A 108,326-nucleotide genomic window follows, 5' to 3' on the forward strand; every position below is an offset into this window, starting at 1 on the left:
CCCCTTGATAGAAAATCCGCCATACACCGTCACGAACAAGGGGATACAGATACATGCTTTCTCGGAAGTCTCCGGACCAGAGATGTTGGGCTATGGTCACCTACTTAGTCTCAGCTGCACATCAGAGAATAAGATTAACCAGGTTATTATGATTTCTTTGTTTCAGACACTGCAAGGGTTTGTGTGGCAGTATGCGGACCACAGGATATATTCCCCAGATTCTAGGGTGGGATCTCGAGTCTTTACCACCGTGGTCATCCTCAAGTGAGTTCGGCCAAAGGATTATGACCAAACAAGGAGAAGCTTGATTCACTCTTTCCAATTTCAAATTGAAGACTCAACCGGCCTGAAAACACGTATCTCTCCAATATTAGCAAACTCCTGGGACGCAGCTCACAATCGGTTCATGTCAGAAGGGCATAAAGATTTGTCGGATTCGCCGAGCTCTTCACTGAGAGGTCGAACCGAGTCTATTTCGATTGCGTGGTAGTATGTGGCTTTGTTGAAAGTTCCTCGCGCGAGGATAGTGAACATGGGGAGGGTCCCCTAGCATTCCCATTCACCTCCGAGAAGAAGATGCGACCTTGGGCGTATCTTTTTCATCGGGATCATGACTTGAAACTTCTCGACATGATAAAGGGAGCAACGACGGACCAATTTGCCTTGTCGCTGATTGGGAACCACATTCGCTCCCTTGTGCCGGACGGGAAGTCTGAAGTGCTTCCACCTGCCAAGAGAACATTCGAACTCTAGAACACAACCACCATCGGGGGGAATGTACCAGACACAATGAAAACTCTGATAAGACTTGACACCGACACTGAAGGTTTGAACACACAGCATACAGTCGCCATCAAGCTCCAATACCAGTTTTCTAGGTAATGCAATAGTCGATGGGATGAGAAGGAAGCCTGCTTCACAACTTCTGAGAGCGTATCATGGTAGCAGATCCATGATCACAAGATAAGACAGGACAGACCTGACCTTCTATCCAAGCCTGGCACTGTAGGTCCTTCTGTGTTCTAGTCACCTTCTTGTGGTGAGGCGGTGAGCAATTAAGTTAAGAGTCTCGTCGCCATTGATCATATTCAAAGCCAAGACTTGGCTACGCACACACTAATATGTTATCACCTTATTTATACTGAATATTGCCTAAAACATTCGTAACCAAGGCTTCAAGAGGGACGATTCACTCTGTAGTCTTCGTCCTGTGTTGACCAGCAACCCCCTTCTTGAGCTGGTCGACATTCTAATCGACATTCAGCCTCCACAGCCCGTCTCCCAAATAGTGAGCCTCTTCGATAACAGGCCCTTTGCCTTTCTCTTTTACTTCCTTCGTGCCCGCAACAAGAAGTCCCACGGCACATGCCTCCTCCTTGCCCTCGGCCATGACGACCACCGGCTCGCCCTTCTCCAGTTCCCTGCTCCAGTGCCCCTCAGCATCGACACCGTCGTCTGATATCTCCTCTTCGCCAATCGTCCTCTTGCCCACGTCTCTCGGCTCCGGCAGCCTGCCGCCCTTGCTAGTAAGCCCCGGCGCCATGAGCGTGGCGCCGCTGAGCACGAAGCGGATGGCGCCGCGGTCGATGCGTATCGAGGGGAAGGCGGCGGGGAAGCGGTGGACGAGCTTGAGATGGGGCAGGAGAGGCGCGCCATTGTCCTGCTGGTAGAAGATGGGCGTGTTGTCGATTACGTAGAGGGAGGCGCGGTCGGGCAGCTTCATCTGCGAGAGGTTTGACTTTTTCGGGAGGACCTCGTCGATGTAGGGCGTCAGGAGCGGGTAGGTGGAGAGAAGGGACTGGCGGAGGGAACGCTGTACGGACGACTTGAGCTTCTGCTTGGGAGCAGCTGACATACTGGCGCGAACGTTAGCAGATGGGGCTCTTGTGTTCTGTTCACGACAGATCCGCGTAGAAAAGGAAGCGGATCGTAAGGAGAGATTGACTGCGGGCTGGAGGTGAAGGTCTCGTGCGGCAGGAAGGGACTTACTCCTTTTTGAACATGTTGACGACTACTTGGAAGGCTCAGCGAATATGAAGGGAGACTGTGGAAGCAAAGCTACGTCGCGGGTCGTCTTGGGAATGGAATGGTCGCGTCGTGATGTAGCTGGCTGTGGATGATCGATCATCAAACTGAGATTGCCCCGCGCTTGTGACGGATGGCGGGGTCAATCTAGTTGTGGCGTGTTGCATTAAGGAGGGGCAATCTTGGAGGGGCAGACAGCGCACCAGCCACGACGATTTTAGGTGTGTCGTCAGCGGGGTACCGTTTTCTGCAGTCCTTTGGCATGGTTCATTGTAGATCACGACTTAATCTCCAGGTCAGTGCTATATGTGTGTCATACCCAGAAACATGTATCAGTGTCGACGTTTATTGAGAACGATTGCTTGTGATGCAGTACATTCATTGTGTCATTCATAGCGCTAATTTACAAGACCGAGCATCCGCGGTTTGTGGCCATGATTTGCCATCAATATCCTGAGATCAAGGTCGCTTTCTTTTCTCTCGGTACTCAACCATGTTGGACGTGAGAGACAGTGCCATCCTCCTTCAAGTGAACATTCAGACGCTCTGGCTTGAAATCCTTGGTCACCATCATGCCAGGTTCAATGATGCGGGTTTCTTGAGGAAGATCGCGCTTCGCAAAGCTCTAAGAACATGCGGTAATTAGTGCCTGAATACTGATGAATCAAAGGTAGTAGGAGAGCCGGCATCTCAAGGCTTTTGTAGACTCGATGCTATCTCACAAGACCCTAAGACGACGGCAAAGTGAAATCAGATGGTTTACTCACAGTTTCGCTAGACGAGTCCTCGGATAGAGTCTTGCCGACGAGCTTGTTAGTCCACTCCTCAGTCTTGTCTCCGTTATTGGAGGTGATGCCAGGAACGACGAGAGGCATGTTGCTATCTTTTTGGGGAATTGATGTGATGTTGAGACGATTTGAATAAGTTTTGGTTACTTAAATGTTGTTGCGCGACGCACAGATTAGTCTGCGACGAGGGCAGGTCTTGCTTTTTGAATGTTTTTGGTTGAAGGGAAGAGGCAACCGGCAGCGTGTGATGATGACGTCGCTCCAGAATGGTCTGGCCAATGCCGCACTAAGCCGACGTAACGACGGTTGAGCCCACACCCACCTGCCTTCTGCCACTCCCGCCTGAATTTCTACCCTGGAACTATCTTTGTCTTTTCTTAATGCAAGTGAGTTCTAATTACGCTAGCTGCGTTCTCAATTATTTGTTTTGGACCCAAGTCATAACCGTTTAATATCGTTATTGCAAGGTGGCCGCGTGCGTCTCTCGCTTGTCTGATGATGTGTTATCAGGCTGTGCCAAGTCTATCTTTTTCATCAAGTCTGTACTCTCTCCAAAAAGGTTAAATGCCTACAGTTGTGTAATGTTTCAGTACGCGAGAGCCTTCGCCTCGTCCCATGGTATAAGGGCCTGTATGGCCTTGTTTTCTCTATGATACCGCTGCAAGAATGCACATATCGCCGGCAATTCTTGTCTCGCACGGAGATCAATCCACCAGTAAGCCTCACGGGCTTTCGTGTACCACAAGGACAGTAAAAGAAGCGCGACGGGATCCTTTTTCTCCAGACAGGTTCCAAACTCTTTATGCATGTGACCCAAGACAGTCATGACTCTGCCTTGCGGAGACTCGTCTTGCGGTAGACCCAAAAGCCGGGAAAGACTGTGCGCAACCGAAAAGTAGGCGTTGTTCTCTTGTGTAGATGAGTCGTTTAGCTCGCAAACATCCTTTAACTTTGACCCGACGCCGTCGGTGCCTACCGTCGGCAACTGTCGACGCATACATGCAAGCGTCTCATACATGGGACGGAATACACTATTTGGCCGCAAGGGGTCAATCAACTGCCACAAGGCCATCTTGGCAGCACCTAGTCGTACCCATTCTAGGTCAGACAACTCGGGGGCGCCGAGCGGCCACGCCTCCTCTAAGGGACAGGTATTGATAGATGCGAAGGTCAGGATTGCAGTTATACCAGCTGTGGCCCAAAGGGGGTCCTTGTGTCTCTCCTGGATAGATTGTTGTAAAAACTTGTTGAATAACACTGTGCACTGGGACCAATGATATGATTCTTGTACAGAGCGACGATTAGAGGGAGTGACGCCGAGATATCGATCGTGGACAGCCGTTATGGCCAGTGTGCCATGCATCAGGAAAGGGCACTGATCACAAATGTGAGTAATTAGATATTGAAAACCATCCGGAGCGTTACTGTACACACCGTGAATGAGGCTCCTAACATGTAGCTGTTGTAAATCTCCACCATGGCAGAGCCACCGAGACTGTGTAGAGTTCGGTAGCGAAACCGATCGAACAGTTCTTGATCTTGACGATTGATCATATAGAAAGTTGAGCCATCATAAGACCAGATGGCGTTACTAATGGCAAATTGTGGTGAGGGCGACTTTTGCCTCTTACCGATTTCTTGCCTTGTTCGTTCTTCTGTGAGGGGCTGGAGATCAGGCACATTGAATGCAAAGTTACATAAGACCCCGTAAGTACGACATTTGATGCAGTGGGGTCTCGTCTCGTCACACTGAAGTATGAGTTACCAAACTAGCTATATGACAACATGCATGCTGAGGAAGGGACTCGACTGACCTTCAATTTCCGTATTTTGCAGTTTCGACAACCGAAGCGAGAATTGCGTCTATATCTTGGCTTCTTCTCCAAAGCTCGGACACGCTTGTCCATGCTCTCTTGCATGGAAGAAGACGGATGCCTACTCAGCTATCATCGGCAGGTCGTTCGATAAGTGTGTGCTTTGGTTCCATCAAGAGTATGGAGATGTTAAGGTTTGTATCCTTGACTCCGGACCCTTCGCTTTCGATCTACCCGGCCCGTCCGATCGCCACGCTAATATAGCTTTTGGCTTGGTTTCACTTGGAACCCCCACTAACTTCAATTCGGAATTGGGGATGCACGATTGGTACGATCGGTAGGTAAGACGGGTACTTTGATAGTCAACGCTGTAATAAACGCGGGAGGAATATACCTGACAGGGGTCCTCACTATCAGCCAATGATGTGGAGACTCGAATTGTCGAGTGATATCCCAAGAAACACATTACGACCTGGACAGATTACGCTTCGAAGTGACGGCTTCAAAGTTACCATGACTAAAGTCTGTGACCTGTTCTTGATTTGTACAGATGTGCCGAACTATAAACTGCTGGCTAATTTCCTTCTGTGACAGATGGGCTGAACAATACTTTCAACCTGATCAAGCGACCCGCCTCGACTAATACAGACTTCCTTCATATTCAACGAGTATCATCGCTCTTACCTTCCAACTTTCACCATGCGTGTCTTTGTTACGGGCTCGACCGGGTTCGTCGGCACGGCTGTTGTTAAAGAGTTACTCTCCGCAGGTCATCGGGTTCTCGGTCTGACTCGTAGCAACAAGGGAGTTGAACAACTGAGGAGTCTAGGCGCTGAAGCCCTATTCGGTACCATCCAAGACATCGAGATTCTGCAGAAGGGCGCCTTTGAATGCGATGCTGTGATTCATCTGGCATTCATTCACGACTTTGCCGATTTCATGGGCGCTTGTGCTACTGATAGAGCCGCTATCACTGCAATGGGCTCTGTTCTAGCCGCTGCAAAAGGTGACCGTGCTCTGGTCATAACATCAGGAACCATGGTGCTGGCACGCAGTAAGCTTGGCAAAGAGGACGATGGGCCAGATGTGTCAATCCCCTTGGGTGCGGCCCGTGGTGCATCAGAGGCGGTATGTCTAGACTTCGCAAAGCAAGGAGTGCGTGCTAGTGTTGTTCGTCTACCACCCACAACCCATGGACCTGGTGTCTCTGGCTTCTCAGGCCCGTTCGTCACCGTCGCCCTCCAGAAAGGTGTCTCAGCCTACGTCGGCGACGGTCAGAACTGCTGGTGTGCTGGTCATCGTGACGATGCGGCCAAGTTGTACCGGCTAGCCGTGGAGAAGGGAAAGGCCGGGTCCGTGTACCATGCGGTGGCGGAGGAGAGTGTCGCGGTGAAGGATGTTGCTACCGAGGTAGGGAAGCAATTAGACATTCCTGTTGTCAGCATCACGCCGGAGGAGGTAAATGATCATTTTGGCTGGTTCCACTTCGGCGCTGTGGCCGATAATACGGCATCCAGCGTAAACACAAGGGCTGAATTGGGGTGGACTCCCAGTGGTGCGACATTGTTGGAGGATATTCCGATCATTGTTGACTTTATTAAAGCACAAGTGGCATAATATCTTCTAGATAACTTACAGTTTCAACGCCTTCTCTATGAGATAAATTTCAAAGCTTCCCATATTTCTACTAATCTTGTTCGAAGTATCAACGGTTCTAATAGGGAACCAAAAAATTTGACCTGTTAGTCAGTCATATTAAGCTCGTATTGTAATTGTCGACACCTTTCGATTTGAAAAGTCATTTACATAGAGGTATAAGCATTCAAGGCTAGTTGGCCTCCCAAGTGCGCATACAGTACGTTTGATCCTGCCGCAATCTCCTCGTTCTTCACCAAATCCATCATACCTGCTAGACTCTTCCCTTCATAGACAGGGTCTGTGATAAAAGCCTCCGTCGCTGCTCCAAATTTGATGGCATCAATGGTCTGTTGATCGGGGATTCCATATACACCAGCGTGGTACCTGCCATCGAGGATAATGTCTTTCTCTGTTATGTCGTTCTCCTTCAAACCAATCTTGACGCCAGTTGCTTTTGCAATGCGGAGCACCTGGTCTGCAGTTTGTTGGACCTTGGCTGATGCGTCGATTCCAATGACCTTTCTGGGACGTGATCCTAGCTTCTCAGCTAGTTTGAAGCCAGCGACCATTCCAGCCATGGTAGATCCAGTGACCGCGCAAACGATAATGGTATCGAAGAAGATTCCGAGCTCGCGCTCCTGCTGCTCAACTTCAAACGCCCACCTGGCAAAGCCAAGTCCTCCCAGAGGATGGTCGGATGCACCCGCGGGGATATAGTAAGGTTTGCGACCAGCCGCAGCCAACTCGGCCTGCAAGTTCTTTAGAGTCGGCTTGTGCTCGATGCCAAACGGTGATGGGTCTAGTCTGGTATCGGCATTCATGAGCCGTGATAGCTGAATATTGCCCGCCTTCTCATAGACCGGGTCTTCCCAATCTACCCACTTCTCTTGTACGAGAGCCACTTTCAGGCCCATCTTTGCTCCAACTGCTGCAACCTGACGAGTGTGATTTGACTGAACACCGCCAATGCTGATGAGTGTATCAGCGCCCTCTGCCAGAGCAGCTGGTACGAAGTACCTGCGCAACATGAGTAAGTGCATCACTCAGGCGATAAGCATTATTGAAAGACATACTCAAGCTTCCTTGTCTTGTTTCCTCCATATGCAAAGCCGGAGTTGCAGTCTTCTCTCTTGGCGTATATCGCGACCTTCCCACCGAGAGCCTTGGAGATCCGAGGCAGGTGCTGGATTGGCGATGGACCAAATAGAAGGGGTTCTCTAGGAATGGATGCGAACGGCTCCGGAAGCGGCAGGGAGTCGGCCGACTGTGGGGTGATGCTGCCCATGGTGTATGTGTGATGAGTGTTTGGGGGGTAATCGTTCACAACGCTGTTCACTAATGTCACCACGAAGAAAGGACTTGAGTGATGCAAGGATCCCAAAACTATTTAAAGATATTCCAGACGTGTCGCAAGCAATCTTATCCTAAGCATGAAAGCGGCAAACTATGATCGGGAAAGACACTGACTAAGTCGTCGGCGAATCTTGCTCCACAACAACACCCGGAGTTGTCCGTTCGGGAAACTTATCGCGACTCCCGAAACTCGGCGACGACAGTCCCACAGATGTATCGTGTAAGACACAAGCCACCCATATGGATGTTGTTTGGAAGACACGGCTATTCTCGGGAGACATAGATCAGGGAGAGTGCTAGAATGGGGTCAATGAAGTTTCCAGATTTTCATGGCCCACAGTGAAGAACGCGCTTTATTTATATAAAGCAAGGCCAAGCATAATCAGGGGCAGTATGGCTGAGGACAACTTCATATAGTATTGACCTACAATGATAGTCGTCAACATGGACACCTCTCGATCAGATATACAATGTTCATCATGTTGTGGAGACTCTAGTGGTGATGATATACCGTCAGAGCCGTCTTCTTTTTTCTCATTCTCCAAAAAGGCCCCAGCCCGAGACGTCGAAAAAGCCAGAGAACCGACAGAAATAATACCGAGACAGGGGACAACTATCGACATCGATTCTCCGCCGCCAGATGGAGGTTGGAATGCTTGGACACAAGCCTTCATGGCTCACTTCGTGATAATTAATACCTGGGGAACAATTAACTCCTTTGGAATATTTCAGTCATACTACCAAGAACATTTATCGAATGCGGCCTCTGATATCAGTTGGATTGGGTCGATGCAAGTGTTCATCTTGTTCGTTGTCGGTACCTTCACAGGTCGGCTGACAGATGCCGGTTACTTCCGCATCGTTCTCGGGATCGGATCAACGCTTGTTGTTTTTGGAAGCTTGATGGCTTCGTTTTCAACAACATATTGGCAGCTCTTCCTGTCTCAGGGACTGTGTATTGGACTTGGAATGGGTGGCCTATTCTGTCCTGTCATGGCCGTCCTATCAACATACTTTAAGCGGAAGAGGAACTTGGCCATTGGAATTGCCATCAGCGGTTCCGCGACTGGAGGTATGATCTACCCCGTCATGGCCCGCCAACTTCTGCCAAGAATCGGATTCCCATGGGCAATGAGAGCAATGGCACTTGTACAGCTTGCCACTCTATTACTTGCGAATGTGTTTCTTAGAGCAAGAACGCGACCACGACGCTCAGGACCGCTGCTTGAGTTGTCGGCCTTTAAAGAAGCACCATATGCCTTGTTTACCATCGGAATGTTCTTTGTAGGTCGCTCTCAACTTTTCACATGAGAGATCATTAATCTGACTGTTCGTAGAATTTCTGGGGCGTTTACTTCGCCTTCTACTAGTATGGTTCTCTTCAATGAGTCTCTCATCATTTTCGTTCTAACAAGCAGTAATAGCATCGGTACATTCAGTCGCGACGTCCTCTCATTTCCATATGACGCCTCAATCGACCTACTCATGATCATGAACGGCGTTGGTGCCATTGGTCGCGTCGTCCCAGGATTTTTAGCAGACCTGTATCTGGGACCGCTAAATGTCGTCACACCTGCGGCTTTCACTTGCATGGTTCTCTTGTATTGCTGGAATGCAGTAAAAAATCGCGCTGCGTTGTATTGTTGGGCCGTTCTATACGGTATGTTGCCACCATATACAGACAAAGTTCTCACCCGCTGACAAGTTTTCCTACGTGTAGGCATCTTCGGAGCTACCGTTCAAGGGCTTTTCCCTGCTGCTTTGTCATCCCTGACAACAGATTTACGAAAGGCAGGCACAAGAATGGGCATGGTGTATTCGATCATCAGCTTTGCAAATTTGACAGGTCCTCCGATAGCAGGAATGCTGATCAAGAAGGGCGACGGAGAGTACAAGTATGCTTTCACATTTGGTGGAACTTGTCTGTGTCTAGGAACCATCTTCTTGATTGCTTGTCGAATTTCCAAAGGAGGCTTCGGTCTAGCCAAAGTGTAGCGTTGCATGAATATTTGTAAAGCCAAGTGTTATTTTTCATCATGTCCATGTCCACCGCTGAAAATCTGCGTATGAAACCTGCCATAGATCCGGGAAGTAGAAGTTCTCCGGCATGTGCTCCTGCCAATCATCTATGCCTGTATTTGGCTCTAGAGTCCCGTCTACCAAGGGCATGTCTTCATCGATATCCGCCTCCGCATCAGCACTATCATCTTGGTTGAGTGACTGATCGACATGGACCGGGCGATGGATTTGTGACTGAGATTGTCCTTGCCGAGGTCGTCCGATCCCGTTGTTCCGTCTTCGAAACTCCAAATAACCACCTTGACTCATTTGTTTGACAGTCGTCTCGCATTGACCAAGGCAGATATCAGCCAGGTCCCAATTCGTATCTGTCTTCATCTTCCGGAGATAATCTATTAACTTTCGAGCACTCGTGACACACTTGTCGGCAGCACTATCTGTCTGCGCCTCCAGAGCGCATCTCATCATTAGAGTAGCGGCAGATGCAAAGTGGTATGCTGTATCTGTAGATTGTAAGCCAAGGATGAATGCAGCTGGCTGTGACAGCTTAGCTTACATGGTAGCCAAAACACTTTGGTCTCATCAATTGACATTGAGACGACAAAGTCAATGAGCGCATTTCCCGATTTGATGCATCGAGACTGATGATATAAAGCTTCTTCTTGATCACTCACGCGGGTTGCCTATGACTGTCAGCTTTATGGTGAAGCGGGCACAGGGTTGGGAGAAAGTCGAAATTACCTGGAGTGCCACACGACATATACACATCTTCACGGCGAGGAAAGACAGTCGCAGATTCAATGAGCCGGGCTGATCACGCTCAAATTCTGTCCCTCCTGGGTTCAACCAAGATGGCAACGAATCTTGCCAGTCGTCAATCGCAGCCTCCTGACGTCGGAGGACTTTCAAGGTATGCTCCACCGGCTCTTCTCGTAAAGAGTACACCACTGATAAGACATCGCCAAGTATCTTCGTGAGACGACAGAGAGCAATAAAGGAATGCGCCCCACGGAGGCGTACTTCTGACACAGATGTATTACTATTCGAGGGTGCATCATCCAAGATCGTGCTGATTTCGGGAAGAGCAACGTCCCATTGATCACGGTGAATATGACCTGGAGTACCATGACTCAAACTCCCCCTAAGATAAATTATTAGCGGTAAGATCTCTTCCTATGTTGTTCAATCTTACCAATGGTCATGTATTAACAATCCCCACCAGGTCTTGATTCTTAGATTCTTTTGTCTTGGGTCGAGATTCCAGCTGCTGGGGTTCCGATTCAACCCTAAACTCTGAGCAAGAGCGACAGAGCTCCCAACATTGACAGCATTGTACGTTATTGAAGTAATTGGCCGGCCCAGAAGATCTAGTATGCAGGCCAGGACAGTCGAAAAGCTCGGAGAGAGGAAGTCCTCGTGCATTGCACTGACAGCAAGGTTCCATATGTACCGTACATCGGGCACAGGTCGCCTCGTGCCTGCAATGCTATCTGACAGTCCCCAGTAAACGAGCATGACAGCATATATCTCACACACCAGTGTATGTGGCAGCACGCCCTGCTGATATGCTTTCCTTACGGCTGTCTCGTCGAGGATCGGAAAAGGAGGATGTATGACGTCAAAATACCTTTCACGCAAGACGTGAGTAGATTGTTCCATTGGAAATAGCGAAATACTCACAATTCAATAAGACTAGGCCCAAGGGGCTCCAGTATCTTGTCTATGACTTCACATTGCTTGAATCCTGGGGTCCCGTTTCCGGATGAAATAGCACCTCGTTGCCGGGGAACCTTCATATAAACTACTGGGTTTCGCGGATCATTGGAATAGACGCTATATGGGTTGGGATGAACATGACTTTCAGCAATATCGTCTCTTGGCGACATAAACTGCTCCAACATCTGCGCGTCCCTAGCTAGGGCTGGGCCTATGATGTGGCTGGAAAGCCCTGTTGCTGTAGCCAGCGGTGACATCGTGTTGGCCGCATTTTCGACTCTATTGGAGCTGAATGCACTGCCGTGAGGATCTTGAGTGGGCGCAATGCTGTTTTCGGCTGCTACCGGTGTATTGGCAGGAGACGAAACGACCCATGGCCGATCTGTCTTCCGGGCCCGTGGTCGAGGAGGTGCCGACCGTCTAGGTTTCACTGCATCAACATCATCCGCTGCCGTAGTGCATTCCCTCTCATGAGTGCGGCAAAGGGAGCATGGCTCCTTGAGACGGACCCGATCACAGCGGGACTTTCGCCTACGACAGAAATCACAGGCTGGGATTTTGTGGGATCGATATGGTCGAGCCCCGGGGATCCCATTCCCCGGACCAGGAGTTCCGTCGGCCATTGAAGCCCAAACCTATGAGACAAATGGAAAAGGACTGGAGTTTCAAAAGAGTGATGTTTGGATTGAGATGGACACTGTGCACAGATTTGTCCGTCAGGGGGCTTTGGAGTATTCCGTCGAGGACGGGGGCAGTTAGAGTGACAGAGTTTTCCGAATCGGGAACGGGAAGCTGATATGGCGGAAAACTTATGGTGCGAAGTGGATCAGTATCGGGTCCGTCATGTTCGGAAAACTTGCCACTTTCTAACCAATCACTAAGCTACTTATCCGATGTCATAGACACATAATCTTTTAATTATCATTAAATAACTATATTTTAGCATTAGCACTTTACTTTCTACTACTAAAATCTTGCTTTAGGAAAGTCTCTTACTTAGCTACCTTCTGTAAGATTTTCCTACTCTCTAGCACCTGCAGCCTGCTTGTGATTAAGCCTAAGAAAAATGTTCTATGTGTAAAACCACGTCTCCTGTGCCTTTCTTGGCTATATGCAGCTGTTCAAAAGCCACAGTGTTGGCAACATCGCTCTGCATACTCAATGGTCCGCACACGAAAACACCTAAGGGCTGACTCTGACTAATTGAGCCCACCTCCTCCTGTATTATTGACACTAGGTCGGGTCGCGAATCGACATGTTGAATGTGTTGTACCCTCTGTACAAGATTTTGGTCGCTTTCGTCTGATTTTGAAACGTATGAAGTAATTTGGTCTGGCTCCAGCTTGGGTGCACTTTTTGGTGATTCATTCAATACTTTGAGGAGCTGCTCAGTTCCTCTTGGCTCTGCCATATCAGCCTTCGACCCGGTATAGTATATCTCAATATCGAGAGTTGGTTTTGGTTCTGTTGTTGGTATTGAATCAAGAAGTCGTTGGACCTCTTCTTCAAACCATTTTGTGGTCAACATGTCCCTCGTAGCTAGGATCACCTTCATAGATTGACTTGGCCTTGCGTCCGCTGTAGAAGAGAGGCCTTTGGCAGTATGCCTCAAAAACGAGTTAATGAAAGGCAATGTCCAGCCGGCGCCCGACCCACCAGCAATAACCAGTGTCCGCTTGCTATTTTGCAAAGCCTTTACATCACCGCCACCGTATGGCCCGTCTAATAATACCCTAACCTTCGTGTTTGGTAGCGATTCAACAAGGTGAGCTAGTCGGGCCGTGAATCCGCCGCGAGGCCTGATAACAAATATTAACTCAGAGCTAGATCGCGCGCCTCTTCCGCGATCTGAAGATGGGAGAGAGCATGCAGTGAATGGGTGAACTGTCCAGGCATGCAGACCAAGGGTCATGAAGCGGACGAAGTAGTGCTGCCCAACGGTCCAACTTGCATTTGTTGGTATTCGAACAAGTATGAAGCCATTTGGGGTAAGGCTAAGCTCCGCACGATGGCGTACACCATGCTCAAAATAGATCCGAGTCTGGCGGTACGCCCATGAGAGGGAAAAAAGAATGCCTGTGGCAACAAAATAGTCCCTGCCATTGTCAGTTACTCAAAACCTTGCTCTGCATGAGTCCTGTGTAGAGACTTACCAAGCCGTCAATGTTGCATCGCAGTGAAAGAAAAGAAACAGCACAAAGACCAGTGCTGCTACGAAGTGGGAAAACTTGAACCATTCGTAGCTCCAATTCCTATTAACATTCAGCCTCATACCGAGTATCGTGGGCGTGCTCTATGGTCAGAGCTTTTGCCTACCTCAACGGACCGCACGAGGCGAAGGTCAACCAGCCTTGAGCTATGAGCGCGACTACGCCCGTCCAATAAAATATGGACATATTCCACATGTCTGTCATCATACCCATCTGAATATTGTATACAATAAAGGGGAAGATATGTATTAATGCAAGTACAAGGAAAGCATACGATGACCAGCGATGAAATACCTGAAGCCTCTCATGCGACACCCCAGTGCAAAACGTGATCAAGTTGACCTTTCCTGCGGTAACAAAGACGAAAGGCATACACGCCAGCGCCATCCAGCCAGTCCTTGTTGCAATAGGGGGCGAAGATCCGTAGTCCACTTCATATGTGTTGGGCCAGTAATAGGGCTTTGGGCCAAGCGTCATGCATAAGAAGAAGATCACACCAATTGCTGCTAATACGAGAATTCCCAGAGGCGCTGAATTCCAGTCTAATGGCGATATCCTTATTGTTCTGTAGGATAGGTATCGGAACAATGCCCTTATCTTTGTAAATGATCTCAACTCCAACATTCGCCGGGGAAGGATCTTGCTCGCAACATGACCTAAAGTAAAGACCAGGATAACAGCAAGAAATAGCGCGACGGTTGGAAGAGCGTATCTGTGGTCAGCTTCATACCTAGAACAGAATCATTTTAGCCGTGGAGTACTCGTAATCGAACCCACGACTTACCAGAATCTCCAGTAGCCTTGTTGGTAGTCGCACTGCGAAGTTTCGTTCAGGGTACATTCGTATTCTCTATAATTGCCGGACAACACCAATGGCATGTCAAGCCATGGCGTTTTTCGTCGAGCCAGCTCAGCATTATTCATTGCTGCACCTTTGATACCCTTATCGAAATGAGAAAAACTGCTATGTTACTGCGCAAGTCCTTCTTGGAAAATCGATGGAAACTCAACAAGAAGACACATTTTCCCCGACAGACCTATCAAGGTAAAGATATAGGTAAGTCTTAGGCGGCATGTGGTGTTACTATTTTTTGACAAGTTGCGCGTGTTTGCGCATGTTTTACTTCTCATCGACGCTCTGATTGGCTATTGAACAACATTCGGAAACTCTTTCAGGGATGCAACTGAAATGCACTCTACTAGTTATATTAACAAAGGAATAGGACACCCCACATCTTTGTACCCGCCCAATAGATGTAGTAATAATTGTAAACGAGTTCAGGCGCTAAGTAGGAAGCTTGACGATAGTCGAGGTCTAGGTATGATGTCACATTCATCAAAGCGCGCTTCTGGTTCAGGATAAACGAAAGAGGCGTATTGCAAAGAACGCTATCCATCTAATGGTGCCCGCCGATAATGGTACATGGACGCAGCTACATATAACTCTTCAATGATTCTAAAACATTTCCCGCATCAGCAAATTGGAGTTCCTTCAGCGTCTCGTCCCATAGCTTCGTTGTTATCTGACGACCAGATTCAGTATACATATAGGGAGGATACCTACGGGCTTGTTAATCAGCATCGAACAACATAATCAGTGAATAGTCATCACAAATGCTTACGGTCTGATCTTCCAGTCGCAAAAAGAGCCGTGGCTATCCTTCCCGAGCACTAGCGCAGAATGTAGGTACTGCCTGGTTCCATCGACCAGGTTACGACCCAAAATAACGTTGGAAAGTCCAATAATGATCTTAGGTACAAGCGTCTCTGCCTCGCGCATGAGAGCAGTACCTCTAACGGCACTTGGATTGACGGCGTTGATAATGCAGTCGTCGGCGCTCACAGCTTTAGCCAGCTTCGACACACCCATTGTCAGGAGAAGTTTCGATTTTCCGTATTGGAGCAACCCGTCATAGCCTTCGGGATTATCCACCGAGTCAAGAATGCTTGGTGCCTTCTCGTCCAATTTGGCGTAAAATGACATATCCGATGTGACTATTGTTATTCTTCCAGGTAGTTGTTCAGCTTTACCTGCCGCAACAGCTTTAACCTTGATTATGGGTACAAGGAGAATGGTCAAGAGAATGGTAGCTAGGTAATTGACCTGTATCGTCACTTCACGACCGTGTTCACCTGCGGCGCGGGTGAAATGCATTTTACCCAAGCCTGCATTGAGGATAACAACGTCGAGACGGGGAAGCTGCTCGCAGCGACCAGCAAAACCCCGTACTGAGTCGTATGACTCCATATCGAGTAGCCAAACTTCGACATGTGCCCTTGGAAATTCAGATTGCAGTGTGGTTGCAGTATCTTGGCCTTTCGATTGAGATCGCACTGCAAGAATTAAATGCGTGAGCTGCAGTTGCAGGAGCTGACGAGCACACTCCATCCCAAGCCCTGAACTAGCACCAGTCACAATAGCCACCTGGTCCTTCAAATTGACATGTGGTGGGATTGGAGGTACATTATGAAAGACTTGCTTGGCGACTATTCCGAAGAAACTGGCTTCATGGGATGCTCTTGCCTCCATATTTGCTGACATGATGCGGTAGACGTGCTAAGTTGGGTAGACGTAGAGAGAACGAATAATGCTAGTAGTCAAAAGTCTCGATGGGAGATGCTGTATGTTAGAACTAGTGATAAACAGCATGCTACTGCCTTCGTGTGGAGAGCAATCCATCTTTATATATAATGGCCTGTCTATTACAGACTTTACACACTCGGAGTATGCGGGCTCAGACGATCCGATCAAATGTCGTACAATGTGAATGATCCTCTCGCAAGGCAGCTGGCGATCATGAATCAGCCTCCCTATAAAACGCCAACTTGTCTGGGAACTTATGGTCGTTCCGTGATTGGCTGAATCGCTATATGAGGATGATGCTAAGATTAAACATTTTGTCTAAGTACGGCTGTCTGTAGGTACCGCCGAGACAAACTCGTCAGGATTTCTTGAACCAGTGGCTTTCGTGCCCCCAGCGTGTACTCGCTAACAGTTCTCAATATTAAAGATACATTACCCCTCTAGCAAACCTTCGACAGTAAGCCATTGAATATGCTTATAGAGACCTAGTCTACTCTAGAATTCATCTCTGATTTCTTGGCCTAAAATATCTAGCTCTGACAGGCGGCTGCTGGGTAGGTTACTCGTAGAAATCAAATTCATGGTGTAGCCATTTCGAAGACACCTAGAATAAGTACTGTTGGAGAGTACAAATTCGAGTGGTGGGGTTGCGGAAGTGGAGGTCCTAAGGTAATGACCGGGTTTGTCGCATATTCGAGTACAGTCCGCCGTAATCAGCCCCGTTCGCTTACATATCAAACAAAGCCACCTCACTCCGAAAGGGAACTTTTTCAAGGTCAATCATTGGCTCCTTCAAGAACGCCTCCTGCCAGCCTGTACCTTTCTTCACCTTCCTGGAAGGTCAGGCAACATCATTTTCTCCGAACGCAACAGCGTCGATGGCAAGAAGGGCGATGGACGGAGACTTCATTTCTTCCGTGGCAGGTGTCCAGTCGGAACAGTGACATTAGTTCCATCTCTTCACGGATCCTGATACGCCTCATGTGATTACTACGACTCTAGGTGTTTAATACTGTACCTACCTATACGGTACCTACCTATCCATCGTTTAGGCTTCCCCATGGCTTCAGCGCATGCGCCTTTGACCGTTCTGGCCTGCAAACCGGTTGCTTCAGGCCACCAAGTTCAAACAGGCTTAGCCACAGCTGTCCGAAAGCCCAAGCCCAAGCCCCATACCAAGGCAGAATGGGCGGCTGTCTATCCCCATATACAGCGATTGTACATGCATGAGAGGAGGAAACTTCGATATGTGATGGCGCATATGAAAGAGAAATACAGCTTTCAAGCTACGTAAGAATCCCGTTTCTGCTTTTATAGAAACCAGCGCCAGCTAGCTGCATTTGCTCATGCGGCTCTACCTACAATCCCGGAAACGCTAACCCTGTATGATTTCAGACCACAGATGTACAAGAAGAGGTTTACTAAATGGGGTTTCTACAAAAATACGCGGCGCACCCCTACAGTTTGCAGCTTGTCTCCCGACACAGAGCCAGACGAGCTGGATGGACAACATGACACTCCGTCGAAAGCCCAGCAACAGGTGACGCAGTTGTGGCTGACTTCACCTAAAATGAGTCGTCCTGATACAATGCTTCTGATGTTCTTCACAAATATTCGATCGTGGTGCACAACTTTCTACGAGACAATGAGAGAGTCAGATCGTGCTCTTGTGCGGGACACCTCCGAGCTTTCCTTGTATCTACCAAACATCAGCGAAGCAAAGCCTTACGACCCCGAAAGCATTAGTACGTCTTTCAAGCTCGTAGCAGACCTTCTTTTGCGTGGACAGGGTATCCTCGCAGGACGTCTTGCACGGAAGGCATTTCTCCAGGTCGAGCAGATGCTGCAGCTAGAAGGGCCTCTGTTCATCTGGAACTTGTTGGAAATTCTACACAGCGTTATGCATTTGAAGCAGACCCGACTTTACGAGATGCTTATTGCCCATCTAATCGGCCTTGCACGAAATCATTATGTTGATGGTCATGCTATCATTCAATTGCTGCGTGGTCTGTTGCTTCTGACCAAGAATTCTGCAGACAACTTGGTGCAATTGTTGCCATCGATTTTGGAGCGAGGCTGGTCGCTCAATGCAGATATCGTGCTCAGCAATTTCAGTGAGAGGTTCTTACTCCTTTACTACCGCCTCATGTGGAACTCCGGGTTACTCAAACTCACAGAAGAGAAACTACAAGACGCTGATACATGGTTCTCTTTGGTGAAATTCAAAATCCCGATGGAGACAATCACGGCGGGTGCCGTTCGCCTCCATCCTGCTGTTGAATTTGTTCCACAAGATGCTGGGAATGTCCCACCAGCTAATTATGAGATTATTAAACACAGGACTGTTAACGAACTTCAGGAGAGAGTCATGGTAGAAGTTCCTGAGTCGAACACGAGATTTCGGTTGCTGTCTGCACTGCTGAAGAGCAGGATTCTCAATGAGCGCGTGGATCTTCCAGATATGTCAGATGAGGAGAGCAGCGATGGCATCAACTATAACAGGAAAAGAGTCACTTCTACAACCAAACCCAAAGTCACTCGTCTTCATTCCAGGATTCTAGCCTATCTGCTAGGTGTCTTGACCAATATCGATCTTGAGTCTGGAGCCGTTGAAGATATCGTCATCGAAAGAATGAACAATACCATCGCACTGCGAGATTTTGGAGAGGGGGTGGCATCTCCGCAAGTAATAGCTGACATATGGCGTCTAAGGAACTTGCTTGTGCTTAAAGGCCGGTTTGAAGAGGCAACTAAACTTGGAAAAGAAGCAGATGAGAGGTTAGAAATGTATCTGAAGGACATACCCGTGGATTCAGTGAGAGAGATGGTGTGATTCCTGGGCTGAAGAGAGACAATAGAGACGATGAACAATTCTAATAATACAGTGAAATGTCACCAGAGCTCTCAGTTGATTGAATCTGAGACTCGTGCGATCTGATATGACATGAATAATTAGGTGATGGGTCAAACATGATCTTTCCCGAATGTCGGAAAACATTTCCTCTTCTCGGGAACCTCGCACGGGAAACTCTTATCGGGTAAACGTGTGGCTATGTTAACCAAAGGTATATCCTCAGACTCCACAGTTGCCCGAGAAATATTTCCGAGGACTCTTCCTCACCTCGCCATCGGGCCTAGACCAAATTACAACTTATTGGTTAATGGAACACAGAGAGACGTCAAATGTGCACTCGTTACACCAATGCTACTTTGGTCTGACTCCCTTTGACTCTGGTAGATTATATCACAGCAACAACACTTATCTTTGCATTCCAAAAAAAATCAGAGACCTCCTTATGGACGCCCAATCTGATATCACTAGTCGGCCCCGGGTCACCCTGACCCAGGGCACGTTTATAGGCGTGCAATTATGTGAAGATCTGCCACGGCCAATCGATGCGTTTCTCGGTGTACCGTATGCACTGCCGCCCACCGGCGATAGACGTTTCCGATTAGCAGTTCCCGTTGCGGCATCAACATGCACAATGGATGCTTCGAAATACGGTTCTGCAGCTCCTGGGAAGCCTCTCAGAGCGGCATTGGCGCCGCAAGTGGAGTACTCTGAGGATTGCTTAACGGCCAATGTATTCCGGCATGCGGGTAAGATCAGTGCCCATGACAAGCTGCCGGTCGCCGTTTATATCCATGGCGGTGCTTTCAACAGGGGAACATCATCCATGCACAAAACGGCATCGATGGTTTCACATTCAGCAGAGCCTTTCGTTGCTGTGTCTTTCAACTATAGAATAGGAGCTCTAGGATTTCTGCCATCAACACTTAGTTCAAAGGAGGGCATCCTCAACCTTGGTCTACGAGACCAGATTTTACTTTTGGAATGGGTTCATGAAAATATTACAACATTTGGAGGTGATCCAGGAAATGTGACGTTGATCGGCCTGTCAGCAGGGGCGCATTCGGTAAATCTTTTTGGATCACTATCATTATACAATAATCTGACGTCAGCAGATTGGTCACCACCTGATGAACTATAAGGATAAAGTTGCACCGCTCTTCCACAGGGTAATCTTGGAATCAGGAGCTCCAACATCTCGTGCTGTTCGACCCTTCAACGCGGAGGTTCATGAGGCACAATTTAGGGATTTTATCCGCGAAGCAGGCTGCCCTGAAGATCTTCGTGAGGATGAGATATTTCCTTTCCTGCGCAAGCAGTCCACAGACGTCATTAAAGCTGCACAGACAACGGTTTTCGACAAATACAATCCTTCGCTCAAATGGGCCTTCCAGCCTGTCATTGATGGCGATATCATACCAAGACCGCCTTTAGAAACATGGACGTCGGGGAGGTGGCACAAGGTCCCCATTATGACGGGCTTCAATGGCAATGAGGGTTCCCTATACGTGAACAAGGCGATGCGAACCTCATCTGAATTTGTCCAGTTCTTTCGAGAGCTACTTCCCCTGTTATCAGAATCTGATTTGGCGACTATTGACCGGCTCTATCCCGACCCAGCAGCGTTCCGAGACTCCAAATATAAAGAAAACCGCCCAGGTCTTGGAGATCAGTACAAACGCATAGAGGCTGCTTATGGTCATTATGCGTACGTCGCGCCGGTGAGACAGACGGCAGAGCTTTCTTCAGCAGCTCAATCTGATCCAGTGTATCTGTACCATTGGGCTTTGATAACTTCAATCGAGGACGGCGCGCGTCATGCAGATAACATGGCTTACGAGGCATGTGACCCTGCGGTCTGCAAAAGGTCCCCGGCTCAAAAAAAGCTTGCGGGCACCATCAACGCATATATTACGAGTTTTATTACGAAGGGTGATCCCAATGCTGTTAGCGGCCCGTACCCGAACCGCGTGCGTTGGGAACCATATGACTGTGAATCACCAAAGGCCATGATCTTTGGCCGGGGGAACGAAGAGCTAATTGGTGGCGACATCGGCGTAACTGCTGAGTTTGTTGATGATACCTGGGGCAGAGCTGAGTGTGAGTTTTGGTGGAGCAAAGTCGATTTATCCCAACAATGATCAGGATAGCTCTAGTCTTATTGATTATATCGAACACATGTAGCAGCGATCTGCTCTGATACAACGGGCGAGTAACACCAGCGGGACAGATAGTAATCAGCGCGGAAGAAGCCACATATTATCCTGCGAGGAGTCGAAATAGATCTTGGAAGGAATATGCCGTCACGCGAAGACAGCAGAATCTATCGACTAATAGCCGCCACTGCCTGGTTCCCCACATCGCGCATGGTTGCCGCCTGTCTCTAGGTGCTACGGTGCTACCTAGATTTTAATGCACTAGCTGCACTGCAAAGTGACGTGTTGAACCCATCATTCCGCCCCTTAGCTCTCTTCACTTCCACTTTCCTCTAGGATCATGAAATCAATCCATGAGTATGCGACAGTCAGCAGATACACAGCTAGCTGCAAAGGCGACGGAAAGCACGGTGCTGGCGAGCAGATGACCCTTCTGCAAGCCATGAACCGTGACCCGATCTCGTTTCTTGCCGGCGCCTTCGCCATCCTCATGCAATTCGCAAATCCAAAGCTAGCAGCAGGCAGTTTCCGGCACTCTCAATTCGCACAGCAGCCCCTCAGACGTCTGCGGAGAACCAAAGCATACATGACTGCTGTTCTATACGGGACTGATGAGCAGAAAAAGACGATTACTTCCGTGATCCATGGGCAGCACTCTTTCGTCAAGAGCGCAGAATACGATGCGGATGATCCGGAACTGCATCGCTGGACAGCGGCAACTCTCTTTGTGGGGTTTCTGAAGGTGCACGAAACTTTCTATGACATGATTCCAGATTCTGAAAAGGAACAACTCTGCCAGGAGTTCGCCGCGTATGGCACAAGCCTCAGGATGCCTATGGAGATGTGGCCAAGAACACTGGCTGAGTTTGACGAGTATTGGGAGCATAATATGAATGAATTAGAAGTCACTGAGGATGCAGAGAAATTAGGAAATGCTATATTGTATCCGAAAGGGCTGCCGTGGTACTTAGCATGGGGCTTGCCTTTTGTGCGCATTCTTACAGCCCAGTGGCTTCCGAGGAAGTTTGCAGTAGCATATGGGCTTGGAAGCCCTGACGCACTACTTGCCTTGTACTGCTACTACTTCGTGGTTACCTTTGTCAAGTATACGTACTGCAAGCTGCCGGAGTTCATTCGACATCAGGGCCATCGAGTTGTTATTCAACAAATGGAAGCAGCGGTCAATCAGATACAGCAGACAGGTCGATGGCAAACATAAGGCCTTCATACACCCTTATTTTACAATACTCTGCATTATTAGCCCTTTCTTGCACGTTATCTACCTAATTTGGCCATTACTTATGGCAAAAATGTCAAATTTGTGACATGTTCATTCACAAACATAGGCACAATGTCGCTAGTTAGATACCAAGACGGCTTCTTCATCGTGTCGTAGATAGCTTGGCCATTGATGGTCAGGTTTTGGAACGTGATGTACTCGATACGCCTTATCTCGTCGTATCCAACCAGAATGGATGGGCTTGCATGACTCCCCTTATAGTCCAAGTTTCGGATTGTAACATTTGATATTAGCTTTCCCGGCGCTGCATTCCATTTAGGATTATACATGATGCGCATGTTGACTAATTGACCAATCCGGAAGTTTTCGACTCTAATATCTTCGATCAGAACGTCTTTGACGATGTTTTCGTCTCCAGGATTAATGGCAATGCAACCTTGATATAGCACCTGAGGCTCACGGTGGTCTAAAATATCGATGTTACTGATTGTCAGATCTGACAGAGTCTCCGGATCTTCGGCATTTCCGTGAGTTGCCAGATTGATAGGGTGTGCGACGTCAGCCCATAATGACGAATCTTTGATCGTAATGTTGACTGAATCGCCGTACCAGTCATTGCGATGGTTGTAGATAGCAATGCAATCATCACTCGTGCGTAGGAATACATTCTCAATGAGGGAATGCGTGGTCGAGTATAAGTCAATGCCATCACCATAGCTAGTTGCCGAGAATGCCCGCACATTACTTATCGTAATTCCTGTACTCTGGGCAACAAGAAAGCTGGTGTATTTTGTGTTCAACACAGTCACTCCTTCGATGGTGATGTCACTACTATACTCAACGTCGATTGCGTTGGCTGACGGCTTATACAAGATGCCTCTTCCTCGAATTGCTCCCCTGCTGACATTCCGGAAAACCACCGATGCTTGTAGCGCAGCGCCGCCAGCAAGATAGAGTGTCTGAGAGGAGTTCACATAAAGTACGCCACCGTCAACTTTATGCAAACCGGGCCCGAAATAGATCACATTTGGATCGTTGTCATTAGGAACATTTGTCTCGACTTTGTTGCTAAAGAGATTGAGTACATGAAAAATGTCTCCGTTGACCTGAAAGACAACGTTTCCGGGCTTTGATAGCGTGAACTCATATGTGTTGTTGCCACTCGGCTTAGGAATGATTCCATATGAGTATGGACGAACCTCGGCGATGTTGACAGAACCTGGCAGATACTGTACAGAAATGTCGACCGTCCCAGAGAAGTCGAAGTAAGCCATGCCGGAGCTGTACGAGATGGCGCTTCCGGTTGTAGTATTGATCATCTCCACAGTTGCTTGGTACGTCCCTAATGTCTGCCACGGAAGACCAGGTGACCGAACGCGCACACTGTATGTGCTATCGGTAGACACTCCCGATGGGACTGGATAGGTGACCAGTCTGGGAGTGCATGTTGTGTTCGAACTGCTGTTTTGAGTCTGAGCTTGGCATCTGCCCAGACACAGCGCGACCACCAGGAACGACAAAGTCTTTGATAGATGCATGGTGACTTATTCGAAACACCGTTGGATCGCAGGTCGCTGCAAGGCAAATAGGACAATGCCACCATGATGGCAGTAATTTATGCATGTTCTGGAAGATGCCAGGAAACAATAGCAAGTCCCGGGAGTTGGACCGAGAGACTTTGGAGTCGGAACATTGGGCGGACATTGAAAGACAAGCAGTTTTAACACCACTCTTACCAACACGCCACGCCTGTTGTGTTCTAGAAGTAAAGAGTGCGAGAGAAGGCCAACTCAATGCTGCACAGCCGTAACCAAGGATCATGACACCCCGCATTATACCCCACAGAACTTTTAGATCGTGAGGTGGTCTGACATGTTCCTGGAAATCCGGGGCAGGTCTCGGCGTGAAAGATCGTAGATGGTTACAACGAGTGTTAGCGTTGCACTGGTTTACAGCTACATAAAAGAGCCCCTCTCCCTATGTTTCTCCAAAATGTCGGGGAACGCGGCGCCGATTCTGGTCTTAACTCAAAACGTGATATCCCTGAACGGCCTCGAATAATGAATTAGACTTGATTGGCGCGGATGCATAACATATCTAATTTGAACACCGGCGCCTGTGACCGCTGGAACATCGATTATCGATTGAAACCCTAAATTCTCGGGCAGCTCATTTGCCCAAGGGCTCTGGCTCAGTTCATCGGACTATTGTCCGGAGAGAAAACCGTAGACACGACGAAATGACATGCGAAAGTATTGCGAAAGAAGCAGACGTGAATAAAGTTCAGACTAGGCTAGCATGAGAGCAATTTGACATGCCTGGAGTGCATTAGGAATCAGGTGGCGTTCCGGGGTGCAGATGATCAGCGTTGGCATTTTGTACAGATTTTTGACCTCATCGTTGTCAGCCATTATGATAAATCTATTTTACCTATATAAGAAACTCCTTACTCGATCCTTCATTGCTAATACAAGTCTTACTAACTGTTCAAAAAGTATTATCACAAACAAGAAACATTCAGTGCAATCATGAAGCTCAATTATTTGACAAAACTCTCAGCTATCTTTTCACTTGTGGTATCCACCTTAGCTGGACCTACTGGAGACTTTCGTCTTGGTACCAGAGCGACCAAACTCACTCACCGTGCTGAAACTGGCGTTTCTGAAGTTGCCGGGACTTGGGTTGCATGGCAGCCAGGTTACTTGAGTTAGTTTACCCAGAGAAGACGTGAACATCTCCTAAAAATCAACAACTCATCTGTGATAGCTGGTACATACCTTCTCTTCCACAATACGGATTATGTGACTTTACGAGGAACTGGTTATGTCTTGCTCCGATGGGAAGTTGAGTATTGGCAGTAAGTCAATTCAGAATGTAGGACACAGACCGAGGTACGCTCACAATAAGTCTAGACGTGCTGGTCCAACAACAGACCTCTCAATTGCTGCCTCGGGAACATTCAAGTTCGTTGCGGGTGGAGGAGGAATGCAATACCGCGATCATCCAGCTCCGTTCTGCAATGATCCATCTGGTGTATGCTATAACGCTACAGGTGGGACTGACTACGGCTACACTTGGTTCACCAACCTGGCGAACCACTGGCACAATGAGTATTATTGGCTCGACGGAGAAGTGACTCTTAAAACGCAAGAAGGCACTGGCTTATATAACGTCGCTGTAAACATCACAAGTAAGTAGATGCGCTTGTTTCAATCCTGCCTTACCTGAGTCACATAACTGACATCCTACTCTCTTTTCAAAAGCCTACTCTCAGATGCTCTCGGAGGTGAACACGGCATATGCTAGCCCATATCACATCGGCGCATCCTACGATCCTTCATATGGTGCTTGCCCGTGCTCAGCATAGGAAGCAAGACATAAGATTTGATTTCAATGACACGAGAATCTCAACTTTCGAATGACATATATCGATATCGTCCCCACTCTTTACAACTTTTTAGTTACTACAGTTCGCACTAGTACTCTGCTGCCCGCTTTAGCAATCATTATACGTTCTATTCTAGCTACACCCAGTTCATATATATTCATTCTCTTGAACTCAGCAAGTCCACAGTGCGATACGTCATTATATCAGTCTATGTGCTCAGTTTATTAACCGGGAACTTATCTCTAAGCTGAAGCCGATCGACTACCGACACCGTCGTTGCGAGACTTGGTCAATGATCGTAGAACATGGTACTATAGGTTTTAAGACTCAAAGTCACCATTGCCGTAAGATTCTTTGATCTTCGAATTTTACATTTGGGGTCAAATGAGATGGGGCTGTGCTGTTTAGTCTTCTTAGCCCCCAACTCAGCACCACCTGTTTTGACGACCATTGCGAGCTTCCTGCACCACGACCCTTGCTGAGACACCCGAACCAAAATTAGAAACTGGAGCTCATGACATAGAAGTTTTGTATGTCGTTTGCTTCAGACCCCGTGTTCGGTGGTGTCATCTAGTATAAATCATGGGTTGCGCGAGAAGGATAAATTCTAACTAGGTCACACTGAAGACAACACAAAGTCTCACATCTGAGTGACATTACCAGACTTCACCCTTATTTTTACCTTGAACGTTAGAGAGCTGTCTATTGTTACGTTAGCAGCCATCACAATGTCGTCTAGCTCAGTGGCTTCCAATGACCTACTGAGCTGCAATTTTACAAGCATTCAAGATTTCTTCAACTTCGTGGCTGCACACGACTTGGATATCACACAAGGAGTCGAGCAATGTCCAAACCTATGTCTCCTTACTTATGGAACAGGCAATCCAGATCTGTCCGGCATAGGAGTAAGCAAGATTCAATCGGCATGTAAATACCGACGATGGCTGACAAGAGGTCCGCTTTCTAGATGATGTACGCCTACACCTTTCAGGTTGTTTTAACACTCATCTTCGGGCCAATATTCCGCACGCTTCATCTTGTTGCCCCGAAACTACCATGGGGCTCACGACTAGGAGTGCGAGACGTTATTGAATCTAGTAGTGACATCCAGATTGTTTTCTGGGAGTCAAATGGCTTCCTCATTTTCGCGTCAGCCGTGGCTACATTGGTCCGCATGGGTCAGGAACCAACTATTTTTGAGATTGCCGAAATGCAAATTCTCATGTTCGTCCAACTTAACTCCCTTCTTATTATCTTCTTCTGTCTTGTCCACCCAATTGCGAGATGGTGGCAGCGGTTCTTCCAATTCCTGCTGGGGTTTGCCCTAGCGACTGCCGCCTTGTCACAGAGCAGGCTTACTGGAAGCGCCGAGAGCGACTACCTACAAGCTAGCAAAGGCTGTGTAAGCTCGCCAGCCTTCAAAAAAATAACGCCGGTTCCATATCATAAGTCTGTCGTTTTCGTTGTAGCAGGACTGTGTGCCTTTTCTTTTCTCACACAGAGTGTCACAACCGTCTACCCCAAGTTTGAGAAGAGACCGAGTATGAAGAAGCCGCTACTTGTATTGACAATTCTCTGGAGCCTATTAACGATCCTTTCACTCATCGGTTTGTTACACCATAATCTGATTATCTATCCAAAAAGACTGAATCTTAACTATTAGGTTTGCTTTGGGGCTTGGTCATACTCTGGCAACAGAGAAATGAGCTCCGAAATGTCGCAGGCGACGACTTTGAGGATAATCAGTGGGGCTTCGGCCAGATAGCAGCGCTTTTCACCTGGGTTCCCATCCCTGTAGAAGTCTCGTACAAGTTCAACGGTGAGTGACGTAAAGCAACATGCAGGACTGTCGGCTCAGATCTACACAGATTGGCTCAAGGACCACTCAAGGTTCTGGTTGCGATTACAAGCTCGGATAGCTCCCTCCGAGACAGGAAAAAATCGTAAAATGAAGGTTATGGCTCCTGCTGTCACATCTGTACCGGCTCATGAGGGTCACAAGACGACCGATTCTAGATTTAATGACGCTTTCATGGGATCTGAGTCCGCGTAGCATTGATAGAAAGACGGTTACAGCTTTGGAATGGGTGAAAACCAAAAGCACGAGGAAACCAGATGGATGTATACTATAAAGTCTCAAGGGATTGATGTCTTCAGGACCACATATGTAAAGTTGACGAGTACATCAAGCTGTACCGCTAACAGGTAAACCTCTAGCAATAGACATGTTGCAACACGACAGCCCTTACAAACCATATTTAAAGCCTAGAGCTCTGTCACCTTCCAAGCCATTGGTCGTCACACCTTCAGCAATGAGCTTCTCTTTCTTCATATTCCGTCTCCTTAGGAGGAACCACCCCGCAATAAAGAAGCTTGCAGCAACACACTCCAATCCAGCAGACACAGAATTACCGATGATATAACGGGGGCCAGTCTGGGTCGGATATAGCTGCGATGAGACCAATCCAGAGAGATTGCCAATTGAGTAGAACACTGGGAGGGCTACCGAGCGCTTTTGATCTGGCACTAAGTTGGTGGCTACCCAAGTCACGATAATCGTAGATATCGAATAGATACCTAATTGAAGACCATATTAGTTACACTATCATGTGGACAGAGATTTCCGGACTCCGTGCTAGACATACCCAGCGAGAGAATAAACATAGCAACGTATCCAGCGGCACCACTCGAGGTGCCAACGCAGATGAGATATCCGGTCACGACGGGGACTGCAGAGCCGACAAGAAAGAGAGCTCGTTGTTGGAACTTGTCTGAGAAATATGATTGAATGATCAATGAAATCGCACCGACAACATAGACTGGGATCGTCATATAGTTAACTCGGAGAGAAGTGTATCTACGAAAAGAATTAGTAAGTTTATCTCGCATGACATGAGTAAGACGAAGATTTGAAGATCACAGATCACTCACCCAAGACCTTTGATAATGGTAGGCAAAAAGACATTGAAGCCCGTGATAGCGACAGATGAGAAGAAGAACCCGGCACCCATCACATAGATAAATGGGTCCTTGAAAGCCATCTTGACATATTTGGACCTGAACTCTTCTTCTCCCCTGAAAGTGGCGTTCTTCTGTTTCCTTAGCCGCATGACTTCCTTGTCTTCCTCCGTCAAAAACCATGCATTTTCAGGTGATCGAGGCAAGAAAAACCAGCAAAGCCCGCCAATGAAGAGAGTACCGCACCCTTCGATGATGAACAGCCATCTCCACGCATGAAGGCCCCGTCGCGTCCCCATTTGTTGAACTCCGTACGCGAACAAGCCGCCGAAGGCCCCCGCCAGCGTATTTGCAAGGTTACCCATCATGATACGCTTGGCAGTGGAGCTTCGTGGGTATATTGTCGCAAACAGGAACGCAAATCCAGGAGAAACACCAGCCTCACAAGCTCCTAGGAGGATACGGGTGGCAAGTGCCTGCCCATAAGTCTGAATGAATCCGGTACCTAGAGTGACCATGCTCCAGAGCACTAAAGCTGTGCCAAGAGCCCTATTTGGTCCGAAACGGTTGACGGCCATGACCCAAGGAGTCTCGAAGACAATGAAGGTGACAAAAAACACGGTATTGATGTTACCGAATTGACCTCCGTGAAGACCAAGATCTTCATCTAGTCCGAAGACTCGAGCATTTCCAATCTGTCGAATTATGAGCACCTCCTGTAGATAGTAGCAAAGCTAGGACACGATACTCACGTTGCTTCGATCAAGAGATGACATAACCAAGAACACCAGTGCTACAGGTAGTAAGTACTTATCGAACTTGCGTAAAGCAGCTTTCTCTTTCGCCGGGTCGATGTAAATGGTATTGCCCTCGGAAGCCGGCTCATTGATTGAGTCCGGAGTGGTCTTCGTGTCAACCATCGTGGATGCCTTTGTATCTTCCATAATAGAGGCCTGCAAGGAACGTTCTAATGTCTGCTTGAATCATAGAGTGTTTAAAGAGGAGTCGCAGCGTCTCTGTCACAAGAGACCCTTTTCTCTTTAAATCGGCGAAAAGAGGCTTATCAAATCCTGCATTTTATCTAGCATGGCTTGTATGATAAAGGCATACTGCTAGCGAAAATGATTCTTTGGTCATCAGCCATGATGCATGGTATTGGATGTTAACCTCTTCTTTGCTAGATGAGATTTAGGAGATTTCCGATCGTTCGATGGTTCGCGGCCTTATCTGCCGAAAATAATCATGCAAGTCTGAGGACTTGACTCGTGCTTAACGATTTGAAGAACTGCTAGCTACTTGTAATCTAGTCTAAAAGCCTTTAGATAATACTGTTTCGTAGGTAATGTCAGATACGGGTGGAATTCATCGGACTAAGGCGAAATTAGCGCGGTGCTACACCAACAAGGACTTCCTCGGGTATAATGGGTAATAGTCTCGGTGAATTGGGTAGTAAACGCTATTGATTACGATCGGTCTTCGCCTTCCGATTCTTTCAATTTCGCAACATTCCGATATAGACACTTGCGAAAAGAATCCCATGGAACCTGCTACACCGCGAGCAACAGCAAGATTGGCGAGAGGTGGCACTGCATGTCAGAGGTCCGTAGTATTTTCAATCCTATCATTTGTGCAAAGCTAACGGGATCGTGTATTTAGATGTCGTCGCAGGAAGCAAAAAGTAATAAACGATTAATGATTGCCGTTTATTACCCGTATATCTCTATGGTTGAGAAGTTGTAGGCTGACCAGTATCGCCAGTGCGATCTCAAGTCACCGCGATGTTCCAATTGCGAAGAAGCAAAGGTTGCGTGTCTGGTGTATCACGCTGGGAAACAGGCAGAGGTAATAACATTAATTACCCGATGTAATAAACTCTGCAGAAGTTGCTTACAGTTCTCAAGATCCCTCGTGATTACGTATCGAGTCTCGAGTCTCAAATTGACAAGTTGACCAAAGAAAATGATGAGCTACGAGCCCGGACTCCAAAGAACACCGTTCAAGATGAAGACAATACAACATCGCCAGCTAATTCAGAATACTGGATGACCAGTACCTTGGGCCGAGTGATAAACGAACCCACCAACCAGCCACGCTTCTTTGGAGTAAGCAGCGGTATTGCGCTTGCAAGACTTGTAATGGCGGCAATACACGTGGAGAGTTTGCCGTCATCTCTACCAGGAGGTCAATTGCCTGTATCGACTCAACAGCACCCGTCAGGCACTTCGACTCCAGTATACCAAGCATCGTTGCCGCCGCGACAAGCCGCCGAGCACCTTGTTGATGTATACTTTCAATATCAGACACCTCACTTCCCTGTAATTGAGCGATCGCAAGTTGAGAAGGCTCTTGAAGGTGCATACGGAAGCCACAGTAATCAACAGTCGCCAACGCAGGACGCTATTTCCCAAGATTCGTTTACGGCATATATGATATTTGCCATCGCGCTATATAATGTCCATCATCCATCCGGCGGTCGACCCCCTCAGAGTGAGGACTGCTTTCATTCAGCTATCAGTGAGATCGACAAGGTGTTTGTGTACTCCCGGAGCCGTGTTGAGACCCTCAGAGCCATTCTGCTACTTTGCCAGTACATTGCTCTTTGTCCGTCGAAAGGCAGTTTATGGCTACTAACTGGCACAGCTCTCCGATTGGCGGTCGATCTTGGTCTGCACTGGGAAACCGAAGAACACAAGCTTCACTTAGACCCGGATCTACTCGACCAACGGCGGCGATTGTGGTATTCAACGTATCTGTTCGACCGTCTTCTTTGTATCACTCTCGGCCGCCCGTTCGGCATTCCGGATGGTAACAACGTGGATCTGCCAGCCGTACATATTAGCAATTCTCGACATAGCCCAAGCGACTTTGATATTCATGCCAGAAGAGGCCACAATCACCTGATAATATTGGCCCAATACGAGTCTGAGATCAAGCATGTCCTATACAACAACTCCCGAAACCCCTTGATTGCTTGGCCAAAGCCAGACTATGCTGTGTGGTTGCGTGACATCCAATGTCGTCTGCAAGAATGGTATACAAGTATCCCGCCACCTAGCAGTGCCCATCCATCGTCTATATTTGCCAGTCAGGCTTACTGGGAGGCTATATTCAACAATTCTCTCCTTTTGCTGCACAGACCCAATCCTGTGATATCACAGCCTTCATCCGAGGCGTTGCGGGTGTCTTTTGAGGCTGCGCTGAAGGTTATATCCAGCATTAAAGTGCTACACAGGGCGCGGAAAATTGATATAATGTGGAAGTGGGTGCACCACCTCTTCATGGCCGGGCTCACAGTGCTATATGGATTGTGGCAGCACTCAGACCTACAACTCACAGAGACAAAGGAGAGTATATCGATATTGCAGTCGTGCGCATCGACCTTGTCGGCTCTTTCGGAACGATGGGCTGGCGCGGCTGGATGTCGAGATGCATTCGAGACTCTGTCCTCAGCAACAATCGACTGGCTCATTACAGCAAATGCCGAGGAAATGAGACAAAGCAGAATGCAGTTTGAGAAACAGCTACAGAGCTTACAAGAGCAGCTGCCGCCGTTGTTTCCGGGCGAAACGACTGTTGCTGCAGACCCCCTGGCCATCCTAGCAACGGATAGTTTTAGATTTGGCGAATCTCTCAGTCTAGCAGCAGAGTGGCCGGATATTCAACATGTTGATTTCACTAGTATGGATTTTTGAAGCATCGCTATAAGAAACAATACCAAGCGATATTTACCATGCTCACGACCAAGCTCATCATTATGTTGATTACCACGTTGACTACCATGTTTATTACCTTATCAGCGTCGAAGAAATCTCTGTAAATGAGCATTCTCCTATGTGCCATATCCCCTTGCGTTTCATACAGTAACTAAGAGGAATTGAGAGATGAAGTGTAATCGCATTAGCACACGACTTAAGCCGAGCTCGCACGTGTTGTCGGACCGGTCCTCCTCACATGACTCGTAGGCGTAGATGACTTTGCTTTAGATAAAAAGAATGATATGACAGCGCCACTGGTGCTCGATAACTTGGGAATATTCGTGTCTATTACAACAATACAAGAGTAATAAGCCCACAGGCGGGTCTCAAAGAAGGCGTTCTTGAGTCTGGATGCGCTGAGCCCGTGTTGGTGGTCTCATACCTTATCACATACCAATCAGATGTGGTGTAAATAGCCGAAGGATGCGGACAACCCCTAGGCGCCCTTCGGTTGTGTCCGATCTGCATCTCCACCAACTTACAGCCTCATACCTAGTATCTGGTCTGGCAAGATCGCTTCAACTCTGACTAAACAAAGGAGATTCCCGACAGGTTCGTGCTACTTAGAATGTGCTGATACATTTCTTCAAGACTATCGCAAAGATGATCACTTTGACGACCCCAAGTTCACCGCTGTGTGTGCGGCTGTTTTGTTTTATCTCAAACGTAACACAATCTCTTTGTTTATTGTCAGCGGACCATGAACGGCCACAAGATTGAGCGTTTCCACGTCTCGGCCACTGGCCACAGCCTCAACTACCTGCCAGAATACATCGCACAGCGGCATGGCTTCTTCGCAGAACAGGGCCTCGAGGTCACCGTCTCGGTCCCTTCGCCTTGGGACCGCGTGCTGAACGAGCTCGCAGACGGAACGGCAGCTGCTGCTCTCGGAGGCGTCTGGGTGCCGTCCATGTACTATGGTCGCGTGAAGAACTACACAGCGTTTGCGCAGGTCGCGAACCGTGCCCCTCTTGCACTTGTTGGGCGTCGGAGAGAAGGCGAGGGGTTCAAGCTAGCCGACACAATTGGACGAACTGTCTTGATGAAGGGTAGCAACGGTGCCAGCGTCGGGCTGTTCTTCAAGATGCTGCTCCGGGAGAACGGCATTGACCCCAAGGCAGTCGAGTTTATCCAGGATCTTGATGGCGCCATGCTGGGTTCCCTCTTCGCAGGCGGCATGGGAGACTTCCTGCTAGTCGACAACCTCTCTGCGCGAGCGCTAGTGGCGCGCCACCCGGAACGCCTCGCCATCGCGATGGAGACGGTGAGCACAGGAGAGGAGATCCCTTGGAGCGTATACTACCGAGAGACAGACACCATCACGCCCGCCGTGTTAGACGTGCAGGAGCGATTCTGCATAGCGCTGGGCAAGGGCATGGACTGGGTGCTGGCGCACGACGCCGAGACGTTCCGGGATGAGCTCGCCGAGATATTCCCCCGCTTCCCGGTCGACACGGTCGTTGACCTTTGCAACACGTTCCGACGGGATGGCATGTGGACGACCCCGGTGGTGTCGAAGAAGGGCTATGAGAGGTGGCAGCGCGGCATAGCAGACGGGCACCTAACGAGGAAGCCGCTTTCGTATGAAGAGCTCATCGACAACGGTCCGGCATCAGCAGCACAGGCCCAGAAGACGAGCGGATCATCTTGAAGGACAGCGACTCTTTGTCTTTGCCAATTGGCCCCCAAGAAAAGAGAGTAGAGATAATGCGTCGGAAGAAATGATCCAGACTGGGCATGATTGGGCGCACGATATGTAATTCATTAGCAGCCCTGCCTTGTCTCACCTTGCCTTACTTGACCTTGTTTCTGCGTGACAGCTGTCTCATGCAGGGGAAGCAGAACAGTACGTCAGCTTGAACACCTGTTCCTGTTTGATGCCTTGCCTTTGCCTTTGCCTTGCCTTGCATCAGCAGCAAATGGCTTGCCTATTGTGCCCAACCTGGCCTATTCCAACCTGATCTGAGTCATTGTGGCCGATCAGTGCATGCATGCATAGTGCTGTTGTTGCCATTGCCTTTTTTTTTTTTCTAGCGGTGTGCCGAAGTCCCTGGTTGCATGGGTGCCAAAGGACCATTCCATTGATGGATGGGATGGTCGGGTTGCTCTGTCTGTCTGCGGCTAACGTTAGTCCCATGTGGTAAATGAGGCGGCCCTCTTTTCGTCCCCACCTAACCAAAACGTTAAGAGCCGTTCGTGACCGTTTCTCAAAAAGCTCGTTGTTCTTGCCGGGGTAGCTACGACCCTGACAACGTCTGGCCACTCACAAGCTGCCAGTGTTCATCTGCCAACGCACCCGACCACCCGACCACCTGGGCTGGAGGCTGGAGGCTGGGTAAAAGCTCTTCTTCACAATGCCACTTCACCCACGCCCCCGCTGATGGCCCAGTGATCCTCAGGTATCAGTGCATCGTTTTTGGGAGAGAACGGCCTAGCTCTCTCTCCCCCATGAAAACGTTCGTTTACTGCGTACGGAGGAGGCCTTGTGGTCAACCAGTCAACCAGCAACGAACCCTTGCTGGCCGAGGTGAGGTAGTGGATGGTTGGGTGGGGCCTAATGCAGATATCAAATCAATATTTATTCAGGTTGCAGGAAGCCACCGCCCAACCAAACAAGCTCTTTCCTCTCCTCCTCTCTCCACCAAGCTTGACCTCTTTTTTCCCCCTTCATCCTCACCATCCATCTCCGGTAGACCCGATTGTTGCAGGCAACTGCTAGTGTTTCCAGCTAGACGCTGTTGTGCGACCGAGGAGGTGATCAGAGAGGAGACCGAAGTGTAGAAGTGACGAAAATCCTATATCAACCATGGGCGGCTATCTCTCTCGCGACACCGGCGAGAGCGACGAGCTGAAGAACAAGCTCGCCGAGCTCGAGAAGGAGCTTGAGAAGGCAAAGGAGGAAGCCACCGCTAAGGCCGACGAGTTCAAGAAGCTGCAGCAAGAAGCCGAAGATTCCACCACTAAGAATGATACCTTGAGCAAGGAGAAGACCGAGCTCGAGGAGAAACTATCTAGTGTGCAGAAAGATAAGGAAGCATCTGAGGCCGAGTTTAAGGGCAAGCTAGTAAGTGCGAGCTTCATCTGTGTCTTTTCGCAGTAAGCATACGATGACGAATGTTAACATGTCGACCTTTCAGGAAGCGGCCCAGCGCGAGCGTGATGACCTAACTTCGTCGCATGACGCCACCAAGACCCAACTCACTGCCGAGCTCCAACAGCTCAAGACTGATCTATCCGAAGCTACATCAAACCACCAGACTGCCGAGAACACCATCACTACTCTCCGCGCCGAGCACGCCAAGGCAATCGATGATCTAAACGCTTCCAAAGCTTCCCAGGTTGCTGAGCTTGAGTCCAAGATTGCATCCATCTCGAAGGAGCTTGCCAGCGCACAGTCCGATCTGGAGGCCGCGCGTGGCGAGACTACAAAGCTCCAGTCCGAGTCTGCCGCTACCAAGGATAAGCTGAGCGGGGAGATAACTGCCCTGACGGCTGACCTCGAAAAGGCCAAGCAGGACGCTGCCAGCACCGAGAGCAAGCTCAATGAGCAGATCACCGCTCTCACCGCTGACCTCGAGAAGGCAAAGACCGATTCTACTGCCGCCATCTCTACACTTACCGCGGAGCGGGCCGAGGCTGACGGCGTCGCCGCCAAGAAACTAGAGGACGCGCAATCGAACATCGACTCCCTAAAGACACAGGTTAAGAGCTTGGAGGATGAGCTTGCAGCCGCCAAGGCTGACTCTGAGAAGTTGAAGGAGGAGGTTGAGGCTAGCAAGAAGTCTGCCTCAGAAGCCACTGAGAAGGCTGACGCTCAAGTTGTGGAGCTGACCAAGAAAGTCGAGGAACTCAGCAGCAAGCTCAGCGCTACCGAGAGCAGCGTTGCCGACAAGGAGAGCGAGCTTGCCAAGGTGCAGGCCGAACTTGCCAGCAAGGCCGATGAGATCTCCAGCATCACCGCCACAGTCGAGGCGGAGAAGACTGCCCACTCTGAGACTAAGAAGTCCCTCGAGCAGGAGCAGGCTGCCCATGCGGACTCCAAGAGCTCTATCGACACCGAGAAGGCCGCCCATGCCGAGACTAAGAAGGCGCTAGAGCAGGCTGAGGCCGGACAAGCGGACTTGAAGAGCAGTGTTGAGAGTGAGAAGACCGCTCACGCAGAGACTAAGAAGGCCCTCGAAGCGGCCGAGGCGGCACATGCAGACCTGAAGACCAGCGCTGAGAGCGAGAAAGTCGCTCACGCTGAGACGAAGAAGCTGTACGATTCTGAGGTCTCAGCCCACGATGGATCCAAGGCCAGTGCAAAGTCGGCTGAGTCCAAGGTCGCTGAACTCGAAACAAAGATTTCCATACTCGAGGCTCAGGAGGCTGAGCTGACTGCCAAGATCACTGCGTTGACTCAGGCAAAGGAGGAAGTGAAGGCTGAGGCACCTGCCCCAGTTCCAGAGGATGAGACGCCGGTGCCTGCTGCACCGGTCGAGGTTAAGGAGGTTGAGGCTGCTGCGTAAGAAGGAGAGGGAGGAAGTTGCAAAACCCGAGTAATGACTAATGTATGCATCGCGTAATGAATTGCTCAGCATATGTTAGCACTAGATACCCCGGATAATCATAGTTTCTGTCTTTTCCACTCTGAATTGAACCTTTTCCGTATTTTGCAAGTTATCTTCTCCCTAGCAGGTCACTGAATATCACTCGCTTGTAGATATTTCGGGTCGAATGTGAGTTTCATGTTAAAAAGAGTTGATTGATGCTCTGTCTATAGTATTTGCTCCTTGCCAGACCAGATGCCAGTACTGACGTGTTATTTGTTTGCCGAGTGGTAAGTCCCGTTCCTGCTCCTGCTCCATTTATCATTACTCCTTTTGACTCTATGCCCTACATTTAGTGTTCAGTCTTAGTGACTTGCCCAGATTTCTCTCAATAAAGTTTACACATCTCCCTCTTTAGTCTGCTTCTTCTTCCGCACATCGTTCATCCCCATGCCCCAAGCGGAAGCAAATGAAGCAACACACAGAGCAGCGGCAAAGTAGAACACTCTGTCGACACTGGTAGCGTATGCCGCGAGGACATTGTGCATGTCTTGAGGCGACACAAAGCCGCGGAACTCAGTGGCGCCGGCTGCAATGACCGCAGTGGCATCGACGTTGGGAGCACGCCGGATGAGCTCGCTTCTCAGGCTGGTGTCAAAGATGGTGTTTGCTATGCTGATGGTGATTGATGCCCCCAAGTTCTGAGTAAACACGGTCAACGCCATTGTGACCGAGAGTTGCGTAACAGTCACAACGGTTTGCACGGCAATCACAGCCTGTGTTATAGGAATATTAGTAAAGTGGTTCCAAAGGGCGATCAAGGGGGTGCATTGACTGACAATCTGAATGCCGGATCCTCGACCGGCTCCAAACAAGATCTGATAGCCAACCCACTTCGCAGTAGACGTGGTTGTCGAGAGAGTCGAGAAAAGCCCAGCCCCGACAGCCATCAACCCCGCCGAAACGATCACCCACGGAAGATAGTATCCAAGCTTCGTTACTATAGACACGTGAGCAACTCCATCGTCATTGTCAATACGGCTCTACTCACCCATGACACCACTCGAAACTGCGAACACGATCTGCAGTAAGACGCTTGGCAGCATATCAACGCCGCTGTGGAAAGGAGTAGCATTGAGAATTGCCTGGAAGTAGACCGGCAGGAAATAAATGACACAATAGTTGGCGCCAAAGGCAAACATGTTCGAGATACAGCTGGTCCAGACAACTCGCTTCCGAATGATCGAGAAAGGCATCATGGCGTGCTCACCGGCGCGGTATTCCCAGTACAGGAACACTGCTGCCAGCCCTCCAAATCCGCAGAAGAGGCCGATGACGGTTGCGCTCTTCCAAGGATGCTCGTTGCCGCCAAAGTGAAGGGCAAGTAGTAGCATCACCATTGTAGGAATGAAGATGATGGCGCCTATGAGGTCAAACTTTTGCCAGGCATTTTTGTCTGTCACGACGCTCTTGAAGGGAGGTTTCTTGACCTGATCAGGGACGTGGATGAAAATCATAAGGGCAGCTGCAAGTCCGCCGATGGGAAGGTTGATATAGAAACACCTGTTAAAATGTTAGCGCGCGTGGAAAGGTGTATGCTAGTTAGATACATGCCATCGCCATGTGCTGTACTGGGCAAGAGTGCCCCCAATCAAGGGTCCAACAATAAGTCCAAGTTGACAAAATCCCATGCAGATACCCGTCATTTCTGAAGAACAGGATCAGATGATGCCTGGATCATAGGTGATGAGGTTTGACTTACGTGCACGTTTCTCTAAGGGGACAGAGGCCGAAATTATAGTCAATGCCCCATTCCATATGCCAGAACCTCCAATGCCAGCAATTGCACGGGCGATAATCAGCATTGTGGATGATACAGACACGCCGCAGAGAAGAGAGCCCAGCTCAAAGATAGCAAGAAATATGAAGAAAGTCCACTGCAAGATGGTTAACTGATGATGTTGTCACTACTGACTTCCTCTTACTTTGGAACTAAAATAATGAAACAATCTTCCCGATAGTGGCTGGAATGCTGATCTTGTGTGGTTTAGTTTATGGAGTTCTTATGTGCATTCGGAACGAGAACAACTCACAATGTCAGTTGATATGAGCTGACATACCAACCGATGTCTTTCAAGGAGTGGAAATCGTTGGTGATAACTGGAATTGCCTACGAGAATGAACGTTGGATCATGCGAGAATCTCGTTACGAACTTTAATTTAAACGTACCGTGGAGATAATGGACATATCCAAGAGCATCAGAAAAGAGCACAAGGAGACCGCAGCTGTTACTGCAGTTAGCTTTAGCCCACTGATGTATTCTGTCTCATCGTCTTGAGCTGCTAGCCCCTCTCGAGTGGTGTCTTCTTTGCCGTAGACCTCGGCATCAGAAAGGTTCAGGACGCTACCCCTGGAGGTTTGCTCGTCTGTTTTCTCCCCTTCTTCCTCTTCTTTTCTCTGACTGGGTGGTATAGTTGCGTTTGTCATATTGGCCGCGAGTTAAGATATGCTAGGCAATGAGGGCACATCCAGGAAGGGTAAATGTTGAGATGTATGTCGCCACAAGATCACAGTCTAGGAATTGATACTGGTACCCTCACATCTCATATAAGGGACAGCTCGGCGAAATTATATCCTACATATTTTGCGTGATAACCTTTCTCGTCTCAGGGGTCGGACGGGATTGCTGGTGGCCGAACCGAAGTCCGTAAAGTAAGCCGGCGCCTTTGTAAGACCCGCTCATACCGTCTTACATACAATTTTACGGCACCGGAGCCTTTCCGAGCAAGCCAATACGATACATTGTTTCTTTATTATTGCCTGATCTAGATGTAGCCAGACTTTTAAGCAGAACCATTCAATGACACGAATATGTCAGATAGCCACTGGTCGTTCGCCAGATTCATCATGAAGTACTCGTCGATCTCACCGCTGACAAATGGGGTCTGCTGTTCGTTCGGCATACCCAGTCCGTCCGTCACCGGTTTAGTCTGTTCGCCGTCCAGATCCTTCCGCCAGTTTGTGGCCAGGGCCCGCATGATCCTGCTAGACTTGAAGAAAATATTCTGGTCCCCGATGACTTCAGGATCACCCAAAAACCCTGCGGCGGCTGGCGTTTCACCCATGACGGCAGCAAATTTCTCTAGAAGCTCTACTACATCTACTGTCTGCCTTACCAGAGACTTGTCCCACGACGGATCTTCGAGAGTGCTCAACTTAAAGAGCAAAATGAAGCAGTGTGAAAGTTGACAGAACATTGTGAATGTCAAACCAGCGTTTTCCCCAGGCGTTAGGCTAAAGTAGACATCGAACCATGATTGGATCGCTCGAATACAGGCCCAAAGGGAGTTCACACGCTGAAGGCTTTGGCTTTCTGAATGGACGGAAGAAGGCCGCCATATTTCATTTTCATAAATTGCAACTTCAGTACTGCAGATATAGAGTACAACCGTTTCTAAGGCAGGTTAGTGACAAATCGGGTATTAAATAAATGTAGATATACTAACCGTTTTTTTCCAATTCGGGGGGCAATGTACGCTTAATCTCTTGCAACTGTGCTTGAAGAGCTTTGGTGAAGTATGGCACATGATACTTCAACATGTCGTTATCAGTACCAAGGCCAGCGGCCCAAGGTGTACGAAGTATTTGGCTCGTAATGAGATGACACCGGATTTGAATTGACAGAATCTTGTCGCCTTCCCAATCGGGCCGCTCAACGAGACCATGAAGGTACTCATCCATATATGGTGTCCACTGCATGTTGTCCATTCGATTCACAATTGTACACATTCTAAATTAGTCAGAAATTATCCAATTGTGAAAATTGTTGAGGTGCGGGACATACGAAGAGCTCACTAAAAACAAGCTCAACACGGCTCGCTTTTCCTCCATAGTTCGCTCCTGCGAGAAGTATGGCCTCGGTTGAGCCCAGAATGTCTTGAAACAAACCGGGCCATTGTCTGGCGGCGGCGGAGGTCGATTTAATGCCAGATCGTACACAATGGCAATAGCGACCTGTGTCAGCATAGGAAGATATGACTTTCCTTGGCCGCAGAACTTGTGATAGTGAGACCTACAATGGGTCAATTTATCCGTCCCACATCGAGCACAGCGAATGCGCTTCAGGAGTTTCTCACCATCCAAAGTGACAGAGTAGACCTAGAAGGAGATCCATGCTTCTCTCACCATCCATTAATACCCTTTGAGCAATGATCTTGCGCACTCTTATACCCATAGAAACATGCATCGCAATAGATTTCGTTGTGATAGACATAATACAGAACCACAAGAAGGGGCGTTGACGGCGGAGATCAAAAGAGGTTGTCATAGGTGAGATATATACGAATGGAAAGTATTTTAGCATAGTATTGCGAAACGTTGCCAAGTTGAGTTCTGCATCGGCGTCGGAAATGTCTGTTTCCAGCAGCGATTCTAGAGGCGAATCTGGATCAGATGGCGCCGTAGATATGTCAGTATTGCGGTTTGTGAGAGGGTGCGATCCCTTCGTAGACGCGTAAGGACTTGAGATATTGGAGGCCCCGACCAAGACATCGCTTGTGATCGCGGCAATTGGTGAGTCTGAGTGAGGGCTAGATGTAGATGAACCCTGATGTGCCTTCGCGACTGCCTGAGCACGGAGAAGGGTAACGAGGTCATCCAGTTTCTCCTCAAGCTGGGTTGTCCTAGTCTCGGATGCCTTCTTTGCGATTCTTTTTCGAACAGGGACGGAAGGCTGGCAGGCCTTCTTCAGCCGATAGCATCTGCGCAAGTGACGTTAGTTTGCTTCCAGCGACCGGGGTCAGGGGTAATGATGCAAGTTGGTCAAAGGGACACTAGACGTATCGCTAATCACCTTTCGCAGCTATCACCATCATGCCTGTATATGCATTTGCATTTTGCTCGAGAACAGTTCGTGCACGCCCTGCCATAAGGCGCTGGGGTGCCCAAGTCCGTTTGTTGTTCGGTCTGCACCATATCGAAACCCGCATGGATGCGACGGCAGGGATAACGAAGAGAATGGACCGAGCTTTAGCGCCGTATCATGGTAGATGTATGGAGTCGGTCTTCAATCCATCCAAACATTCCCAAAGTCCGTAGGAGAAAGTAGCAAATGTATAAAAAAGTAGAGGTTGAGCGCCGTAAAGTTGGCTGAATAGACATGACGGCACGGGAACGGGCTGAGATAACGCCGAATGCCGTCCGACGGACTTTGCTGCAAATGAATTGATTTTGCAGCAGATCGCTAGCTGACTAAAAGTCAGGGCACTCAAGATTTTCCCGCCAAACCCCGAATTCCGCTCGAAGGACAGTCCGAGCCTCGCAATTTTAGTGGAAATCAATCGTAACGAGCATGGCCAAAGCAAAGTGAAAAATGTAGTTGCGATGATATGACGTTCTACTTTGCTACTCCTAGTATTAATGTGGGAGTAGAAAATAACTACACCCGGCATTAAAATATTTCAATGTGTCAAGTTCAATTAAAGCTATGATAGCCTCTGGTATCTGAAATCCTTTTGCGGTTGACAGAGCCCTGAGGTCTATGCATATCATCTCATGCAGCAATTCATGTAATTCTATTTGGTTGATAACAAGTATTGAAGACTAAGTTAGATCTCAAAACAAAATTGCTACGTCCATAGTCAAATATCTCAAAGACATTGGGAGTAATAATCATTCGTCTTCGAACATGTTGAACCAGATGCGCAGGTTGTACATCCGGTGTAACCGTTTCCACCACATTGGCCATATTTCGCCACAGAGCAACCCGAAGAACCACCTCCTGTACCCGTGGTGGTGCTTGTAGCCAGAGTAGTACTCGTCGCCCTGCTAACTGTTGTCGCTGTTCCTGTTGGACCTGACCCAGGAGTACAGGTCGATTCGCAACCAACACATCCAGACCCGGCGCTCTTTATTGAGCCCCCTGAGTAGACTGTAGGGCCGGGAGCAACGTATGTTGACAAAGAAGCGTGAATGTTGACAAGAATACCAGGATCTGAGGCACTATAAGCACCTGGTAGTAGGATTGTCGACGGGGTTGCGGCTCCGCTTCCAGAGACGGTGAGTTGGAAACAACTCATATAAAATTGTGCACCGCCTGACGATGCTGCGGTATGCAGAGCAATAACTTCTGCGCGGAGAAGATAGTCACCAGGAGCCACATCACTGGGAATCTTCACGCTCATCTTTCCGCAACAAGTGTTCAAGTCTTTTGTTCCCCAGTAATCGTCATCGCCCGAAGCACCAGAGGCATTCTTTGCCCATGAGTCTTGAAATATCTTGAACCATCCTGACGACCCATCTGCAGTAGATGAGTCAGAAACTTTGCTCATATATACCATGAGAGGTCCATAATGGGCGCCTCCGATTGCTTCGCTGGTACAAGTGCGGTCTCCTGGTTGCTGGTAGGTTTTTTTTAGAAGGCTTTCTCAATATGATGTTCTTCCACAAACCTGATGCATCTCGACAGTTACTGTATCTCCTGCCTTGACAGCGCATTTACCTCCTACAGCAGATGTTCCCGCATTGCATCGAATATCATTAGAGGTGACACTGGTTACAGGTGAGTTTGACAGGGGCAATCGGACACACTGGGCACCGTAATGGAAGGTCAGCTCTTTTGGTATCTTCTGGATGTATTGAGCAGGTGCCAACTTATCATATCAACACCATTGATCCAAAGGTCTTGGAACGTGGCATGGCCAAGGGCGTTCTGAATGCCCAGACCTGCAATAGTTGCAAACACGGCAGTCTTCATGGCTGATACGATTTTGCAGATATTAAAACAACTGAAGAATAAATCGACACTGCAAGATCGCGCGTAAGAGATTGGAAAGAATGTTCTATTTATCACATACTGTATATATTTTATGTCGGATTCTTCTGGAATATGTCAACTGGCCAAGGAACTGTGGCGCCACGCAACGCGTTACATATTGAGGTGTCATTGATCCTGAATTCCGTGAGTATGGGTGGGTATCGTTGTCTTTGTCAAGCAAGGCATAGAAGGAACGAACCTGTCACCGAGGCATTCGCAGCATCAATACGACGCATACCCCAGATTTCCGGCTTCCAGGTTTGCTCTGCTGGATTTAGGGGGGTTGTAGTGGGGCGCCCGAATGGTAAGCGGGCAGTTCGTCAAGGGAGTAATTGGTGGATTTGGCCTAGGCAATCTACTTAAAGCGGCACAACGGAAGGGAGCGCCGTCCGGCTGCCCGCCCGAGCCCGGAAATCGTGGCTTACTTTCCGTGGCCGTTAGATTAAACAGAAACATGGAGGAAGGTCTCCCGTGCGCTAGCGAAGGCGATAACCGTCGTTCTCAGCGTCAATTATATTGCCTAGGTGCCGATGCCGAGACTGCGATGAGATCATGGAGCAGCAAGTCCTTCTGATCGTTAAACGTCGCAATGAAATTGGAAAGGATGGTTGTGTATGCTATTGTTGACATATTCAGAGCATCATTTTACAAATATATTTGTAGCAAGCACACTCATCTCTAGGCTCTTGTTTCAGTGGTGCATTTAACTCGAATGCGCCTGCAAAAATGCCAAGCTGCAGTCAAAGGGCATTGTCGACTTAGATTTTCTCCGCCCTCTTCGAGATATGTTGGTCGTATTGTCCTTATATCAAGCCTCCTTATTTTCTGGGGGCATCCTCATGTTTAAGGCTACATATATTGGCTGTGTGTGTAGGCAGGGGATGAAGTTATCGCTGGTGTGGGACTAGGTTTCTTTCGACATTTGTCAAGTCTAGCTTGACTGGCGAAAGAGGTACATTGCCATCCTGGCTGTCCGACCCCCAGTTCAGTAATTTACACGGCACTAAATCTTACAAGAACTCTTAGGTCAATGATCAAGGCCAACGACATTTACTTGGTCTGCTTGACGTAGGCAGCGTAACTTATCGAGACCTCATCAGTTCTCTTGATCCCCCCATTCATGTCATCTTGAGCCTTGGTGTCCCGTAGTATGCTCTCATCGCTAGCATTGTTTGCATTGTAGGTTATAGACGTTTGGTGAGACGGTGTTGCTTTCGCTTCGACACCTGCTGTTGATCCGAGGCCGTACTTTCGAGCGCTGTTGTTCCCGTACATTGGCAGCTTATAGGAGCTATTGTTCCCGGAGCTGTCACCCTTGCTACCGTAGCGGAATCGAACATACAGGGGTCGTAGAACGGGAATCGATGAGCACATGATAGTGACAGTGCTCTCAGTGGCAGACCAGATCAGCATGGGTACAGTGTCATCTGGTCCTAGGTTAGCCGGAAGGTCTGACCATTAGATATAATTTACTCATACATATGTATTCCTGTGCATTTAATCCGTTCAGAGCTACCGTACGTACAATGCCGCAGACACCCGCACTGGGATGTGTTATTAGATCGATTCTGCAAGTTAAGTTTTGTTTCAAGGCTTACAAGACACCAAGGCTGAGACCGCATGCGACAGTGATCTTTTCTTTGCGCTTCATGTTCAGGTCCCAGATGATAAACCATGGCAGAATAGCGAAAGAAAAGTCTGCGACGACGAACCAAGCTAAACAACGGTTAGAATTAGACATCGTATCTCGCACATGGGTACACTTACATCCGACAGTCAGACCGACCTTGGAGAAATCCAGCCAGCACTTTCCATCGACTGTGGGATTCCAAGTCTTCTCAACTGGTATGCATTGTACAACGACTGTGATGCTGGCAAAGAGCGTGATGAAAACAGTACCCGCCAAGAAAGCCCAGATGAACCCTATCTGAATCTTGTTGCGCACGATTCGGAGAAGGAAGATACCAACGGCGCACTTGCCCACGCCGATGACCATAATACCAGCTACCTGGCTGAAAACTTCATATTTGACAGCCTCCCAATATACATCGGCATTACCCACGTCAGCGAACAAACGGCCGAGACCATATCGCGTCGCTACAGTGACAAATGTGGTATAAATAATTTGGAGTACCTGCAGATTCGTAAGGATTTGCCAGGTGAACAGCGCCCAGATCGTGTCTTGAACTTACCAAAGCGACACACACCAAGTAATCGTCAGGCCCAACAGCACTCAGAATCGATATGCGTGTGTAGAGTCTGAGAGCGACAAATATGGCGAAAACCACGACCTCTACCCACAAGACCGCATTGGTCATGGGCCCCAGGCCTCCATAGTAATCCGTCATGCCGGAATCAGTGATGAAGGGCTTTCAGGAGTTGAAAGAAGCCCAGCTCTTGTTGCAGTCTAAAGACTAACAGAAGGAAGGGATAGAGGAACGTTGTTATGGACTCCGTGATCTTCCTGTTCTTTTGGATTCGGTGTGCTGGGTGACTTGAGGTTTTACTCTTCTGCGGTCTCGGCAAGTTGGAAAGTACAGGCACTGTGAGAATATCCGCCGATAATATTCACGCCACAGATATCATATAGCGCGCACTGTTTGGCATTCACTAGGGTTCTCAGGGGCCGACCAGCGACTGGGGAATGCGAGAGGTAGCAGCACCACCAATGGGTCCACCAACTAGGATATTCCCTCATGCGTGCTGAGTAGGAGTACACACAGAGAGCGTAGGGAGTAGCAGAACTGCATCAAAATACGGACGCCAGAGAGACTCTACACGGCGGTACTACGTAAAGAAAGGAAGGATCGTCGTCGTGTAGCTCCACAACTCATGTGCATAAACAATATGAAGGCTGATATGCTGATCGTGTTGTATCATCATACTCTTGCACGTGCAAACCTCGTTTTCTTCCGGCAACGGCTTACTTGCTTATCTAAGGATGTTTATTTTCCTTGATGAAATTTTTGTTGTAGCCGTTACCAGCTTCACTTTCATCTAGAACTTAATTAGTAGGCGTAGATCTCTCTTCTGTTGATATCAATGCTTGCAAGGTGCCATAGAGCTATTCTTTTGGAACAAGTCTTCCTCTTACACTGTTCAGGTTTGATATCTCTACCGTGCATAAGCGGGAAAGACTGCACTATCAGAAAGGGAACACCCAGGCCATGATCTGATAGACCTGCTTGCCCAGCACTGGTGCAGATCCGGAAGTGACGCCTTTACGGAGAGAATTTCCATTTTTACCAAGACATCCAATAGAATTCTGTATCGACGCGTACATACTATGTACCTTGCATGGTAAGCCCCAGGCGGACGGGCTGCAGTATCCCCACTTCACTAGCATTACTAACTTGTTCTTTTGCTTAGTGAGGTATTAGTGATTCATATCTATTTGTCTTGACCAGGCGTAGAGGGTTTCTTGTCGGTACAGATGGCTCAACTCTGCAGTGAGGCGTCTTTGCAGCGGCCACACAATGCGGTTCAGCTACCTAAACCCAGTAATACCCCTAACGTACTGTCTCAAACTTGACACCTCTACTGTGTATGTTGAGTCTAGAGTTAAGGAGTCTTCAACAAGGGCAAGCAACTCGGCACTAGGGGCGATGCTTAATAGTGGGCCCTTTCGGAGATTTTCACCTGAGACTTCTGTGCATTCGCTGAATTTGCTGAAGAATACTACTCTACCATCAAAAGTCCACCCCCGGCCCCGACCACAAACAATGACCGCGCAGCGCCACTCGCTTGTGATAGGGTGTCAATCGTTATTAGTTTCTGGCCCCAAGGTACGGATGGCGGAAAGCTTGCGAGCCACTCTCAGCCCCTTCTTCCCCAAAGGCGCCTCGTACGAGAACTCTGATCTTCACCAGTTTGACGGGGTCTGAGCACTTCGGAACGGCCCACATGTGGGGAGCCCGGGACAGTGTTCCGGCAAGCGATGGAAGGGATCGACGCCAATCAACTAACATATGATCCTTACTGTACTATACCAGTGTACTAAGTAACGTTAGTTATATGTTCCAGGTGTTGCTGAATTCTCTTTAACTGAGAGGAGGTCATGGCTTCATGTATTTGATAGAAAGTCAGTGTTGAGAAGATGCAGTCGCTAGAAGTTGCGTACGTGTACAAAGGAGATACCTTTCTAGCTGGGGTTATTAACCACATGTCCGTCACAGGTAAACTTCTGACTGACTGGGGCCTCTAGCTTCAGTTCAACCATTGCCAGGGAGTGACCCCTCAGCCCTGCAGATATGAGTAGGGATTCCCATGACACGGCTTGCACAGTTCTCCACTACGAACATCACATAAGCCTGGGCAACACCATGAAGAGCATCAAACTATGCTACAGAATGCATATACACAAGGATGTATTGGAAGCTTTCTAATGCCGGGCTATTCTGAAATGCATACCGACATATTGTGTTGCAGCCAAGTTTTGGAGAACACGCACATCCTAACCTGTTTGTGATGCTGTTGAGTTTGACCCCCACAACAACGCCGCCCGATGCTACTATAGAATGGCATTATTGTTCATATGCAAACGACGACTCATGTTCAGACTGGTCTTCATGTGCTTGGGGCTAATTATGAGATGCGAAACAACATGCAAGCCCTTGTTGTAGGCTTGAAAGCAGTGCGCTACTTAGAGAACACCCCTTCATCTTTTCCAAAGTTGGCTGCGAAAGCTCCTCTTTTTCTCCGCAAGCTCGCCGAGCTCTCTCAGAGTGGAAAGGGCGCTTCACATGTCGCAAGGATGGCATTTCGAATTAGTTTAGTGTTCCTGCAGATTCCACATGTTGCAGCCATCCAGTTTCCACGAACAACGAAGACGGTGACTGTGTTGCGCAGCCACGTTACGAGCCAGTGGGGAGCTGATGGGACAGGATAAGAGACGCGAGCATTTGTGAGCATTTAAGAAGAAAGCACACCGACGTCTACTCGATACTACCCCCATCTACACATTGTTCCACGTGGTTTTGCGTCATATCTTGCCCCATCATAACTCCTGTCAACGCCAAGTAAAAGATGGCTTCTGACTCCAAGAATATTATCTCCATCCTCGAAGACATCAGCCATGCCTCGTTTGGAGGAAACGAGGTAGAGCGCCTGCGAGTTCGTGCAGCGGCGCGTCGACTACTTGCCAGGGTGGAGTCCCCATATGAAAGAGCGTGGGGCTTTTGCTTTGAGCACCCTGTTGTCTTTGCTGCCCTTCAAACTTGCATTGATCTCGGCATCTGGAAGGCCTGGACTGCGCTCGGTGGAGGCGAGAAGTCTCTCGACGAGCTAATCAAGTTAACTGGAAAAGATGTCGAGCCAAATTTACTGCGTATGTTGACCCCCCATCGATCAGTTTTCCTCCATTTGCAATCTTTTGGTGTTGAAAGAAACCCACCCTAGATTTGAGCTCATAATCCATGTTTAGGCCGACTGTTCCGCCTCCTAGTGGCGTTCAATGTCGTTGAAGAGACCGGGGAAGATAAATACAAGCCTACCCCATTCTCGTATGCGATTGGTGACGAGAGCACCAAGGTCCGCGCGTCCTTGGAAGCAGCGTACGTATTGCTCTATCGAACTCACCCCACCCAAAGTACTGCGATTCCCCAATTGACATGAAAACTAATGTTATGACCCGATAGAAATTACCAATACATGCTGGCCGGCCATAACCTACCCAAATATCTAGCTAAGATTGGATACAAAGAACCCACTGCTACCGATATCAACAATCACTCAGATAGCGACCCGGACGGTCTCAACTTTTTTGGACGGCTGCAGAAGAGTCCTGAATATTATGAAGCCTTCACGGGCCATATGGAAGCGTGGACGGCGTGGAAGACACCATGGACCAAGATCTACGATCCCAGCAAGCTTATTGAGGGTGCCAAGCTTGATGATGGGTCACCACTCGTCGTTGACCTAGGCGGAAACACCGGCATTGATATTTCCCACGTTCTCAACGCTCGGCCGGACCTGCCTGCCGGAGCATTGGTCCTGCAGGACCTCCCCGAGGTTATTGCCAGGGCAAACGTCGACAAGAAAATTACGGCTCTTGCTCACGATTTCTTCCTGCCCCAGCCCATCAAAGGTAAGCGACAAATAGCCGTTCTTCAGAGGCTTAAAGAAACACCATGTTAATAACAACCTCTCAGGAAGCCGTGCCTACTTCATGCACGCGGTTCTTCATGATTGGCCCGATGCCAAAGCAACAGAGCTGTTGCAGAACACGCGAGACGTTATGGTCAAAGGCTATTCCAAGCTCTTTGTCTATGACATTGTGTTGCCGCCGACGGGCGCAAGCATTAGTCAAACTACCATGGACGTGAACATGATGTCCTTGCTGTCAGCTTCCGAGCGCACTAGGAGCCAGTGGGAGAAGCTGCTGACAGGTGCTGGTTTCAAGATCATCAAGTTTTGGCCCGACCCCCAGGAGTATGAGATGTTGATTGAGGCTGAGATTGCCTAAACTTTGTGTCTAGTGTAGTTCACTTTTGCCTATAGTGTAGAGGATTAAGGCCCATGGACATAGAACAAGATCATCATGAAATGAACAAGGAGTAGTATAGAGCCAATGGTGATCTTAATTTGTGAAAAGCCATGTACAAGACATCAAAATTCATTCAGCTTGCCCCTAAACGAATGTCATGTAAATCCTTGATCTTGTTTACGACCCTTGTCTCATTGTCAAGGTCGACAAGCGACCAGCTCGCATCTCTTACAAGTTTAAGAACAACCCACAATGCCACAAAAACAAATATCTATAACGACATCAAGTGGTTAGCAGTGGGACCAGAATACTAGAAGATATATCTTCTTCGAGTAGGTAATCGGAAACATACAATGAGAAATGAGGAAAGAAAAGGCATATGATGCCAACCGTTCCACAAAGCAGCCCCATTACAGACAATTAGCACGAATAGACATCCTCCCAAAGCAGCGTATGCCAAACCCGGTTGCCACTTGCTACGAAACGGATAGTCATCATAATTGTCTTGGTCCCATCGACGAACTTGGGCAATTTCTAATCGTTCGAGAATATCGCGATGTCGAAATATACTATGCAAAAGTTAACATCGGCAACCCAAGCCACTCCCTGAGCTCTTCAGTATCCCCACTGCAATCTAGATGGATCGCCTACTTACCAGCGATAATACCGAATAAAAGCCCAACATTCGCATGCCCATACGATAATAACCCCAACAGAGCCCATTTCTGCCAGCACCTCGATAAACTAGGAGCTCTCGTTAGTCACTGCTACACATCGAAAGTCTACAACGTAGTGCGAAGAGACATGGCACAGGTGTACCTACCTGACCAATTGGTGTACTCTCGTTAGAGCCACCTGGTTTCAATTGCAGAAACGGTACCCAGATAAACGCAAAAGCGGAAACTATCATGGCTCGAATGGGAACTCGATGCGAGTTGGTGCGTCCTAGCCATGCTAGAGCACCCATGGCTATTCGTCGCGCCAACTGCCTCGTTCCCCTTCCTCTAACACCCCCGCCGTCGAGGCGGGAGGTGAGACCAAACAGGCTGCGAGACGCGACGTAAAGATTTGTGTTTGCACACGTTAGCGCTGTAAACACGAGGAAGACGTTGAACGCATTAGCAAGACCGGGTAGCCCGGACTCCTGGGCAATGGCAACGAAGGCAGAGGATGTGGCCGTGTCATTACCCCTGTATTCCGTTATTAGGATATGGCTTGGCATCTCGTTAATTCAGACTAGGCTTGGCAAACTTACGAGTGCGAGGGTGAGGGACTAGAACATTTCTCAGAGCTGGAGGAATAGTCAATCCACGAAAGTCTAGGCAGACGGCAGTCATCGCGAGGCATATCGAACGCGGCGAGGACGCCACCCACAACGTAGATGACAGTGGCTAGAACGGGCATGTACAATGCTGAGAATTTGACAGTCTTCCCAATGAGAAGCTGTTCATTTGAGCGTCGCGAGAGCTCAGTAGCAACGCGGTCCTCGGGCTTAGAGTCGGAGCTGCTACCTGGCCAGCGTGCCTCGAGAGCTGAGGCCCCTACAATCTCGACACCGACGTAGGCAAACGCTGAGATGGATAGAGACATGCTAATCAAGAAAAGTTAGCATGCCTCTTGGGCTAGAAAGGGATTTTACCCACAAGAGGCAGACCGCCCAGTTCTGGGCGGCTTCTTTGTCGTAGGCGCCAAGGTCGTTCCAGTCTTCTTCTTGTCAGTTTCTGTAATTCTGGTATTTTTGTTTCACGTACACTTCGTTCCAATGACCTCATTTTTGCCAGCTGTCTCTAGTCAGACTCTTCTCTCATGAACTACGAAGGGCCATGAGTTTCCAGAACGTACCGCCAACGTTGATTGCGATGAGCACAGCAGCAATGATCAGATATAGTATAATCTTCGTAGTGCCAAACGCAACCTCCATTGCGCCATACCACTGTAAAAGGGGTCAACTGTGCTTCAATACGAGTAACAAAGTCTGAATTTTACCTCTATGCCGAGGGCGTTGAGCGCAATCAAAACAGATGGTATAAGAAAATACACAACGACCCCATCAAAAACGGTATCTCCGTTTTTCCAGAAGTCGATCTCCGCAGCTGAAGTTGCAATCAGCGCAGCAAAAGAGACGGAGTAAGTGAACCTGATAGAATGATTTAGTGTGCAGTCTGCGATGCGATTCTGTTTGTATGCTTACCAGTAAGCGACACCGACCACGATGCCCAGTTCAACATCGATAAACTCGCTCACATACAAGGGCAAGGCACCAGGGACGGGCCATATACAAAGTAGTTCAGTGATGCATTGCATGACGGCCCATGCAAGGATGCCAATCAGAAGAAAAGAAAACAGAACAGCCAAGGGGCCCCCGAGCTCGAGAATTTGGCCGCCACGCCAGTAGAGACCGGTCCCAAGGGTGGCATTGACAGTGATCATCTGTGACATCGGAATACCTGTCAGCCAAACCAATCGTTTCGCTTCTTACGAGGGAAACCAGCGGCGGTGCAACATTCTCCAAGGCAAAGGAGGAGTGCTGGACTTACAAAAATGTGGATACCACGAAGCTTCCGGTTCACCGTCCGGTCGCGCCTCGGGCTAACGATGACGGTCTTCTCACGGCGTGTAAATGGCTGGTTTGCGACAGGTTCAGTCTCCGAGGGCAGCGGAGCCTCGGACCCCCTAGACCCACCGCCGGATACTGTTGGTCGGGGGAACCAGGCCGGGAACCAGTCGGGGGCCCAGTCAAATCTCTGATCGACCTGGGATTCCGTCATGTCTTGAAATGAAATGTAGAAAGGAAGAACTCCCGCCCGGCGAAAGTCAAGTCAAGACGGATTGGTGCTATGATAGCTGGCCATCTCCCTTTCGTTGCAGAAGCTCAGCCTCGGCAACCATGCCTTGAGAGCCAGTGGGCAGCTGCGTAGGCGGCTAGACAGCTCAGCTGAAGCCAATTGTGGTGGCTCAGCCCCAAGTCTCGGCACGGCAATGTTTGGTTAAATTACTTGCAGTGACTTGGGGAGTCTCTACTGAGTTCCTAGTCGGGGGTTGCTAGGCGTCGGCGCGGGCCGCTTCAAGCCACTTGACCACAATAGCACGGTACTCAGAGAATGAACGAAAATGCTGCCTGGGAGGCGACTTTTAAGGACATCACAGGATGCAAGGTTATCAGGCGTCTGTCTGTCAGCTGAGGAGCCACATAATTCTCTTCCTTGAGAAGGCTGCAAATTGGCTTCAGTCAAATATCCGCCCATCATCTTCAATTGCCTCTGGCTTGTTGGCGTCTTATCTTTGGCGGCTAGACGTATGGGTTCCGTCTCTGTCTATGTACAGCGAACCAGGGCAAACCAGTTACATGTTGCCTTATTTAGCGCATGCATTGCCACCCTCCTCGGCCGAGTCGTGAAGGATTTCTCACTTGACATTTCCCGAGTAGTTCCGCTGCTGGAAACATCCCCTCTGTACTGCGACCCTGCCAGTGCCTTTTCCTCCCTTGCGTTTCTCGCTCGACCGCGCCGCAATGGGTAAGGGGAATGAGGACATTACGCAAAACGTTACCAAGCACTATCTGAAGAAGGCAAAGCTCCAGCAATTTTTGGAGAAGAAGTTCCCCGGAAGAGAAGAGTTCAACATCCAGGTGTGATTGATAATCTGTCTTCCCCCGGGTCATGATCTGGCGCTTGATGGCACTGGGCATTGCTAATGAAAGAGATAGATGAGAGACGACCAATACACATTTACCGCACCAGAGAAAGTGGACGAAGTAGGACTGCTCTCCTTTGTCTACGATGTCCATCTTTTGCTGACTGACCCTTGTGCTGGCTCACACAGACCGAACTAGAGTAAGCTTCAGAATTCTCTTCGACGTCTCAAGACCTCAAGAAAGGGCCACTAACGGGACTAAATCGATAGGACACTCCGTGATATCAACGGTTAGAATCGCCGATGCCACACAGGTACATACTACAATGCAGCCACGACACATCGATGGTTGATCATACCGGTCGCGATGGAGAATGCATGCTAGTGTGCAAGTCATGTCATAATGTAATGTGTTGCGGGGGGGGCCGACCAGTGGGCTTTTTCGACCAGTAGTAAATGTGTCATCCCTGAGGCTATGCTGGAGCACGGTCCATGAGGCGTTCCCCAGGGCGCTTTTTCTCTCCTCTGTATATTATTAGGTCTTTCCAGTGCATATCACCATACTCTCGCATGATGAATAGCGACATGATTTAATTTTGATTCGATGCTGCGCTGCTGCCGCAATAATCATCACTATGGGTGTTCCAGATGAGTGCTTTGTCTCGAAGGTGGTCCAGCCGGTGAAAATCGTGGATGTCCAGGCTTCGCAGGCGAACCCAATTACAGTGGCACAAGTGGGGGAAGACGTGCGGCAATACAGTTTGACGTCGCTGGACGAGGTGGATAACTTCTTCAGCTTGCCCACAAGGGATCAGTATCATTGTCGGTATATGTACGTAAATTCCAATGATCACCTGCTTATGAGATGCGCAACTGTCGATCGCTGATACTGTCTAGATCGATATGCCAGCGCAATTCCTGGAGCGCCCTTCATGTGACGAGACCGATGCTCGATCTCATTGTTTCTAAGCATGGTATCAGCGATGCCTTCTATCAACTGCCTTCCTGCTTTTATGTCCGAAAACTTGATTACGAAGGCTCCTACTGTGTCCCATACACTCAGTCTCGCACCGGTGACTCAATCGGTAAGACAATCTAGCATTGTGCGCCTAAGCTCTGCTCATTTTTTATTAAAGAGATTCTGTACACTATACGTTATCCCGAGTTCAGGGAGGGAGATGACCATGAAGAGGGCGAGTGGGTAATCCGCCAGACCGGCATATATCAGCGAATCAATACAACCACTCTTCAAAATCTTGTCGTCTTAATCAGCCCAAATTCCAAAGCCGCTGCCGATGTGGCGATACAGGACCTTCTTGCAAGTCGCCGGAATGAACTCAAGGACCGAGGACCGCTATGGCTTCATCATGTGCTATTATCAACCTATCTACCGGCATGGAGGCGATATATTGCTGCGCAGGAACGTGTACTTCTACCAATCGTAAGTTTGGATCATCCCATGTAGCACTCCATCCTACTCCCACGAGTGGCTCGGTGTAGCTCGGTCCAGGAATCAAGACGACTAACAAGTTATAGGCAAACACTACTTTCGCATCCTACATCGACAAACCACTGAATCTTGGCTACGATAATCTCAGTACGCTTGTCAGCCTCGAGAACCGCTTTCTTAAGATCCTAACGCTGGTTGGTTCTACGAGCGATATGCTGGATGAATTACTTGCACTTGATGACATGCTATGTGTATCTGTTTCCAACGCAACGCTGCCGTCGGCAGATCTTTTTCTTCGCAATCATCGACGTCAATCTGACGGATATGTGCGGACGACGACATACCTACAGAACCGAACACGTTGTACCGCGCAGCTGCTGGCAGACACGCTTGCTTTGCGCGACCAAGTCATCGCTAAGGAACAAGGAGCTACAATGCTACAATTGAACAAGTCTGCTGTGTTTATCACAATGTTGACCCTCATTTACTTGCCACCTTCTTTGGTTGCGGTACGTCTATTACTCCCAAACGACCTCTATCCATGTAGATCTATAGCGGATGTACTGACAATGAATCCGAAACCTAGTCATTTTTTGGCATGAACTTCTTCGATTTGGATCAAGGAAATAGTCGCATCGTTGGTACTTCCATGGTGTGGATATATGTTGTCGCCTCTGTCGTCCTAATGACCGTCACCTTTGGCTCGTATTACTGGCTACTGCAGGAGCGTGACAGTTCCATCTTCCGCCATTTGTCATTCAAGGTACCCATTACCCCAGACTGGAAGGAACCACTAGATGGATTGAAGCGCCGGTTATCTACACGTTATAGTACCGCCCCGCCGCGTGGTGTTGAATTACAGGGTGTGTCCGTTTGACGGGTCGAAAGGAGGCCTCTTGGAACAAAAGCGGGATTATTGTTTTATATAAAAGCGAGAAGCATTGTAGACAGAAGTTTCATTTATATCCGAAAAATAAAATCTGGAGAAGTCTATCATCCCTCATCTGGCCCCGTCAGATGCACCTTGTAGATCGCCCTTCGACCTCCATTGCCAACCAATGTCGCAACAAGGACAAACCGCTCACCACCTTCATCGCTATCTTCCGCTAAACGCGCAGCAAACACGTTTCCGTAGAGCAGATCCGGCATGCGTGCGATCTCACGCGCCGAAACATGCATCTTCCCGCTTCCCGCTCGTACCTGCAGGCTCAACTCCAGCAAGAGAATCTTGTTGTTGGCTGAGGTAGTACCCAGCGCTAGTAATCTATCTGAATCTCGCCCGGCCAGCAACTTCAGCACGCGATAGTGTTGCACATCCCATTGCAAGTCGCGTAAAGGGTTGTTGCCGTTGAAAGTTTGGATGTGAAGCCTCTTTTCCCGAGTTATCAGAGCAGCTACTGGAATGACAGCCAGTGATGGGATCGAATGAGTCTCTCCATGAGTGTCATTCGTGACGTTTAGAGGGCAAAAGGATGTGAAGAAGCCGACCGCGCTGCTACTGTCAAAGCCCTAGGATACCATGCTGTTAGTCTGGATGCTGTTTATCAACACTGAGAGTATTAATGGTTAAAACTCACTTTAGATTCTATGTTCAAAGTGTCCATCGTGAAGCTTTGCAATGATACCTGGACAATGGGGATCTTATGCTCACGGCTTCTAGCCGTCAACTCCGGTCTAATGACAAGATGAATGTCTTTGCTATTCGAGATAGAGAGATAGGTAACATCAGCTGCCGGCCAATCTAGTCTTAAGGGAGGCTTCCACCCGAGAGGTTGGGGCCCCAGATGTAATATGCTTGTGTCGATAGCGGACGCCTCTGCCCTATCGATAAGACTAACCACATCGCTGCGATCGACGAATAAAAGAGACCCCGGACCTCGATCATCGTCCTGCTGGCGTAACACAAATGCTAAGCTTCGACTGTTGGGTGAAATGGCGAGTCTATGGACTTCTGGAAGTCGCCTGAGGACCAGCTTTTGCGGCTCACAGAGTGCAGGGTCTTCCGTCGGCCCATCCCTCAGGTCGAAAATATAGCACTTCAATGTACCTGTGAGCATTAGCAACTCATAGAAGAATTCAAGTGCACGTACATTGAAAGTTGTCCCCGTTGTAGAAGCAACGAGGTATGTTTCTGTCAAACTTATGCTCTTCCAAATACTGCTTTCCGAGTCGCCCAATGAATACTCAGACGAGAACCTGGTCTCGGATGGATGGAGTGACTGCGAAGTGTAAAGATATATTTTAGTATCGGTCCAGTAAGCCACCAGTGTCCCTTGCGGCGAGATCTCACAGCCCTTAAAATCTTCGCTGGAAGAAATGCGCCAACGGTCTACCTTTGCGGTCATCACCTGGTCTGTTTTGTGCGAATGCCATGGCAACTTGAAGCTAGAAAATCCCCACGATCTCGTCTCAATAGCAACATAGGCCATAGTTCCTGAACTGGATGGTTGTCTGTTCTTGCTGGCCAGTTGGCTGTACTTTTTGCAGGTAGCTTCAAGCATCTTCCTGACACTTTTAGCGTCGCAGCGACGGTCTTGCTCAGTTTCCAAAGGTCCATTTTCTAGCCCATCGAGCAACATCTTCACTGCATCCCCTTCATCAGCATCCCGACTAGAGGCGCTTTGATATAGCTCCTTATGCCATTTCTTGACTTCTGGATGCAGCTTGCTCGGCTCGAATCTCCCCTTGACAAAGAATCTGTCAATGCCATCAGAATCATGGTGACGTAGACGAGTGATGGAATATTTATCGACGCCGGCACCCCCCTCCTCTAAATAGGCAAACACCACGCTGATGACACACCCTAGTGACCACACATCGCTCTTGGTAGTCATCTTGCGCTCTTGAGAGACCGACTCTGGTGGCTGGTATGTGCCCTCGGCTCGACGGTTTACTGTCGCCGACAAAGACGGGTCGGCGGGCTGCTGTTGATGCCATCTTCGTCTGAACCAGCTGTTAAAGTCTCGCTCGCGCTCGTAGCCTCCCGGACCGCGACGACGAATCTTGACTCGTGCCATGCCGAAATCGCTAAGCTTCCATACATAGCGCCCACCCTCGTGGAAGATGAGCACATTGTCAGGCTTGAGATCCATGTGATAGCAGACCATGTCTTCGAATTCCTGCGTCTTCATGCCACCGTGCAGAAACGCGAGGCCAGAGGCCAAGCCTGCCGCGCACGCAATGAACTCAGCCTTAGCCCCGCTCGTGGCAGGAGGCAACGCGTGGTGTTCGGTCATATAGGCACGTAGATCACAAATAGCCTTCGGCATGAAGAGGCTATAAGTGTCAGGGGCGATCTCTAGGCTACCCCAATTATCGACAATGTTTTCACAACGGCCACTGCGCAGGGAGCCGCCGAGGATCTTGTCCATGATTTCGCGCTCTTCCTGTCCAGCGCGTGGGAAGTTTTTGTTATTGATCTCGTAATCCTTGCGTGCCATCTCTAGATCCCGAACATTGTACTCAAACCCCTCGGTTACCGGCTTCGGATCGAAGAAATGCCCTTTTGCCACCACAACGCGGGACACCTTGCCATAGGCACCCTTGTTCAACGGCTGCTCCTCCAAGTAGGGCAAGCGCCGCGTCGAAGCATCTGAGATGCATACTTCTTCCCCCTTGCGTAGTACAATGACACAGAAGCAGCCCTGAATCGAGAAGAACTTGTCGGCGGCAACGACATTTCCAAAGAGATCTATCAAGTCCTCCCGACTTGCAGGGAGCCTGCTTAGAGCTTGCAGTTCAGCTGTCCAACTCTCAGTTACTATCAGCCTGTTAACGAAGGCACGAGCGGCTTCTATACGGCTTGTCGCAAATATCAAGACAGCTAAGAACTTATGCAGCTTGCGCTCATGAATTCTCTTGACAAACTCGTATTCCGATAACCCCAACCCATCACTGTATGATCCTCCTGTCGGCGCGAGGCTGCGCAGAAAATGTTTCAAGTACTTATCATTGAGGACTTCTTTGGCCGTCCCTCTTCTGGCAAATCGGAGTCTCTCATCATCCTTTCTCTCCAATTTCTTGTATATCTCTTCATATATGGTGTCGCATAGATTTTTGTAGTCGTCGATGTCCATTCTGTGCGTGGGAGTTGGGAAGAGGTTGAAGAGGGGAACAGCCTTTGCAGCTCAGCCTCTCTACCTAAACAGGCATCAGCTGAGCTCGAGCCGTCTATTCGCCACCACCCATTGCTCCCAAGGACTTATGAACAGGATCCATGATTTCGCCAGATAATGTCTCAATTTTAGTGCGGCGGCATTCTGATATTCTGCCTGAGGTTCAATTAATGGATGTCATAATACTCGGAGACGAAACTCAAGCGTACCAAAATCCATTTCCGTCTTCAGAGGTGAGCTTACCATGATAATAGCTTGCAGTCAACAGATTCCCCAAACTTGATATTAAATAGATGTTACGTAGATCGAAGTAAGACCCTAGTTCGCTCTGTACGATGTTAGTCCTCTGCAGAACACATTGATGTTCTGTGGACAAATCAAACATGTGATAGAGGCAGCGGAGATTCATGTCAAAAGCGCCGAGAAAAACCCATGCAACAGGCGGCCTAGATAGCGCTCCGCTAAGGCGCTGCTATATTCTAGTCCGGGGCGTTTTCAGCGGCATTCTTGCTCACCTGCGGCGCGCGTGCTCTCATCACACTGCCTTGCCTACATGATCTTTACCCGTTCGAGCAACGTGCCCCCTTTGAATGCGGAGAGAAAAGAGACGAGGAGAGACAGAGACACAGATTTACGCGGAGTCCGTGGGATAAGCGAACTTCTTGCCGACACACCCTCGAATTTCTTCCCCCAGTCATGCAGAGTGTTTGCTGCTCCTGCTGTTGCGTCAAATGCGTCCTCGTGGCACCTCTCTCTTCCGCCAATGGTACCACTCTCTCACAACGATTTCACTCTCCACGCCCAGCGAAAGCATAACCTCAATCTGCGGCATCGCCATGAAGCCTCCCGTGATACTTTTGGCGCTCTTGACGCTTTTATTCTACTCAGAGGCTGTCATTGGCGTAGAGTCTCCGTCATTAAAATGGAAGTTTGGAAAGCAACACCGTTCGGGGTGCGCAAGGCTGGGAGCAGTGGCATCTCTAAGCGCACGCTGCAGTCAAATCGGCATCGACGTGCTCAAACGTGGTGGAAACGCTGCTGATGCTGTAATTCCCTTTTGTCGAAGCCGCTTTCAACTACGCAGGCCGCTGACAAAACTTTTCAGATGATTGCGACTGAGTTTTGCGTTGGAGTCATTGGTAAATCGGCCAACTTTTACCTACGCTGGCTTCGCTATGTGCTCACTATGTGCAGGAATGTCATTAACTGGCCTGGGCGGCGGCGGATTTGCACTCGTTCGTGACTCTCATGGCTCGTATGAAAATATCGACTTCAGAGAGACGGCTCCGGGAGCGGCATTTCAGGACATGTATAACGGAAATGAGGAAGCATCTCTTGTGGGGGGTCTGGCAAGGTATAACTTCTTGGAGACCAAAAATTGTTGGCTGTATAGCTAATAACGTCAGCGGCATTCCGGGGGCCTTAAGAGGACTCGAGTACTTGCATCAGACATATGCCAAACTTCCATGGGCAGAGCTCATTGCCCCTTCCGTCAAACTCGCTCGGAATGGGTTTCCGATGAGCGAAGACCTCATGACCAACATCAGAGCCATAGATGACGCATCGTTCCTAGTCGATGATCCGGCCTGGGCTGTTGATTTTGCCCCAGACGGCATTCCACTCTCAGCCGGCGATAAAATAACCAGGAAGCGGTACGCAAAGCTGCTCGAAGATATCGCAGTACATGGTGCCGACATATTTTATACCGGCCAAATTGCAAATTCGACTATTAGGGCTCTGAAAGCTTCCGGTGGTATCATGACAATGGAAGATCTTCGAGATTACACCGTCACCTTTCGAGAGCCACTAACAATAGCTTACCGGGATTATAAAATAACTTCATGCGGAGCGCCATCTAGTGGCGCTGTTGTTCTGAGTGTCTTGAAGACGATTGAAGGCTACAACGGGATTGGCGAGACGGAATTGAAAAATATTTCCACTCATTGCCTTGACGAAGCCATCAGATTTGGATTTGGAGCTGTGAGTTTTAGCGTTGCTCGGAAGATCATTGCCTGCCACTAACATAAGGACCACCCGTTCATAAAGAGAACGGAACTGGCAGATCCTTCTTTCTACGAGAACATCACTGATTTTGAGGAATCAATGATCAGTGAGGCGACAGCCGCGAAAATTCGGTCCAGGATTTCAGATCTGACGACATTGCCAGTGAGCGCCTATGATCCCAATGGCATCGAGATTTACGAGACACCGGGCACCTCCCATGTTGTCACGGCCGACTCGTTTGGCATGACCATTTCCCTCACGAGAACCATCAACTTAGGATTTGGCTCGCGCCTTATTGTTCCAGAGACCGGCCTCATCATGAACAACGAAATGAACGACTTCTCAATTCCTGGATCATCAAACAGCTTTGGATTCATCCCTTCTCCCGTCAACTACGTCGCTCCCAAAAAGAGACCGCAGTCATCCATGTCCCCGACTATTGTCGAGTACATAGCTAACAACACCCTTTATTACGCTCTTGGAGGAGCCGGAGGGTCTCATATTGTTACCAGTATTATTCAATGCCTCTATAATGTACTAGATCGCAACAAGGATCTCCCAGAGGCTTTAGAAGAGCCTAGATTCCACGATCAGCTTGTGCCAAATGTCATCAGCTTTGAATATCCATTCGACAACGAAACTACGGCATTCATGATCCAGAAGGGCCATAACGCGACCTGGGAATCTCGGTCAAGCGACATCCAAGCTTTGCGTAGGCTTCCGAATGGCACTTTTGAGGCAGCTGCAGAACCAGGCTTGAAGGACTCGGGGGGGTATTCCATCTAATGCCTGAAGGTTGTTATCGGGCTCCATGGTGTAGCCATGAGAGTACCCCTGGCTGTGGTGGCAAAGATAGCCCAGTCTATTTTTCTTTCAGCTTGATGAAGCTCAAACTGCGGACAGAACTTAACCAGAACTGAACTTAGGATACTGTTGCGAAAGGTTAGAAAAAATAAGCAAGATTTTAAACGATTTGTGGATGTCTTATTGAGCGGTGACAAGAGCGGTGTGACTTAAGAGCGAAAGCGAACAACGAAAGCCTTTTCTTTTGTGCTCAGAAATGAAGTATGCCTGCCCGACTACTTAGACTGACCCGTTACACCTCACCTGGCGGAACTCCTCAGTCAGAAGACACCAATGAAAATCGGTGATAACCACTTTGGAGTGGCTCGGGAATACGCCGAGGAAACAAGACGGAAAGGGGGGACACTAATGCCGCATACTGACCATGATAGATACTTGGCTGTGCATTCCGTGCTGCCGATAAGCCAACCGTTATCATCGTCGGTTTCATGCTATCTATGTAACAAAGCTAATCTCAATATAGTATCTTACTCATATAGACGTCCCAGTGTTAGAGGCTGTATGTCACCAGCCTTTGCCAGTGCAATTCTTCCGGCCATGCTTGTGCCACCGATTTGTACCTTGAAACGTGCCAGCAGCCTTGCTCTGCTATCAACGTCTACCGTGCCGCCGTCAGACGGTAGCTTAAGGTATGGATTGTGATAAGTTAAGGCCATCACCGGGTCAAACAGGTCTAGTACCTCGATTTTGGGTGTCAAAAGGATGCCGATGGTGCCCATCACCGCTAGGACGATCGACGAAATAGCCAGAATATATAAAGCACTATATTTAGGTGGAGGATCAGTAACATTAGTATATTCTCTTTTATTTTTGTCAATAGTTTTAAATTAATAAAGATATTATATTATGATGGGTCAACTGTAGACTTGGCGCGCATGTGTGCTCGTCTCCACGACCTCGTTCGAAGAGAGTGGAAATATCTCACTGCAGCTGCAGGCTGCTGACACCCGAGACCTTCAGTCCATATCGCCTATCACGAAGGAGGCAGTAAGGCGCCCAAATCCGCGTTATTAGACGTATCGGGAGAGTTGCAGAGCATAGAGGGACCGGAATGGTTTGACCTATCATTCTCTGACTCCATGTCTTCGACTCTTCCCTTGTTCTGAGTTTTCACAACGCATTAGCCAGGTCCAGGGACTACATGAGGTTATATGAGATATCTACCTTTGAGGACAGCTCCATCCGTTTTGAAGCCAGAATAATGTCTTTCGTCTCGGCTCATCCCCGTATGGCTCATTGACGGCCACCAAAGAAGTTACATTGTTACACGGGAAATGGCCCTGTGTGAATTCGCGTAAGGAGTGGGAGAGTCACCCCCTCTCTGACTTATTTTCGCTTCTACTTATACTACAACAGATTGAGATATTTTTCATTCTTACTCCCTTTTGTGGCCTCTTTTCTACTGTGCGGTTGTGGTTGTAGGAGCCAATGGTAGGACCACTCCTCCATTTCAGTACCCATCCTGGGCACCCGATGAGACATTTCTGAGATCACAGCTGAGCAAGGACCATTACGCAAACGTCAAATCTCTCACTTCATTTCAAAAAGAAGAAAGCAAGCCTTCATCAAGATGGATGTCCCAGACACTCCCAAACAAGCCGTCGCGACCAGGATATGCCAGATTCGCGACGAACGCTCGATTATGATCCTTATTTGAAGCCATCCGCAGTCAGAAACTGCTAATCTGGTAACAGTCGCCCCTGAACAGTGATGCAGGTTATGAAAGAGTTGCCCTTATGAGACACAGATGGAACGAATTGACCTTGAACACGGGAAACAACGTTGTTTGCCAATCAACGCGCTATGTACGGTGGCTATAGAGGATCCACAACTGAAGCATCAAGAAATCAGAGCAAATCATTTAATTGTGCGACGAAATAGTCATGCGTCTATTGGCAGACCCATTTTCCACTTCCTCAACTGCAATCATCGGGCGACAGGAACTCTCAGTCACTTTGATGCCCGAATTCATATGCCGAAGAATAGCGTTGTAAGCAAGCCAAGTCGAGGGGCGTTCTGGGCATCGTGCCTATTGTGTAGCAGAGTTGATGTAAAAGCTGGCTTATCGTGAGGTGCAGCCAATAGCAAGTGAGATCGTAATGGGGTATTCGGGGTAGCCTGCCTTGGCCCGGCGGTCTTGGGCTCGATGGTGTAGGAAATAAGGCCGTTGGATGCTTGCCAAGTCGTCCTCCACAACCACCCCAATTCTTCACCATGGGGTCGGGAAGAGGCCTCTCCGTAAGTGGCGTTACCTTACAAGGACCTCAATGCTGTCATGGATAATTGAGGGGCACCGGGGAATCCTTACTCTTGATGTAGATGTATAAAAGCCTATCTATGATCCATACGGTAGCACTATAGCACTCTATGTAAACCACTCTATTGGCGCTATCAGACTTCTTGTCAGTACTGAATAGCATTCATATGCGACCATTGTGACCACGATGGCTGAAAAGTCAGACAAGGAGCATCTTGGTGGGCTATCTGAGGATGAAAAAGTCGGCGGTGTTCACTTTGAGCGTGCTCAGCAGCTCGCCGATCTACCTGACCCTGATGCGGGCTTGTCGGAGGAAGAGCGAGCAGCCCTTGTATGTTCCAACTTATCTGGTTCGTGTAGAACATGTGTTAACTCGGCGAGTGATAGGACCGGAAGCTTATGTGGAAAGTGGATATATGGTTAATTCCCTGGCTATCTCTGCTGTAAGGCTTGAGTATGCGTTAGATTTTCTATTAAGCTGACAAGTCAAGTTATCTATTATCGTTTCTCGACCGAACAAATATCGGTAATGCTCGCCTCGCTGGCATGGAAACGAACTTGAACATGTCCGGGACCGACTACAATATGTCATTGACCATATTCTTTATCAGCTATGCTATAGCAGAACCAATCACGAATACCCTACTAAAACGCCTTACTCCGCGAATATTCTTCACTGGTATTATTATTATATGGGGGTTAATAATGACATTAATGGGGCTAGTAACGAACTTCTCCGGACTCCTCGCAGCGCGCTGGTTTCTTGGCATTGCAGAGGCTGGGCTTTTTCCAGGTATATATCTCACGAATGCCGAAATCAATTGCGAAGCTAAATCATGTGATAGGTGTAAATTACTACCTCTCATGTTGGTACAAGTCATCTGAGATTGGCGTACGAGCCGCAGTGTTCTTTTCTGCCGCGGCCCTGGCTGGGTCTTTTGGTGGCCTCCTCGCAGCTGCGATTGCAAAGATGGACGGTCTCGGCGACAAACCTGGATGGGCCTGGATCTTTATCATCGAGGGCCTGGCAACAATATTTGTCGGTGTCTTTTGCTGGTGGATGGTGTTTGACTGGCCAGAGACCGCCCGCTTCCTTTCCGAGGACGATCGTATTCGGGTGCAACGTCGACTAATAATGGACCGACAAGGTCGTACGGCCGAGGACTTTGACAAAAGGCACATATACGAGGCACTCAAGGATTGGAAGACTTACGTCTACATGATCATCTACATGGGCTGTCTCGTCCCTCTGTATGCATTTTCGTTGTTTCTTCCCACAATTCTTCGTGGGATGGGCTACGTTGGAACTCGCGCCCAATTACTCAGCGTTCCGCCATACGCAGTGGCCGCTGTTTGCACAATCTCTGTCGGATTTCTGGCTGATCGCACTCGGTGGAGAGGTTACTGTAACATGGGAACGGTAATTATCGGAATCGTGGGCTTCGTTATGCTCATTGCTACGGCTAATCCGAGGGTCCAATACGCCGGAACATTTCTTGGTGCGATGGGAATTTATCCCACCATTGCTAACACGTTGTCCTGGGTCGTCAATAATACTGAAGGGTCTCTCAAGCGAGCTGTCGTACTCGGCATGGTGGTAGGCTGGGGCAATCTGAACGGCGTCGTATCCTCAAACATATATCTCGTGCGAGAACAACCTCGCTTTTGGTCAGGTCATGGTGTAGTACTCGCATATCAGTTCCTGTTTTTGCTGGGAGGTTCAATATTCATGCATTTTGCCCTCCTCTGGGAGAATAAAAGGCGCAGGGATGGAAAGCTAGACAACGACTGGGCAGCCATGACTGATGAGCAGAGATGGATTCGCGGTGATAAGCGTCCAGATTTTGTGTATACGCTGTAACACACACCCGTCAGGCGATCATCGTTCAATCAGAAACAAAACAGACTCATAAGGATATCTTAAGAAGACTAGCGCACTTGGTACTTTAAGAATTGGATGATGCATTAAGTGTTCTCACAGCTCAGAGATATCATTCAGTTCCCTCAATGTCACTGCTTGTGTACGTAAAAGCGTAAGCCAATCCTTGGGACATCGGAATCCGGGATCAGATCTATGATCTCCCCCTCGACTTTCCACTTGGTGTTAGTTCTTTCTCCGATCACATCCCATAACTTCTGAAAAGTCTCTGGGTTATGATGATATCGACCTAGACCAAGCTCTGTGTGTTCCGCATGGTCTTTTGGCTGAGGGTTGCCGACTTGTCTTCCTAGTAATACCGCCTTTCTGGCATCAGGCTTGAAGAACTTCACCACTCGTTCTCCGAGCTTGACTTGATCATCCCACCCGAACAGATGAAAGAAACTAGCTGCATGTATGATATCGACGGTTCCATTGAGCGCATCGAGAGCGGTGTCTGATGTGTCCAACATATTGCCGGTGAAAAACTGGCCTTCAAAATTGTCGCGATCCCGGAACAGTTCATAGCCTAGATCAATGAACTCCTGCCTTAAATCGGCACCTCTGAGGTTATTAGAAGGGGCTCCATCGAATGCTAACTGGCGTAAAACTTGACCGAAACAGCATCCCGCATCCAAAAAGATGTCACCATTGCCTAAACGTTCAAGCACCTCCGAATAGTATGGGGTCGCTGTTAAGTAAAGGTCAAGGAATCTCCAGCGACCAATGCAAGCATAAGGGAAGACCGCGTAAGCTTTCTCGCGCTTCGGTTTGATTGAAGTCAGCAAGCTATTTCAACTAAGTGCTGCATAACCCGGAAGGAGAGGTCAGAGAACTCACAACCTCACGAACATGTTCTTCGATTTGACTTTGTGGAACGCCGCTGTAAGATTCGAGCAGTCGCCATGCTTTCTGAAGATTCTCCTTGTCACCTGGCAAATCTTTCTGGTAACGCCAGACTTTATAATCCGTCACTTCACGATCAGTCCGCTCAGCGTCACTCATCTTCTGCTGTGACTAGGTGGACGTTCTACTTTTAGATGAAGTTTGTTGATGAAATGCGGATGGCAATACAATGATATCAGTTTGATCTCGGCGGAGAAGTCCTGATTGATTAGTGACGTGCTCAGTTACCGCCGAGTCGGCTCCGAGTCAAAACAGCCCACCTTCCTGTTTCTGCCCAAGCCCTGCGTGTGGACAAGTTTGTTAATTTTCACGATGGAGGCTGCGAACTTTGAAATGAAGCGTACTTGCCCCCGGGAACTCTATCCAAGTCACTGCTTGCGAGTCCTTTAGCATTCTTCATGACATTGTATAGATTCTACACTAGACAGCACGACTCAACACGACTAGACGGGATATGTCACTTCAGATGAAGTGTTATCTTGTAACGCATACACAGAGTGAGAAAAAAATCAATCCTTAAATTTAAAAAGATCCGAGTGTTTCGATAAAAACCGCTATAACTTGAAGCCTCCAGTTCTGGTTTGAAAAAGCCCACCTGGATCTAATGAATCACGCACACTTTCAGCAAATTCCTTCGTCCCTGGCCTCAGTCTCCCCCAATAATCCTCTCTAAAATATGCATCGTTCATGAAGAGCGGTCGATATGCATCCGGGAGAGTTCCTTCTGCTACGAAGCCGTCAACCAAGTCTTTCATCCCAGAGTATAGCTCAACCATGGTTGTGTCAACAGTACTATCGTCAAGCTGAGAGAAATAGGAGTAGTCAAATTCGAAAATGATTCGGTCAGTGCTGTCATCCAGGTCGTATAAATCTCCGCCTTTCTCCTTTGCGATTCGCGTCATGTTCTTTGGAATCGGCTGTAAAGCCATCGAAGCGATAATTCCTGGAACACCCGCTCTTGCGGCAGAGGTGGTATACCAATGATCGTAGTATGTTCCCATGACTCTAGCGCCATCTGCGACGGAGGGCAGTGGCGTTGTTTCGGTTGCAATAGTGTATACAACACCGTGTAATACGGCCCAGTCGTTGAACTTTAAGAGGTCAGCATAAGACCGTGTTTCGCAGTTGTTGACACCAGGACCAATAGCTAGGAATTCATCGAATACTCCGGCTGGTGGTGACGATCCGTCATAGAAGAGGAACAGTATCCAGATATCGAGCAAATTGAGGACTGTCAATTCTGCGGTAGCAATGATCCCAGCTTTTGGGTCATCATAATTTTCAGTAAAATTTCGAACAGCCGCAAGGATCTGGTCAGTCTTGTCACCGCTGAAGACCAGATTTCCACCCCATACCTGTCTTCCGGTTAGAATTATGCCGCAAAGTGGTATGTAGACATACTTGTCCTATAGGGTATGCTTGCAACACATAGCGAGTTACGATCCCGAATGCACTGCCTCCTCCTTTGATGACTGCTAGTATATCAGGATTCGACGTCGCTGAAGCAGTGACGATCGTTCCGTTTGGTAGCACCATCTCAGCTTCAACAATGCTATTGGCAGCCCAGCCATATTGGGTACTCAGGAAGCTCAATCCGCCTTGATTTCGTGAGCCAATCGGGCTTGTAAGGAAGCGGATAGTTATCATACCTCCGACTAAGTAACCTCCCACTCCGACGTTGCCAATGCGGCCCCCGACAACAGTGACGCCAGTGCCATCTAGAGCAGTGTGCACATCTTCCCATCGATTTCCCGGCCCAACAGCAACAGTGTTGGTCCCTTCGTCAAATATAACTTCGGTCAGTCCACTTGTGGAGATCAAAGGTCCACCCTGGACACTGGCAAAGTAGTTATTGGGGTTGTGACCGCCAGATTTGACCGCAAATGTCTCATTATTTGTTTGGAGGATCTTGAAAATTTCAGAGAGCTCCTCAGCATTCGAAGGCACGAGTATACATCCTGGCTTTAAGTGTGTACAACTCAATGACCTACATATCATAAGAACTATGTTTGTCTACATCTCTTGAAGCATCTTACTGACCAGTATTTGCTCTGCTCTTGGGTGTAGAGGATCTCTAAGGGTCTAAGTATCTCGATGTTGGTGGAAGAAGAGATTTGACTACATGTGATAGATTCTGCGAGAGCTCCCTTGAAGTTGGCAATGAATAAAAGCGTTAGAATGGGAAAGATAGTTAAGAGACGCATTTTGACACGCAGATGTACAAGTACACTGCGATGAGGTCACGTCCTCTTTCAACCGGGAAACTGGGACCTGTTGAGGTATACTGAAGACTACATTGGTAGCACAGGGCTGAAACTTATACAAGACCAATATCGACTGTACCTGTCCTGTTCACTCGTATAGAGCGGGCCGCTGCCTTACATCCCCGCATGTTGCAGTGGGCTCCCGAGGCATTGATGCGGTGGAACACGAGTTAGACGAGATAAGGCCATGTGAAATGGCGAAGTAGTATCCCAAATAGGAGAGACACCGATGCTGCAACCGGACGCTAATTTGACGACTGCAACACGCCAATCACAAGGTGCATTCGGAAACCCGTTGGTGGCGCCAGCTAAGAGGCGATGCCATGGTCAGAGCACCTTGGCAGCAGGTTTGACAGCTGGTCCTGCAGCAACAACTGCCGTCTGCCCAACATAGCTTATATGCGCTCATCAGACTCTTCTAGAATCACCTGAGCAGCGATACCTGAAAAGTCTTTCTAAAGACAGGAACGAGTCATTGAGAAGAATAATGGGAATAGTAAGCTATGATCAAGCCTGTTGGAAAGAATCTTTCTACAATGGTGGCTTAATGAGGACGTCGGGCTAAAGCATAACATTTCCAACTGCCATCTTGGTAGATCTGGCGATCGGTGGGAGGGAATGTCGGAAGTTACATTCGCTTGGAGTCCGGCACACAGGCAATTGCTCCATGGCACATCCATTTGTCGATCAGCGCAACTCGTAGTCCTTTTAAGGTCATCTAACAGACCCGAATACGGCTCCCTCGGCTTGCCCCTCTCCATCCCCATTGCAACGATAATCTGGGGTCAGACACTTGAATTCACATGCTGCAATAACCGGCTTCCGTATGTGAAGAGCGAACTATATCCAGCTCTATTAAGCCTGAATTCTCTGTTAGCTTCTACCGCCAAAATACTCAGACGGTTCCACTTTAATGAACCTCTTCTTTTCCTTCAAACCCAAAGTAATCAACAAATTTTGTAAGCATGTACTGCGAATATCGCAAGCAGAAGACTTCTCAGACTATAAAGCCCCGAGAAGACGGCACTAACATGACACGACGTAAGCAATATAGCACAAGCAATACTGTTCAGAGCGAGAATAGTATATCAGGAACGGTATAAGAAACTGTGTGGGGTACACTGTAGTGTCGCATTTGAGAGAGGGATCTGCTTATAAGAGGAGCAGAAAACGGGTGACAATGAAACAGAGCTTCTTAATTGGATTATCCGGCAACATGACATCGTTCTGGAGTAAGGAAACCGGATGTAATTTCCAGTCATACGAGCTGTAGGTAGTGTTTTCTGGTACAAAGTTACCAGGCCCATTGATGACTCTACCGTATCGGGTCTTCAAGTTCCGATTGAAACATAATACATGCTCTGCTATGAACATACTTGGGCAGATAGGTAATTATGATGAGACGATGTTTTCGTTCGCCACTCATAGCTCAGGGATTGGACTGTAGCCAGTCTCTCCTTTTCAAATGATCTGTGGCCCTTTTTAAACATATCTGTCATGGACGAGAGCAGGCAATCTAAGGATACCAAATAGGGTATATTAAAGGTGACTGTGTGTATCCATGCAGTTGGGTCCGAGTAAAACCTTAGTCAGGAGAAATTCTTTCTATATCAACTATTGAGGGGGAGCTCCTGCGCCCCGACCAGCACCGCCGCCCATCAATGAACGAGCCCTGTGAGTTGTCAGTACATGTAGATGTCAGGATCTGTGCAGAAACACCTACATCTCAGCAATGTTTGGATCGGACATCAATGCTGACATATCGGGCATTCCTCCACCGCTGCCGAACTGATTGGCCATGTCGCGTAGCCGGGGGTTGCTCATGAGATTCGACATCATGTCGGGATTGCTCATGAGATTCTGCGCCATAGATGCAAACATCGGGTTGCTCATGATGGATGAGAGATCGGGCATGCCGCCGCCGCCTCCGCCAGCACCTCCACCACCAAACATACCGGCGAGGTCGTTCAGGCTCGGTGAAGCAGCACCACCTCTGGCAGCATCGGGAGCATCTGCCTCCTCTGCCTCAATCTCCTCCACCCGGCGCTTGGCTGTCTCAAAGCCCTTCTTCATTGCATCACTACCGCCATTGCCCTCGTACTCAATGCCCTTCTTGTAAGCCTCCATAGAACCCTTTGCGTCTCCGAGCGCGAACTTGGCTAGACCTAGTCTGCTCCAAGCCTTGGTATACTTGGGATCGATAGCCACTGCAGCCTCGGCATCGGCGCGGGCACTCTCGTGGTCCTTCGCAGCGCTGTATGCAGCAGCTCGGTTCGAGAGGAAAATAGCATTACCAGGGTAAAGCGCTAGCGCCTGAGTGTAGAGGTCGATTGCCTGGGGGTAGTCTTTCTGAGCCATAGCAGCATTGCCCTTGGATTTCAGGGCCTCAGCCTCCTTTTTCTGCTGATCCGAGACAGCTGCTGGTGCAGCTGAGGTACCGGCACTGGATGAGGAAGCAGGAGCTGGCTTGGAGGCAGACTTCAACTTTTCGTAGACGCCGTAGATCTTCAGTAGGTTCTGGTCGCCGATGGCTTCTGAGACAGCAGCCTTGTCGGATGGGTCGATCTTGAAGGACTCGGCGATGCAGTTGATAGCGACATCGATCGAATCTTGGTCGTCGGCTGGGAGGGTGCCGTCAGTGACAGACGTCGACAGGAAATCACAGATTGCCAGCGCAAGGCGCTGCTTTGATGTCGTGGCCTGTAGGACGGTCAGCGACTCGGGAGATCCCCGCTATGGCCTTGACCAGTGACATTGCTCTAGTATATATCAAACCTACCATGCTAATGAGGTTATTCGAGGCAGAGTGACACTGTGACTTGCAGATAGTGAGGGTTGAGGAGAGTAGAGGGAATGCAAGACCGTCGATGAGTCCGTCGTGGGGGTGCTAATTAGTTGTTGAATTTGGACCTGAAGGCAACGCACATGCGACGCCAGTGAGTCGGAGAAGTCAATAGAGGGGTCCAGAATCACCGCCCACTAGCCACGTCAAGCCACAATCGGAGGTCCCGGAGCTGGATTGATGCTGTGGCTCAACCTCAACAGTGCCGAAACTGATGTCACCCAAAGTACTCTAGGTAAGTAGCCTCGGATTACCAGCACCTCGGAGCTGGCTGCTTCCTTGACCCAGACACACTCAAATATACTGCATGATTAATTTGTGATATCACCTCGAGTTCAGATCCTGAACGGTCACTTTATCGTCTTGGGTCATTGCAAGAAGTCCCACTGCACAGACGAGGCTTTGCCTCATTGCTGCGTTGTCGTCTTACCCTACCTCCGGTGCGCGTTTACCTCCTCCACTACGAAGCTCCCCCACCTCGCGGCAGGCGCAAGCTTCTATCGCGAAGATGGCATCTCAACAAGATGAGCCTCCGCCGACGGGCAATCCTACGATCAATAGAGACAACCTCCTCTTGTCCAACGAATCTCCCTCCTCAGAGCCCACTGCTCCGTCAAACGATGATGCAGCATCTGTCCCCCGCCTTCAACGACAACAGACCGATCCAAATCTCCGTAACTGCTTCATCTGCCTTCAGACATCCGCGGAGACTCCCGATGCCACCTGGGTGAACCCCTGTCCCTGTACTCTCGAAGCGCACGAGGACTGTCTATTGCGATGGGTGTCTGAGACCGAGGCGTCCAGCAATCGCGCCAAAGGCTTGCGCTGTCCAGCTTGCAATGCCCGTATCAAGGTTATCGAACCGTACGACCCCTTTGTGCGCTTCCGCGAAAGATTACACAGGGCGTATAGCAGGACTACGCCCGCCGTTCTGCTCTCCATCGTTGCAACATGCGGCATGGCTGGATCGAGTTGGTATGGGCTGATGGCGGCATCGGTGTTTGCTGGACCGGACTCTGCCATGCGCTGGCTTGGACTGGGACGAGCGATCATGGAGCGGCACTGGATCCGCATTCCGTGGTGGAGATGGCGGACTGGCTGGGAGGTCGGCTTCAAGTTCTGGTTACTGCACTTCATTGCGCCGGCTTTGATGCTTAACAAAGCTCTTCCTTCGCTGGGTAGTCTGTTCTTCGTCCCAGCCTCCTTCTTGGTAAGTCGACTCACCTACACTAGTCCTATATCGCGGTTACTAATTCTCTACTAGTATGGAGCTACACTTGTTGCGCGTGATGAGATGCCTACCTGGCCACCGTCACCGGCTTGGGCGATCACATTGATGCCTTATGTCAGCTTGACATATTCGAGTGTCTATTACGAGTTCTTCGGCACATTCGAAAAGCGTCTCAACCGCGCGCTCAGAGGCAGAACCCAGGTTGCCGAGGAGCCGCCAGCGGCGCCCCAACCACAAGCAGGCGAGCCAGCAGAGAGACTGCCCGATGATGAAGAAGAAGGGGTTGGCGCAGCTCTCTTTAGGCTCGGGAATGCTGTATTAAACCTGTTTGGTGGTGAAGATGAAGTTGTGCTCGAGGCAGAGGTGAGGCTTGGGGCGCACGAGGAAGAGCAGCTAGCAGAGGAGCTGCAAGAAATGATAGAGGATGACCCAGAGGCCATTGTCATGATCGAGGAAGCTCTAGAAGAGGCAGCTAATGAGCAAGCCGAACACGTAGCACAGCATCAAGAAGAGGAGGGGGATGATGCAGCTCCGGCACCAGTCATTCGAATACAACGCAACGAGGATCGACCAGCTGCTCAAGATGAACCAGCTCAAGATCCACCCGCCGAGGAGAACCGGCCGAATACTACCTTGACTGATATCGTCAACGGTACTGTTACCGCGCTTCTCTTCCCTGCCATCTCTTTTGGCGTCGGCGAGCTGTTGCGACTGGGCTTGCCTCGTGGCTGGGTCACTCGTGCTGTTGAAAGTGGCGCCAGACGATCGCCAAACGGCTTGCTTCAGGAGCGCTGGGGTCGAAGTCTCGTGGGCGGATGCCTGTTTGTCGTGCTGAAGGATGCTCTCAATTTGTACACCAAATACAGACGAGTGGAGGTTCGCAAGCACAGGCATGTCAAGAATGTCGAGAGACGCAGAGGCGGACAGGGCGGAACTGCCGCTCCATCATGATGATAACCGAGTACAAGATTAACGGTACCATTCGGTTCCCTGTTTAGCGATTCAGGACAGCCACGAGAAAATGGCATGTATTATATGTATAGATGGTAGAACATCTCTTCAAACGGCATGGCCGGCGTTGTCATGAAATTAGCCAATGAATATTCAAGACGGGTGACGATGAACCCCTTTTTGGTCGATACGAGCAAACACATCTACTTGCTTGTGATTAGAGCATGTACAGAGTTGCCGTTGACCCCTAACCATTCGACTCAGATTAAGCCACTCTGAGCTTCCCTCCTCTATACACTGCGCTACCACTTCCCGGTAACGTCTGGACCACTGCACCAGCCCTCTGTTCCTCTGTAAGATCGAGCTTCGAGTAGTACTCCTTCTCCCAAGCCTCCCTCACCGCTTCGACCTTATCCGCCGGGACCAAATGTACGCTGCAGCCTCCCCAGCCCGCGCCGGTCACGCGGCTACCGTAACTACCCACCCGGCGCGCAATCTCGCACAGAGTGTCAATCTCCTTGCAGCTGTTCTCGTACAGCTCGCAGCACGAGTCCTGCGTCTCGTTGAGCAGCGCGCCCAGCTTCTTGTTGTACTCTGTTGTGTCGGTGCCGTCCTCCGCGGGCCGCTGCGCCGGGTCCTCGAGCAGGTCCATGAATTGCAGCACGCGCAGCGCCTCGGCGAAGACGTGGTACGCGCGCTGCTGCAGCTTGAAACGCTCGGCGCGCACGGGGACACGCGAGGTGAACTGAGCGTGCAGCTCGTCTGTCGAGATGCCCAGCACGGCGGCGATCTCCTCACGGGTGTAGCCCTCCTTCTTAGTGAATGTGGATGTGGTCAGCTCGAGGAGAGCCTTGAGCTGATCCTGGATAGCGAGGGCCTTGGCACCCTGGTGCTCCTGAAGGGCGAAGTAGACCTCGTGGAAACCGTGAAGACTGAATCCCAGCGGGCCAGGATCAGCTGGTAGGATGGTGCCTGGCGGGTTGAGGACGGCATTCAGGTAGGCGGCCGCTAGACTGCACTCAACTACTCGCAAATTGTACTGGACGGGAGCCGTGACTTGCTTGTCCGCGACGACGAAGGACTGGGCAATCAGGAAGCAAAGCTCCGGGTTTGTCTTGGGGAAGAAGACTGGCCTGGCATAGAGCTTCGGTGTGAAAGAGACGAAGAGGGCAGAACCTCGCTCGGAGAACACTGAGGCTGACTGATCCATTCTGTGGCGTATTAGCGATCCTTCTTGCCATAACTTTCAACAAATACTTACCCTCCAGAGTTGACACCCACGGCTCTCTCACTAACAATAGCTAGCTCAGTCAACTCAGTCTTGTCCACCGTCTCCTCGCCGTTCGCAATCATGACAGCTAGAGCGCTGGTGCTCGTGAACGCAGCGCTGGAACTGAGACCACCTCCAGCCGGCACTGTGCCGTCCATCAGAATCTGCATGCTCTTGGGCTTGAAGTCGGCGCCATGCTTCTTGCGCAACAGCTCGAGCGCGCCCCTCAAGCCTGATTTGAAGTAGTTTGTCCACTCGTGTATGCTCGAGTCGATCTCGACTGCGTTGTACGGAATATCGAATTCGTGCGCAGGGAATTTCTGGTCCTGCACGTTCGCAATCTGGATCTTATAGGTGTCGGCACTGCTTGGGGTCAGGTCGGTGGACACGGCGATGATGACGTCGGCCGTGATGGCCATGGGCAGCACCGAGTACAGCGAGTAGTCAATGTGCTCGCCGATGATGTTCACTCGGCCAGGCGACCGCGCAACGAAGTCGGCGGCGTGTCCGAAGCGGCCCTCGAACTTGGACAGGAGGTTCTCCCATCGCTTTGTCTGGGCTGGCAGCGCATCTTCCGTGTAGATCTGGTCGAGCGCTGTCGCGAAAGGCACTGGTCCGGCCATGACGTGCAGGTTGTGTCGGTAGCTTCTGCGACCGCCGGTGCGCTCTTATTCCCAGGATTGCCTGCCCCTTGGGCTCTATATCTATGCTCGAACAGAGGATCTTGGAGATCGCTTCAGGGCTTGTGAAGCCTAGACTAACACTTGCTCCCCCACAATCGACAGTTGACTGCTTGCCCCGCACCAGGAGATCGATCGCAATGTGGAGTGTTGTTTTACTGTAAATGCTTGCGCCAAAGCTCGTCTGTGTTGATCCCTGACTCACTGGTATTCTTGAAGTCGTCGCGACGTTATATCTCTCTGCGTACGAAGAGAGGAGAGGAAACACGAGAGCACAGAAGATCTTGCTCGTCTGCAGACACAGAATGATGTGACAGCCGTCGCTATCCTTCGAACAGCTAGCTAGCTAAGCAGTAAGGTGCTTTAGGTCTTGTGCCGCTAACGTTACCCCGGCGGAACCGCCGAAAATCAGGCCGTGACGCAAGTGCGGAGACTGTCGCGTGGAGCTCCTGGCTTAGCAGCACGTCGCTTGTCGGATCTCGGGGCCGCGGCTGTCTTGGACTCTTGGCCAAGTCGAGACTTTGCGCGGGTGTAGGAAGCCCATAACGTGATCGTCTGCGATTACTGGGTGCTTAGCTCGGGTCAAAGAATCGGTGCAGTTGGTGCGCATTCCAGAAGATTTCCATGGCGTCGAATTTGAGAGCCTAGGTAGCATAATTAGGGAATAGGGACCTGGTGGCGTCAAACCACCTGCAGGATGTTAATCGATAATCGGACTGAAATCTCCCGATGCCCGAGAACGAGGACACTCAGAGACCACGCTTTCCATAGCTACCTAACTATTCCAAAGCTCAACTCAACTCCATCACGAATCTGGATGGCTTCTACCACGCATTTGCCAGGCCACAATGAAGTGACGAGGTTGGGAGCATGCATAGAGTCTCTCGAGCACTCATCAGGGCACCAAAAACGTTTGTATTCACGGGAATTATTTTCACTAATCCGTGACAGAAATTGTGTCTTTCTAAAATCTATAAACATCATGATAGCCTCTTGCGACTCCCTGGTGACTTGTTTATCGCGATGACTCCTACTTCCAGTAACACAACATTGAATAAAATCTACACTATTCACCAGACTTAGTCATAACGAGCCAAACACAAACATTTTAGAGCACGTATATAAATGCCGATGTCTTCTGCTGGACAGGTTCTATGTAATCTAAGCTCGGCAGGTCCAAATCAAATTATCGTGAATACCGTAAAGCGCAGATTCGCCATGCTGGCTACCCAGACTCATGCTCTGCCTGAACGTGAGAGGGCCACAAATCTTCAACCAGGTTCTCTGTATATTGCAGTCACCATTCGAGCGCAACAAGCGCTACAATACAGGAGTGCTGAAGGAAATTCGGCCTCTCAGGCAGTAATCCGAGATCGTTTACAAGACAATCTGGAGGACGTTCTCTATTGCGACCTATACATCCACAATCCCGAGCAGACAAGTGATGTTCACACAACTAGTACTCTTTACCGTTATCCTGCTCAAAAGGGACAATCCGAATCCGGATTTGGAGCAGATACGATCCGTAATATCCAAAACATTACTAACTTAGACCATCATGTTTGCTTAGTCCGCGTGATGGACTTTTCAAAGGGCATGATTGTTCCATTAGACAAGATCATCGTCGATGCAAGACTTTCCCATAGAGTGGAGTCCCCAGTTGAGTGGTGCTTCAAGATGCTAGAGCTTGTCGAAAGGGAGGTTCGGTCATACTGTCACATTCCTGGCGAGGAGGGAGAGGGCAAGACGATTGATATTGACGACGTTCGTCAAGAAGTGCTTCAGTTCTCGCGACTCAATTTGGAGAGTGCTTTGAGAGCTGAAAAGCCTCGACCCCTCCTGAACCTGTGGACGCGAGCTTGGGTGCTACCCGCGATGGAGATCGTAGCTCTGTCTAGAACACCATCCATAGAGTTCATCTAAGACCACATACAGTGATAGAGCTGAACAGTTAGTTGTTATGCTTATTGCAGAGAATTGAGAAACAATTAGCGTCAAGTTGAATGAGTGGAAATCGGTGATTCTCTAACTCCCATGCATGCAGAGCCGAGACTCTGCAAGCTCTTCAAAGTATCAATCAGTTAGATAGAGAATCTTATTTTCGCGGAAATGATTTAATCGAACGCCTCAGCAGACCCGCATGTTTCTTCCATCTCTATTTCCAGCCCATGTATTATAAGTGGCGTGTCCGATTCGAAGGAAGATGAAAAATGCCCATCCCCAAACACCGTTGCTGGCCAATTGATGAATGACAGCGGCATAATACAGTTGTCCAAAAAGTGCTATTGAGCCACCTCTTCACGTCACAATTCACTTACGTGACGAATCTCATTTGTTGGCAGTATTTTCAGCATGGCTTTTGCCTTGCAGATCAACTATAAATTGATTTCGCACCTCAGCAGTAAAGGTTAAATGAAGATGGTTACACCTGCATCTTTGTATACTACACTATCCTCTTACTAGCTAGTAGCTTACGACAGAGACCTCTGCCTCTATCCTGAAAGCCAAGTCTTTTGCAATCCTCCAATCTAAATAGATCGTTTCTCAGCCTCTCGCGACTTTCGCAACCAGCACCACATGATTACGGACAATCAACTCGAGCCATGCTGCTTGTACGTAGTGGTTGGCAAGCTCGAGAAAGGGAAGGCAGATTGGTTGCGAAAGTCCCATGCGCAGGGAACCCATGATACAATTGATGACCAAGGCTGCCTGGACGACAATTTAGATGGCTTTTTCTACGATTTATATATCCACTTTCGTGAGGGGCTCGGTACAGTCTACCGTATTTCATTAAACGAACGCCCCCAGTTGATGGAGCGGAAGATCGGAGGCAAGCAACTGAAAACTGAGGGCACTGCTAAGTTCGAGATATACCCCAACTTTGTGGGCATAGAGAGAGTGGCACATATAGTTGGAATGGTGAAAATCTTTCATCTTTCCCACGCTGCTCGGCACCTGGTTCAGAGAGCTCTCGTGGCAAAGCGTCTTCCATTTGACGTGACTTATTGCGATCTTGTTCCTAGCATCAAGAATTGGACGCTGGGACTCGTGAATAATATCGATGAACTTCTTCATCAACAGTATTTCGTGCCCAAAGATGGAGAAAAGATCAACTTTCCGCTCCTACACAGCGCCATCATGGGTTTCGCCCTAGAAAACGAAGCCAAGAGTGTCAGAGGTGATAATTGTTGCCCAATTCTTGATATGGGTCGTGAACGCCACAGCCCTAATAAGAATGGTTCCCGCGCTTTTTTCAGATAGAGACATAATGCTTTTGACAGCGATGAGGTTGGAATTAATTGTGTCTCAATCTAATAAATTAGACAAGGAGATAGAGTAGTGCGTTTAATCAGTATCGTTTTTATTTTGAGGATTGCGAGAACCCTGTAATGTTCTACCATTCAGTTTAGCCCAAGCGCCCTAGCAAGTCAAAGTTAGGGCGTAAAATTCTCTGAGCTATAACGGTTGCCTCAATTCTCATTAATGCCTATTTTTAGCTTAACGACCTTCCCACGAACGTTAGACAAAGTCACGCTCTTCAAAGACATACCGGTATCCCGTCACCGACATCCCGTCAATTGCGCGCGCCCTCCGTGATACAATCAATTGCTTCGGATTTACAGATGCTGAGTAGACAAAGCAGACGGAATATAAAGGCAGCAAGACCCAGAAGTCTGGGACAAGGGTTGCGCGTCTTGACGTTGACATCCCACTGAACATCGCAAGTAGTCCCACGCATCAAAAGCAGTCAAAATGACCACCACCAGCAACCTTAACTTCCGCCTGGCAAAAGTAGACGATGTCGACAAGATTGTGACTCTTATCAATGAGGCCTTTCGCGACGACAACACCACGCAGGTGTTTCTAGACGCCGATCACGCCCGCGTCGACGTTGCCGACACGGCAACAATGAAGGCTGGGATTGCCCAGCCTGACCGCAAAGTCTTTGTCGCGACAGATTCAACCGGCGACATTGTCGGCCACTGTTCCGTGCGCCAACTCCCGGACAATGTCGGATGGCTCGGCTTGCTGGCCGTGAATGTTCATTCCAAGAACCGTGGTCTGGGCAGTCAGGTACTCAAACACGCTGAGAACTACGCTCGCCGTGAGCTTGGCGATAAGAGGATGGAGTTCGATGTCGTGTGCACGCGCGCTGAGCTAATTGCGTGGTACACGAATCGTGGGTATACGCCTACAGGAAAGACGACGCCATTTCCGTATGATCACCATAAGGATTGGCAGGGGGTTTTGAGGGACGACTTATACTTTGTCACCTTCGGAAAGGATCTTACCGCTGAAGCGTAACTGGATGACTCTCAATCATGATAGAGTCTAGATTAGAGGATAGAACGTTCGTAGAACCTGAACAGAATAAAGTGATTTCGGAAAATGGTTCGATATTTTCGGTGCAATTGTCAACTCGTCATACTGAGTTCTTGAGATTCAAAGTCCTGTCGTCTGCACATCTATGGCATCACTAGTAACCTCGTTCTCAGTCAGAGAAGTCTGCAAAATGCTGATTCGCTAAAAAGAGAACCACCCCTTTTGATTTATCTTGGACTGTCTTATGCAAGTTATGAAAGTAATTATCCTTGATCTGGTTATTGATAGAGATGTCTGGCTTAAGATGTCTTGATACAATAGTAGATGATCGCCAATAATAGGCTTAGCGTGACAATTGCATAAATCATGCTCGAGGATTGTTTTACGTGACTGTGTCTTAGTATCAAGTCATTTTTTGCTGGGCTCTACTGTGTGCCAGAAAGGAAGGCGATTAGACTATTGGGTAACCTCAGATCCATATTGTGGTTCATGCCAACACTCCCCTATTGCAGCCCCACCCCTCTTGTGTCAAACGTCACATTGTTGATCTCTCGTCTTGCTGATTGGTTCTGGGCTATGAGACAAGTGGTACTGGTGTTATAAATATACAGGTGTCCCCCCTCTCGATGTGGCATGTCTGCTCTCCTTCGCCTCAAAGAACATTAGCTTTTTTTACTAGAGAAGAAGCCATCCACAGACCAGTCGACAACAATACATTACATTATCGTTCAATTGAAAATATCAAAATGGGAAACTGCGACTGCTCATCCTCCGGAACTTGCAACTGTGGCTCTAGCTGTACTTGCTCTAATTGTCCTGTATGTCATCAATTCTAGATACGCTTGGCTCTTCTGACACGGAGTAGCACAAATGAAATGGAAGCGCATCGGCAAGGGTTAGAAGCGGAACTTATTCAACTAAAATGTCTCTACCGTGGAAAATAAGAAGCTTTGGACATCACTGTTTCGCGCTGTTTAAGATCATTGCGCAGTGCGGACCTGTATGTAACTGTCGCTGAAGCAACAGCAACCAAACCAGATTTCTTTCAGTGTCATAAGTAAGCCAACATAGCTGAATCTCGCCAAAGTCATTCATTTTAGTGTGGCTTCTTTTGCTATGGTGTGACAGACAATGTCCAGACGGAGACGTGCCTCCCGCATTAGCCGCAGGCAACTTGCGCAAACTTGCTCAACGCCAGTGTGCAAGTCCTTACCAAACACTAGAGCCCGTCTGATACTTCATGCCCATGCGAAGTTTACGTTGGTTCCAATTGAATGGCTTTTCAGTTTCAAATTGTTGGAAACCTGGATCACTATCCCCAACAGGCGCTATGACAATAAGTGTAAGTAGCTGTTGTGGTGGCATCTTCACTAAGATAGGCCTCAGTTCAGGGCCTCAACTTTTTCACAATTCTGGACATTAGGAAAACGTGTTTATAGAAATCTAACACGCACATTTCGTTCGGATTGAACGAAAGCTTCGGTCTAGCTTACACAGTTTGCTAACATATTGATGGCAGCGCTACTTCGCCGAGTAAGTTGCCAGCCCCTCTTCCAAAGCCTTGATCTGAAGGGCGAGAAACTTTCCGAAATACCTCGAAAAGGCTAGGTTGCCACCCATGAACCAAAAGCCCGGGTGGCCGCTTTGGCGCCACATTGTCCTGAACTCGCCCTCCTCATCGAAGCCCCATACGTCCCGGCACTTGTCCGCGATCTCGTCCCCGAACAAGACTCGAGTCTGTGACCTCATATTTTGATATCCTGTGGCAAAGACAACCTCGTCAGCTTGCAGCAGCGATCCGTCCGCCAAGACAATCCCCTCAGGTGTCACTTCGACGATCTCCTGTCCGGACTTGACCTTGATCTTGCCCTCGACGATAAGTTGACTTGCACCGACGTCGATATAGTATCCACCTCCTCGCTGGTAGTACTTATAGAACAGCCCGGCACCGTCGGGACCGATGTCGAGCCCGAAGCCCGCCTTCTTCAAGCCTTCAAGAATATCTCGATCATGCTCGTTGGATAGCTGAGTGACCTGCACTTGTAGCGCCTTGTGTAGGGCTGTGGGGATGCTCCAGAGTATAAGATCTGCGTCATCGACAGGAATCTGAGCTTGGGCAGCCTCGGAGTATAGACCGGCGAGAGCGATGTCAGAAATGGCCTTCGAACTGACAACGCATGTAGAGGTGCGCTGCACTATAGTCACATCATACCCATTCTCGTAAAAGTCTTGAGCAATATCATGGCCCGAGTTGCATGAACCAACGACGATGGCGCGTCTTCCATTAGCGTTCGGCTGCGCACCTGGGTGCTCCGAGCTGTGGCAGAGGCGGCCTCTGAAGGTATCCACGCCTTTGATCGCAGGCATGTTCTTCTTGCCCGAATGTCCTGTAGCCTGAATGATGTGGCGCGGGTGGAAAGTTCTCTTCTCCACGCCGTCGCCAGTCTGCCGCTCAACCGTGACATCCCACTGTTTCTTGGAAGTATCCCATGACAAGGACGTGATCTGTGTTTTCGTCCACACGTTGAGTTCTAGGAGCTTGACGTACGCTTCGAAGAAGTCGGCCAGCTTGTCTTTCGGGGTGAAGATGGGCCAGTGCGCCGGGAACTCCATGTACGGCAAGTGGTCGAACCAGATGGGATCGTGCAGCACGAGCTGGCGATAGCGTTGCCGCCAGTTGTCTCCCACGCGATCCTCGCGGTCGATAACAAGAGTTGGGACGTTGAGCATTTTGAGACGAGCAGCCGATGTGAGACCACCCTGTCCGGCACCTGCGGATTTGCCAATCAGCTACCACAATTGATGGACCGCTGAGCATCTCTCCTATATTTATGGATCAACTCACCTAGTATAAGTACAGCCGGTTCACTTTCTTCGAAGTTTGCATCTGAAGTTCGCTGCTCTAGCCAGTTCTTCATCTCACGTCCACCACCATGGCTGGCTCCAAAAGGTCTACGAGGACCTAATGGTTCCTCGAAGCCCTTCAGCTCGCTGAGAGCGGTATACAACGCAATGATCTTCCAAGCACCGTTCTCGTAGATCATCCTGGCAATGCCCCGACCGGTGCCAACATCGGTGTCAACCTTGAGGAAGACTAGGATGCATTTGGACTTTCCGTGGGCGTCAAGCTGGGAGATACTCGGTACCCGACAAGGGGTAGAGTCGTCTAGAGAGATGCTCTGTAGCTTGCCACCGTTGGTGACTAAAAAGTCTGCGATTTTGCTGTGGCCCTTCAGTGTTCTAAGATCCCAAGACAGGGCGAGATGATCGCGCCAGTAGCCATTCTCGGAAAACAGGCCGGCTACAGCACCATACTCTCCTATTGACAAGCGTTCATTGAAAACCTTCACCAGGTCCTTTGCAACTTGTTTCGCGTCCACGGAGTCTGGAAACGCCATTGCAGGGAACTCGGCAGGGGGTATATTCACGGAACCAGACTCCATGCGACCATCATGAGGTAGCCCCTCAGCCACGCCGTTAGTTGTCCCATTGGTGAATTCCGTCATCGCGAGAGCAGACGTGTACGATATTCAGTCGAGCCCAAGGATTTCTTTACAAAGATTCTAGGCAGGTATATTGAACAAACTTAACTGGGGTGTCTCCAACCACCACCCATGTATATGAAGAAACAGCCAAGTCGACAGAACCCCGCGCTGCCACAGCCATCGTTGTGTGGAGTTGCGGGGACACATGTGATCTCGGGGGAGAGGAGCTGCGGGAATAGTCAAGCCCAGTTCAACTAGACACTTACTGTCTCTCTGCCTATCCCATTGCGGGGATTATCATCAAATACTCCTATGTTACTCAAGGGTGGAGCTGTGGCGTCCTGGTAAGACCTCTCGTGCAACGACTCTGACGTAGTGAACCGATGTCGGCCAAGCGTTCGGGGAAGAGCACACGGATATGTGTGTCAGAAAAGCGTGGGGGAGATAGCATGGCACACCGGCTTGAAGTCGGCATTCTGTCCTAACATTCACCAAATTGTATGAGGGTGACAGCCAGCCGCTCCTCCACCCCCGGTCTCTGTGGAGGAATAGGCCAGGGATGCAAGATCTTGGGGGATCGGATATGAGCTTCGAAACCCCTGGTTTACGGTGTAATATCCGGGGGAATGCGGGGTTCCAAGGTTCTGACTGCTCAAGCGAACCGGGGAATCTAGCATCTGTCCGGCAGCACTGGGACAGCTAAGCGTACGGGACGGTAAAGGTCTTGCTGCAGCTTTAGCGTCTGCGATCTGCAGTACTGTACTTGGGGCTTGGGGATGCGGGCAAATAATGCATACATGAGGGAGGAGCGTTCTTGATCGTGCCGCACAGAAAACGACTGGGTGATGTTAAGTAGTCAGCACTCAAAATGTAAATCTTGATGGATCCTTCTCTTGTTAGGTTTCGTCATTTAGTGGATTCACAAGCCACCTCCTCACCACAAGCCACAGCGCGCGGCACAGATCTCACCGTCCCGATCCTTCGACGCAAAGTGCAGTGGCCGAGGGACGGTGATGGGGTCGCAATTCAAAGACAACGACACGACAAATACAGACAACATGGCGGCGACGACTCTAGACCCAAAGCTCTCCGAGCTATTCAAGAAAGTTGAGGCAGACGTGAGCGCTACGGAGATCGGAGCAGAGCGATGGTATGTGGTAGCAGTGTCCTGTATCGTCGCTGGACCAGACCCCGAAGCAGCAGCGCAACTCTATCTCTACCTATGCGCCCAACCTCAATACAGCACTCCCGATGCTCGAAAAGCCCTCGTAATGCGCTTGCGCGAGGCCCTCATCAAGGCCATCTCTATTGTCGGCGTTTGTAAACCAATTGAGGCGATCCTGGCCATCAATGCCATCGAGCGACCAGAAGACAAAGACTACTCGTCCACACGCGAGGACTGGCAGTGCGACGAGGCAAACCTCGAGAGGGCCATGGAGTGGTACCGCAAGATCTACACAAGAAATGCAGCAGACACTATAGGGCTGTTTGATTCGCACAAGGACTTCGCGTGGGTGTCGAAGCACATCACATACGGCTTGTATCTTGGCGACCGGCAGACCCTCGATGACTGGGATACGGAGATGGTTGTCTTCCCCGCGATCATGGCTCAGAACCTGCGAACGGAGACTTGGTGGCACATTCGGGGGACCCGAAGAATCGGCGTGTCCAACAAGGACACAAAGGTCCTGTGGGATACGATCCAGACGATCATGGGGTTTTACGGTGTCAAGTTGAACAAGGTTCCCACCGTCGATGAAGTCGAACATGATGTCTAGATTTCGGTATCAACTAGCATCATTCAGAAGGACTGACCATGAATAGAGCATAGACCTGTTTCAAAGAGCTGTCAGCCTCAGTACTTAGACACACTTACTCCTTGATAGAGATTAATGAAGGCGACAGAGATGTTTGCAAACCCCGTCCCAGTTTGACATGCGACCTCCGTGTGAATGCGGTGCTACGAGCAGCTTGTGCGTCTGCCGTGTAGCCGTGGAAATGTACAGTACCGCCCAGGAATTTAGCGAACAACGCCCAGCGGAAAGCCGAAATCGGCAATCCGAACCATTGACAACCTAATGGTACTTTTAGACACCACCATGGACGACTCGACTAACTAACCCACGAGCACCACCAGTTCCACTCTAGGCTTTCCCACGACTGCCTGAAGCCCCCTCGACCGAAGGATGGAACCTAATGCATGTCCGAGTGGCACCAAGGTTGACTTCTGAAACCGAATCACAGCATCTCTATTGCTTTGATCAACCTCAATGCCTCAACCCCAACTTTGGCTTCGGATGATTGGCCTGCCCCAGATCCACTGCCACTAGATTAGTGCTGGTACATATTCTGGAGTCGCGGAGAAAGGACCAAGATTGAAAAGATGCGTAAGAGATCCACAGAGATCCCCCCTCATCAAGAGCGGGGGATCTTGTCCATCTCCTATCATTCCCTTCCCCAAGTTCTTTCCATCTGATGAAAGCCCACAATGGCAAAAGGGACGACGCGAAAAGCCCGCTGATAACGACAATGGCGTGGCCAACCAAACAGCAGCGTTTGTTCATTGCCAGACAGGTGTGTGTGTGTCTTTGCAGCTGAAAAACCATGCTGTTTGATTAGTCTAAATGTAATTGTGTAGGCATGCGAGAGCTGTCGTCTGAAAAAGACACGATGCGATGGCGGTAATCCCTGTGGCGCGTGTCGAAATGCAGGTATAGACTGTACGTTTGGTGAACGCAAGGCCACCAAGTAAGCCTACCCAGAAATTGTATGTAATTCTATCACTAAAGGATGGACCTGTGTCTAGAAATGAGGTGTCTCTTGGCATGATCTTCAACGCCCTGCAACGGATTGAGCACAAGATAGAAGAACAACAAGACTCAGGGAGTAATAAAGCTCTATCGCCATCAAAACGAGTTCGAAGATCGAGCACTATCAACTGTGACCTTCTCTCTCCAGAAGCTAATAGTTATGAGTCAAATGAAACCTCCGGTCAAGCCATTTGTAATGACAACAACCCAGCAAGTCCCGCAGGCACTGTTGAAAGCACGAACTCAGTGGTCCTTGTTCCCCATATACCTATCATTCAATATCCGATCAGGCAGATTGCAACATGGCCAGCTGTTCGTGCCTTACTCAAGAGTGCTTCGACAGATACTTGGAGTCGTGGTTACAACGCAAGTCGTGCCACTCTTTTGGACCAAAATCGAGCGGCAATTCCGCCTCCAATTACATCGACAGCCGTTCCGGTGAATTGGATAGCCCAGCTGCATGTCTCTCTAGTCAAAGACCTGTGCGATAATTACTTCTCGACTTTCAACCTTACGAATCCAATCGTTGATCGTCAGCTTTTCAGCCAACATACCATGGGTGTAGCTATCAATAGCGAATTTGGCTTCAATATCGAAAGCAGTCTAGTTCTTATGGTGATGGCTCTAGGCTCGCTTGGAAAGACAGCTCTCCAAGAAGCAGGCTTCACTTCAATGGCTGGCGATACCTCTGGCATGCACCAGCAGGATGCTAGACAGGTTACAGAGAACAGCATGGTATACTTTAACGAGGCTCGAAAGAGAATTGGCTTCGTGAACTGTGATAACAGCATCCAAGGCTGTCAGTTCTATCTCTTGTCTGGGTACTGCCTGCTGAAACCATAAGTCCGGCATAACACCCCTGCTAACATCATAACATAGTCTATACTACTCGACTTTGCTCCGACCCGTAGATTGGTGGACAATGGTGAATAGAGCAAGTCTATGCTGTATCAGCTTCTGGTCTTGGTACGTCGATGGCGGATAACGACTGAGTACCAGCCGTTGGAATAGTATTAACAGTTACCCAGTCCACCGGAAGACTGCAACGAATGGTTGATGGATATGCAATCTCGCCTATACTGGATCACAGCAATGTTCGAAGCTGTGCTCACTCAGGAGCTTGAACTTCCCACTTCAAATCTACAAGACTACGGAGATCGAGTGCCTCTCCCAAAATTCGTCGACTTTCCCGGCATATCGTCACTCCTGTCGTTGGGAACCGTTACGCGTGAACAGGAGCGTGACTCGTTTTGTCATTACCATTTCCTGTCACAAATTGCACATCGAATTATTCTAACTCGCATGTATGACAGCATGTTTGCAAGTCGGAAAATACGAGATCGCGTGTCCACAGAGGTGCTCACATCGACTATAGGTCGGAGCGATTATCCACCCCAAGCGCTCGAGGATGAGCTCCTACATCAGCTTGAGCAATGGCGGCAGCAGCTTCCTGACGGTCTAAGATGGGAGAACACAGACCTTGTTCCCCTCCCAAACACACCTGAGAATATTCTCGTCATCCCTTGGCTGCGAGCGAGGTATCTGATATTCCGGTATCACCTTCGGCGTCCCTTGCTGTATGTGGGCCCCTTTTCTTCCGGCACCTGAACCCGCGCATGAATGCCACTCTGAACTGCTGCTAATGAGACACGTTGAGCAGCCACCGAGCACTTCACCACCCCGAGACCATGACAGACAGCGACTACGAAAAGTGCCGCGATGCATTTTCCAGTGTCATGGACTGGACATCACTTATGCGACTTACAATCACAATGAGAAGCTGTTTGCCCTTGAAATTCTTCATTTGTACACAGTACGTCAATACACTACCCTTCCTTGGTCTAAATTTTGCTTTCTATACGATGGCAATGTGTCTAACAACTAGCCTCTGTCAGACTCTTTGGCCAAATCCTTCTCTTCCATGCGTTCAAGCAGTCATCCGTGTCGCAAATAAGCTGTCTGGTCCCTACCCAATATGAGTCCTGGACGCAATTCGCTCTGAGTTTTCTTGAAGAATGCGCGCCAGCCAGTCCAATTGTTGCACGCGAGTTTGAGATCGTGACGGCGTTGCTTAACGATAAACGGTTTTATGTCGGTTCATGACACAATGGTTCAGACTCATAGCTTCGACTCGAATCCAGTTCCTGTCGAGCTTGTCAGACCGCCATCCACGACCAACACCTGTCCAGTCACATATCCAGCTGCCTTCTTGCTAGCGAGGAATACTGCAGCGCTTGCAACATCCCATGCACTTCCCATACGACCCATTGGAACATTGTGCTGGGTTATCTTCTTGAACGCGTCTCTATCACCAGGATCGTCGCTATGTTCAAGTCGTGCGACTAAGGGCACGTACATCAGACCTGGTGCAACGCAGTTCAATCTTATGTTCTTCGGGGCATATATGCAAGCAGTCACCTTGGTGAGGTGGATAACTGCCGCTTTAGCGGCGTTGTAAGCGACTTGTGGTTTACCAAGGAAGCGGATGCCCGCAATGGAGGCATTGTTGACGACGGTGCCGAAACCTTGACGTTCCATTATGGGTAATACTGCTTTCATCCCGAGATATACGCTTTTGAGGTTTACGTTGAGCTGTGCATCCCACACTGCTTCTGGTAGAGAAGCTGGATCACCCGCCGCTGTTGCCCCGACGTTGTTGACAAGGATATCGATGCGTCCATACTTTGCCATGCAAACATCTACAGCTTGTTGTATATCCTGTGCCGATGTTACATTGGCTTTGAAAACATCAAACGAAGCGTCTTCATGTGCTTGTTGTATGCGTGATGCCGTGTATTCTGCAGCGGACAGGTCGATATCGCATCCGAAGATTTTAGCCCCGTTGTAGGCTAACATCCAAGCAATAGCCGCACCATTGCCCCAAGTTTCTGGTGTTGTGCGATTTGTCTGGGCTTGACCTACCCCGAAGACTAGGGCTATTTTGTCTTTCAAGTCGGGATATCGGGGGTATTCAGCCATGGTGGCTTAGGGGGCACAATGTCGAACCTGCAATTCAATGACAGCAGCTTGTCCCTGTCTTCAAGCAGCAGTCTAGAAGCAGAGTTGATCTAAACTTCCATTAATTCGAGGTTCTCTAAAGCCTGAAAAACTTCAAAGATTCTAATAATCAAGACCACTTGAAGAGCTTCCCGGGAACGGCAGTCTCATACTAGTCTAGCCATTTCTTGTGTCTATACTGGGGCAGTGGGTTGTACCATAGTGCCAGGGAAATCGGGGCAATAGCCGAGTCTCAACACGCTACCGGGGATGCTTGCTCTAGTCCGGCTGGGTCCCCAACCCAAGCCCCACGATCCCATTAGAGATTCGCAGTCCCATTTCCGTTCCGTCCACTGGTGGGACCGGCCAGGCGCATCAATACCTGGTGGTAAGTATGCATATTTCTTGTCCGTATGGACCCCATGGGGACTCCACAGCATTGCCACAGCCACCCACACCGAGAGATTGAGTCAAGAGGAAGGGATACTTAGTGCCAAGAGTCTTTCATAAGAAAGGCACAGGAAATCTTTAACCCACATTCTCTGGATTGTTCTGGTTTCTTCCCACAGACTTGTCTAAAGCCTACATTATCTACTCCGATCAGGAGACAAGGGAGAAAGTACGAACATTTACTTGTGATCAATTTCTTCGATCCTTATCTTCTTGCCAGTCATTAGTATTATGAATAGCACAGAGAAAGTCAACATGGCTGGAGATCATGGAGTTGGTGTCGAGATGGTTGAAAATGGAAAGCCGGAGGCTACGGTCATTCCAGAATTCTCTCAAGACGAGATCAATATGGAAAAAAGGTACCTTTCCACGATCTCCGAATATTCCAGATGGCTGACACTACATTTTGGACAGGATCGTACGCAAGATCGATAAGCGCCTTCTTCCTACTACTGCCATCGTTTATCTTTTGTGCTATATCGACAGGTCGAACATTGGTACATCCCCCATTTCTTTTATCTCTGAGAATTGTAGGAGAAGCCTTAGGAATTTATGTCGCTAATTTCATGGTTCCCTTTCTCTAGGCAATGCCAAAATCCTCAACTCTGCGACAGGCGATGATATTCTTCAAACAAACAACATCACAAGCTATCAGTTCACTGTGGCTCTTATGCTCTTCCTCGTCGCTTACTCAGTCTTCGAGGCCCCAAGTAATCTCGCATTGAAAGTGTTTTCACCACGAAGGTAAGTCTAGCTCTTGTTGCATGTCATATGCAAGCCGTTAGACTGACTCTCGATTAAACCACTAGATGGCTAGCTTTCCTCGTTGTTGCCTTCGGAACTTTCTGTGCAGGAATCGGCGGTACGACTAATGCTGCCGGCGTTACCGCGCTTCGATTCTTCCTGGGTGCCGCTGAAGCTGGTGTCTTCCCCGGTATGATCTATTACTTCAGTTTCTGGTACCGCCCGGAAGAACGGGCTTCTCGCATTGCCGCATTTCTGTGCAGTGCCACTCTTTCAGGAGCATTTGGAGGGTATGACTATACCCAGTCAGTTTCGGCTATGCTATTAGCTATTGTTAACAAATTGTCATGATAGATGTATCGCTTATGGCGTCGGTCACATGAACGGAGCTGGTGGTCTAGAGGCTTGGAGATGGCTTTTCATCCTAGAGGGCTTACCATCCAGTAAGTTGCCATCTCAGCCATAACAAGTCCCGTCTTCGTATTGACAATAAGTTTTTACAGTTGTTGCGGGAGTTTTGATCTTTTTCTTTCTACCCAGCTACCCCGAACATGTGGGCTGGTTGACCGAAGAGGAGAAGCAGTTACAAGTCCGAAGAATGGGCATTCATAGTCTTGCAAGGTCAGTGCCCGAACCGATGTTCATATATGTACAGTTCCTTTGGAAACGTGGACTGACGATCACGACTACAATAGCGAGGAGAAAATTAGCTGGAAAGACGCCAAGGTGACGCTTACCACAGCACGATTCTACTTTCACTATCTCGCCTATTTCGGAATTGGTAGCGGTGTTGCCTCTCTATCTCTGTTCTCACCTACTATCGTGGCTGGCCTGGGCTATAAGAACCTGGATGCTCAACTATACACGGTTCCCCCGTACGCCATCGCTTATGTTGTGACGCTGGTCGCTGCATGGATGGCAGACAAGTACAAGACCCGCGGTCTTGTAGCTGGCACGTCTTTCGTCGTGGCATCTCTCGCCTTTATCATATCTGGTAAGTTTCGTCGAAGCTACTGATTAGCAACCATGCTAATGCCAGTTTTCTTCAATAGCGGCACTACCAGGTGAGGCGTTCAAAGCCCGCTACGCTCTCCTGTGCATAGCAACAAGCGGCGTGTTTGGCGGTTTACCACCTTTGTGCGCATGGGTGGGCGACAACAGCCGGACAACGACCGCTGGAGCATTAGCAACTGCCCTCAACGTCGCCCTATCTGGCCCTGGACAGATAATTGGCGTATGGATATACCGTGCTAAGGACGCCCCAGTCTACAGGTTGGGCCATGGTGTCAATGCTGCTCTTGTTGGGATGAGTGCCATTGTTACTTTTGGGCTGTCGTTCCACTACCGTAGATTAAATGCGAAAATGGCTGGGACGAATGAGTTACGTTGGATGCCTTGAATTACTAGGCGAAGTCAAACGACATCGATACGATTAAATACCATAGCACATCTGATCATAAAACCTGCTATTCTAACTCATTAAAAGTGAAATCTAGACCGATTTCACTACGTAAATGTTGTCTATCATAGTTAATTTGTAGTGGAGGAGGGAGTTATCCTGGTGTAGATGGCTTATAATCTTAATTTTCCATTGAGCACTGCTGGTCAGAGCTCATCTTAAGTGCATCATGTAGCTCTCAGCCCCTGAGATTACTCTTCCGAGTGTCGACCATGGTCAGTTAATATGAAGCTACTCAACTTCTTTGTTCCATCGTGACCGAAGACATGATTTACCTGCGTGCGTCGTTTCCCCGCACCTCCCATATTCTGTGGATGCAATTCCATCATATGCAGTACTAGTGCTCCCCGCATTACGGGGAAGCTAGGTGATCTCCGTCTCGCTCACAAGACATCGATCCCCCGTCGATTACATGGGTTGGAATTACTGCTGTTGTAAAGTGGTCTCTAAGTAACTTGGAATCATACTCATTAAACCGCATTGAGGCGCCAATGCGGTCACTGGTCTGCCTAAGAGAAGTATCTGCTCACGTCAATGTTGCCGGCTTGTATCCGAGATCAAGGGACCCAGGAAGGCTAATTACTATCATCAAAATTTGAACCACGCCGTGTAGTGCTGCTGTTTTTAGACCTGTTTGATGCTAATATTGTCTTTCGCAAGAAGACAATACTAAGATAAGGATGCCGACTCAAGTCGTTCTTGACCCAAGACTTCCACAAGAAGCAGCTGGAAAGACAGTCATCGTCACCGGAGGAGCAAATGGTATTGGAGCAGCAACAATAATTCGTTATAATGATCATGGCGCAAACGTTGTTATAGCAGATCTGCCTGGTTCTCGTGCATCTGCTGAGGCTCTGATAAAGTCGCTCGCTCATCCAGAAAAGGCCCTGTTCGTGCCTGTCGACATCCTCAACTGGGTACAAATGAAAGACTTGTTCAGAACCGCCAAGGAACAGTTTGGGCGGATTGATATTGTTGTCGCAAACGCCGCTATTATGGAGACATCCCCAGTGCTAAACCTTGATGCGCTTGATAGTGAGGGGGACCTCCTTGAAAGTCGAGAGGCTTTTAAAGTTATTGATGTGAACATAAAGGGGACGCTCAATAGTAAGGCCCCCGAAAACCCCCTTTAATTAAATTTGGGTAAAAAAAAGGATAAGTTTTACTTACATATATTTAACAGCACTGAGGCTAGCTATGCATCATATGCAATACTCAGGCGGGAGTGTAGTGTTGATGGCATCGACGTCGGGATATTTTGGCGGCACGGGAGTCGCAGCATATGTCACATCCAAGCACGGCGTTATTGGATTGATGCGGTCCTCTCAGATCACAGCAAACAAATATGGCATACGTATCAATGCTGTGGCCCCCTTTTTTACGCCCACACATATCACATCTTCGTATGCCGATAACTGGAAGGATGCGGGGCTGGAAGCAAATACCCCTGAGGGAGTAGCTGCCGTAATCATGCAAGCCTCTCTAGATGATAATAGGAGCGGCACGTGCATCTTGGTATGGTCCAAAGATCATCCATCTTCATGGCTAGTTGTGAAAACCATTGCTAACAAATGCACTACATCTAGGCATGTGGAAGTCTACTGAGGGAGCTCGAGGGTCCTCGAGCAGACTTTATATCGCAGTGGGTTGGAGACGATGTGAATTTGGTGATGACCAAGGCAGGAAAGCTGTTTGCTGACCTTGGCGGCTATCCTTTACCCAAGAAATCAGTGTAATGTCGAGACCTCTTTGATACCAAGCTTTTTCCGGGCTATGAATAATACATGATAAGATAGTATACATGAATATAATAACCCAGTTCAGGCAGTGTATCCGTTGCGTACTATCACCAGATAAATTATACTTTGGTCAGTAGTACCTCCTTTGCACCCGTTTGGTCTTTCTTATAACTCGACTCACTCACTGTTGATGACTTCCGGTAGCGATCATCGAATATTGCCTGAAGCCAGCTGAGCATTGCTGTCCTTCCCTAGTCATAATAATATGACTAGTGTCATATGTTCACGAGGAGACTCGAGCTCGGTGTATCATCGAGTACTAAGAGTAGTGCCTTAACAATAACATGAGACGTGTAAGTACGGCGAAAGTTTTCGGTAGACGGGGAGACTCTAAGCGTTATCACTCATCCGATCGTATATCAACAGCAACAAGAGAGTGACTTTCCCGCTATTTTCGCTTACGCTTACAAGTATAATCGTAAGGACTGGTCACCGGATAACATGACTCTTGAACTCTGGAAATTTCATCTGATATTCTCAGAAGAGGGCAAACAAGCACAATAGTTCGAGAACACGTGTTCAGGAGTCAGTTCTACGCTTCCCTTCACTAGCTTTCCCTGGCTCCTCGACCGTCTATAAATACGCTGAACGCCAAAGTGCTGTCATCTTTCAACATACTTGCCATTTCACCTCACTCGAGCTTCTCAGTCCACGATTCCTATCATTTGAATCAACTCTTTACTTGAGCAAACATTTCCATCGTTGTCATCATGGAACTTGACCAGGAGCATGTCGGATGGTATAATGCCGACTCTCCCAACATCGAGTCGTATGACTTCAACCAAGAGGTTCTTGATGTACAGAAGGCCCATCAGGAGTACTTCGCTCCCTTGAACGCCGAGAAGCAGTATCCGGTGCAGTTTCCTGAACAGCATATGAACAAGCAACCGGCTATCGACATGATGCTCGATCAACGCTTTTCAGTTGGCTCCTCTCGTGAGACTTCCTCGATGGAGACTCCCATGACGATCGCGAATACCGGGATGCCATCTGGCAATCTAATGCAAGTCGATTCCACTGCAGCAGTTGATCTCACTATGGTTGAGGACGAGTTCGACTTCACTGAAGTTGAGATGGCTATGAATATGGACGACGAGTCGTTTGATGCCTAGGTGGCTTCTCAGATGACAGCTTCGTCAGCTATTCCTCTTGCTACCCACGATTCCGTTCATCTCCAGGCCGCAGGCGTTCAGGATCAAGTGGCCCATGGTCTTCAAGCAATCTCTACCGTTAATGGATCCTTGGAGGCTAGTGTGGGTCTCTCCTTGGACCATGGTATTGCACCCTCGCAGGTTCAGCTCTCGTCGACGAGCGTGCCGTGTGCCAGCCCATTTCCCAACGGTGATCATACCGTTGCGTATCAATCACATGCGAACACTCCCGTCCCAACCTGCAACTCGACGATCTCGTACAGCGTGCCTTCTCTTGGCATTGTCAACCCGACAGCCTCGGCTAATGTTCTGAACCCTCGCGCTGCACCTCCCGAGGACAAACATTTCGTTCAGCCGAGAAGCGCATACGCGCCCTCAGCTGTGGTGTATTCTCCGCATGAAGTCCGTATCACGAATAATTCGCCGTCGCAGCAGCTCCCAGCTATTGACGCGGGCGTTTTGACTCCCGCGATACTCTCCAACGTCGTCCCCTCGCAGACTCCAGCGGGAGTTGATGGAATCGTAGGGCCTATTCCTGCTAAGGGAAACTCTACCAAGCAAGGTAAGATCACCAAGAAGACCAAGCCTCCCAAGCAGACCCCCAAGAGCCGCGGCGGCGGGCTCACTCGTAGCCAAGTCGGTCCCTGCCAGCCGCCGGGCGACTTCGTTGCGCCGCGCGGCTCCCAGTGGCGCCTGGTGACCGAGAACATGCTCAAGTTCATGAAGGACGAAGAGCTAAAGGAGATTGTAAAGGCCACCGGCGAGGTAGCGAAGGACGGCGATCCCGAGGCGCAGAAGGTCTGGAGCCTCGTGCAGGCCTACATCGACCGCCGCCACCAGCTGCGCAACAACCGATCTGCGCGGAAGGCGCGCAACAAGAAGGATCAGGAGCTCCATTTCTGGAAGGAGTTGGCGCTTTCTCTTGGAGCCGAGGACAAGGAGTTTGAGTACCACGAACCTGCGGGTCTTCACGACGAATTCGAGAAGTGATCGGTCCACGCATTGGCGGCTAGTATTGACGGCATTTTGCGGTTGTTTTTCGGCTTTGGGGGCCAATTGAGGTTCACAAAACGGATGGCCATCTTCTTTTGCTCCTGGAAAGGTCTCAAGGTTGCTAGGCTCAAATGACCTGATATTTAAGACCCTTCCTTTCGTATGTGCGATCTCTGCTCCAGTAATCTCCAAGTGAAACCGCATTGCAGCCTCAATTTTATTATTGCCTTGGTTTTTGCCCACAAGCTTCGGGATTCCCTTTGACAGTACTAGTAATTAGGCTTCTTGTGGCCTCCCTAGATGATGTGGTATTTTTGTTTAACGGGGATCCGCCATTATAGCTAGGTGGCACGAGACCGTCGCCAGGACGTCTCAAACCTGAGGGACCAAACACGACTGGCCACCTGTAGCTCGAAATGCTTGAGAGAAAAGTGCTTGTTGACATGTTTTGTTTGCTGCTGAATGGGAGGTGTTTGGAGTATCAGAGACATGATCTTGGAAGTAGGAAGATGGGTCGTGGCGTTGGGAGTGACCGACGTGAAGCAAACAAGAGGCAAAACGACGCAATGTGCGGCGGGCGGTTATATTAATGCCGGGAACAGGCAGACGTAAGTCATCATGGTAGAAATGAGTCATTTTCGTTGAAGTAAATAATAATTATATGCTGGTGAGTAAACGATCGCGTCTCCACAGTGACATGTGTACAAGATTCTGCCGGACACCGCACATCAGACGCACCTAGCGTCGTCAAACATCTCATTCACTAGAACGACATACTCACAGTGAATCACAATGAACAAAAGGGCTCGTTGTACAGGGCTAGAGCTCTTTGTCAGTGTAATTGTTCCCTGCTGAAATCGATGTGGAACGAGATATCATCAGAATGGAGCTGAGGACTGGCAGGAGAGCGCTACAAAGGCTCAACACCAGACTGATACAATATGGCTTTGAAGGCGACAACAATTATAGCTTTGTTGGTTCTATAAACAGCCGACTAACAGGGTGATTAATAAAGCTACTGACGCTGCCATCAAAATGCCTCCGTGATTTAGGGACGCCGCGTTCTCGCTTCCAGTGGTCTCCGTAGTCTGACTTGACCCAGCTAGCACCTTCTTTCCAGTTGGATATTGAATGTTGTAAACGGGCGCATCAGTAAGGGCGACTGGTGTCCCCAAGCCATGCGGACATGTAGCCTGGTTTGCATCCGGCCAGTCAAGCGTACACTGCTCATCATATCCCCACGTACATATCGCGTCCATGATATTATACAGCACATAATGTTTAGCAACCCAGCTGTCCTCCTGCTCGAGGCAGCTGGCAAGATAGTTCATCGAATTGGCCGCGCTCAACGGGAGCTTGTTGCCCTTGGTGTTGATCAGATCTTCGCATTCAGACGCATCCACATCCTTGTAGTCCATGGCGATAGCACCTCCAGCAGTCGGTTCGTCCGTCGCAGAATGACCGGTAGAGAGGTACTTTGGTATAATGTTAGCATACTGTGTACTTGCAAAACACTCGTGTGTGGCACAGATTCATACATTCCAAGCATCGTAACTAACGTCGTGCGCACCGCCGGACTGATCGATACGCAGGAGTTTCACCGTACGGCCTCCATAAGAGACAGAAACACAGATATTATTGCAATCAACAGAGCTGGGCCACTACGGGAATCATCATGTCAGCAACACATCTGCATGTCATAGGAATGGATCTTCGTACATAGGCAACACGGTTTGTGTTGATCTTGCAGCCCAGCACGCCGACAGAGGAGGAGTAGCTGTCGTGCGGTGTCACCCACACAGTCCCATCGGCGACCGCGACAGCTACGATGGCGGCGCTTACGAGCCAAGAGAACAGAATGCGACAGCGCATCATGGAAACGAGTGACGAGAGTTGATCAATGAATATGATATAGTGTATGTACAAGCAAACGAATGGCTGGGCAATTTGGCCTGCCGGCCAATTGTCCCCTTGTCAGACAATCGCGAGCATATCGCTGTAGCTGTGAAGGAGCGAGGTTCACGATGCGCCGTCGCAAACGAGCCGGCTGGACCCCATGGAAAGGGGAGTCTCACGATTTTGCTTAAAATTAACGTTACCCCAAAGAAGCCCCTGGACCCTGGACAGCTTAACTGTCTTGGGGCGTCCTGTGGAGCCTCGGCCGTTGGCAGCCGGCCCTTGCTTTACTTTGGGCTAGCCAGTTCTGGCCTCTTCGTGGTGGTCTGCACTAACACCAGAAGCTCCCCGCCAAAGTACAGTTTACTAGGAGCGAGGGACGCGTCTCAGACGCGCTTTTGTGTCCACTGCAAAAGTCGAGAGCCGCCACTTTAAGTCTTACGCTCTTAAAGGCCATTGAACACCAGCACACTTGGAATCGCGAGCAATTCGCGCGTTACTGCGAATTATACGGTTACTCGATCTCTTTCCCGTCTGGCGTTTTCATCATGCTGTCAACGTCATCTCCTATCGTCTTCCCTCCCAGCTCCTCCCCGGTGACAGCAAAGAAGCGATCTAGTCCACAAGATGTTGCGAAGCCCGCCAGACGTCCCATGAAGGCGGGGTTCCTAGACGATGACGATGATTCCGACAAGGAGAACGAGGATGATGAGCCAGTCTCTAAGAAGCTCATGCTAAAGGATCCACGAGAAGACGCACTTCAGGAGATACGGCAAACCGGGTCGAGAGAAGGCATGCAGGCGATGAGGAACGATGATTCCATGGAAATCCCCGATGCCCAACCTGCAGAGAGTCTTCTCACCACGGAAGAAACCCGCTATGAGCTACTATTCGGAACTTCGCAAGCTGACAGTTTCGTGCCATCGAGGCTACCAAGTGCTCCAAGGGTGTCGAGTTACAGGCTCTCTACTTGCAGCGGCAAGTCCCTCCCAATTCGACAGCGGAAGGCCACCACGGCCGTTTCGTACGAAAGCATGGTGGCTGCTCGGTCAAGAACCAAAGAAGGCAGAGCCAAACGCGCTTACTATGGCATCGATATACACAGACTGATGGACAACGCTGCAAAGGAGGCATCCGCAAAGGCGGAGGCGAAGGCGACTGCTCAAGGCGCGTCAAACAAGCCCATTCAGTCACTAGAGGAATCCCATGCTGGTGGTAAGCGGTCAAAACGGTCGCTACTATGGACTGAGAAGTATCGTGCTCGAAACTTTACGGATCTTGTTGGTGACGACCTTACGAATCGCCAAGTTCTTCGTTGGCTTAAGCGATGGGATACCCTTGTCTTTCCGCACGCGGTGAAGGAAAGGCCCCACACCTCACGGCGACCAGGGGCTAGTACTCAGCAAGAAGAAGAGAAGCCACACCGCAAGATTCTCATGCTTACTGGTCCGCCAGGTCTGGGCAAGACCACCCTGGCTCATGTCTGCGCGCGTCAGGCGGGATACGAGGTATTGGAGATCAATGCGAGCGATGATCGAAGCCGAGATGTCGTGAAAGGTCGCATCAGGACCAGCTTGGGAACTGAGAGTGTGAAGACTGTCGAGCAGGTCAAGCCAGCACCAGGCAAGAAGCAGAAGATTGCTCGTCCCGTGTGTGTCGTGGTGGACGAAGTCGATGGCGTTGTCACAGGCTCAGGTGGCTCTGGCGAGGGCGGGTTCATCAAAGCTTTGATTGACCTAATCATGCTCGACCAGAAGAATGCCTCAACTTCCAGTGGAGGTTCATCCGCCATCCAGCGGCGAAAGAAGAAAGGCGATGACTTTCGTCAGATGAGGCCCCTGATATTGATCTGTAACGATGTCTACCATCCGTCATTGAAGCCGCTACGACACTCTGGCCTGGCAGAGATCATCCACGTCGGTAAGCCGTCAATAGATGCTGTCGTCACTCGCCTTAAGACGGTCTTCGAGAAGGAAGGCATCCCCTGTGAGAAAGATGCTGCTCGCAAGCTGTGTGAAGCAGCCTGGGGCATGAGCAGTGGCATCGATGCAAAGAAGGGGGCTGAGAGCGCTGTCGAAGGCGATCTCCGTGGAGTGATGGTCGTTGGGGAATGGGTCGCCACTCGGCTGAAAGCAACAGTAACCGATGGCTCTCTTTTCCTCACACGGCAGTGGATCGAGAAGAACGTCATGCACGACCTTGCTCATGGCGGCGGCGGCTCAAGAGGGTTGGGACGTGGCAGCGTCAAGGATATTGTCACTCGCATCTTCCAAGATGGAGCCGGCTTTCCCAAACAAGCCGATGTTAATGTCGAGTCAAAGAACACACATCACGAGCAGCCCCAAACCCAGCTCGGCTTCGCTGAGCACCACAAAAAGTATGCCATGGGCCGGTTACGAGAGATGATAGAGACTAGCGGGGATGTGGATCGTATCATGACTGAGGTCTTTTCTGAGTACCCTAACCGAGAGTTCAACGACGACTCATATTTGACGAAGCCTGATACGGCGTATGAGTGGATGCACTTCCACGATGCCTGTTCTTCTCGTCTCTACTCAAGCCAGGAGTGGGAACTTGCTCCCTATCTAAGCCAGCCAGCTCTCGCATGTCATCACCTCTTCGCTGCACCCATTCGACGCTATGCAAATGCAGGCTACGAAAAACAATGGCGTACTGCCGAGGGGGATGCCAATGCAGACTCTACTCCGCTTCCTTTCACAGGGCCTCGAGCAGACTTCTCCGCATATGAGATGGAGAAACAGAATCGGTCTGTGCTGCAAAGCATTCAGTCGAACCTGCCTCCATCTCTGGCTAGGTCGTTCCGAAGTCCAGAGCATGTTGCCACGGACTTTCTGCCGTACCTAGTACGACTTGTTTCGCCAGACGTCAAACCCGTCGTTGTCGGTGGCAGCGGCGACAAGGGTATTTCTGTTGCTAGTGTCCGCCGAGAAGGCGAGAAGATCATGGTCCACCGAGCCGCGGAGGTACTAGCTGAGGTCGGCATATCTCTAGTCAAGGGAAAGATCGAGGAAGCGAACCCGTCCATGGCGAACAGAACTCAATGGGTGTACAGAATGGATCCGTAAGTTTCTATGCTATTTCATTACTGGGTTCAATACTGACATCTATCAAAGTGACTTAGATGCACTCTCAGCATTTGAGACGGCAGGAGCACACGTATTAGCCACACAAGCCCCTACCCGCTACGCTGTACGACAAGTCCTCGATCAAGAACTCCACAAAACCATAGCTCTACGCGAAACCGCGGCCCGTCAAGCTCGCTTCAAGGCTGGCAATCCATTCGGTGCTGGCTATGATGAGTTCGTTGTAGACGAGAAGGAAAACGTCAGGAAATGGGAAGCTGAGAAGAAGCTCCTCTCCAGCACCAGCGTGAAGAAGGACTTCTTCGGCCGCATCATTCAGGAGAAGCCTCGCCCGCTGCAAGATTTAGATGTTAATAGCAGCGAAAAGCGGCCAAGAACAGCAGAGAAACCAGCGGCGAAGGTTTGGGTGACGTTTCATGAAGGATTGAATAACGCTGTGAAGAAGCCAATAACGTTGGATGAGTTTCTACGAGGCTTGTAACGATTAGACATCTATAGACTTGTGAAATCGACACACGAAACACGAGCCAACATGTTCCGTAAACTAATATTGAGCCAGGTGATGGAGGGATGTTCAGCCGAAGGGCGGAGGTCGAAAGGAGCTGCGCGCTCTTTTCCTCCTCCGTTCTCCGCAAGCCACCACCGCGCCGCACACCAGCCCTCCGCCGAGCCTCCCCTGATTCCGAATTAGAGCAACCACCCCACGACTCGGCCGAAGTGAAGTCTGCTCAAACAATTCTTTCTGTAATGAGTATCCGAATGAAACGCCATCTCCACTAGCACAATCTCCACAGTCACCGGGGAAGACTGCCTGACTGTCTCAAATTTCCACTCAAGCTCCACATGGTAGCTGAAGGCGGTCAACGCAATAATGATGGATAGGATGCAGTCGAGATCATGTCAAGTCGTACAGAGCTCTAAGCGAGGGGGACTCGCGGAAGGGCGGAGGCAGCTGGTCTCCCCTTTTTGCTCGGCATGCAAAGCACGGTATGTGCGATGTGATTCGCAACGGCCAATTTGGTAAGTCAGATATTGGAATGAACTCATAACCGCCTCCTAAGTCAAGCACGCTAGAATCTCAGTTTTGATTCTCATCAGAAAAGCCATCTAACAAGTTATATTGCATAGTTCGAACTGCAAGGTGCTGCGTCATAAGCGTGTGTATACTAGGTCGGCCCCATTATCGTATCGGGAGACGTCCTTCATGACCGGCTGGGATATCAGGGCTCCTATCAACATGCATATACCTGGTCTAATACCCGGGACGGCCCACGATCCTTTTGACGTTCTGCCAATTCAGCTCGGCCACCAAGACCGTGAGCTGTGGTATCACTGTAAGTCACAAGTGACATGTCATTAACAAATGAGAACCTTATTTGCTTTTATTTTTAAATTTATTTTTTTACGCCCCTTCCGTAGAGATTAGCAATCTAATGTGAAATATGCCCATTAGTTACCCTCCACCGAATGCTCGTTCGGACTGCCTTTCCGAAGCATCCCTACCCTTCCGACATGGGATTGGACGATGTCAATATTGTCTGGGCCAGAACAACCATCATAATGGCCATTGGCCATCAATCTCTGATCAGGGGAGGACGTGATACCTTCCAGGGAACGTATCTACATCACAACCTGGAGATCATTCGCGGCATAACGGAACACGTCGAAGCTCCTATCGACCTGTCAAATCTGGTTGCAAGCGAAGTTACTGGGTTAATCTTTGCAGACGTGAGTGGTCTTCACACACCTTTGATATATCACCGGCTTGCAACTGATTCTTTTCTGTGACGTAGCTGGAAACAGGACATCACAAGCAAGCTGAAGCACATCTCCATGGCTTGTTATCAATTCTTGACCGCAATGAGCGATTGCAAGGGCCACGCCCTCATATCGGACTGATTCGACGGTTGACTGTTGTGTAAGTGACCTCCATACTTGCTACTAGACTGTTTCCCTACCTATTCGTCATGCATTTCACTGACAATGTCATATAGAGTTGTAGGAACTATATTTGCTTCACTATTGGTAGACTCAGAGGATGGTCCTGCACCGGAAGTTAGGTCACTTACACCATCTGGTCAATCCCCAAGACGTTTCTGGGCAGATGTTGCCTACCTCGTGGCACACATGATAATCGAGTTTCAGCGTGACGCCCTCTATGCTTCAATGACTGGAGCTGAAGGCTGCGTGCGGTGTGATTCAGAATTGTTACGGTGGCTTTACGTGACCATATCCCGAAATAGGGCATCGAGTAGCCCAGGCGGTTCAGATTCGGGCATTGGAAGCAGTGCCAGCCCATCAGCGAACTTAAGAACTATAGGAAAGAGAGCATCCGATGATATATGGAAGTGGAAAACGATAGTTGGATTTTATGCTCTCATTGTGTCAACGCTTGGACAGGCGAACTGGTCGCTATCCTCCGGAGAGACTACTACCCCTGTGGAAGACTGGCTCGATGCCTGGATTAGAACATGGAGATCATCCGGGCGGACTCTGGTGAGCTGGCCGTGGCTACACATCTTGAGGAAGGTCGCTTGGTTAGATACAGATGAGGGATTGCACTTCGTCCAAAACATATGGCAAGGTGCTGTCAAAGGCTCATCTGTGTAGTCCCCGCTTCAAGTTGAAAGAAGCAACCCAATTGTTGTGAGCAAGTGGCTGAATGCGAGCTGCGATGTTCTTGTTGATCTGGCTTGTTTAATCTATCCCCTCAAACCTGAGCCAATAGCCCGTCGGCGAGATTTAATTCGATTTGCTCTTTGAACAAATTATTCCGAAGTTGCTATGAGCCATGAGATTTCCTCGAATCTCGCGACGTCAACGCTCCACGGTCAGTATGCAATTCTCCTTGATTGTCGAACATAGGCTCCATGATCAAACGCGCGACGATCTCGTCCTCAATTCAGCACGCAGGATTCTTAATGCTTACAATTTCCAGTAAACTACCCACTCATAACTTTTTAGCGGGATTCTAGGTAACAATTGAGCGCAGAGGAATCGGCACTGCTTGGTTAGCGTCAGAAGCCCCGTTAGTGATCAGCATTGGATCCAATCCTCGCGGCACAGCGTAACAACAAATGTGACACGGTCATTCCCCAAAAATAGCCGTCGATATTTGAATAAAAAGAGTCATCAAACTCTGAGGCCGTGATTTAGAGCCAGATTTTGGGACACCTCCGCCAAATCTTCCACATGAGCCCGCCTTTCAAGGTCGTCGTCATCGGTGCCGGCCCAGCAGGGCTCGCACTGGCACATATGCTCCACCTTGCCGGCATTGACTATGTTGTTTATGAGAAAAGGAAAGAGATTGTCCATACCAGCGGAACTGCGCTTGGCATTCAACCGCCAGGAATGCGAATACTTGATCAATTAGGCCTCCTTGAGGCAGCCAGGCCTCTGGCGCCACCGTTGACGGAGAATAAGACGATGCGGCCAGATGGGGAGGTCTTGGTCGCATATCCATCAAACGAACGGCTCCGAGAGAAGTGAGATCCAGTTTCTTTTAGTTCTGGGTCAATCGCTTGCTGACGTTATTGTTCTTCAAAGCCACGGATACGATTTGTGGCTGTTCGAAAGGTGGGAGTACTTGCGTCTCTTCTATGAGAAACTACCAGACCGGGAACGACGCATTCACCCGGGAAAATCAGTTCAAACCCTTGAAATCTTGTCCGATGGAGTAAAGGTTACGTTCATGGACGGCTCCGAAGACCACGGGTCCATCGTTGTCGGGGCCGATGGAGTACACAGCACCGTTCGACATCTTCTGCATAAAGCCGCAAATGGTGCCTTTCCTAACACCGGCTTCTCATCATCATTTATAGGCATTTACGGCATTGGACCACTCCCTGACAAAGTTCCTGCCGGACGCCTAATGGAGATTTCCAACTCTGGTTTCTGGATCCACCTCTTCACGCAACCAGGAAGAGTCTTCTGGATACTGTACAAAGCCCGTGATAAGCCAGTATACGAATTCAAGCACTATTCGGATGCCGAGCGAGACAAATTTGCTGAGCAATTCAATGATTATCCTATCGGAAACGGGGTGACATTCGGAGAGGTAAGGAAGGGCAGGTGGAGGGAATACCTTACTGATTTTGAGGAAGGTCTAGTGCCGGAATGGTATTGGGATCGGGTTGTGCTCCTTGGCGATGCTGCCCATAAAGCTGTAAGTGCTTTAATTTCGCCTACCATTCGTCTAGGAGAATATGCTGAAAGTGTTTCAGACGCCAAACTTAGCTTTCGGTGCTGATATGGCAATGGAGTCGGGAGTTCACCTGGTCAACGGCTTGCAGGCACTTTTGAAAGACAATCCACACCCGGACACGCAATCCATCAAGCGACTACTCAAAGACTACCAGAATCGAAGAGAGCCACCTACCACAGCCTACCTTAACAGCACTTATGATCATCTCCGCATGTTAGCTGGAATGACGGCATGGTCGAGGTTCCAGCTCCGGTACATTGTTCCGATGGTAGGAACTCGCTGGATACTTGATAATCAGGTTGCTCCATTATTTGCGCAAAGTCCTAAATTGAATTTTGTTCCTATGCCAAGGGAACTCAAATACCGGATACCATATCATGACGATGTGGTCATGCAGTCCTCGTCAAAATCAACCCTGGCTTCGCTTTGGGAGTGGCTATGGGGAACGACAAAAACTTCATTGGATAAATAGCGCAAGGATCATGACTTCATACGCTCACAATGAAATCCCAGAAATGAGGTCTGCTACGCTCTGGCTATTTGTATATGCAGCAGGCGTGGCGGTGTATATACTGAATTCCAAAATACGGATGATGGGCTGCAACAAGCCAATCGTTCACGAATACCTTTTCACGGGAGATATGGATGAAGGTCTATCAGATATATAAGACTCGCGTATTGTCGGTGTTTAGACGCCCGAAGAAACCGCCGCCTTGCCCGGTCATGTTTGTCAAAAGCGGTCCTGGTCTACCTAGTGACAAATAAAAACACACAAGTACAGATCCCCCAATTCCATTCGTAGTCGGCCGTCAATCATACAGCACTGTGGCTGATCATCTTCCTTCCACCTCATCCTCGTAGGTTGCATAGCCGCAAATATAGGGAATAGATCGCAAAGTACATACCCTTAGCCTCTAATAATATACATATGTTATACAATGATGGGTGCGCAAGTCCACCGTTTGAATATAGTGTGCGCAAAACGTGAGATGACGGGGAAGTCGCAAATGACCAAGCCAGAAAGCTGCTGAAGCTCAATGCATGTTGAACTGAAACTTGAACGCTGGCAGTTCTGACGCCTTGTTGTCCTTGCTTGATCCTTTGGACACAGTGCTCGCTGAATAGCTAAGAGACATCGGGCTTGGTGGTCGAGAGGCATCGAGCAATTCCACTTTACAGGCTTTTCCATCGTTATGAATGGCACTTGGTAGGTCGAATTGGGTGTCAAAGGTCGGGTCAAAAGTAATGTCTGGCCAAAGATCATAAGAAGCAACTTGTGTGGTCATCGAAGTATCTTCAGCATAAGATGTTGGACAGATGCCAGCCAATGACACGGAGCTCACTAGAGGGTCGATTGAAGCTGAATTTGAAAATGCTGGTGGCACAGCATTCATCCAGGGACCGATGGCAGGAAGTCCGTCCGCATTTGCAGAGAATGGAAAGTGTTCTTGATTCATCCTAGGAGAAGGCGGCGTCATAATGCCGCCGTACTGGGGCACGGGTGTAGACGGATCTTCTGGTACGATATTTTGAGGTGGGGACATCAACGATAAGATTGATCTGTCAGCCCGGTGATCTATCTGAGCCAGCAGACAAGATTGCTTGACTGGGATCATGAATTGAGAGGGTAATTTTGGCTGCGGCGTACGAGGATTGGAATATCCCATGGAGCTGAGTGTGGTAGCCCACTGCACAAACAAGGAAATGTCAGAGATATGTCTACACTCAAGCATTTTTCTCAGAGTGAATGACGATAGAGGCTGCCATGAAGTGCTCTGTTGTGCTGTTTTCTTTCGCTGTTTCCAAGCGTCCTCGACGAGTTCTTGTCTCATCAAATTACGGAAGCGTGTAGAGAAAGACCAGTCTTGATGGGTAAGCCCATCTTCGAAGTGTTCTGCCACGTGTGCGAAGTAGTCATGGAGCTTTTGACTAGCGTCAACATCACTGACTGCCTCGAACACACGCTTGCAGTTGTTGAAACCGCAACCAAACACCACCTGTGGACACGTAGGGATCATGACATCCTGTTGAGGAGGTCCTTGTCCAGAGTGTGCTGTCTTAAGATGCGCGACATACGCCGACTTCCAGTCGAAAATCATCTGGCACCCACGTATAGCGCACGGCCAAATTGCGTCGTTTGAATGAAATTCAACAAAGTGTCTCTTGAGATCATTCTTGCGGCCGATCTCCACAGTGATGCAGC

At 49.2% G+C, this 108,326-nt stretch overlaps 25 protein-coding genes across 25 annotated transcripts; 11 read left to right on the plus strand and 14 right to left on the minus strand.

The window, feature by feature from the left end:
* Positions 1–1,249: 1,249 nt before the first annotated feature.
* UCRPA7_6773 (putative pua domain-containing protein) lies at positions 1,250–2,003 on the minus strand (the record flags this gene model as incomplete). Its single annotated transcript, XM_007919309.1, has 2 exons — positions 1,250–1,856; positions 1,990–2,003. The coding sequence occupies 2 exons, from the start codon at positions 2,001–2,003 to the stop codon at positions 1,250–1,252; spliced, it is 621 nt and encodes a 206-aa protein (XP_007917500.1).
* A 509-nt stretch (positions 2,004–2,512) lies between these two features.
* UCRPA7_6774 (putative pua rna binding domain-containing protein) lies at positions 2,513–2,900 on the minus strand (the record flags this gene model as incomplete). The annotated part of the gene is made up of 2 exons (XM_007919310.1): positions 2,513–2,650; positions 2,793–2,900. The coding sequence occupies 2 exons, from the start codon at positions 2,898–2,900 to the stop codon at positions 2,513–2,515; spliced, it is 246 nt and encodes an 81-aa protein (XP_007917501.1).
* Positions 2,901–5,326: 2,426 nt separating this feature from the next.
* UCRPA7_6775 (putative nucleoside-diphosphate-sugar epimerase protein) lies at positions 5,327–6,244 on the plus strand (the record flags this gene model as incomplete). Its single annotated transcript, XM_007919311.1, has 1 exon — positions 5,327–6,244. The coding sequence occupies one exon, from the start codon at positions 5,327–5,329 to the stop codon at positions 6,242–6,244; it is 918 nt and encodes a 305-aa protein (XP_007917502.1).
* Positions 6,245–6,429: 185 nt separating this feature from the next.
* On the minus strand, positions 6,430–7,550 carry UCRPA7_6776 (putative 1-aminocyclopropane-1-carboxylate deaminase protein; the record flags this gene model as incomplete). Its single annotated transcript, XM_007919312.1, has 2 exons — positions 6,430–7,282; positions 7,339–7,550. 2 exons carry the CDS (start codon positions 7,548–7,550, stop codon positions 6,430–6,432), a joined length of 1,065 nt encoding a protein of 354 aa, XP_007917503.1.
* Positions 7,551–14,996: 7,446 nt separating this feature from the next.
* UCRPA7_6777 (putative short-chain dehydrogenase reductase family protein) lies at positions 14,997–15,547 on the minus strand (the record flags this gene model as incomplete). Its single annotated transcript, XM_007919313.1, has 2 exons — positions 14,997–15,123; positions 15,186–15,547. 2 exons carry the CDS (start codon positions 15,545–15,547, stop codon positions 14,997–14,999), a joined length of 489 nt encoding a protein of 162 aa, XP_007917504.1.
* Positions 15,548–27,918: 12,371 nt separating this feature from the next.
* On the minus strand, positions 27,919–29,660 carry UCRPA7_6778 (putative high-affinity nicotinic acid transporter protein; the record flags this gene model as incomplete). The annotated part of the gene is made up of 5 exons (XM_007919314.1): positions 27,919–27,980; positions 28,036–28,320; positions 28,428–28,639; positions 28,714–29,435; positions 29,493–29,660. 5 exons carry the CDS (start codon positions 29,658–29,660, stop codon positions 27,919–27,921), a joined length of 1,449 nt encoding a protein of 482 aa, XP_007917505.1.
* Positions 29,661–33,195: 3,535 nt separating this feature from the next.
* On the plus strand, positions 33,196–34,146 carry UCRPA7_6779 (putative abc-type nitrate sulfonate bicarbonate transport periplasmic component protein; the record flags this gene model as incomplete). Its single annotated transcript, XM_007919315.1, has 1 exon — positions 33,196–34,146. The coding sequence occupies one exon, from the start codon at positions 33,196–33,198 to the stop codon at positions 34,144–34,146; it is 951 nt and encodes a 316-aa protein (XP_007917506.1).
* Positions 34,147–35,301: 1,155 nt separating this feature from the next.
* On the plus strand, positions 35,302–37,003 carry UCRPA7_6780 (putative chemotaxis methyl-accepting receptor signaling protein; the record flags this gene model as incomplete). Its single annotated transcript, XM_007919316.1, has 2 exons — positions 35,302–35,559; positions 35,633–37,003. 2 exons carry the CDS (start codon positions 35,302–35,304, stop codon positions 37,001–37,003), a joined length of 1,629 nt encoding a protein of 542 aa, XP_007917507.1.
* Positions 37,004–37,422: 419 nt separating this feature from the next.
* On the minus strand, positions 37,423–37,749 carry UCRPA7_6781 (putative mfs multidrug protein; the record flags this gene model as incomplete). Its single annotated transcript, XM_007919317.1, has 1 exon — positions 37,423–37,749. The coding sequence occupies one exon, from the start codon at positions 37,747–37,749 to the stop codon at positions 37,423–37,425; it is 327 nt and encodes a 108-aa protein (XP_007917508.1).
* Positions 37,750–38,067: 318 nt separating this feature from the next.
* On the minus strand, positions 38,068–39,272 carry UCRPA7_6782 (putative mfs multidrug protein; the record flags this gene model as incomplete). The annotated part of the gene is made up of 3 exons (XM_007919318.1): positions 38,068–38,587; positions 39,145–39,194; positions 39,255–39,272. The coding sequence occupies 3 exons, from the start codon at positions 39,270–39,272 to the stop codon at positions 38,068–38,070; spliced, it is 588 nt and encodes a 195-aa protein (XP_007917509.1).
* Positions 39,273–39,868: 596 nt separating this feature from the next.
* Positions 39,869–40,282, minus strand: UCRPA7_6783 (putative zn 2cys6 transcription factor protein; the record flags this gene model as incomplete). Its single annotated transcript, XM_007919319.1, has 1 exon — positions 39,869–40,282. One exon carries the CDS (start codon positions 40,280–40,282, stop codon positions 39,869–39,871), a length of 414 nt encoding a protein of 137 aa, XP_007917510.1.
* Positions 40,283–44,889: 4,607 nt separating this feature from the next.
* UCRPA7_6784 (hypothetical protein) lies at positions 44,890–46,187 on the minus strand (the record flags this gene model as incomplete). The annotated part of the gene is made up of 5 exons (XM_007919320.1): positions 44,890–45,266; positions 45,319–45,383; positions 45,438–45,555; positions 45,607–45,936; positions 46,043–46,187. 5 exons carry the CDS (start codon positions 46,185–46,187, stop codon positions 44,890–44,892), a joined length of 1,035 nt encoding a protein of 344 aa, XP_007917511.1.
* A 2,677-nt stretch (positions 46,188–48,864) lies between these two features.
* On the plus strand, positions 48,865–50,302 carry UCRPA7_6785 (putative o- protein; the record flags this gene model as incomplete). The annotated part of the gene is made up of 4 exons (XM_007919321.1): positions 48,865–49,165; positions 49,262–49,391; positions 49,476–49,924; positions 49,989–50,302. The coding sequence occupies 4 exons, from the start codon at positions 48,865–48,867 to the stop codon at positions 50,300–50,302; spliced, it is 1,194 nt and encodes a 397-aa protein (XP_007917512.1).
* An 866-nt stretch (positions 50,303–51,168) lies between these two features.
* On the minus strand, positions 51,169–53,091 carry UCRPA7_6786 (putative amino acid protein; the record flags this gene model as incomplete). Its single annotated transcript, XM_007919322.1, has 8 exons — positions 51,169–51,178; positions 51,406–51,513; positions 51,579–51,914; positions 51,967–52,033; positions 52,166–52,256; positions 52,310–52,460; positions 52,515–52,753; positions 52,861–53,091. 8 exons carry the CDS (start codon positions 53,089–53,091, stop codon positions 51,169–51,171), a joined length of 1,233 nt encoding a protein of 410 aa, XP_007917513.1.
* A 4,853-nt stretch (positions 53,092–57,944) lies between these two features.
* UCRPA7_6787 (putative ankyrin repeat protein) lies at positions 57,945–59,740 on the minus strand (the record flags this gene model as incomplete). The annotated part of the gene is made up of 3 exons (XM_007919323.1): positions 57,945–57,990; positions 58,209–59,148; positions 59,731–59,740. The coding sequence occupies 3 exons, from the start codon at positions 59,738–59,740 to the stop codon at positions 57,945–57,947; spliced, it is 996 nt and encodes a 331-aa protein (XP_007917514.1).
* An 11,608-nt stretch (positions 59,741–71,348) lies between these two features.
* UCRPA7_6788 (putative hsc70 cochaperone protein) lies at positions 71,349–72,516 on the minus strand (the record flags this gene model as incomplete). The annotated part of the gene is made up of 3 exons (XM_007919324.1): positions 71,349–71,406; positions 71,458–72,434; positions 72,514–72,516. 3 exons carry the CDS (start codon positions 72,514–72,516, stop codon positions 71,349–71,351), a joined length of 1,038 nt encoding a protein of 345 aa, XP_007917515.1.
* A 1,210-nt stretch (positions 72,517–73,726) lies between these two features.
* On the plus strand, positions 73,727–74,758 carry UCRPA7_6789 (putative ring finger domain-containing protein; the record flags this gene model as incomplete). Its single annotated transcript, XM_007919325.1, has 2 exons — positions 73,727–73,786; positions 73,841–74,758. 2 exons carry the CDS (start codon positions 73,727–73,729, stop codon positions 74,756–74,758), a joined length of 978 nt encoding a protein of 325 aa, XP_007917516.1.
* A 265-nt stretch (positions 74,759–75,023) lies between these two features.
* Positions 75,024–76,651, minus strand: UCRPA7_6790 (putative galactokinase protein; the record flags this gene model as incomplete). Its single annotated transcript, XM_007919326.1, has 2 exons — positions 75,024–75,969; positions 76,020–76,651. The coding sequence occupies 2 exons, from the start codon at positions 76,649–76,651 to the stop codon at positions 75,024–75,026; spliced, it is 1,578 nt and encodes a 525-aa protein (XP_007917517.1).
* Positions 76,652–80,461: 3,810 nt separating this feature from the next.
* UCRPA7_6791 (putative gcn5-related n-acetyltransferase protein) lies at positions 80,462–81,013 on the plus strand (the record flags this gene model as incomplete). The annotated part of the gene is made up of 1 exon (XM_007919327.1): positions 80,462–81,013. One exon carries the CDS (start codon positions 80,462–80,464, stop codon positions 81,011–81,013), a length of 552 nt encoding a protein of 183 aa, XP_007917518.1.
* A 1,539-nt stretch (positions 81,014–82,552) lies between these two features.
* On the minus strand, positions 82,553–84,429 carry UCRPA7_6792 (putative flavin-binding monooxygenase-like protein; the record flags this gene model as incomplete). Its single annotated transcript, XM_007919328.1, has 2 exons — positions 82,553–83,802; positions 83,877–84,429. 2 exons carry the CDS (start codon positions 84,427–84,429, stop codon positions 82,553–82,555), a joined length of 1,803 nt encoding a protein of 600 aa, XP_007917519.1.
* A 1,145-nt stretch (positions 84,430–85,574) lies between these two features.
* On the plus strand, positions 85,575–86,294 carry UCRPA7_6793 (putative carboxymuconolactone decarboxylase protein; the record flags this gene model as incomplete). The annotated part of the gene is made up of 1 exon (XM_007919329.1): positions 85,575–86,294. The coding sequence occupies one exon, from the start codon at positions 85,575–85,577 to the stop codon at positions 86,292–86,294; it is 720 nt and encodes a 239-aa protein (XP_007917520.1).
* Positions 86,295–91,028: 4,734 nt separating this feature from the next.
* Positions 91,029–92,916, plus strand: UCRPA7_6794 (putative mfs transporter protein; the record flags this gene model as incomplete). Its single annotated transcript, XM_007919330.1, has 8 exons — positions 91,029–91,132; positions 91,188–91,303; positions 91,358–91,517; positions 91,583–91,807; positions 91,872–91,960; positions 92,021–92,138; positions 92,213–92,511; positions 92,570–92,916. 8 exons carry the CDS (start codon positions 91,029–91,031, stop codon positions 92,914–92,916), a joined length of 1,458 nt encoding a protein of 485 aa, XP_007917521.1.
* A 2,569-nt stretch (positions 92,917–95,485) lies between these two features.
* On the plus strand, positions 95,486–95,887 carry UCRPA7_6795 (hypothetical protein; the record flags this gene model as incomplete). The annotated part of the gene is made up of 1 exon (XM_007919331.1): positions 95,486–95,887. The coding sequence occupies one exon, from the start codon at positions 95,486–95,488 to the stop codon at positions 95,885–95,887; it is 402 nt and encodes a 133-aa protein (XP_007917522.1).
* Positions 95,888–96,008: 121 nt separating this feature from the next.
* UCRPA7_6796 (hypothetical protein) lies at positions 96,009–96,916 on the plus strand (the record flags this gene model as incomplete). Its single annotated transcript, XM_007919332.1, has 2 exons — positions 96,009–96,028; positions 96,190–96,916. The coding sequence occupies 2 exons, from the start codon at positions 96,009–96,011 to the stop codon at positions 96,914–96,916; spliced, it is 747 nt and encodes a 248-aa protein (XP_007917523.1).
* Positions 96,917–99,468: 2,552 nt separating this feature from the next.
* Positions 99,469–102,400, plus strand: UCRPA7_6797 (putative chromosome transmission fidelity protein 18 protein; the record flags this gene model as incomplete). Its single annotated transcript, XM_007919333.1, has 2 exons — positions 99,469–101,897; positions 101,950–102,400. 2 exons carry the CDS (start codon positions 99,469–99,471, stop codon positions 102,398–102,400), a joined length of 2,880 nt encoding a protein of 959 aa, XP_007917524.1.
* Positions 102,401–108,326: the final 5,926 nt, after the last annotated feature.

Source organism: Phaeoacremonium minimum (assembly GCF_000392275.1).
Source record: "Phaeoacremonium minimum UCRPA7 unplaced genomic scaffold PA7_03_scaffold_496, whole genome shotgun sequence".
Taxonomy (NCBI): domain Eukaryota; kingdom Fungi; phylum Ascomycota; class Sordariomycetes; order Togniniales; family Togniniaceae; genus Phaeoacremonium; species Phaeoacremonium minimum.